Source organism: Maylandia zebra, linkage group LG4 (genome assembly GCF_041146795.1).
Source record: "Maylandia zebra isolate NMK-2024a linkage group LG4, Mzebra_GT3a, whole genome shotgun sequence".
Taxonomy (NCBI): Eukaryota; Metazoa; Chordata; class Actinopteri; order Cichliformes; family Cichlidae; genus Maylandia; species Maylandia zebra.
Window position 1 is genome coordinate 11419749 of NC_135170.1, and position 121896 is coordinate 11541644.

The 121896-nt window shown below is 43.0% G+C and overlaps 8 protein-coding genes and 1 long non-coding RNA gene across 13 annotated transcripts; 6 read left to right on the forward strand and 3 right to left on the reverse strand.

The window, feature by feature from the left end:
- The first annotated feature begins 26187 nt into the window (after positions 1–26187).
- On the forward strand, positions 26188–28919 carry mgp (matrix Gla protein). Of its 2 annotated transcripts, none has more exons than XM_004563016.3 (5): positions 26188–26289; positions 27559–27646; positions 27779–27808; positions 27999–28104; positions 28390–28919. In XM_004563016.3, exons 2-5 carry the CDS (start codon positions 27586–27588, stop codon positions 28544–28546), a joined length of 354 nt encoding a protein of 117 aa, XP_004563073.1. In that variant the 5' UTR covers positions 26188–26289; positions 27559–27585; the 3' UTR covers positions 28547–28919. The 2 variants fall into 2 exon arrangements, with proteins under 2 accessions (XP_004563073.1, XP_023008965.1); XM_023153197.3 differs by having other exon boundaries at positions 26191–26289; positions 27562–27646.
- Positions 28920–34519: 5600 nt separating this feature from the next.
- Positions 34520–35644, forward strand: bglap (bone gamma-carboxyglutamate (gla) protein). The gene is made up of 4 exons (XM_004563017.3): positions 34520–34655; positions 34764–34811; positions 35079–35163; positions 35312–35644. The coding sequence occupies exons 1-4, from the start codon at positions 34598–34600 to the stop codon at positions 35412–35414; spliced, it is 294 nt and encodes a 97-aa protein (XP_004563074.2). The 5' UTR covers positions 34520–34597; the 3' UTR covers positions 35415–35644.
- A 9693-nt stretch (positions 35645–45337) lies between these two features.
- LOC112429971 (pleckstrin homology domain-containing family F member 2) lies at positions 45338–46964 on the forward strand. The gene is made up of 2 exons (XM_024802239.2): positions 45338–45631; positions 45901–46964. Exons 1-2 carry the CDS (start codon positions 45385–45387, stop codon positions 46494–46496), a joined length of 843 nt encoding a protein of 280 aa, XP_024658007.1. The 5' UTR covers positions 45338–45384; the 3' UTR covers positions 46497–46964.
- A 5033-nt stretch (positions 46965–51997) lies between these two features.
- LOC143418475 (uncharacterized) lies at positions 51998–54346 on the forward strand. The gene is made up of 4 exons (XR_013098468.1): positions 51998–52155; positions 53461–53580; positions 53737–54026; positions 54136–54346. It is a non-coding gene; the product is annotated as an uncharacterized LOC143418475 (long non-coding RNA).
- Positions 54347–59789: 5443 nt separating this feature from the next.
- On the forward strand, positions 59790–67171 carry cd9r (CD9 molecule related). 2 transcript variants are annotated; one of them, XM_004563018.5, is made up of 9 exons: positions 59790–59932; positions 60189–60300; positions 62143–62248; positions 62352–62449; positions 64634–64708; positions 64802–64903; positions 65165–65260; positions 65373–65456; positions 65715–67171. In XM_004563018.5, exons 2-9 carry the CDS (start codon positions 60235–60237, stop codon positions 65919–65921), a joined length of 834 nt encoding a protein of 277 aa, XP_004563075.1. In that variant the 5' UTR covers positions 59790–59932; positions 60189–60234; the 3' UTR covers positions 65922–67171. The 2 variants fall into 2 exon arrangements, with proteins under 2 accessions (XP_004563075.1, XP_014264902.2); XM_014409416.3 differs by having other exon boundaries at positions 66521–67171.
- Positions 67172–67879: 708 nt separating this feature from the next.
- Positions 67880–77217, reverse strand: LOC101474050 (uncharacterized). 2 transcript variants are annotated; one of them, XM_014409414.3, is made up of 14 exons: positions 76627–77213; positions 76125–76280; positions 75818–75936; positions 75477–75648; positions 75247–75365; positions 73434–75093; positions 73059–73169; positions 72637–72812; positions 72409–72500; positions 71045–71178; positions 70755–70935; positions 69885–70014; positions 69689–69749; positions 67880–67931 (listed from the first exon to the last, which is right to left on the reverse strand). In XM_014409414.3, the coding sequence occupies exons 1-14, from the start codon at positions 77132–77134 to the stop codon at positions 67912–67914; spliced, it is 3639 nt and encodes a 1212-aa protein (XP_014264900.2). In that variant the 5' UTR covers positions 77135–77213; the 3' UTR covers positions 67880–67911. The 2 variants fall into 2 exon arrangements, 1 of the variants encoding a protein (XP_014264900.2); XR_013098290.1 differs by lacking the exons at positions 67880–67931; positions 69689–69749; positions 69885–70014 and having other exon boundaries at positions 70796–70935; positions 71045–71195; positions 76627–77217.
- Positions 77218–87379: 10162 nt separating this feature from the next.
- LOC101474520 (epithelial membrane protein 1) lies at positions 87380–91988 on the forward strand. The gene is made up of 5 exons (XM_004563021.5): positions 87380–87535; positions 89029–89116; positions 89662–89770; positions 90471–90611; positions 90724–91988. Exons 2-5 carry the CDS (start codon positions 89039–89041, stop codon positions 90888–90890), a joined length of 495 nt encoding a protein of 164 aa, XP_004563078.1. The 5' UTR covers positions 87380–87535; positions 89029–89038; the 3' UTR covers positions 90891–91988.
- Positions 91989–92278: 290 nt separating this feature from the next.
- On the reverse strand, positions 92279–97674 carry gsg1 (germ cell associated 1). Its single transcript, XM_004563022.4, has 5 exons — positions 97380–97674; positions 94653–94700; positions 94400–94564; positions 94183–94294; positions 92279–93334 (listed from the first exon to the last, which is right to left on the reverse strand). Exons 1-5 carry the CDS (start codon positions 97672–97674, stop codon positions 92854–92856), a joined length of 1101 nt encoding a protein of 366 aa, XP_004563079.2. The 3' UTR covers positions 92279–92853.
- A 3908-nt stretch (positions 97675–101582) lies between these two features.
- Positions 101583–116851, reverse strand: tcf20 (transcription factor 20). 2 transcript variants are annotated; one of them, XM_004563024.5, is made up of 6 exons: positions 116318–116851; positions 105934–114360; positions 105580–105673; positions 105399–105448; positions 105128–105228; positions 101583–103197 (listed from the first exon to the last, which is right to left on the reverse strand). In XM_004563024.5, the coding sequence occupies exons 2-5, from the start codon at positions 113137–113139 to the stop codon at positions 105169–105171; spliced, it is 7410 nt and encodes a 2469-aa protein (XP_004563081.1). In that variant the 5' UTR covers positions 113140–114360; positions 116318–116851; the 3' UTR covers positions 101583–103197; positions 105128–105168. The 2 variants fall into 2 exon arrangements, with proteins under 2 accessions (XP_004563081.1, XP_004563080.1); XM_004563023.5 differs by having other exon boundaries at positions 105385–105448.
- Positions 116852–121896: the final 5045 nt, after the last annotated feature.

The window sequence follows — 121896 nt, forward strand, 5'->3', positions numbered from 1 at the left end:
CACAGGAGTTAAAAGGGTTGCCAGCCAACTGATGCTAAAGGTTAGAAAATGATTGATTGCTTTGAAGAGTTGCCGGGAGAAAGCCTCTTCTCCAGAAAACACGTTTGAGACTTTTTAGGAAAATATCCTGTGGACTAGCGAGACAAAAGTTGAACCTCTTTGAAGGTTTGAGTCCCGTTACATCTGGCCTAAAACTAAGATGGCATGTCACCAAAAGATCATCATACCGACAGTGAAACGTGGTGGTGGTGGTGGTACTGCAATGGACTGAGGATGCTTTGCTTCTTCAGGACGACTTCCTGTAATTGATGGAGCCATGAATTCTGCTCTCTACCAGAAAATGCTGAAGGAGGATGTCTGACAATTAGTTTGTGTACTGCTCAAGTGTATTTGGGTTATGCAGCAGGACTTTGTTCTGAAACAAAACAGCAAGTCCACCACTAAATTGCTTTTTTAAAAAAAAGTGTTTTGATGAGTGGTCCAGTCAATGTCTGGACTCAATAGTATTGAGGTGCTTTGGCATGACCTTAACAGGACGTTCATGCTAGAAAACCTTCCAAATGTGAATTAAATAAAACAATTCTGCAAAGAAGACTGAGCCAAAATTCCTTCACGTTGATGGGAAACATGCTCGCCTCAATAACAACTAGTTATTAGGTTTAGAAAGCAGAGCCAGGCAGGACTGAATTCATTTTCCCCTTAAATAATGAGCTCATCGTGTAAAAACTGCATTTTATATTTTCTTGTGTTATTTTTGCCTAATGTTAGAATTTGTTTGATGACCTGAAACATTTAACTACGACAAACATACAAATAAAACGAAGAAATATTGAGGGAGCCAAATACATTTTCACTGAACTGTATATACAACCTGCAAAACAACATGACACTGCAGAAAGCTGCAGTTTCACTCAGGAGGAAACAGAGTGGGAGAACGGGGCGAGCATGCAAAATTGAAGAAATGTTGAGTTTTACACTGACCTCTTCTTTATTTAAAGATAAATCTGAAATCATTATTACAGCAGAAGAAACGGGAATTAAAGAAATGCTTCGGTTACTGATGGACGGGCCTTAATTTGTGAGCACATACCAACGTCCTGTTTCATTTGTCTTCTTCAAAAGCTTTTCAGCCTCCTGTGCCATTTTCATCACTCTAAATCCATGTTGAATACCTAATATTTCATCTTATTTCCTCATTACTTACATTTTAATTGATTACTCGCTCTGGGCACAGCAGAGTAACTCAGCTGTAGTGAGAAGCATATAAACCCATTTATATGTTATGCTTCACATCTGCACTGTGCACATGAGTCCTAAGAACAAAATTTGATGTGAATCCTGCAAAAGACAGATAACCACATGAGCTAAGAAGACACCCAACCTGATTTGGGAAACATTTGCTTTTTTCATCCTTCTGAAAAGCAAAAGGAAAAAAACAAATCTTCCTTCACGCGTTAGAATGCCCACGTACGTGATATTAATTGAGCCAAAATTAGCATAGAGAAACAAGCGAGAGGTCCAGATAGAGAGACAAAAACGGTGACAGTGAGGCGCAGTAGGTTTGAAAGGGGAGGGCCTAACAGAGGGAGCTGGGGCTGTAATCTGGGCTTTAAGGCTTCCACTGGTATTAAGAAAGGACGCTTATTAGATTGGAGCATTTTCTCCTCAGAGGGAGAGACTAATTGGATATCACCAAATGGGAGAGCATGACGTTGTCATGACAGAGGACAGGACAGTGTAGGTGGATGACGCCTCTATTGGCTCAGAAGCAATGGAAATTAGCATTAGTGGTAATTAACAGAGGCTACTGATGCTAAAGCAACCCAGCAACAGGAACACACACACTGACACACACCTATACACGGTTAAATTACAGGAAAATGCTGGCACTCAGATTTACCAGCATGAAACTGTTACTTACAATGCCTAGTGTGATGTGTTCAATTCAGGTTCAGGTAGTGCCAAATCACACCAACAGTTGCCTCAAGGAACTGTATCGTGTAAGATAAAGATGCCACTGCTTACTGGAGAAAACTGCAACAATCTAACAAAAAGAAAAGAGAAAGCGAGCACAGGGAAATAGGAGAAAACACAAGGAGTGAAGACAATAGGAGTGAGAAGACAAAAAAATTTAAATTGCATGCATGCTGCAGTGGTATATAAACCCATTTTGACCCGAGTCTTAAAAGTAGAGTGGGTGTCTGCCGCCTGAATCCAAACTGGGAAGGATAACTGAAAACTCCTCCCATTCTTCTTTTAGAAACTCTGTTTCTAAAGCAACTGTGTCCATAAAGTCAGCACCAAACGTTAAGGGTCAAGTCAGAGAGCTGTTATCCCGTAAACTTCTATGAGGACTTCTTGATGCATTATCAATCATCCGGGAAAGTAAATCCTCAGGGAGGAACGCTGGTTTGAGCGCGGAGTCAAGGAGGCCATTTACGTGAAAAGAGAAAGACCATCTCTGAATCGAGGAGGGGGCCTAAGGGTACATCTTTCGCCATCTTACAATGCTGTGATTGCAGCCATTCCCCAACTCTCTGTGAATGGTACTCATGGCCATTGATCAGTGGGTTTTGGTCAGTAGTTGTTGATCAATGGTCATGAGAATTTGCATAATTCAGATTAAGGAACTGACCTCCCATTGATCCTTCAGTGGGCTGGTTTCAGTCATTATGCAAATGTGCTGTTTATAAGATTGGGGAAGCCTGCAGTCAGCTTTCGTCAAACGTTTCGTCACTTGGATGAGTGACGAAACGTTTCTCCCACAAAACGCTACGTCCAGATGAACAGAACCAACTTTTGGAGATTCTATGGGGACTGTGAGTGTGTTTGCACACCCTGGTGGCCATTAAAAAAGAATGGAGGTTTAACATTCTACTGTGTAAAATCTCACTACTAGATGTCAGTATTTTGTTGACTGCAGCAAACTGAGTTCTGTTTTTTTTTCCTCTCCCAATTCAAATGCATAATCTTACCTATGGTGTCCGCTGTGGGACAAAGGACTGTGGTCAGCATTCATCTGTAGTGAGTGTGGGCTGTTTACCTCAGATGTTAATATAGCCTCTTTTCCATTAGTACCTACTCGGCTCAACTTGACTTTATTCAACTACAAAACAACAATAGATGATGTTGAGGCAATTACAGACCGAATAACAGGCAATAACAGTTTTTGCCAAACTGGAGTCGCTCTCATGATTCATTGAGTGACGACACTGACTGGGCAATCCGTGGCATGCACTCTGCTGACGTCACATTTTTGGATTGACTCAGACGGGCTAAGTAGGTACTAAAAAGGGCCTGGTACCAGGTACTACCACCCTAAAAACTGAGTCGAGGTAATTAGGTACATTTTTTTACTCTGGAAGAGGCTAAAAAACATTGTAAAAGGAGTCCGATATGAGTCGATGAATCAGTGAAGCTCACTTTTCATCCACAACAGCAATACTAAGGTGAGATGTTGACGAAATCACGAATGTAATCAAACTGTTCATCGGTTTTAGGACTATTAGGACACTTGAGCCTAATGCGTGGTAGCTTATAACCAGCTGTTGTTGCTTAGCTGACTCCCAGGAGAAAGGAGGGTTGGATGTCTAATCTGCTGAAAATAAGTAATTGTGACAATATCAGGAATAAATGCAAGTTTATTAACATCTTAATGTGACTTCAATTCAGGAGATGGAGTTTCTTTGGTGAAGGCGACCAATTCTCAGACCATAAAACAAAGGTATGAACCTTGATATTTTGAGTCTGAAAGTACAATTACAAATGAATGTGTGCCTCCATGGCTTTTGAGTTCTCTCCTCCTCCACCTTTGTACTTCATATGTGGCTGATCTCTACCCTGATTATAAAATAAGATTAGGTGGAACAGCGATGTCCATTTTGGCCATTACCTTAATTTTTCAGCCCCCGCGGCTGTCCCTTGGTTAGATTCAGCGTCAGAACATCACCAAGAACAGTTTCTGCATTTTTTACAGCAGTCTGTTACAGTGAGTATGTAAGCTACCATACCTCAGCACAAACACATGATTTTTTTTAAGGAAATGCAGACACCATGTGAGTCAATTTCAGTGTGCACACATTGCACCCAGCAGAAATATAAGGGTTGCATTCAAGGAAACCGTGTGTCTCTGTGTGTTAGGAGGCCCAGCACATCAGGAGAACGAATGCCTTTGCTGTAATTGGATTCCTCACTGCCTGCATATCACACACATCTCAAACCGAAGATCAACACTGCCTGGAAAATCAATTCACGCGCTACAGAAAGCAACCGAGAGAAGGGGGGCAAGGTGGGAGCAAAAGGGCAGAACAGACAGAAAATGGATTGTGTGTGTTTGAATGTAGAATAAGAGATGAAAGTAGGAGAGGCGAGTTGAACAGGGGTCACTCAGTGTAGCAAGTGTTCAGAGGCTTCACACTACTATGGCAGTCCAACAGAGGGGAAATTAGCCCTCTGAGCTGACGTGATTTTACATTCTGCAGCGTCACGTGGTCGAGTTTATCACACACAATGTGAAGAGCTGTTTTCCTGCGGCTTCGTTTTACATCACATGCTTCCTGTGTTTCCTCTTTGCCTGCAGCCCTGATGAATGCGGCACTCATTTCTGGGTTGGAGTGAAAAGGAATTTATTTATTGAATAGAAAAAAAATATGGAGTTTTTTGTTTCGAGGGGGGTTCGTGAGTAAGCAGATGTCTGATTCATTAATAATCATTTCCACACACGTTTGCATGCATGAGCTTGCATCTGCCTTCTTACTCTCAGTCACACATGAATGCTCAACAACCGTGCATGTTTGGATGGCTTACAGTGCTGCTTTCTGCCACATAGCTTGATGCACTGCTAATGAACCAGATTGAAGAGTATTTATATGTTTATGTCTTCAGTTGTATCCCATAAATTCACAATCTGTTCACTTTCATTATTCAGGCCCATGTGTGCGCAAGGCCGTATTCACCCCCCGGCTAGCTAAACATCCCATTTCCAACCCACAGTGTGGTAATGTACTCATTAATACTTAACCGAATTTGCAACAATGTGATCGCCGTGATGGTTGCTTTTAGGCAGTAATTAAAACCCAGGAGGCTGAGGTATTATAGAGTCTATATGTTGTGAACCGCTGCAAGATTATAAAATCAACTCCATGCTGTGGCTCTAAAACAGAGCTGCAGGAAAATAAACCCAGTGACCCTGAAAAGCACATTTGGTATGGTCCTTCTCCAACTCAGCAGCTAAGATCTCTTGTTGTCAAGTCATAAAGCTGTTTAAAGTGGGGATCCTATCTGAAAACCAAATCCAGTCCAGTATTTTCTATCAATTACCCTTCTTATTACAGCTGAGGATACCTTAACGCTTCATTTACATACAGTATGGCTAATAAAACGTTTAACTAGAAACGCTCTGAAGGATTTCTTTGTGATATTTATTATAGCTGGCGTGTCACAGTACTACATTATCATGGCATGATTAATGTGACTGAAGGAAATCACAAAAACAATATTAGCACTATATACTAAAAAAAACCCTAAAGGTGGTTAAAAGATTTGCCTTACATGTGAAAAATCGCCGGTTCAATATGGGGTAGGAATACAAAGAGCCTCAGGGGGTCCCAACCAATAGAAATAGGAGGGTTGCATCAGGAAGGGCATGTGGTATAAAGTCTGAGCCGAATCTAATATGTGGCTCCATCTGCTGTGGTGACCCCTTGGGAAATAATGGAGCAGCCAAAACTACCCTTATATTTAAAATAATAATACTACTACTACTCGTCATCACCCAGAAACTAAAACTAGAACACCGTCATACAAAAATAACAAAATTATATCATTTTATTTGGCTGGTGTAGAAAACACAAAATATTGAGACACTCCAACATAAAACAGTTTGTTCATCATTAAAGTTTGGTCCCAGTTTATGGCAGTGGTTCCCAAACTTTTTTCGCTGGGCCCACCTTTGTTTTACAGAAAAATGTTCGCGCGCCCCCCCCCCCCCCCCCCGCGCGCGCGCACACACACACGCGCACACACGCACGCACGAACACATCCTCCAACCACACACACCCATATTTTGCTCAATTGCGGTTTATTTCGCACCTCAAACATTTAGTAAACAATTAAGCAAATACAAGTAATCTGCAGGTAGTAATAAAATAAACTACTAACTCTTTTACGCTATACGTCCGCACCTACACGGGTATTTTTGAAAACGCAGCTGTTTCGTCCACACGTAAACGGCGTTTCGAATCACCGAAAACGGAGATTTTTTAAAACTAATTTTTTGCGTACACGTGGACGAGGAATACAGAGTTCGTCATGCAATGTTAAAGCTATGTGCCTTATTTCAGGTCAGCTGTGCACCACGTTATTATTTACATGAGAGGAATTGCAGAATGGCAGATAGTCAGATTAACAGTATTTTGTCTCTATCTTCAGGTTTTACACGCTTACATATAAACATGCAGTTACTGTCCCTCTATTTAGAAAGGCAGAGGCATCACGGTGTAATTATTTTACATGTAGTTGTTTTTTTCCTGTGTAATAATATTCAACATTGCTATCAATACATTTGTCAAAAAAAAATGCCTCTCTGTGCAAAATGGGTTTAAAAACATAAACAACTGTGGGATACTGTTTGTCCGTGATTTAGACAGGGGGAACAAACCGTGGCAGGATGTTATTTGCATCCCGCTGTAACTTTACTGTATAAAGAGCTAACATCTCCAAAATGTCAGGAGTAGTTAGTCATTACAACAACTGTTTGTGAACTAAAAATCAAGAATGTGGGATACTGTTTGTCCGTGATTTAAACAGCTCAGCGCGTGCTCCCCATGAAGGGAAAACCAATTCTGCAGGGGAGACCTACCTTTGCACTTGTGCAGGTGAAGCCAAAGGGCAGATATGCTTCGCCATATTTTCTAGTCTTTGGCTTAGAATGAAGTTGGTTTGGAAACATATTCAGCGATGCTTCATCTCCTGCTTTGCGTTTGTGTAGACGCCCCGTGCTAGCAGTGTCCAAGCATTGTTTGTTTGTTTTTTTCCCTTTTCATGCTGCGCCCCCCCTGCAATGGCTCTGCCCCACACTTTGGGAAGGTCTGGCTTAGCATTTTGAGCCTTCTTGTTATATAACATCAGTTTGTTTTTATGGAGTTTGTCCATCTACTTAGAGTTTAACTTCGTCCCCTTTTGCCTTGTCCTGATTGCCTTGATTACACCAGTGTCTCATTTCCACAGCTCTTTCCACTCCCCTGATTACCCCAAAGATTATATATAATTCTGCCTAACAGTCAGTGAATTCACTAATGCAATGAGGTTGTATTTCTGGGGTTCGCCGAGGAACCTTACCTTCAGTGAAAATAAATCTTAATGCTGCCTCTTAACCAAAGAGATTTTGGACTATTCTTTACTCCCAACTTAGAAGTAAGGGAGTTTAGGGAAGTCAGTTTTCCGTTCTAACATCCTTGTGCCCCACTGCACGAAACAAGGTCCATAAAGGCAAGATTGGATGAGGCTGATGGAAGAACTTGACACAGTCTTGACCTCAGCTCCATCAAAGATCTTTGTGAGGAAATAGAACTGAGATTGGATGAATGGGGGGGGGGGGGGGGGGGGGGGGAAGCCTCCCTCGGAAATCTAGTAAGACTTCTGAGAGGAGTAGAAGCTTTTATAGCTGCAACAGGAAGGGAGACCATATCTATATTAATACCAGTGGAGTGAGGATGTCATAAAAGCTGCTGCAGGTGTAATGTGTATATGTCCGAATACTTGTGCCCATATGGTGTTTGTTACCTGAATTTAACTCTGTCATGCATGAATTATGACAACCTCAATCAGGACTTTTTTCTTAAGTATTTTTATTCAGCTTTTCATGCCTAAAGATGAATAAAAATACTTAAAAAAAATCCTTATTGAGGTTGTCATAATTTATGCATGACAGGGTTAAATAACAATAATTACAATGAAACACATCATACATCTACAGTAACATTAAATGACCAGTGGGTGGCAGGGTATGGAGTGACACATCAGAGTCCAATGTAGTGGTTTATGTGCAAGTACACTATCAACATTGACACAAATACAAGAAGACAGCATTTAAATAGCTGTCCACTGTAGTGACCACTATGCATGAAAGGGTTAATTTTCCATTTATTGATAGTGGGGATGTGTTACTCTATGTTGGAGTGTCAACCAAAAATTTACTGACACTTGATTACCAGAGAATATTAACATGACACCAGATTTTTGAATCTCAGAGAAGGCAGGAAGACATCTGAGGCAGCTCTGCAGCCTGTTTTCTGCTATATATACTGACATTCAACAGCTGAGATTACTGTTGCACCTACAGAATGGCACTGAAAAGGTGGCTCCAAGCAGCCCTGTGTTTCCTTCAGTGTGGGCGTTTTGCTTATGGCTCTATCAAATCTGTTACTGCCAACTCCCCACAGAGTACTTTTGGTCGTCTAAAGTGAAAAATGCAACTCCTGGAATCTAATATTAAATTATTTTTAAAATGCCGGGACCTTTTACATCAGGCCATCCATCCTGTGTTACTCTATTCCACAAATGTGTCCACTGGGGACATTTATTTGCATATTTACACCACACATCAAAGAGCCAGACACATTTTTGCTCCAGTATTTATGGTTACATATAGATTGGAACCTCTTCTTCACTCAAATTGCGGCAATACGCAGAAGGATGAGGGAAAAAAAGAATATATTGTGAGAAGCAAAGGAAAGACTGAACAAAGAAAAGAGGTGGAAAGAAAAAGATGAGAAAGAGATGCTGCGATTCCTTTTGAGAGGGAGAGGTAAAAAACTTTTGCAATGGTGCTCCAGGAGAAGAGAAAAGAGAAGAGGGAATAGCACTTTCCACCCCACCCCAGATACCGCTGTCAGTGCTAATATCTCATTACTAGCAGGCAGCTCTCAGGCAGTCAGGCGGAGGTCAGGAAAGCTACGGAGAGACAGACTAACAGCGAGGCACTCATTGAGTCTAATAGCATAAAAGTCTAGAGACATGCAAAGACTCTGAGGAATAGTCTCAGAAGACAATTCAGAAGGAGAAACGTCCATATTGGCACTGTGTGGGAACTGGGTTTTTGCAGCACTCACACAAATCAGTCTAAAATAAAGGTTCTCGTGGTGATCACTTGGTGGCTTTCTTATTTTAAAAGAAATACTGGAGAGAGGACACAATAAGTAAATAAAGGTTTAACTGAGGATTTGCAGAACCAGCAGGTGAGAATGAAGAAAGTCTCTGAGCTCACTCACTCAGCTGCAGTTCAATCAACTAGCTCTCTGTATTACATCTGTTTTATTTATGTGCTCTGAAAATAAACAGGAAGATAAGAGTCACATTCGTGTACCGGTAATTACTCTCTTCCACCAGTAGGGGGCACAGTATGGACACACTCAGAGAGTCCCTCCGTTCAGCACAGCAGGCAGGTGAAAACCACTTCTAGTTTCAGGGGAGGTTAAAGAGGACAGATTACTAAAGTTTCTCACTGCTGCATTTTTGGTCAAAGCTCAGCATTATACATTTTTCATGCATACCACAGTCAGCTATGAATAAATAAAGTGGTTTCGTGGACAAGCTGAACTTGCACTCTTCTGCACAATAATATCTACACTTTGTAAACAGTGCACAGGGGATCTTCTGCTAAAACCTGATGTATGCTTACTTTACTTATAAATACATGCATAGATAAAACTGTGCATTGATCTGGATTATAATATGTACTGTAAATGGTAAATGGACTGGTACTTATAAAAGTGTATTCTCTTCTTAAGGCTACAAGACCCCAAGTGCTTTTTTTTACTATCACCCACACGCTGATGCATCAGTGGTGATCCATCCATCCATCTTCATCCGCTTATCCGAGGTCGGGTCGCGGGGGTAGCAGCCTAAGCAAAGAGGTCCAGACCTCCCTCTCCCCAGCCACCTCCTCCAGCTTGTCCGGGGGAATACCAAGGCGTTCCCAGGCCAGCCGAGAGATATAATCTCTCCAGCGTGTCCTGGGTCTGCCCCGGGGCCTCCTCCCGGTGGGACATGCCTGGAACACCTCGCCCAGGAGGCGCCCAGGGGGCATCCTTGCCAGATGCCCGAACCACCTCAGCTGGCTCCTTTCGATGTGGAGCAGCAGCTGCTCTACTCTAAGCCCCTCCCGGATGGCCGAACTTCTCACCCTATCTCTAAGGGAGAGGCCAGCCACCCTTCGGAGGAAGCTCATTTCCGCCGCTTGTATCCGCGATCTCGTTCTTTCGGTCACTACCCACAGCTCGTGGCCATAGGTGAGGGTAGGGACGTAGATCGACCGGTAAATTGAGAGCTTCGCTTTTACACTCAGCTCCCTCTTCACCACGACTGACCGGTGCAGCGTCCGCATTACTGCAGCCGCAGCCCCAATCCGTCTGTCGATCTCCAGCTCCCTTCTCCCATCACTCGCGAACAAGACCCCGAGATACTTGAACTCCTCCACTTGGGGCAGGAACTCATCCCCGACCCGGAGTGGGCACTCCACCCTTTTCCGGCTGAGAACCATGGCCTCAGATTTGGAGGTGCTGATCCTCATTCCCGCTGCGTTACACTCGGCTGCGAACCGCTCCAGTGCGAGCTGGAGGCCCTCACCCGATGAAGCCAACAGAACCACATCATCCGCAAAAATCAGAGATGAGATTCTGAGGCCACCAAAGCGAAAGCCCTCCGCCACTTGGCTGCGCCTAGAAATCCTGTCCATAAAAATTATGAACAGAACTGGAGACAAAGGGCAGCCTTGGCGGAGCCCATCACCCACCGGGAACGAGTCCGACTTATTGCCGGCAATGCGAACCAAGCTCTTGCAACGGTTGTATAGGGATTGAATGGCCCGTAGCAATGGGCCAGACACCCCATACTCGCGCAACACCTCCCACAGGACGCCCCGAGGGACACGGTCGAATGCCTTCTCCAGGTCCACAAAACACATGTAGACTGGTTGGGCAAACTCCCATGCACCCTCAAGTATCCTCGAGAGGACAAAGAGCTGGTCCAGTGTTCCGCGACCAGGACGAAAACCGCATTGTTCCTCCTGTATCCGAGGTTCGACTAGCGGACGAACCCTCCTCTCCAGCACCCTGGCATAGACTTTCCCGGGGAGGCTGAGGAGTGTGATCCCCCTGTAGTTGGAACACACCCTCCGGTCCCCCTTCTTGAAGATGGGGACCACCACCCCGGTCTGCCAGTCCACAGGTACTGCCCCTGATCTCCACGCAACATTGCAGAGACGTGTCAACCAAGACAGCCCTACAACGTCCAGAGCCTTCAGGACACCAGGGGCTCTGCCACCAAGGAGTTGTTTAACTGCCTCAGTGACCTCGCCCCCGGAAATCGGTGGGTCACACCCCTCATCCCCAGACTCTGCTTCCTCCCCGGAAGACGTGTCAGTGGGATTAAGGAGGTCCTCGAAGTATTCCTTCCACCGCCCGACAATTTTCTCAGTCGACGTCAACAGCGCTCCGCCAGCACTATACACAGTGCAGGTAGAGCACCGCTTTCCCCTCCTGAGACGCCTGACGGTTTGCCAGAATCTCTTCGAGGCAGTCCGAAAGTCTTTTTCCATGGCCTCTCCGAACTCCTCCCACACCCGAGTTTTTGCTTCAGCCACTGCCCGAGCCGCATTCCGCTTGGCCTGTCGATACCTGTCGGCTGCCTCCGGAGTCCCACAGGCTAACCAAGCCCGATAGGCCTCCTTCTTCAGCCTGGTGGCTCCCTTCACCTCTGGTGTCCACCATTTGGTTCGGGGATTACCACCACGGCAGGCACCAACCACCTTGCGGCCGCAGCTCAATGCAGCAGCTTCGGCAATGGAGACGCTGAACATGGTCCATTCGGACTCAATGTCCCCAGTCTCCCTCGGAATGCTGTTGAAGCTCTGCCGGAGGTGTGCGTTGAAGATCTCGCGGACTGGGGCCTCTGCTAGACGTTCCCAGCACACCCTCACTACGCGTTTAGGTGCACCAGGTCTGTCCAGCGTCCTCCCCCGCCACCTGATCCAACTCACCACCAGGTGGTGATCAGTTGACAGCTCAGCCCCTCTCTTTACCCGAGTGTCCAGAACATATGGTCGCAGGTCTGGTGATACGATTACAAAATCGATCATCGACCTACGGCCTAGAGCATCCTGGTGCCACGTGCACTTATGGACACTCTTATGTTCGAACAGGGTGTTCGTTATGGCCAAACTGTGATTAGCACAGAAGTCCAATAACAAAGCACCGCTCGGGTTCAGATCAGGGAGGCCGTTCCTCCCAATCACGCCCCTCCAGGTCTCGCTGTCGTTACCCACGTGAGCATTGAAGTCTCCCAGCAGGACAACAGAGTCTCCAGGTCAGGTGGAGCACCTTCCAGCACCCCCCCAGGGACTCTAAGAAGGCTGGGTACTCCGAACTGCCACTCGGCGCATAAGCGCAGATGACAGTCAGGACCCGTTCCCCGACCCTAAGGCGCAGGGAACAAACCCTCTCGTCCACCGGGAAAAACCCCAACGTACCGGCAGCAAGCCGAGGGGATATAAGAATACCCACCCCAGCCCGCCGCCTCTCACCAGGGGCAACTCCAGACTGAGACAGAGTCCAGCCCCTCTCCAGGAGACTGGTTCCAGAGCCCAGACAATGCGTAGAGGTGAGCCCAACTATATCTAGCCGGTACCTCTCAACCTCACGCACCAACTCAGGCTCCTTCCCCACCAGAGAGGTGACATTCCATGTCCCTATTGCCAGTCTTGGCAGCCGGGGGTCGGTCCGCCAGGGCCTCCGCTCCTGGCCGCCACCCGGCTCACAATGCACCCGACCCCTATGGCGCCTCCTGCGGGTGGTGGGCCTGCGGGAGGATGGGCCCATGTCTCCTCTTCGGGCTGTGCCCGGCCGGGCCCCATGGACTAAGGCCCGGCCACCAGACGCTCGCCCTCGGGCACCCTCCCCGGGCCTGGCTCCAGGGCGGGGCCCCGGTAACCCTATCCCGGGCAGGGTAAACTGTTCCCTCGATATTCTTTTCATGGGGGTCTTCTGAATCGCTCTTTGTCTGGTCCCTCACCCAGGACCAGTTTGCCATGGGAGACCCTACCAGGGGGCAAAAGCCCCCAGACAACATAGCCCCTGGGATCCCTGGGACACACAAACCCCTCCACCACGATAAGGTAGCGATTCAAGGAGGAGAGCATGAGTGGTGATTATTTCATTATCAGTTATAGCACTTTATCATTTTATGTGTAACATTTCAGCTCCGTGTTAAAGCTTCTTGCAAAAGTTTGGTTTCTACGTGCTGCTGTTTATGGTTTGGCTGAGTACTGAACACTGCATGTGCCTTGGACAGAATAAATAAAGTGAAGGCCTCAAGTGGCTGCAGGAGGAGCTGCATTTTTTCCTGCAACTTCTGCAGTACAAAGCAAGTGTTACACACTCAGTGTGTATCGTCCTTAGGGACTAGAAAAGCGCTATACAAATGCAGGCCATTTACCATTTACCATTTGAAGTGCACACCGTCCACCCATGTTGGTGTTTATTATAAAAGAAGCCTAACATTCAGCCACAGCTCAGAGAGACCGGAGAGCGCTACCTAAACAGGAAACCAGGGGTATAGACCTCATGACTCATCTTGTAGCAATGTGAATAGTTAGATAGACAAATATTGCTCATGTTGACTACGATCCCAGTTTTCAAAAATGAATGTTTTCCATTCATTTTCTCTTTACATCAGAAAAGCTCAGACACATGTGTCACATAACTTTATTGCAGATTGATTCACATTAAAAAGTTCCACTTCTGTGCTTTAAATCATATTTTAATAACATGGTGCAAACGTGTTAATTTCATCTCTATAATGTTCGTCAAGTCTGTGGGGACTGAGCTCACTTTTGGATACGGCCTCAAGTGGCTGCAGGAGGAGCTGCATTTTTTCCTGCAACTTCTGCAGTACAAAGCAAGTGTTACACACTCAGTGTGTATCGTCCTTTCCTGACTTTACCTTAATATCAGTAATCTGGCTCAGCAGTCACACGAAGGTTGTTCTCAAGTCAATAATTCAACCCAGAGTTTCCTGATCTATGAAGCTGCGACTGCATTCGTGTGAAAAAGGAGGCGTTGACAGCATGTGACCAATCACAGACACGGATAAATCTAAAGGCAGCACAGTGGCACTTTTTTACAAAGAAATTCAAACCATAATAAAAAATAATATAAAAAATTTGAAAAATGAGCAGGTCAAATTAAACCAAGCACTACTACTACCAGTGCTGTGACTGTGTTAACAGACTTGTCAGTTGCAGCTCTTTTGTTAGGACATGTAGTCAATGGATCTGCTATGATCTGCATGTTAAATGAACAAGTTATGTTGTTTGATGTGAATAACATCACTTTCATCTTGTTCTTTCAGCTGCAGCCTCTTACATGGTGAGAAAGGAAGGAGAAAGATTTGCTGTTTTAACTTAATGTCTCTATTAAAGATTTTTTTAAAATTAAAACTTGCTTGCACCAAAGCTCCTCCTACAAATCTCTATTATGGTCCCTCAGTCTTGGATTCAGAGATTTGAGAGTTTATTATACCTTTTGGGGTTTTGGGAAGTAGTTTATGTTCATGGTTTTCCCTTAATGTTGTTTGGATTTCCTTGTGCTCACGATTGGTTGTCTTTCTCTCTTTCCATGTTAAATTTGTCTGTTAAGTCTTTGTTTTGGTGCAGTTGATTAGTAGTTTTATTTTGGCGGTCTCTTGTGGTTTGCATTTTATTTAACTTCCCCTTGTTTTGTTATCCCTGATTTGTTCCTGCTGTGTCTCCCACCTGTTTTCCCCATAGCCTCATTATCTTGTGGTGGTGGTCAGAGGGCCCGGTGGCGCCAGTGTCCGGCAGCCTCGCCTCTGTCAGTGCGCCCCAGGGTGGCTGTGGCTACAATGTAGCTTGCCATCACCAGTGTGTGAATGTGTGTGTGAATGGGTGGATGACAGGTTGTGTAAAGCGCTTTGGGGTCCTTAGGGACTAGAAAAGCGCTATACAAATACAGGCCATTTACCATTTACCATATAAACTGTCTCTGTGTCGTGTTGTCCCTCAGTGCTGTGTGCTCACCTTCTCCAGATTCCCTGGTTTTTGTTTTCAGGTTGTGTTTTGGACTTTGTTTATTTTCTCATCTGACAGCTATAAAGTTGCATTTTGAGTTTATGCTGTGACCCCCCCACAGCCCTACTTCTACTAACTCAGGGGTGGGCAACTCCAGGCCTCGAGGGCCGGTGTCCTGCAGGTTTTCGATGTGTCCTTGATCCAACACAGCTGATTTAAGACATGTTGAGGAGGTAATTTAGCCATTTAAAGTTCTCCAGAGGCTTTCACTACTTTCATAATGTTGAAAGTTCAGGGTCATACCTGAAGTTACCTTGCCAAGCCCCTATTCTTGCTTCATATTTCAGACCTCTAACCCTGCTTGAAGGTAATTTTCTAATGCTAGACATCCTGACTCCTGACACAACCAAGGCTCTTCCATGGTGAATATTTGTACGTTAAGCTTTGATGGTGGAAGTAAAGCTTTTAGAGGCTTTTTTGTTAACAGTTTATTAGAACAAATTACTTTCCCCCCTTATCCTATCCCAGACAGAAAAATGACGAGCTTGTGGGTTTGGCACTGCTTGCTAGAACAATCTCTCTCTGGATTACTTTAGATTACTAGCTCATGTTTACCAGATTAGTTCACTGTGATTGTGAGCACACTAACCTTTGCCAGATGGCACCAAACTCAGACATCTGTGGCTCATTGTGATATCATGATTTTTGAATTTATTTCAATTAAAAATACTAATAATTTAAAAAAAATCCCAAGGCTTTATTTAAGTGCTTCACAGGAAGCTGCCCTCTAACAATGTAAAAGTCCAAAGTACACACTCTGCAATTTGCTTACTTTGGTGAATGAGAACATTTTGAAGCGCAGCAAGTTAAATCGGCAGACGTTTGAAGCTGTACACGTTTCCTCACTGAGCGTGTCCATGTAAAATAAGACAACAGCTAGAGGAATGTACATCTGAAAGAGCTCACAGAGGTTGTTAGGTCCAGCTATGGGTCCTCGACCCTTTGTGCCAGTAGCTGCATGCGTGTCACAAGTCCTTTGCAGACGAAGTACCGGTTTACTGCTTGGCCTGTTGTGTTAGTGGCTGCATGCATGTGATTACAGTAACCGAGCCTTGCTGCCACGAAGGGAAAGAGAAAAGATAGAAAGCTGGGGTGAAAAGGACAGATAAAGAGAGCAGACACAAAGTTACTGGCGAGGAGAATGAGAGAGCATGCCTAACAAAATCAGGCGATTAAATGAAGCTGAAATATCAGAGGGTGAATAAAAGAAAAAGTACAGCAACAGAAGGAAGCAAGATAACAAATTGCTATGGTAGTATGGTGCCGTCACATGAACACGGGCAACAGCAATTAATTATAGAGATTAGACCTGCGATCACCTAAAAAGCATGTTAGTCCCAGTAACGCAGGTCTAGAGACCAGTCTGTAACCATTACCTTGGCAAGTGGTTATGGGATGTTGCTTGCCAATTCTATGCAAATTGGTTGCATACATCGTGCTGTACCAAAAACCTAATTGCAACATGTCTGCAAACACGCAGCAAAAATTCACTTAGCTGTTGTAAAACTGTGAAGAGCGTGATGTAAACCAGAACTCGAGACGTTTACTTTCAGAGTAAAAGTTGTATGTTTTGAAACAAATTGGTTTCAAGACAAAGAGGATGTAAAAGATGGCTGCAACTACTTTGAAACCATCCACTGGTTTCTGAAGCTCTGTTTGAGCGTTTCTGCAGTAGACAACTTAGTTCAAAAAATACAATAAATAGTCTAGTTCTATGTGGTGCATTAAAATGAATAAATATCTGCAGCGACAAAAGCAACTGCACCTTTTTGTGACTGTTTTCACCCTGAGACAGCGAGCAATCACTCACCAACCAAGTCAGGAATCCCATTTTTCCCTAACAATGGGAGGTTGTCCAGGGATCACCAACAGGTCTCTAGGCCAACAAACATTCCCAAACATTTCATATGAATGTTTCTGCATAGTTATATACTTTGATTGATGGGGGACAGCTTGAAGGTCATGTGTAAAGTTCTATTTCAGAACCCCCATGTACCAATGTACAGTCCAAGAATTCAGCTTTGGATAATTAGCAGGAACACAGAGCCAAGAGGGGAGGATGCAAGGCAACAGTGGCAACTGGGACCATTTGACATTTTTCTAAAAAAAATGGCAGACAACCTGATAAGAAAAGTGTGTAAGAGAAGTGGAATGTGTGGCCGCAAGAAAGGCAGGTAGAAGCAGGAGGAAAGAGGCAGAAAGATGAGACAAGAGAAGTTGCTTGTTACTTAAGAGACGCCGAGCAGATTGTTGCATTTAGGGCGTTCGTGGTCATGCATAACAATCACTGTCTCATCTTGGTTGAGAAAATTCCTCCGTGGGCTTAGGGCAAAATGCTCATGGCATTCTCTCACATTGCTTACAGAGCCACAGTCTGCGATCGCTTTGTGGTGTCTGTCGTTCGGTGGATTTACGTGTGAACTTCTTTGCAGGCTGGGTGGATGCTGGTCACAAACCCCGCAGGTCTGTTTGTTGGACTTGGCTCCACGGCAGAGTGTGTGTCTCTGGTGGAGTGGGATACTAAAGTAAACAGCACATAAAAGGGAAAAAGCTGGATGGTGCTCTTATGAGAACTAGACCCAGACGATGCACAGCTATGCAGAAACAGAAACATGCGCTCCCACACAGTTAGATGCACACAAGCATGCAGCAAAGGTTCCTTATTTGACCCCCTTTATTAACAAGACATATTTCAACAATTTAGCCTGTGTGCAATAAATGTAACACCAAAGCTAACATATAGCCTTTTTTCCCAAGTGTTTTTTTTTCCAAGGTACACAAATAAAAACCTGTTATGCAACTATCTGTGAAACCGACCCCTCACCAGAGATTAAAGCCCAAATTATGCAGGACTCAACCTGATGCTATGCTCTGGTATCAAGGTAAACTATTTCCTAATTGGAGTTGTGTGTACTTATGTGATCTCCCTGCAATAAGAGAGATTACAGGAGATGAAGAGCAAGAGCTAAGACACCAGGATTCCCCATGCTGTCTCTCATTTCTCCACCTTTTAGCTTGAAGCAGGAAACATGATTTTTGTTTTGGAGTTCAACTGTGATTCCAGTGTTTGAGAGAAGGACATCCTGATTATGAGAGCATAAATATAATGCCTCATTTGCAGTTTGCAACCCTGAAGCCCACCTTAAATACTGATTTAGACAGAGAAATGCATCATACATCTTCGATTACACTGTCTTCATCATTAGCACTGGTTGGCATCATAGATATAGGCAGGTGCAGGAAAGGAAAGTCAGATGATTAGCTTTTTAGTTGATGTGTAATTTTTAGAGATGCAAAGGTGAAATTCAAAGACATTTAGGGGGAATATGCTCATTTGGTTCTTTGTTAAGCATTAATATGAGAAAAACAGCAGTCTACTGTAAATATCCCATGAAGCACACTGACAGAGGTTCAAGAAAGCAGCCTGTGTATATAGTTTTTCTACTTCAGGTTTCAGGAGCGGAGCAGGGCTGTTGCATGGAGGGTAAGGGCTAATCAGCCAGTCACATGGCAACAACTCAGGGCAGATGAGCTACAGCAGCAGAAGACCACACTGGGTGATGCTCCTGCCAGCAGATTGTAACCTGCCTGGTATGATGAACTTTCGGGTGGAGTCATTTTGCACAAACGACATGAAAGCATGGATCCAGCCTGCCTTGTGGTTCAGCCTGGTGACATAATGATGAGGAGAATGTTTACTTGTCACACTTTGAACCCCATAGTGCCATCACCACAGCTCCCCTCAGGTTTGTTATGTCCATCCCTTTATATTCATAGCTGTCTGATTGAAGCCAAAGTGGGTCCAAACTCTACCTGCAAAGTGTACCTAATGAAGGGCCCACTGAATATATAGTAATGGAAAGGCAGGAGTAAGTCCTTTAAAACAAACACTTCACCCCCCCCCCCCCAACCCCCCCCACCCTCCATAACCTGCTACTTTCTCCTGCTTCAGATCCATACAGACATTCAGATGCACCAAAACCAGCCAGCACTATGCAGTCCTATGACTTTAAGAAGTCAGCTTTCTCCACCAGTGCCTTATTTTTCAGTATTTTTTATTGCCTTGGGATTCCCTTATTTTTTTATGACAGCAATGTACTAAACCTAAATTCAAGTCAGTGCTGCAAGGAAAATATTATATTAATGACTTCTTTTTCTTCTTCTTTTTTTGCTGCATATAGAGGCAGGGCATGCTGGTGGATCAAGATCTCTGAGGCTGGGTCAGGATCCTGAACTGTATATGTGCACTGTATTTTGTAAATATGTTGTGATTCTGAGATATATATATATATATATATATATATATATATATATATATATATATATATATATATATATATATACATATATATATATATATACATACATACAGTGGGGCAAAAAAGTATTTAGTCAGCCACCAATTGTGCAAGTTCCCCCACTTAAAATGATGACAGAGGTCAGTAATTTGCACCAGAGGTACGCTTCAACTGTGAGAGACAGAATGTGAAAAAAAAATCCATGAATTCACATGGTAGGATTTGTAAAGAATTTATTCGTAAATCAGGGTGGAAAATAAGTATTTGGTCACCTCAAACAAGGAAAATCTCTGGCTCTCACAGACCTGTAACGTCTTCTGTAAGAAGCTTTTCTGTCCCCCACTCGTTACCTGTATGAATGGCACCTGTTTGAACCCATCATCTGTATAAAAGACACCTGTCCACAGCCTCAAACAGTCAGACTCCAAACTCCGCCATGGCCAAGACCAAAGAGCTTTCGAAGGACACCAGGAAAAGTATTGTAGACCTGCACCAGACTGGGAAGAGTGAATCTACAATAGGCAAGCAGCTTGTGTGAAAAAATCAACTGTGGGAGCAATCATCAGAAAATGGAAGACATACAAGACCACTGATAATCTCCCACGATCTGGGGCTCCACGCAAGATCTCATCCCGTGGGGTCAAAATGATCATGAGAACGGTGAGCAAGATCCCAGAACCACACGGGGGGACCTGGTGAATGACCTGCAGAGAGCCGGGACCAAAGTAACAAAGGTCACCATCAGTAACACACTACAACGGCAGGGAATCAAATCCCGCAGTGCCAGACGTGTTCCGCTGCTGAAGCCAGTGCACGTCCAGGCCCGTCTGAAGTTTGCCAGAGAGCACATGGATGATACAGCAGAGGATTGGGAGAATGTCATGTGGTCAGATGAAACCAAAGTAGAACTTTTTGGTATAAACTCAACTCGTCGTGTTTGGAGGACGAAGAATACTGAGTTGCATCCCAAGAACACCATACCTACTGTGATGCATGGGGGTGGAAACATCATGCTATGGGGCTGTTTTTCTGCCAAGGGGACAGGACGACTGATCCGTGTTAAGGACAGAATGAATGGGGCCATGTATCGTGAGATTTTGAGCCAAAACCTCCTTCCATCAGTGAGAACTTTGAAGATGAAACGAGGCTGGGTCTTCCAACACGACAATGATCCAAAACACACCGCCCGGGCAACAAAGGAGTGGCTCCGTAAGAAGCATTTGAAAGTCCTGGAGTGGCCTAGCCAGTCTCCAGACCTCAACCCCATAGAAAATCTGTGGCGGGAGTTGAAAGTCCGTGTTGCTCGGCGACAGCCCCAAAGCATCACTGCTCTCGAGAAGATCTGCATGGAGGAATGGGCCAAAATACCAGCTACTGTGTGTGCAAACCTGGTAAAGACCTATAGTAAACGTTTGACCTCTGTTATTGCCAACAAAGGTTATGTTACAAAGTATTGAGTTGTATTTTTGTTATTGACCAAATACTTATTTTCCACCCTGATTTACGAATAAATTCTTTACAAATCCTACCATGTGGATTCATGGATTTTTTTTTTCACATTCTGTCTCTCACAGTTGAAGTGTACCTCTGGTGCAAATTACTGACCTCTGTCATCATTTTAAGTGGGGGAACTTGCACAATCGGTGGCTGACTAAATACTTTTTTGCCCCACTGTATATACATATATATATATATATATATATATATATATATATATATATATATATATATATATATATACATATATATATCATCAGTAAAAACTGACACACCTGAAGATGTGTGTGCCCTGCTGGATGTCGGTATTATGCAACATCAATAAATCCGTAGAAAGTTTTGTTAACGTTCACATGGCAAAATTCACAGCCATCAGAGGAGGACAGCCCTGACTAATGTCTGTCCTTCATCCAGTCTGGCCGGATCCCTCGGCCATCCCACGGGTAGGGCCGGGGAATGAGCTTACATCACATGATGTTTTCATTGACTCAGTGTGAGTCACTCACTCCTTAATGTGTCTACTGTTTTCAAACAGAACGTAAAGTGAATCACAGCAATGCCCGTTAAGGAAGGAAAGGGTAAAAATAGCAGGAACAAAAATATGGAACGAGTGTTTGCCTGCGCTCTGCCCGCTCTGACCGAGCGAGCCGCAGAGCAGCCTGAGGTTCACCTGCTCGCCCACTGAGGGAAATGCAACCCTGCCCAATTAGGTTACAATATGTGTTTATGCAGACACGACTTGGTTAGCGTACACATTTGTGGCCTTCTCTTAATTATGAACTCCACGCTCATTCTTTCATTTAATCTATTTATTTTTTTCCTTTCAATTTCCTTCGGCCGAGCGTTCATTCTTTCCTCCTTCCTCCCACCAGTTTCCTGCACGCCTTGCACGGACATGTCTCTTGCTATCATATGTTCAGAATCAACTGAGTCTGATGCAGAAATTTTCCTCCCTCAAGCTTGTTCTGTGTCTCCCTCCTACTCGATTTCATTAAAACCACATTTAATTCAAACTATCGCCAGTTCAAGCACAGATGTGCCATACAGGTGAACCGTATTACTCACAGCAGTCATGCACCAGTCCCGCCAGTTGACTCCCATCCTGTTTTTCCAGTTTTTGTGCGTCTGGGACTCTGGCACACTTCGCTGCTTACAAAAACATGATTCTGGCTCTCCTAACGTGCAATTTAAATATTTCTCTGGAGATAGATAGTGTGTGTTTTGTTGTTGATGTTGTTGTGCCCTGGTGTGACCAAGGAGGTGACAGGTCAGGACAGGAACTTGCAGAAAAGAGAGTGAGATAAGAAGAGGGAAAAGTACCACAAGATTATCAAAGGATTATCAATTGTCAGAGAGAAAACACTGGGGTAGCATGACTGGAACAAAACAGAGAACATCTGACAGCTTTTTTCCTCTCCGCCTCATCTCAATCACCCATCTGATCCCCTTTTGCCCGTCTCCAAATTTAAGAGCAAATTTAGAGCTGTTAACTAGCAAGCCTCCAAAATCTCCAAATCCCCCCCTTAACATGCAAACAACTAAAAATATGGAGACTAAAGACAAATCCCTCTCATTCACTTTTATTCCCCTCGTTTTTGTCGTGTGGAAAGAGATCGGAGCTGCAGCTCAGCGGTTCCACAGTTAACAGCCTAATATGACCACATCACTGAATGTGTCTGCAGACGAAGTGCCAAAAACATCCAACCACAGCAACATGTGCTTTCTCTGTCCCTGCACCATCTGACTCAGTTTCTCTCTTTCTGCTTTTTTGAACCCAAGCACCCCTCTTCTTCTTATCTCTATCGTTATGTCTGTCTTAATGTTTATCTGTCTGTCTGAGCCGCACTGGTTCCTGGCATAGGCTGACCTCCTGTTTGGATTTGTTTATCATTGGTGAAGGCGGATTCTACCTCAGCTATTCACAGAGAGCTCTGGCTGAGTCAAATGTGATGGTGGTGTTACATAACTCTCAGATAGGCACTATAGGGGTATTGTGTAACTGCAATGTTAACTTTAATGTAGGTGCCTTTGGAGAGCTGTCTGATGAAGTGCGACTTATGCACGCATGCTTCGGTAGATATGATCTACTTAATAGATTGGCCAGCCCACTATATATCAATTTAAATCCTGCTCCTGCTTTAAATACACCTGAGGTGAACTTGAGCAGGTGTTAACTATATGATTATAGGATCATACACTATATAAAAGATGCAATGTGATGCCACAGTGAAGTCACCCATTAGCTAGTGGTCTCCATTGGCCCTTGGTGTCTTTTTGGAGCCAGACAAAAAGGCTGGTTAGAAGCGGCACTGCGAGCTGTACAGGTACATCAAATTAACAAAGATACCTACTGATTAGCTTGGTGTGTTCAAACAAACTGCTATAAAACACTTAAATACTAAATTTTCACCCACTGAAACTGAAGCAACAGCTTTTCGGATGGGCTGCTAGTGTAATTATCCTCACAGTAGGCCACATTCTTTACCAGATAATTGCATTAAAAATACTCTAAAAGGTGCCAATACCACAAACCCAGTGGAGAGGTCCAGTCAAGTGGCTGCCTGTGTGGCTGAAAAATAAAGTAATTGCAGAAGTGCCAAAAAAGGCTTCTGATTCCTAAAATGAGTCAAATCCAATTGACTCCCATGTGAAAATGTCCAACTTTAGAAAATTAATAAGCTTGTTTTCAGCCTACAAAAAAGGTTTACCTGTGTGGATAGTTTGCTCCTTCACAACAACTGATTCATCTATTTGGATTCTGGATGTAGGGTCGCGGCTATTTGGACTGACAAGACTCCCAGTGTTTAAAGATAGAGCTAATCAGTGGACCTCAGCTAACAGCTGAACTGAATCTCTTTGTCACGACTGTTAGTATCATGGCTGACTGCACGATGCAGACCATCACAGATGATTGTGTGTTAGTTTTGATGAGCGAAAGTGCTTCATTCATTCATCTGTGTGACATGCAGCATGCTAACCTAGCTTGCTAGCATTAGCTAATGCACGAAGGGGGTGTCCAAATTCATAGGCTGCATCCTACTGAGGCCTCATTTGTAGGCCGATTATGTCACAGCAATGCGACAAAGGCTGTCCAAATTCCTAGACTCCTTTAAATGCAGTCAACAAATGCGTCCTCCTTTTCCCCAGATTCAAAGGCTGGGTCGGGTGTATCCTTCGTAGCCCACCATATCCCAGAATTCATAGCGTGGGCCAGCCAATTCCAGTTTCCAACAATGGCAGCGGCTACTTAGTTTTAATATTACTCTTATTACTCTTTCTGGGTCACAAAATAAACTTTTAAGATGTTTCAGGCGAGAATGTAGCTTTTTAAACGTCAAATATCTGCTCGATTTATCAAGACATCACATATTTGCAAAAGTGCTCTGACGTTTTTGGAGATGTCTGTTACCCACCAGCTCAATAGCTAGAACAGCGAACTCCCGGCACATTGTTTTCAGACCTCCCGCGGTCTTTTGCTACTCAGGTTAAACATGATATATAAGTCACTTCGATACCTTAACAATGTTATTGTTTGCCTTTTTTTCAGTGTTTTATTTGTTCAAGAGTAAATCGGTTTGGCTGAGATCACAGCTGAATAAATGTCAAACAGAAAACTGATTAAACAGAACTACGCCACTTTCCTGTTATATTTTAGATAGCAAGGAGCAGGCAGCTGAGTTTATTAAACTCTAGTGAGACAGCTAGTGACGCAAAACTGAATGCTAGACCGTCCAATTTCACAGCCGCTCACTTCCGGCCAACCCGGCTTTTGGAGGACCTGGCCCACATACACGGCGAAGGCCGGGTCCTCGGGAGGATGCAGCCTACAAATTTTGACACCCCCAAACATTCCAGCTTTCAAATATGGAATTTCTGTCTTCAAAACTCCAACATCGTGATGGGAAGAGCACCTTCAAAATCCAGAGTTCAAAATCAGTGGGTCACAGCACAGTTGTCCATCTTTTATATACAGGTCTGTTTCAGTGATTGCCTATAATGATGTAAAACTTGAGTTTTAACAATATTAAAACAGGCAATATATAAAATAAATTAATGCACACTTGTTAGCAGGGTAAAACTGAATATAGAGACCAAGACATGTTTTCATGAACATGCTTTTTTCTGCAGTAAAGGTTAGCATTTTAACACTGGAGCCACCGTCAAGTGGGCATTTGAGAAACTGCAGTTTTGGCAAATCTATGTTGGTGTCCTTTTTCAGCAAAATGCTTTGCACCGTTTTCATAACAATGAAAGGGAACATCCATAGCATTCTTAGACAGGGGCTGAAGACAAAAACACAGTTAATTATGTTTTCTTAAAACTCAGGGTCTTCTACTTCTACTAACTTCTACTAAATTTATGTGTGATACCTTACACTCTCGCACTAACCCAGAGCCCCACATGTTCTCCTTCTGATGGAAAACCCCTTCCACTATTATACAATAGCTTCCTTTCATAAAATTTCCCTTGAAACATCTCCAGTCTGCTCTCGATAACAACCTACTCACTTTACTTTAACGATCCAAACCCCACCAAATGGCTCGCACTACAGCAAGCTGATTTAAGGGCATACACATTGATTCATATATGTGGGTTTTTATTTCTTTTTATTCAGACTTCTCCGCAGGGAAACACTGACTATTACTAAAGTTGTGCTTTACTTCAGTGTCACTTATTATCTGTTTACACAGTGGACTTCTTTTATGGTAGCGCAAAAGAAGAGTTACAGTTATTGCTGACCACAATCATAAATGCTTCTCCTTTAAACCATTTATTAAAAATGTGCTTGGCAACGGGAAGATTTAAAGTAAAGACCAGCACTGTCGTATGTGCTATTTCTGTGCTCTCAGAGACATATTTAGATCACAATCTGCAACCATTTCATGTTTTATCTGAACTTTTTTGTTATCTCTCATATCATGCAGGCATGCTGGCAAACAGTGGCAAATATTATCATGTACCTACTATGAAGCAGCTTAGTTGTCATCGTGCCACCCTTTCCCTCACCCTCTTCTCTGTCTCTCTGTTTACCCCCGGCTTGTTTTTCTCCAGTTCTCAGTTCTCAGTTTATTTCGGTAAAAGCGTAGGAGTTGGGGAGAGAGTGAGCTAATACCCCGGTCTTATTAACTGGTAGAAAAAACGGTGGGTGGGTGGGTGGGTGGGTGTGGGGTGATAGTAAGGGAAGGGAGGAGAAATTGCGAGGACTAAAAGGGAGGTGGATGGAGACAGAAAAATGAAGGGGTGGGGGGACAGAGATGAGTATAAAAAGCTTTGCCATGAGGAATTAGGAAATGTTCCTGAGGAGAAAGTATTGAGACAGTTTCCATCACTCCATAATTTTCCTTCAAGGTAAGTAAATTACAGCAAATGATCTCTTAAAACTCTTTGCAGGTGAAAAGTAGGAGAAGTTTTGAGTTTTGAACACAATCAGGCAAACGTAGCTTTTATTTTGTGACTATTTTTATAGTACTTTACTTTTTTTTTTTTTTCAATTATCTGCCAATGAAAATACGGTAGAAAAGTAGGCCTGTGGCCCTCCTCTTTTTGTTAAAGAGTTTTTAATGTACACCCTCATCTTGGTTCTTTGGCTTTTTCCAATGATGTGTGCACATTCTGTCTGCAGGGAAGGAAGCTGGGACTTCACTAGGACCCCTATTGAGACTCAGACAGGCATTAAACTCTGTAGACACTCTTGTCAGCACCACACACACACACACACACACACACACACACACACACACACACACACACACACACACACACACACACACACACACACACACTCACTCACTTAGCTATCCTTGCCAGTCTTTGGGAGTCGCTTTTTGAACTTTAGGCCCCAGGCTCGCTGTTTCTGTGCCCACTGTGGGTCTGGCTTACACTGCAGACAAATATGCCTGAGGGGATCATGTGTCAGTGTGTGTGTGTGCTTCTGAATGTATAATGAAAGCTGCTATTGATGGTGAAAAAGAGCGCTGCCGAAACAAGCGCTCCATCCAAATCCCACAAACAGAACGTGGGGATGAAAGCTTTTCTGCAGACATCTGGCACTGCTGTTTATACAGGTGGCACTTACCCTACCTCAGGTCACTCACACTTACACGTTGAGTGTTTACATGTAGACACGTGCGGTGCGAGCGTACACCCCGAGCCACCCTCAACTTCATAATTCCAGTCTGTTCATTCGCTGGCTGTTAAGCAGCTCCTCTTGGCCACAGCTATTCTCTTACGGTTCTTCCTTGCAACCTGAGGTTTCATTGCGTGGTGCAGATTGGCCTCAACCTAAGGCCAGCACAGTGAAAAGACTTTTTGACTCATATCTGTGGTTTTGTGTTTGTTCCATTAAAAAAAAATCTGCAGCACTGTGCCAGCATGCACAGAGATTTTTTTCATATATTGGTTGTTTATCTGCACAAAACCCACAGAAATGTTGTCACTTTTTACCCCAGCTTGAGGTTTTGGTCTGTTTACCCACCCTCAAAATGCAAAAAAGTGTTCTGCATCCTTCCCTTTGCCTTATTTTGTCTCATTTTTTTCTATTTTTTCCCTACTGCCTATCTAACTCTTACTTCAGCACTACCACGACTTACCAAAAATACTTGTCTGCTTTGTTTCCAGCAGGCAGGCAGATAAACAAACCCCAGGATGAGGAGCCTTCTTCGTCTTCTGGCACTCTGTGCTGCAGTCTCTCTCTGCGTCTGCTATGGTATAGATCCTCCCAGACGCCCTCACTTTGCTATCGCTCGGCAGCCATTATTTATTCATAACCTGCAACATAACAAAATGTAATAAGACATTCATCATTTATGATTAACCCGATTCCATGTTTTTCCCGTAGAGTCTCATGAAAGCACAGAATCCACTGAAGGTGACTGAAATGTTGTTTCTCGGTTCTGGAAAAACATGCATGCCATTATAACAAATGTGATGTATTTAATCCTCATTTAGTCTTTACTAACATGCCCTCAGCCCTTGTTTCACCTGATCTGCTGCATGACCGGCATGCCAGATGCTGATTGAAATCAAATTTTCCCACTAGTAAAGTTTTGTGGTTTCAGATTTGTTTGTGCCTCCAAACCGAGCCAACTCATTCATCCCACCACAGAGAGGCAACATATACATCCCATCCAGAGGGAATGGCTTCGGCAGTTACAACTTCAGGAGGTAAAACCTAAAACCATGGGCAGGCATGCAATGCAGAGCACTTTATCTCCTGCATGTTTAAAACCACAAACCCACAGAAAATGCATGCTTGCCATACATATACGGCACTGTGCCTCATTAAGACAAAGCCTAATTGGACCATTAAACATCTACATGTGCTTCAAGAATCCACAGACACAAACACAGAGCCTGGAGTGCAGGATAAAAGAGAATTATTAAATTCATTTCTGTTTAGAGTTCCTCTACTTTTCTTCATTTTGAAAACCTTCTTGTTTTAATTCCCAGGACATTCAAGTCTCCAGCAGAAAGACGCGCAGAGATCTGCGAGGACTACTCCCCCTGCCGCTTCTATGCCTATCACCACGGTGCCCAGCAGGCCTACAACAGATACTTTGGCGCTAGAAGTCAACCACGGCGGCCTGCTGTGACTCGCCGATACTAAGCTGGACCTCACATGCAAAAGTCTCATTATCATCTGGTCCTTTAGTCCACATATCATCAGTTTTTAGATAATTTATGTAATTGTTTTTGTGGGCTCTTTTGGCAAGAAAACTGTTTTTTATATATAAACACCAGAACTTCCAGTCAATGTGGCTCAAATCACACAGCAGCCCATCATTATATTCATGTAGAAATTTACAGCCTGTTTCTTGTGTAATCTCAGGATGACTTTTATCAAGTATCACTGCATGATCCCAGCATTTATGGGCTTTACGGGATATGCTCGAGTGAAGCGTTTGGCTCACTTTCCGCTAACCATTTCTTACAATCTCCACTTACTTATGCTGTCAATAAACAAATATAATGACTTTTAATGGGTTTGGTCTTAATCCTGTTTTTGCAATTTGCTTGCCACATGAGTTTGTGAGAACTTTGGGGATTCTCAGTGTTTTTCAATATATGCCAGATGTTATATGTAATATAACAATATTTGGGAGTGCTTAAGAACCATTAGGAAAGTTAAATACGGCCTTGTGCATAAATATGAGACACATTACAAGAATCAGAATACTTTATTAATCCCCAAGGAAATTATATAAATGTAAGAAGCCCACTTTAACACAAACAGTCTATAAATACTGGAAACCACTTGGTTATTCTAGTGTTTATCACATGGTTTAGAATTCAAATGTAAATCTGGTGAGTGCTTCTATAAAACAAAGTACAGTAATGTAGTGCAGCAGAAGTACATAGTGCAGTAAAATGGGAAGAAATCAAGTACAAGTATCTAAAAAGCTCTACAGAACCTGATTGAATGCGTTGTTACACAACTGACGTGTTGAGGAGTTACATTATGATTTCAGTATGCACTGTCGGTGTCTGGTCTCTTGCAGTCTTGAGAAGAATGTACTGCACATGTGCAGACAGACACAAGGACAGCTCAGCACATGGCAGATGTCAAAATGCTGTAGAAGTAAAATGACAGTTATACTGGGTGTTTGTCTGTCTGTGCTGCCACATGGCCACGAAAGTGTATAATTATAATTGTCCTGAGGGTAAATCCTTGTAGTCTGTCACTGAAACGAGACAAAAGGCACCAGCATTGACCCAGACTGTGAAATTACAACCCATATGCTCTACTACTGTCCGGACCGGTCCAGCTTCGAAATCTCTAGTTAGAAATAGCAACAAAGGGCATCCATGTCACAAAGTGAACTTAAAAGGCTCAGCTTTGAAAATAAAAATGATATGTTTGTGTTACTGGGACGGTATTCAGTAGAGCATTGACATTATGATTTCTAGTACACCATTAAACTACCATGTGATCGCTAACCTTGGAGGTAATCCAGGGTACCACGACTAGATCTCTTAAAACAGCTGTTACAGCTGGAGGCACGATATGGTCCTTACAAAAATGTGCAAGTGGACACAGACAGCCTACAGAGGGTCAAAGGCAAGAAACAACAGATCAATGTCGTCCTTTCTAAACTTGTGACTGGAAAAATGCGAGTTGACCTAAGGAGGACAGAAAGACCTCTGTGACCTTCCTCTGATTAAACTTGATTCTATGGTCCTGAAGCACAAAAAAATCTTAATAACTGAACTTGAAATGACCTGGGAGGGCGGGTTAGTTATCTCTCACCACCTGAAGAAAGCCAAATACCAAGATTTGATCAACAAGGCTCTAGTTCACGAATGGAAAACAGCTGCCATTGTTTCCAAGGATGTGAAAAACAACCACATTGCTGATAAGTTACTGAAGTGCAAGCTGCGTTTAATTTTTCAGTTAAATTCAGTCAACTACTATCATTTCTGCAGCAGTCGTGGTGAGTCGTATGACTGAGGAGGACATTGAGTGGATGGATGCAAGTCAGATTTAGGACGTATCTGTCATGCTTCTTTGAAACTAAAAACGTGTTATTCATCAGCTTGTGCAGCTAGTTGTACTATTTGAGTCGTGACTGTACTCAAAAGCTGCAAAACAAATGGGAATTGCAATGTTAAAGATATCGTGCGCTCACAGTCAGCTGTCCTAGTGTGTGGAGAACTCAGTGATCGACTTCTGCACCTATACAAAAGTCTCTCCTCTTTCTCTCTACCTCCTAAGACATGTGGTCTACTTTTGTAACTGTGGTCTCTGTGAGTGTACTTTGTGTGCATGTTTGTAATTATGCATTGCAAGTGTTAGTGGAAACACATTTTCTTTTTCAGTTTTATGTAATAGCAAAGTGACTTGACTCAAATGTCCCCTGTCAAAGCCGTTTTCCTATCCACATCACCTGGTCTGGTGCCAACGCAAGTTTTCCAGGTACAACTTTCCTGAAGGTTCTAGGTAGTGAACTGTTTAGCAAGGTACACCAACAGCTGAACACAGTTAACAAGCCAGCACAGCTGAGACCAGTTAAAGAAGGCTATGTTTGCCTATGTTAAAGCTGGAGGCTAATTTGATGTAGGATTTTTCGTGTTGCAGAGCACATAATTTTGGTGAGCAAACAATGCCAAGTGCTTGCATGCAATAATCTGACAAAACTAACAGTGCATAACATCTGTGTAGGTTCTCAGTGATTCCAGTCATGGTACCCAGCATGTTCAAATCTCAGCAGTTCCTCAGACGCAAACGCTCATTGTGGTTTCACCCTTGACCCCTGGTGAGGACCCATACCTTGTTTTTGGTTTGGTTGCCTTCTTTTTTTCACACCTTAGAACAAAACACAGCCAAGTTGTGATGATGCTATGTGTAGGATGAATATTTATTGAAAGTTTAGTTAAACTGGAGTGGTATATCACCACAAAGAGGAAGACATGCAGAACATTAAAAAAAAAAGCAGTGTGAGAAACATAGACGATGCCTACAGCAGACAGATTGATTTTAACACTTTTTCACTTGACTTTCACCTCTTACAGGTTATGCCACATATTTTTCACACTGCCTCCTAGTGACTGTACAGAGCTACAGCATGTAGATCTGCTCTGCAAAGCTATGATAGCACCAACCCACAACTATAACCCTGGTATATGAGGATCCCCCAACAGTGTGAATGTTCTGCCCACCCTGCTAATATCGTGTGACATCAAGAGAGGAGCTGCCGAACCACAGGTAATCCTGCAGTGTCTGCTTGAAACAAAAGATGTTTGATGTGTACCCCACAAAAGATAAGATAAGATAAGATAAGATAAGATAGAACTTTATTAATCCCTCGGGTGGGTTCCTCTGGGAAATTCGATTTCCAAAAAAGCACAGCACCGACAGAAGTTACAGAGTTACAGAATATTATATATATATACACACACACACACACACACACACACACACACACACACACACACACACACACACACACACACACACACACACATATAAATACAGAGACAATATAAATAAAATATACGAAGGGGATAAATAGAATAAATAGGAATAAAAAATAAAAATACAAGTGAATTGCACATTTCAAGTATTGAGTCTATTGCACCGTTGACTATTTACAAAAGTATTGCACAAGGTATTGCACAGTGAGGTGAAGAGGCACTACAGCTTAGTTGTTCCCCCCTCCTTTGTCCTCCTGTTTCCCCTCCCTCTCCCCTCCAGGGAGGAGTTAAACAGTCTGATGGCGTGTGGGACAAAGGAGTTTTTAAGTCTGTTAGTTCTTGTCTTGGGGAGAAGCAACCTGTCACTGAACAGACTCTTCTGGTTGTTAATGGCCGTGTGCAGAGGATGCCCAGCATTGTCCATAATGTCCATCAGTTTCTTTAATGTCCTTTTCTCTGCCACTGTCACCAGAGTGTCCAGCTTCATGCCGACCACAGAGCTAGCCTTCCTGATCAGTTTCTCCAGCCTGGATGAGTCCTTCTTTGCTGTGCTGCTCCCCCAGCACACCACAGCATAGAAAAGTACTCCAGCAACCACCGACTGGTAAAACATCCTCAGGAGCTTCCTGCAGATGTTAAAAGACCTCAGCCTCCTGAGGAAGTACAGTCGGCTTTGTGCTTTTTTATACAGGTGCTCTGTGTTGCATGACCAGTCCAGTTTATTGTCCACCCACAGCCCGAGGTACTTGTACTTGTTGACCACCTCCACCTCCTCCCCCTCTATCTGAACCGGCAGTGGACCTGCTCTAGACCTCCCGAAGTCCACAACCAGTTCCTTAGTCTTTGAGGTGTTGAGTTGCAGGTGGTTTGTGTGACTCCATGCGACAAAGTTCCTCACCAGACTTCTGTACTCTTCTTCCTGATCATCCCAGATACACCCCATGATGGCTGTGTCGTCTGCAAACTTCTGAATGTGGCATAATTCAGAGTTGTAGCAGAAGTCAGAGGTGTACAGGGTGAAGAGAAGAGGGGACAGCACAGTTCCCTGTGGTGCTCCTGTGCTGCTGACCACTGTGTCAGACGTGATGTCCTTCAGCCTGACGTACTGTGGTCTGTCGGTGAGGTAGTCGGAGATCCAAGCGACCAGGCAGGGGTCCACCTCCATCCTGTTCAGTTTTTCCTGAAGCATACAGGGCCGGATGGTATTAAAGGCACTGGAAAAGTCAAGAAACAGGATGCTGACCGTGCCTTTTCCCCCATCCAGGTGTGAGTGGGCTCTGTGTAGGAGGTACAGGATGGCATCCTCCACTCCGACACCCGCCTTGTATGCAAACTGTAGTGGGTCCTGGGCATGTTGTACCTGTGGTCGGAGGAGGTTGAGGAAGAGCCGCTCTAGAGTCTTCATAAGATGTGACGTCAGTGCCACCGGTCGGAAGTCATTCAGCTCATTGGGCCGGTTCTTTTTGGGGACCGGGACGATGCAGGATGTCTTCCATAGGACGGGCACTCTCCCCAGTCGCAGACTGAGGTTGAAGACTCGTTGTAGCAGCTCCCCAAGTTCAGCAGCACACGCCTTTAGCATCCTAGGACACACCTTGTCTGGGCCTGCTGCCTTTCTGGGGCGAAGCTTCCTCAGTTGTCTCCTGACCTGATCCACTGTGACACTGGGAGATGTTTAGGAGGAGGGGAGGGGGGGAGATGTCTTGCTGCTGAGAGAGGGATTGGAGGAGGGGGGTGTCATGGTGTCAGGAAAGGATTACATTTTAGGAGTGGCATGAGAGTATTAGGCACTTTGCTTGTGGGAAGTCTTGTTTTCATTAAAAATCAAACGACATGTTCCACTCGACATCATGCAGCTTTCCTCTGCTTAACTGTCGAACCACCCACTTGTTGTGGTAAAAATATCTGTGCACATTTAAATGGCCCGTCTACAAAGCTTCAAACAAACATGGTTGTTTCTAAATGTTGCTTTCTCTATGTAGGAAATCACTGTGGTTTGCAATAAAAAGAAAGCCCTCAGATTAAAATAATGCAGCATAATGTGGGACAGTGGTTTTTCCTTTTTAGTGAGTAAGCCATGGTTTTTCTCTGCCTCATGCACTTACTGAACTAAATGTACAAGTGTGTGGGCGCTTTAAAAGTCTGACCTGTCCGAGCTGCTTTCCTGAAAGAGTTCATTAAATTTTATATTACTACCACTACGTATGATGAGATATCGGTGACAGTGATTTGATTTGATTTCATTCTTTCTGTTTTTTGTCTCCTTTTTGTTTGTTTTTTATTTTAACAGAGATAACTGCAAATTTTGCAAAGATGAGGAAAAGGAAACTGTGATTCTTAACACAAATCTGGTAAGTAGGTCAAATGAAGCTGTAAAATAATGTTGATTGAAAGATCCTTCCAGTGGCATATATTTGTGGCTCCTCACCTATGCTTTAAAACATTGCCCACCTTTTGGACCCCTTATTCTGCAACGCTGTGAGTGTGGATGCCCTTTTCTTTCTTTCTTTTTTTACACATACATATATATATACTTCATTTTTGCAGAGGTGTGTATTTCTGCATCTGTGTGGGTGTGTGATACATGATTCCCTAACCAATCACATATCCATGTCACACAAGGGCTACATCTATAAACCGAGTGTGTTTTTACATATATATGTCTAAGAGAAGGAAAGACGGAGAGAGTGAGTGATACAGCTCGGGCCATTTTCCCTTAAACTGAAGGCTGAAAAAGAAAGAAAAGATGAAGACCGTGGCTATCCTGGCTCTCTGCTTCTTGGTAGTTATCTGTGTCGCTTCGGGTAAGAGCTGTAGCAATATTTGCAATGTAATTTTTTAACCTTAAACCTTTAAACTAAATTAGTTTTTTAAAGTTAGTCTGTTCTTATTTTTCCCCTTCTGTTTGATAGATGCTGCCACCGACCCTCAGCCTGCTGGTGACAACCCTGCTGAGGAGGGTATGATTAATATTAGTTTATTCGTCCAGAGTTTAATGGAGAAGGGGTTCGAACTTTCAGGCACTGCATGAGTGAAATGATATACCAAGAATGATGAATGATGAATGATTTTTTGCAAAAAATATTCTATACTCTTGTTTTTTGTTGTTTGTTGTTTTTTCTCTATGACTTTTTTTGTTTTTATGCTATACTGATCTTTACAAAAAAAAAAAATTTTTTTCATAAACAACAGCAGGTTGACAGATGTCTTATGACTGTGATGTGCAGGTTTGTTTGTGGAGAGGGAGCAGGCCTCCACGGTGGTGAGGCAGAAGAGAGCTGCTGGACAGTTATCCTTGGTACAGCTGGAGAGGTATCTCACACCTTATCTACAAACCTTATTGCTGCATGTTTTTAGACATGTTCTTATCTTTAATAGGGTTGGGTTGGATATGGAAAGTTTTCATGAAGGTATGAAACATCATAAGTAACTGTGTGTGTGTCCTCTCTCCTCCATTCAGCCTGAGAGAAGTGTGTGAGGCCAACGTGGCTTGTGAGCACATGATGGACATAAACGGCATCATCGCCGCCTACACTGCCTACTATGGACCAATCCCCTATTAGAGGCTACAGCTGACTGCGCACCAGAGCTGCCTTTTTTCTTGCATTGCCACCTCTGAGCTCGGCTTTTTCTTTGTCTAAAAGTGTGGCAGACGGATCAGACTGGAAGAAACCAAACACCAGCAGGTGGATTTACTTTCTTTCCTAACTGCACCTTCAAGAATATCTCTGTAATTCTGTCATTTTTCTCCGCCTGTAGAGTTGAAACGGAATAAAAATGAATATCATTCTGCTGTGTGTGCTGTTTTCTAAAGCCTTATTTGTTGTATTGGATTAGGAATCATTCACGTAACTCATGAAGCAGATTTGACAAGTTTTAGCCACTAGATGTCCCTATTAGGCTATATTATATGTAAGGCTAATGAACCTTTATCATCTCTATAATATAACATTGCAGTTCTTTTAAGGTATTCAGTTTGCTTTTTTTTTTTTAAAGAATACTTTTAGTGAATACAGTTTGCAGTAACTTTAAAAATCACATTTCTCAGACTAAAGTGATCCAGTCCTACTCCTTTATCAAAAGGGTATTCCTACATATCAGTGACCACGGTAAACAGGGCCTGAGAGTGGCTCAGAAATGTGGTTCATGATTTATTTAAACATTTTCACACAAAAGAAAATCGCTGAAACTCTGAAGCTTTTGTGCCATGTGATTCCCCGTCTGTTTGTTTCCTTTGATAGATCTGTGCATTCCCGACATCATCCCGGCAGCACCGGGGTGTCCAGTCGGACGGGTCTATTGTGCATCATGATGTAATTTCTTCCTTTGTATTCCGGTAGTTCGCTTGTTTTCTTCTTGGTGTTTATGTTTGGCTGTGCAGAAAGCAATTGATGACAGAGATAGCACAGTTAACATAGCTGAGACAAGGTGCACAGAATGAGTTGTCTATATGCCACAAATCATAAATAAAACTGAGACAAGCAGAAAAACAAATCATAGACAATGTGTGAATGTGTACGCACGTGAATATGTTTGTGAATGTTCGACTCTGTGGTACCTTCGTTCTGCTTCTGTTTCTTACTTTTTGATCAGTTTCTCTATTAATACAAAGAAAAATCCATCAGGTTGATGCGAGATGAGATGAACCTAAACAGATGTAGATGTATGGTTAGTGATGCCGTACCGTAGTTTTAAAAGTTTTAAAAACCACCACCATGCTGCTTCTTTCTGTTTTGCATTGTTACATTTAGAGGTGTTTAATTACAGCTGACTTATTATTTAACCTGCACAGAGGAGCATTTAGGTATTTTGTTTTTCGAATCAGGTGGCTGACTAAACAAGTTTCCCAACATGTTTGTCTTTGAAACTTAGATCGTAGATTACATTATTGTGTTGTTAAAGTGTTGTTAAAGTGTTGTGTTGTTAAAGAAAAAAAAAGTTTTTTGCAGTTTGCTGGTCTGGAGCTCTGGAGTGGAGATCCCAGCAAATTCCCACCAAGGTCAGAAAGTGCAAAAATGGAACAAACCCATGATCTACATTTCAGTCTCTACAGGCCTCATTTAGCACATTAAATGTTTACAGTTGTGACAGTAGAAGAGGAAAAAGGACTGAACAAATATGACTTGTCTGCATTTTGATTTCGTTTTTATTATGTCATATGTCACTGTTACAGTTCTTTTTTTTAAACAATGTGATATGTAAAACTTTAGACTCGAAAGAGGACATACTTTCTTCTTTCACATGACAGCATAGATATATTTACCACATTTTCATAGGAGCAGTAAAGAAAAAAAAGCAAAAACAAACGTTTCCAGTCATATAGCTACTTCACCGTTTACTGTTGTAAAATGTTTTATTCATTCGATAATAAATAGATCATCTTTTACTTCCTGTCAGTCCAGAGCAACTTACTGGCAATGTTACTGGCATTTGTTTTCCCTCATTAAGATATGCACATGCCAACAGGACTTTGCAGCAGTGTGTTTATTTTTAAATGAACCAGCTGAGCTACTCAACAAGTCTCACGCATGTTTGACTTTGAAACTGTCGGCGTTTCCTGCTTCCTACAGAGCATTGCATCATTATTTCCTTTAACCTGTTTTTGCTTTTATCTACATTCATTTTGTGCCTTATACTAAAACACTTTTTTTGACCTTTTTTTTCTGAGGTCCATGAGAAGATCAAACAGAATATCTTCAGTATGAGAACATGTCTCTCTGCACATATAAAATACATTTTTAACACATTTTGGTTGTGATTTTTAAATTAAATGTACAGCAGCATAAGATTTGACAATTCTTCTAGTGTGACAGCACAAATAATAAATTCTGCCTCCCTGATACTCAGAAATAAATATCTTAACAACTCTGTAAGCTTCCAAGCAAATATTCGTTATGACTTTGTTGATCCCCTTACTTTGCCTTAAATATCCCTTACACTGTTGTGATTGTTATGAGTCGGCTCTATATTACTGTGGCCCCTAGAGACAAAGCATGTACAAACTCCAAAACACTTACATAACATTTTTGTCATTCTGAAAACCCAACTTACTGGCAAGCTTTTAAAGCCTGAGCTGAGACTCTTGAGCAGCACAACTTGTTCATACCAAAGACATGATGGATGAGTTGCGCTTTGAATGAGAGAACCGTAAACTTATCCAGGCCGTGGCGAATTCATTCCAAACCACAACAGTGCCCTGGTTTAAACCAGGCTGGATCTCATTGGAGAAGGAACTATTCTGATCAAGCGCATCAGAAAATATTCTCACTCTTCAGTGGTAATTTGGTGTACGTCAGCATTGTTGTTAATGGTAACCTGAGATAAGATGCATAGGATGAGATGGGCCGCACTGTTGTCTCACAGCAAGAAGGTCCCGAGTTCGATTCCACCATCAGGCTGGGGTCTTTCTGTGTTGTGGTTGTATGTTCTCCCCGTGTTTGCTTGGGTTCTCTCCGGGTACTCTGGCTTCCTCACATTTAAACGATTAAATGTTCACTTTTGGGGCCTCTCCAGCCTGATACAGAACCCCCTAGCAGGGGGATACATAGCTGAACTGCTTATAGAGTCCAGAATCTGAGCAAATTAAAAGTGAAATCCGAAGCACATGTGCTTTATCCGCATAATAATTAATAGACTGACATGTTGCATTTAATTGTTAGAAACAAAAAGAACAAGGCTAGCTCATTTCCACGTGCGCTGTTTTTGTGCTGAGCTAACTAGTGGCTACAAATTAACGCAATATATTTAATAGTTAATGGTTGCTTACTGGGGGCAGGGGCCTGGGAGGAGTTGACAGTATGGTCGGGGTCTGGGACGCTGGGCCATCCCTGCGGCTGCTGGGCCGGGGGCAGTCTGCTTGCCTCCACCCCAGGGAAAAGGGTAACATCTCCTGGGTCAGGGGGCTGATTGCCCCCCTGAGGGCGGTGATACCTGGACCTGGGAGTATAGAGTACGTTTGGAGAGTGTGAATGGGTGTTCATTACTGTTTTTCTCCACATTGGGCGAGTGCTGAGTATTTGTATTTGTTTGCATGAGGGTGGGAATGTAAGCTTGTGTCTGGTGTGTGTCCGGTTGACTCTCCACCTCCTCCTCTCTGGGAACATCTCAGGCCCCCCCCCAGGTGTGGAGGGCTGTCTCCACCCACGACACTCCCTGCCGGTGGCTGATGCCTTTAGCCGTCGGTGCCTTGGTGGTTGATGTCCGGGACTGGGCGCTCAGGTATGTACCCGGCTCACTCCCAGCAGCTGCTTGGCAGGGCCAGGTCAGGCCCCTTCCGGGGGGTGGGGTTCCCTCGGACCTCTGGAACCTGTGCTCAATCTGCTCTGGCACAACTGGCTGCGGGCTCGTCACCGCAGCCCCCTGTGGCTTCTGCACCGTAGCTCCTAGGTGACCTCACATCTGGAGCTCTCCTCAGCTCTTTCCGGCGCGGTTGCCTCTCCGGTGGTCCTCTTTGGGCTTTCACACTCTGGTGGGCCTCTGGATGTCTGGGCCTGGGTCCATGCCTGCTTCATGCTTTGGGGGGCAGGGCTATGTCTCCCCACACCCTCTAACAGATCGTTACATGGATAAACCTTTTGAACTCAAGCTTGCTCACAGACAAACTATATCTTCCTTGGCTGCTACCTTAAAGCATATTGTTCACTGTCAGTCTTGCGTGCTGCTCGACAATTTAATATTTAGTATTTAGTGTTACTTACACGTATCTAGGTTGTTGTCTTTGATCTCTGTATTGTGTTGTTCTCTTGTTGTTTGTTTTCTTTTTTCTCCTTGTAACAGGTGATCCAATGGATTTTCTCAGTGTCTTGTCTTACTGTCCTCCTTCACCTCTATTTTTAATTTTCCCTTTCTTTCTTTCTGTCTTTCTTTCTGTCTAATTGTCTGTCCAATTTGTAATAAAATTAAATTAAATAGATCCAATCAAGTGGACCAATATGGCATTACCATATCTTCTCCACTTGAAAAAATTAATCCGTTGGGCATCCTTCGTGGCCTTCAGACAACAATTCTGATTGGTAAATGGCCTGTATTTGTATAGTGCTTTTCTAGTCCCTAAGGACCCCAAAGCGCTTTACACAACCAGTCATCCACCCATTCACACACTGGTGATGGCAAGCTACATTGTAGCCACAGCCACCCTGGGGCGCACTGACAGAGGCGAGGCTGCCGGACACTGGCGCCACCGGGCCCTCTGACCACCACCAGTAAGCAACGGGTGAAGTGTCTTGCCCAAGGACACAACGACCGAGACTGTCCAAGCCGGGGCTCAAACCGGCAACCTTCCGATTACAAGGCGAACTCCTGAACTCCCAACTCTTGAGCCACGATCGCCCCATTGTTAAAGTACAGGCAAAAAAAAAAAAAAGAGTTAATAATTGTTCATTATTTATCTGGTTGTTCAGTGATGACACGACGAATCCTACTTCCGGGCCTAAAGTAGTCTGCGTTTAATATGGCTTTTGTGTTGTTAACGTGCTTAATGTTATGTATTTTCTTCTATTTGATCTCAAAAAGCTCCTAAAACAGTCAGTGATCACTGTTGACCTCCCTCGGCTTTTATTACCGCTAATCATTTATTTAAGCTCAGTTTTTAAAACCTTAGGATGTAACTACAGCTCAGCCCATGCAGCAGTATATGAATGACTAACCTCGTATTGTGGATGGATTATCTCAGTTGTTCTCCTGGCTGGAGTTTGGTCCTTTTACAGCATCCTGCCATGCGATTACATTTGTTCCTGACCACCGAGAACACTCACGTTAACTTTTATCGAGTGGGAAAAAAAGTTAGCATGCTTATATTATGCTAACATAGCTGTGTCGCTAGCAGTCACGTAGCACATCATTATATACCAGCTAGCCCAACTTCAGTAACCCTACAAACGTCACTGCTGTTTAGTTTTCTGTCTTCATTTATGTTGGAAGTGATAACAGAGCTGTACGTTTTAATTTGTTTCCAAACCGCCGCAGTCAGGACATACTATATTGTATTTAGATAGAAGCTAGCGAGCTAACTTCCTGCTAACTTCTAACTCCGTTAAATATCATAAATTCCGTTTTCATGGATGCCTGGATGTTAAACTCAATTATTACACCTGGTAGAGCAGAACGCTGATCATTTTATTAAAGATGAAAGACTTTAGACAGTTTTTCAACTCTCAGTAATGCCATAGTGATCGTTTGATATATGGACCTGCAGCAGAGTTTAGGTCCAGACACGGCTAGTGACGTCAGACTGAACAATCGGATTGTTGTGCATTGTTTTTATTTATTCATTAATAAATAGGTTATCTTCTACTTTCAGTCCACAACTGACAATTTTACTGGCAACTGTTTACCCCTTTGCGATAACAGAAACATCCAGGAATTATGCCTTGTGCACACCCCATAGAAGCCTTTAGGCATGAAATAAATACCTCCTGTCTGCCTAATTTGCATAGTTAGTTTCTATATTTAGAACTGAATTAAAGAGGCCAAGGGCTTGGCAGCATAAAGCAGTGCACTGTGTTTGTTTTACATGTGGCTGGCTGAGTTTCATAACCTGTTTTACTATGAATTTTAACTCTTTGATTGCTTTGTTATTCCATTTTAATCTGTTGTTTCATCAAGAAGCATTTTACAGGTTACCCTGACATAAAACGTCACATTGCATGAGTTAGAGCTAAAAACAAAAACAAAACACAAAATAAAAAGTTAAAAATGCTTCTTTTTTCTAAGGTCCGTGAGAATATGGAAAAGCAAAAAACTTCCATCCATCCATCCATCTTCATCCGCTTTATCCGAGGCCGGGTCGCGGGGGCAGCAGCCTAAGCAAAGAGGCCCAGACCTCTCTCTCCCCAGCCACCTCCTCCAGCTTATCCGGGGGAATACCAAGGCGTTCCCAGGCCAGCCGAGAGATATAATCTCTCCAGCGTGTCCTGGGTCTGCCCCGGGGCCTCCTCCCGGTGGGACATGCCTGGAACACCTCACCCAGGAGGTGGTTCGGGCATCCTTGTCAGATGCCCGAACCACCTCAGCTGGCTCTTTTCGATGTGGAGCAGCAGCTGCTCTACTCCGAGCCCCTCCCGGATGGCCGAACTTCTCACCCTATCTCTAAGGGAGAGGCCAGCCACCCTTCGAAGGAAGCTCATTTCTGCCGCTTGTATCCGCGATCTCGTTCTTTCGGTCACTACCCACAGCTCGTGGCCATAGGTGAGGGTAGGGACGTAGATCGACCGGTAAATTGAGAGCTTCGCTTTTACACTCAGCTCCCTCTTCACCACGCCAGACCGGTGCAGCGTCCGCATTACTGCAGCTGCAGCCCCAATCCGTCTGTCGATCTCCGGCTCCCTTCTCCCATCACTCGCGAACAAGACCCCAAGATACTTGAATTCCTCCACTTGGGGCAGGAACTCATCCCCGACCCGGAGTGGGCACTCCACCCTTTTCCGGCTGAGAACCATGGCCTCAGATTTGGAGGTGCTGATCCTCATTCCCGCTGCTTCACCCACCGGGAACGAGTCCGACTTATTGCCGGCAATGCGAACCAAGCTCTTGCAACGGTCGTATAGGGATCGAATGGCCCGTAGCAATGGGCCAGACACCCCATACTCCCGCAACACCTCCCACAGGACACCCCGAGGGACACGGTCGAATGCCTTCTCCAAGTCCACAAAACACATGTAGACTGGTTGGGCAAACTCCCATGCACCCTCAAGTATCCTGGAGAGGATAAAGAGCTGGTCCAGTGTTCCGCGACCAGGACGAAAACCGCATTGTTCCTCCTGTGTCCGAGGTTCGACTAGCGGACGAACTCTCCTTTCCAGCACCGTGGCATAGACTTTCCCAGGGAGGCTGAGGAGTGTGATCCCCCTGTAGTTGGAACACACCCTCCGGTCCCCCTTCTTAAAGATGGGGACCACCACCCTGGTCTGCCAGTCCACAGGTACTGCCCCTGATCTCCACGCAACATTGCAGAGGCGTGTCAACCAAGACAGCCCTACAACGTCCAGAGCCTTCAGGAACTCGGGGCGGACCTCATCAACACCAGGGGCTCTGCCACCAAGGAGTTGTTTAACTGCCTCAGTGACCTCGCCCCCGGAAATTGGCGGGTCATTCCCCTCATCCCCAGACTCTGCTTCCTCCTTGGAAGACGTGTCAGTGGGATTAAGGAGGTCCTCGAAGTATTCCTTCCACCGCCTGACAATTTTCTCAGTCGACGTCAGCAGCGCTCCGCCAGCACTATACACAGTGCAGGTAGAGCACCGCTTTCCCCTCCTGAGACGCCTGACGGTTTGCCAGAATCTCTTCGAGGCAGTCCGAAAGTCTTTTTCCATGGCCTCCCCGAACTCCTCCCACACCCGAGTTTTTGCTTCAGCCACTGACCGAGCCGCATTCTGCTTGGCCTGTCGATACCTGTCGGCTGCCTCCGGAGTCCCACAGGTTAACCAAGCCCGATAGGACTCCTTCTTCAGCCTGGTGGATCCCTTCACCTCTGGTGTCCACCATTTGGTTCGGGGATTACCACCACGGCAGACACCAACCACCTTGTGGCCGCAGCTCAATGCAGCAGCTTCGGCAATGGAGACGCTGAACATGGTCCATTCGGCCTCAATGTCCCCAGTCTCCCTCGGAATGCTGTTGAAGCTCTGCCGGAGGTGTGCGTTGAAGATCTCGCGGACCGGGGCCTCTGCTAGACGTTCCCAGCACACCCTCACTACGCGTTTAGGTGCACCAGGTCTGTCCAGCGTCCTCCCCCGCCACCTGATCCAACTCACCACCAGGTGGTGATCAGTTGACAGCTCAGCCCCTCTCTTTACCCGAGTGTCCAGAACATATGGTCGCAGGTCTGGTGATACGATTACAAAATCGATCATCGACCTACGGCCTAGAGCGTCCTGGTGCCACGTGCACTTATGGACACTCTTATGTTCGAACAGGGTGTTCGTTATGGCCAAACTGTGATTAGCACAGAAGTCCAATAACAAAACACCGCTCGGGTTCAGATCAGGGAGGCCGTTCCTCCCAATCACGCCCCTCCAGGTCTCGCTGTCGTTACCCACGTGAGCATTGAAGTCTCCCAGCAGGACAACAGAGTCTCCAGGTCAGGTGGAGCACCTTCCAGCACCCCCCCCAGGGACTCTAAGAAGGCTGGGTACTCTGAACTGCCACTCGGCGCATAAGCACAGATGACAGTCAGGACCCGTTCCCCGACCCTAAGGCGCAGGGAACAAACCCTCTCGTCCACCGGGAAAAACCCCAACGTACCGGCAGCAAGCCAAGGGGATATTAGAATACCCACCCCAGCCCGCCGCCTCTCACCAGGGGCAACTCCAGACTGAGACAGAGTCCAGCCCCTCTCCAGGAGACTGGTTCCAGAGCCCAAGCCATGCGTAGAGGTGAGCCCGACTATATCTAGCCGGTACCTCTCAACCTCACGCACTAACTCAGGCTCCTTCCCCACCAGAGAGGTGACATTCCATGTCCCTATTGCCAGTTTTGGCAGCCGGGGGTCAGTCCGCCAGGGCCTCCGCTCCTGGCCGCCACCCGGCACACAATGCACCCAACCCCTATGGCGCCTCCTGCGGGTGGGCCCATGTCTCCCCTTCGGGCTGTGCCCGGCCGGGCCTCATGGACTAAGGCCCGGCCACCAGACGTTTGCCCTCGGGCACCCTCCCCGGGCCTGGCTCCAGGGCGGGGCCCCGGTAACCCTATCCCGGGCAGGGTAAACTGTTCCCTCGATATCCTTTTCATAAGGGTCTTCTGAATCGCTCTTTGTCTGGTCCCTCACCCAGGACCAATTTGCCATGGGAGACCCTACCAGGGGGCAAAAGCCCCCAGACAACATAGCCCCTGGGATCCCTGGGACACACAAACCCCTCCACCACGATAAGGTAGCGATTCAAGGAGGAGAAAACAAAACAAACCTTTTAAAACAAAAAACTTTAAAAATGAAAACATCTCACTCTAGAAGTCTTTTAGCAAGGCGATAAGAATCATAAAGTCAGCCTGCCGGGCATCCCACCTCTAACCCAAAGGGTCAAAACTTATGTTCGCATTCTCCATAAAAATGCTCATACTGATTGAGCAATGTTGTGCAAGCATAATTTATTTTGTTTTTTTCATTAAGGACGGGAAAAGAATTCTGACATTCCTGCACCTCTCTGTGAAGTGACTCTGCAGAGGGAGACAATCATACTGTTGATTTTACCGTGCACTCTTCTGCCAAATAAGAATTAAGATATTGTTTTGGAAATAGCAAGTGAAAGTTGTTGTTGCACAAAAGGGAGCTTTCCTCGTTTAAAGCAACTTATAAATATGTAATACTGTATAATCTTTCCATAACGACTCCACTTTTTTTAAATGTTCTTTCTTTCTTGATTGTTTTGTTTGACCAGTTTCTATTTTTCCAGTAAGTACTGCCTCACTACTCCCTTTTCTTGCCTTCCAGTATAACATGTTTGTCACTTGGCCCGCCCCGTTACATCACCACCAATAGTTTAAAAAGGCACTCTGGAGTTCAGACACTATCAAGCTGCACAACTTGTTCACACCAAAGAAATGATGGATCACCCAACCTTTGAACGAGAGAACCAAGAGCGTGTGCAGGCGGTGGAGAGTTCATTCCATCAAGCAGGGAAGCCCTTGTCCAAGCCGGGCCGGATTCTAATCGGAGAGGGAACTGTGTTTAAGCAGGGTCGCAAGAAGATACAGCAGAAAATCCTCTTCCTCTTCACTGATATTCTGGTGTACGGCAGCATTGTTGTGCCTGGTCGCTGGTACAAAAAGCAGAAGATCATCCCTTTAGGTGAGACATTCATCTGCGTTTCCTGCAGCTAACCTACTGTGAGAAGATTAATGTGAAACTGCCAAAAAACAATTTTATGACTGAAGAGAAAGAAATATAGACAAAAGCTTCAAGAAGAGCCAACACTATTGAATACTGTCCATAATATGACTGGCAAGTAGAAAATAGCAAGTGTGCTGTGCTAATTTAACTTCATATGTTCAGCTTTCTGCTCATACCATTTTATCCATGTAATTTTTATGTTGTTATCAAATTCACTATGATTTTAGAGGACATTGAGCTGGAAGACCTGGAGGACAGTGACATATTCAAGCATCAGTGGCTGATCCGAACACCGAGCAAGTCTTTTTTTGTGTCCGCCCCTTCATACGAGGAGAAGAAGGCCTGGATAGAGCACATCAATGAATGCCGGTCCAGCCTAATGCAGGGCACCAGCTGCAAACCTTCCAAGAAGTTTGCTGTTTCCTGGATTCCTGATCCGGCTGCTTGCAAATGCATGCGGTGCCTCTCTACAAAGTTTAGTGGGGTCAATCGTCGACACCACTGCAGGAATTGCGGCTTCTTGGTCTGCAATTCATGCTCCAAGCAACGTGCCGTTATCGATCACATCCACCCCACTAAAAAGCTGAGGATCTGCAGTTTCTGCTACAAGAATATTAATGAAGAGAAGTTTCGCGACAGGGGAGACAGCGCCGGGAAAAGCAGCTCAGAGGAGGAAGAGTTTTGTCCTTCTGGTGAGGAAAATGAGAAAGTGGAGGAAGGAGAGATAGGGATCTATTCTCCCAGCAACTGGCTGGACACCAAAAACGGGACTTGGGAACGACTGAGCATTTATGATTACCCAAAGTCAATACCATCACAGTAGCCAATAAACTGCAACAAAGACGCTTTTGAATGGATTCAGATTACACAAAGTTGATTTTCTTACATGAAGTTACATAAATGTAAAGATAAATGTGACGACGTATTATTTGTTTGTGTCTATTTGTGTTTTAATCTTAGGCTGTACACGCAACAATTTGCACTGTAAATAACAAATCAGGAGTGAGTCGAAAAAATCATTTTAAAAAGACAAGAATATATCATCTTTGTACATATTCAGTGCCATTAACCATGCTAGTTAAATGAATAATGCTCCATCTGCCTGTCACTTTGCTGCTGGAACAGCTGAATTTCACAATAAAGGATATTTCTATTCCAAAAAGCACTGTCTTCTCCCTGTGCATGTGACTCTGAATGCACGTTTCTTTGTTTGAATGCATGTAAAGTATTTGCATCCAGTATCTGCTCTTTTGCTGCTCCTTAACCTCAACAATAAAGTGCAGATAATCAATTTGTGAGAGATGTTATTACAACACTGAAATCTCATCATTTAGTAATAAGTCCTCTGTTTAGCCCTCAGAGTCTTATTGGAGCATATTACAGTGTTTTCTTTTACTTCTGTGACTTTTTGGGTTTTTTATTGTGCAAGTCAAGGTCAGTGAAGTAACCGTATATAGTTCCTCACCCACAGTATACATTTTTCCAATAAGCATGTATATAAAAACCATTCGGGAAAACACACAGAACCTTTACAGCACCATTGATTTATCATCATTTTTCTTCTCACTGGCATTTTTCATAAATATAACATACAAACATACATATCAAACTGTAGCACGTCCTAGTGTTACAGTACTTGATGACGCTGCTATAATAATGCGGTAATAACAGAATGTGGCTAAACATTTACACTTCTTTTCAAAGATTTAAGTTCATTCTAGTTAACTCTCTGAATCGAGCACATCCTAATACAGTAAACAGCTCCAAAACAAAAGCGAGTACATTTTTGAGTCAGTCAGCCAGTTTTGAAAGAACAGTAAATCGGCTGAAAGCAAAATACTGATGTAGAAATTGTAACTATGTAACAAGAAGTAGACAAATTGCCTTCTAACTAGTGGTGGTTTCTGCACATTTTTTGTATGCAACTCAATTAAAATTAAATAAATTATAAATATTGAATTATTCCGTTAATTTTAGCAGTAATAAGACTTACAGTAAAAGTAAACACCAATATATGTGATTTAAGTATAATAAAACTATTATAAGGTCACAAAAAAATAAATGAATAAAGAAAATGATGTATAAATGGGTCAAATCTGTCACTGGATCACTGTACAGTGATATGCAAGGTTCTGGCAACATCAAATATCCTGTTTACCTATGTTCTATGTTTATTTATTTATTTATTTATTTATTAGGAGTGTTTTTTGTTTTTCTGGAGGTTTTTTTGTTTGTTTTTTGTTTTGTTTTGTTTTGTTTTGTTTTGTTTTGTTTTGTTTTGTTTTGTTTTGTTTTGTTTTGTTTTGTTTTGTTTTGTTTTGTTTTGTTTTGTTTTGTTTTGGAGATATCATGGCTCCTTAGATCCGTCTGGTCAATGTCTAATACCTGCTGCTAATTTTAAGTAAACAGGTCACCATCTTTATACTACACATTTCACTAATTTCTAAAAATTAAACAATCTTTTAAGTTTTTCTAATGCAAGGGTTTCATTAAGTTACCCCTGTTTGATGTTATGATGACCAGTGTTGGTCAAGTTACTTGAAAAAAAAAATTAGTAACTAATTACTGATTACTTCTCCAAAAAAACGTAATCCCGTTACTTTACTGACTGCTTAAATCAGCTGGGCATAAAAGATGCCCAGCTCTCTGTGAGGTTTGGAACTCTGCAGCTTTGAGTTGACAGAGCGTTGGTGATTTTTACACACTATAGACTCAGCACTCAGCGAGAACACGTTCTAAAAGTTCATGGCTAAGTTGCTGTGGTTCCACTTTGCAACAATAGCACTAACAGCTGATTGTTGTACATGTAGGACCAAAGAAATTTCACAAACTAACTTGTTGCAACTGTTGCATCCTATCACACTATCACACTCAAATTCAGTGAGCTCCTAAGAACAACCCGTTCATTCACAAACAATATGTTATAAAGGCAGACTGCATGGCTTGGTACTACATTTTACACACCTATGGCCACAGGACTGAAAACATCTAAATTCAAAGATTCAAAGAGTTTGGCCCAATACTTTTGTCAACGTAGTGGATAGTCTTGACTTTCCCCTTTGTTAAGGTGTTCACCTGTCTTCCTTTTTCTTGTGCTCAGGTGTTGGATTCCTGTTCTGTTTTATTTCCTTGTGCACAGCTTAGCTCTTTGGGACTTTTTCCTGTTTTTGCATTACGCCAGTAAAGGTGCATATTTGTTATTTACCTTCCTTATGTGCCCTGCACTTCTTACTTCTTACCGTCTTCTTACCAGGTTTGAAGGTGTGCCAATGAATAGATAGAGTATCTTCTGTTCTTTCACTGATGGATGAACAATTTCTTTGACAGACATTTGTGTGGGTAATCTTTCAAATATGTAACAGCACAACTTTTTATTGGAACTGCTCCATAGCTTTAATGTTTCTTGACACAGGCCTGAGGCAAAAGCTTCATAATCTCAAAAATCAATAAAACTTTAACCTCCTTTCATCATTTTTTGTGCTTTAAATGATTACTTTATTTTTTTTAATGGTTTAAACACTTGCAGAACTTTTTTTTGACAGTGTAGCTTTGTTTTGTTTTTCTAACTAAATGGTGACACCGTCACATCTTCTGTAAACATCCAGCTCTTTCTTAGAATGAAGAGCAACCTGTTTATGACCACATGGAACAAGGAAATGTTGCCTCTTTTATACACTTACCGAAATCCACATTGCACAGTCCAGTCATTGTTTCTCTCTTGTTATGTACAGGGAGTGCAGAATTATTAGGCAAATGAGTATTTTGTCCACATCATCCTCTTCATGCATGTTGTCTTACTCCAAGCTGTATAGGCTCGAAAGCCTACTACCAATTAAGCATATTAGGTGATGTGCACCTCTGTAATGAGAAGGGGTGTGGTCTAATGACATCAACACCCTATATCAGGTGTGCATAATTATTAGGCAACGTCCTTTCCTTTGGCAAAATGGGTCAAAAGAAGGACTTGACAGGCTCAGAAAAGTCAAAAATAGTGAGATATCTTGCAGAGGGATGCAGCAGTCTCAAAATTGCAAAGCTTCTGAAGCGTGATCATCGAACAATCAAGCGTTTCATTCAAAATAGTCAACAGGGTCGCAAGAAGCATGTGGAAAAACCAAGGCGCAAAATAACTGCCCATGAACTGAGAAAAGTCAAGCGTGCAGCTGCCAAGATGCCACTTGCCACCAGTTTGGCCATATTTCAGAGCTGCAACATCACTGGAGTGCCCAAAAGCACAAGGTGTGCAATACTCAGAGACATGGCCAAGGTAAGAAAGGCTGAAAGACGAGCACCACTGAACAAGACACACAAGCTGAAACGTCAAGACTGGGCCAAGAAATATCTCAAGACTGGTTTTTCTAAGGTTTTATGGACTGATGAAATGAGAGTGAGTCTTGATGGGCCAGATGGATGGGCCCGTGGCTGGATTGGTAAAGGCCAGAGAGCTCCAGTCCGACTCAGACGCCAGCAAGGTGGAGGTGGAGTACTGGTTTGGGCTGGTATCATCAAAGATGAGCTTGTGGGGCCTTTTCGGGTTGAGGATGGAGTCAAGCTCAACTCCCAGTCCTACTGCCAGTTTCTGGAAGACACCTTCTTCAAGCAGTGGTACAGGAAGAAGTCTGCATGCTTCAAGAAAAACATGATTTTCATGCAGGACAATGCTCCATCACACGCGTCCAAGTACTCCACAGCGTGGCTGGCAAGAAAGGGTATAAAAGAAGAAAAACTAATGACATGGCCACCTTGTTCACCTGATCTGAACCCCATTGAGAACCTGTGGTCCATCATCAAATGTGAGATTTACAAGGAGGGAAAACAGTACACCTCTCTGAACAGTGTCTGGGAGGCTGTGGTTGCTGCTGCACGCAATGTTGATGGTGAACAGATCAAAACACTGACAGAATCCATGGATGGCAGGCTTTTGAGTGTCCTTGCAAAGAAAGGTGGCTATATTGGTCGCTGATTTGTTTTTGTTTTGTTTTTGAATGTCAGAAATGCATATTTGTGAATGTGGAGATGTTATATTGGTGTCACTGGTAAAAATAAATAATTGAAATGGGTATATATTTGTTTTTTGTTAAGTTGCCTAATAATTATGCACAGTAATAGTCACCTGCACACACAGATATCCCCCTAAAATAGCTAAAACTAAAAACAAACTAAAAACTACTTCCAAAAAGATTCAGCTTTGATATTAATGAGTTTTTTGGGTTCATTGAGAACATGGTTGTTGTTCAATAATAAAATGATTCCTCAAAAATACAACTTGCCTAATAATTCTGCACTCCCTGTAGTCATTTGTTTTTTTGTTTTTGTTTTTTAAACCATCTGGGTTCATGTTGCTTAAGCAAAAGTTCTTTTAGTGATGCAACAACAAAGCAGATACTGTATGCCATAAACAGTATAGAGTGAGAATGCATGTCAATGTTATTTAAAAAACACTACAAAAGGGTATGAATGTGTGTGTGAATGGGTGAATGAGGCATGTTTCATAAAGTGCTCTGAGTGTGCAAGTGGAGCAGAAAAGTGCTGTATAAAAAACAGACATTTATGTATTATTATGTATTATATAATTGTCCCTTTTTGTTTTATTTAAAATCTTCTTTCAGATGTAACTGTTTTCTGTTTTGAAGACCGCAACAAAACGAATGTCAAAAACTGACCACAGGGCGATATATCAAACTAAAACGTCTTAAATCCATTTCTGAGGCTGGGACAGACAGTGCGTTGCATGTGGATTCATGAGCATGAGCCAGTAAAAATGTCACCACAGACTAAGGCACTGCAAACTGACAGAGCATAACAGAGATTTTTATACAGACACCTTTTGGAAAGAAGTTATTACTGCAACAGATCTCTCTAGCGATTGACTTTGGAGCTGTACATAGCTGGTTCCACGGTAAAAGGGTGACACCTATTGGTGAAAGTGGGTAGTGCAGCGGGTTCAGTACAGTTAGTAGAAAGAGAGAATTTGCTACTCTCCGGGCCATTTATAAAATAAGCACAATTTATGAAATCCAGTAGTTTTCAAATACAATGAGCTGCTGTGATATGCTGTGGCAAATAAAACCACTTTTGCTCTGTTTTGACGTATTTTCGTATGATCATTACGCACCACTTTGATGGAGTAATTATGTGGATGCCTAAATATTAAAAAAGCCGCCATAACTGAGGTTGAACTGAGGGAAAAACTCACTAAAAACAATTGTTACAGTGATTTTTAACAGTAGGTACAAAAATGCGTGATTTAGCATGACAGGTTGCGTGGTTGCTATGCGTCTCCAGGTTCTATTTGCATTGCATCTTTTGGTATAGTTCAGACAGATTTCACTCGGCGTGTTGTGCAAAGCTACAAGGGATTTCTGCAAATTTCTGCAAAAGTAAGACAACTTTCTGCTCAAGACTTCTTGCAGCCTTACAAGTGTCCAACTCCCATGTCACGGAGGAAAGCGACCCAGCAACCATCATCCATCATGGAAAATGTTAGATTTTATGACCGTTTTCAATAAGTTTTGAATATTTACTCGACGGCCAGAAAGAGTTCACTTTGCAACAGGGCAACATGAAAATATAGACGACATAAATGTGGATAAAAAGCATTAAAAACTTAGGCCTGTGCACGTGGGAGTTATACCTGCATGTTAGACTGTTGCACTGTAGCTGTAAACGGGTAAACTGTGCATAAAGTCATTTAAACTAGTATGTTACCTATAATAACGTTTTCTTTTGTGTGTATTAAATGATCTTGTGGCAGACATGTCACCAAAGTTTGCAGCTGGGATAAAAATGTTCAGTTTTTGCTAATAAGTAGAGTATCTTACATCTCGAATTAACTCAAGTGCATAATGATCACCAGGCCTGTTTCTAGCTTTTTTGGGGGGGGGTGGGCTGTGCATGTTCCTGATTGGGGGCCTTTATTTTGTATTTAAAACTAAAATCAGGGAATAAAACAAGTAAACACTGAGACTTTATTCACTGTAGAAAAGCTAATCCCCAAAATATTTATTTACAAATATGCAAGCCATGTTCTGCAGCATCATCTGAATTCTCAAATGTACACACACTGTCACATGTTTACAGGAGCCACATGTAACTGTGATCATCTTTAAAATCCTCAAAGCTTCTGCTTTTGGGCTTTTTTAACTAAAGTTTTAATCTCCTTCTTCATTGTGGCTTATGCTACAATTATTCACCTGATAAGACAGTCACCTCTGGGTAGAGGTCCCTCATTACACCACAGCCTAATGATGATCTTGAACTCATTACCCCCCACACACAAGGCAGGGCTCTCCTATTATTGCAGCTTGCTTTTCTTTATATCCTACATGTCATTTTAAACCATATAAGTGCCACACGTGACCAAGCTTGGCCAGTTACAAAGGTATTTTGTGCATCTGCATTGTTCAAAAACGGCAATAAGCAGCAATGATTATAACAGAAATTAGAGTTTAATACAACATGGACTTTGGTGTTTGTTTAGCTTATGCAAATTATTATTTGACATGTCATTTCGGGGTATGCAGCAGTGAAGCTCTAACACGACGAGCCCATAAGTTGACACGTCTTTTATTACACTGACCTTGATGCATTGTCCTGGTTTTAGTTCTTATGATTTTATGTGAACATGTTGGATATTTTTTGTCGTTACAATCACTGTGGACAAGTTATTCAACCGTGCGAGTGGTTTAAGTAGTTTATGGACATATGAAAGGGTTTGTTATTTTTTTAATGTTTCATGAGCTACTAACTGATGTCTGCATTACTGTCATTTTTGTGTATACCTGCAGCTTACGGTGCCCGATCACCTCAAAGACCATAATTATTGTAAGAGAAACACTGCATGCCAGGCCCGTGATGCAAAGAAACCCAGAGCCAGCAGGAAACAACCGTGCTGCAGCAAGGACCAGGTTGGATGTGTAAAATTTCAGGAACAGAATCATTTGAGGGTTTTGGAGTTTGGACTTCATTGTGGTTCATCAAATTTAGATTTTTGTCTTGTTTGAAAAAAAATGAGGTTGCTATTAACTACTGACATTCCCTTGTGTGCTTCTGACCTTTCCCAGGTTGTTAATTCAACCCAGAGGCCCCGGCGCCGTGACAGAACAGTCAGTCAGCCCCGGAAAAGGAAGCGAAGCCCAGCATCCAGTTCTTCCCGACCTCCAAAGACCTCAGTGCCTCCCTCTGCAATCTCACATGATGACCTGCCAGTGTCAAAATAATTGCCCCCCAGACCCGAGCCATGCAGTACCGACCACCAGCCAACCAGCTCCAGCTCCAGCCCTTTAAAAATCCACAACCTCTCAGTGGAAGATTATCAGCGAGTCTACCATGAGGTGGTAGATAGCATGCTGACGTACGTTTGTCTCCAAATGTCCTGTCACTTTTTTAAATCGCCAGCTCTAAAATGGTTACAGTATGGTTTTTGACCACATGCATCATTTTGATTGAATTTCTTCTTGCAGGTCCAAGCATGGCCGCAAACGTCCCTACAGTTTAGAGCTGGGGAGAAGCATTAAAAAAAAGCTGTGGGAGAGACTGAATCGTCCTATGGTGGAGACATCAACCAACGAGGACGGACTTGAAGAAATTGACATTGTGTATGGGCAAAAAGTCAAAATCCCACAATATGATTTTCTGTAAATAGTTCACATGTGACTTTGATTAAAATGTAATTTCTGCACAAGTTTGTGTTTCTGTGTATTATAGATATATTCCACTGTGTTTGGACAACTGTTTAAGGTCACTGCTGAGAAAATTCATAAAACCTTCATAGGACTTTTATTTTGAAAAAGCAATTCAATTCAATTCAATTCAATTTTATTTATATAGCGCCAAATCACAACATAAGTCGCCTCAAGGCGCTTCATAGATACAGAGAAAAACCCAACAATCATATGACCCCCTATGAGCAAGCACTTTGGCAACAGTGGGAAGGAAAAAACTCCCTTTTAACAGGAAGAAACCTCCGGCAGAACCAGGCTCAGGGAGGGGCGGCCATCTGCTGTGACCGGTTGGGGTGAGAGAAGGAAGACAGGATAAAAGACATGCTGTGGAAGAGAGACAGAGGTTAATAACAGATATGATTCAATGCAGAGAGGTCTGTTAATACATAGTGAGCAAGAAAGGTGACTGGAAAGGAAAAACTCAATGCATCATGGGAATCCCCCGGCAGCCTACGTCTATTGCAGCATAACTAAGGGAGGATTCAGGGTCACCTGGTCCAGCCCTAACTATATGCTTTAGCAAAAAGGAAAGTTTTAAGCCTAATCTTGAAAGTAGAGATAGTGTCTGTCTCCTGAATCCAAACTGGAAGCTGGTTCCACAGAAGAGGGGCCTGAAAACTGAAGGGTCTCCCTCCCATTCTACTTTTAAATACTCTAGGAACAACAAGTAGGCCTGCAGAGCGAGAGCGAAGTGCTCTAATAGGGTGATATGGTACTATAAGGTCATTAAGATAAGATGGGGCCTGATTATTTAAGAGCTTGTATGTGAGGAGCAGGATTTTGAATTCAATTCTGGACTTAACAGGAAGCCAATGAAGGGAAGCCAAAACAGGAGAAATATGCTCTCTCTTTCTAGTCCCTGTCAGGACTCTTGCTGCAGCATTTTGGATTAGCTGAAGGCTTTTCAGTGAGTTTTTTTGGACATCCTGATAATAATGAATTACAGTCGTCCAGCCTGGAAGTAATAAATGCATGAACTAGTTTTTCAGCGTCACTCTGAGACAGGATATTTCTAATTTTAGAGATGTTGCGCAAATGGAAGAACACAGTCTTACATATTTGTTTAATATGTGCATTGAAGGACATGTCCTGGTCAAAAATGACTCCAAGGTTCCTCACAGCGTTACTGGAGGCCAAGGTAATGCCATCCAGAGTAAGAATCTGGTTAGATACCATATTTCTAGGCCTTTCAGGGCCGAGTACAATAACCTCAGTTTGATCTGAATTAAGAAGCAGAAAGTTAGCGGCCATCCAGGTCTTTATGTCTTTAAGACATTCCTGCAGTTTAACTAATTGGTGTGTGTTATCTGGCTTCATGGACAGATAGAGCTGGGTGTCATCCGCATAGCAGTGAAAATGTATGCTATGTCTTCTAATGATACTGCCTAAGGGAAGCATGTATAGTGTAAACAGAATTGGTCCTAGCACTGAACCCTGTGGAACTCCATAATTAACCTCAGTGTGTGAAGAGGACTCTCCATTTACATGAACAAATTGGAGTCTATTAGATAGATATGATACAAACCACTGCAGTGCAGTACCTGTAATACCTACAGCATGTTCTAATCGCTCTAATAGGATATTATGGTCGACAGTATCGAATGCTGCACTAAGGTCTAGCAGGACAAGCACAGAGATGAGTCCACTGTCAGAGGCCATAAGAAGATCATTTGTAACCTTCACTAAAGCTGTTTCTGTGCTGTGATGAGCTCTGAAACCTGACTGAAACTCTTCAAATAAGCCATTCCTCTGCAGATGATCTGTTAGCTGTTTGACAACTACTCTTTCAAGGATTTTTGATATGAAAGGAAGGTTGGAGAGAAATCACTACTTAGAGCTGGGCGATAGAACGATAACGATATGTATCGCGATATAACTTTTACTCGATAGAGAAATTAAGCTATCGCGATAGACCTCGCCGCTCTTGTCCTCTTACAAAAAAAAAAAAAAAAAAAAAAAAAAAGGTCAGCCAATCCAAATCAAGTAGCGCAGAGCCGAACCAATCACAGCCGCAGTGTCACGTCGCGTCACTTGTTACGTACAGCACAAGTGCCAAGCCGCACGTGTGTTTGTTTGGGAAGCAGCCAGCAGGTAATGGAGGCAGCGCGTAATGGAGGAAATGAGTGTGCCGACTAGAAAAATCAACCGAGCGTGACCGAAGAGAAAACAAATGATGGTTCCAATGCCGGAGAGATTGTCGAACGGAAGAGCCATAGAAGTTCTGTAGTGTGAAGGTATTTCGGCTATTTCAAGTCTGACAAAAAACAGAGTAGCGTGCACTGTAAATTGTGCCGAAAGCAAGTCTGGAAATACAATAAACTGGTGCATGCGTCACACTGTGCGCCGCGTTATTGTTTCGGTGAAATGAATTTCTACAAAACTGTTACTGTTAATTCTACTCTCTGCAGTGTTTAAATGCTTACATATACACACAGTTACTGTCCGTCCACACATACGACTCGGTTCTGCTTCTATGCCCCAGCTTTGTTTACTTTTTCCCACCGAGGCTTCTAGACTTCTGATTGGCCAACATTTCTGCACGGTTAGGAATCTAGTGCCACCTGCTGCTTTGGCATGTTCATAGCAGCGTTTTCCTTCATTTCTGCCTTTATGTGTGGACGGGATTATTTTCTAAAACGAAAACGGAAAATCTCCGTTTTCAAAAATACCCGTGTACGTGTGGACGTAGCCTCAGTCTCTGACTGGAAGCGCTAATTCGTCATTCGGCTTTTGTCAGACTAAAGTAACTGTTAAAACTGTTTGAAAAGCTAAGCTATACAACAAGGAGAGATTGAGAATTTCCTTTTAGTTCTCAGTTTATTTGATATTGACAAAAATTAGTCAGTTTTTTCTGTTCTTCTGTAAAACAAACTAAGATTTATTTTTAGAATTAATATTTTGTTTCTAAGTGGAATTGACAATTTAGTCTGTTTCGTTTGTTCTATTTTGAAACTTAAACGCTTTAGCGGCTGCCTTTTGTGTAGTTTGCAATATTTGCCTTTATTTATCTGAAAAAGTCTCATGTTCCTTAAGTACATCTACCCTGTTGAACTTATTATGGGAAATAAATATTTAAATAAAAACAAGCTTCTGATTATTTCACATTTTACTTGTGAGCAACGGCACATTTAAATCTTACAAATATAGTTATTTGGCTCATATCGTGATAGATATCGTTATCGCCTGAAATGAAAAAAACATATCGTGATATGAAAAAATCTCATATCGCCCAGCTCTAGTGAAAAGACTAAAGCGCGAGGTGTCAGGTAAAGGTGATGAGTGTCTCAGCACATACAACAGGATAGAATTAAATTATGTTAAAGGATCCACCAGCTCATTCACGTTTGATTTGTGTGACGTCATTAAGTGTGCAGGAGCTAGTAGCAGCTGGAGAGCATATGATGTGTGGGTCTGAAATCACCCTATGATATGCTCCAGTCATGTTTATTGGAGCCCCTCCTGGGGCAAACACATCCATACATACACAGCAGGTCAGTGGTGCTCCTGGGAAAATGTGGTAGGTTGGACAGGAGTAGGATGGCAGTCACATGTCCCGGAAGGCCTGCAAGGAATAGTAATTCAAAGGGTTTATTCTGTTTTTCATAACCCTGTCACCATCTTCTTAGGTCCATGGAATATACTGCCTAAAGCCGAGAGCCCGGGAGGCGTATTCTATCTGGTAATCGGGGTGGACGTGTCAGGAACAGATTCGTTTGGGGTAATTAGGGTACACTTAGTTTACCCCAAAGCCTGAGTCGCACTTAAAAACTCAATGACAAATCTAACTGATAAACTAATAATCTCGGCACCAAACACGATAGGGCAAGCAGAGAATGCCAATTCATTTATGCCAAAACAAGATAACTATACATGTTTCAAGTTTTCTAAAGATAATGTAAAGTACCAGGTGGGAGAAATCGACCCTACTTGGTGTGCCGTCACACCCACCGGAAGAACCACGAATAATGTGAGTGACCCGAGCACATTAATTAGAACATGGACAAGAAGTGGGTTGTATTATTATTGTGGGCAAAGCACCCTTTTGGTTCGTGTCCCAATGGGAAGCGTAGGGACCCCGGAGCGGTCGTTCCGGTGTTCCAGTGTCCATTGAGGAACTTAGATGCCATAGAGTGGGCTGAGGAGTGATACAACACGAGGTGTGGTGACATTTCTTTTGGAATGTCAAAAGAGGGAATGTGGAGATACAGAAATTCTTTCATTGCTGCCATATAATCTGTATCATTATAATTGCATTAATAACATTCTTTACAGCATTATTTCATTTAATAATATTTCTTACAGTATTGATATTGCATTTGAGGATCCTTTTATTATGTTTACTTTTATTACAGGTACAGCCAGAAGTATTTTATACACATTGCATAAATATTTGTGCTCATTCAGAGTTGTTGCATTAGTCTACAGAGGGTCTCAAGCTCTGTCTGGCTTAGTGCATAAAAGGATAACTGCAATGCATGCTTACAGTACATATAATACATATAATCTAGGAATGTATCCGGCCTGAGGCCTTAACTCATTTGGTGTCTTACTATATTTTATTCTACTTGGTAACAGACGATCAGAGTCAATAATTAGCCTCAGAGACCCTGAGGGCTTGAAGTTTATTACCTTGTATGGAAGGTGTTATCGAAAAGAGAAGTTCTATGTCTGCTTATAGCTATTAAAAATGTACGATTAACGGTGACTAATGTCACGGGGGGGCGTGTACCCCACTGCTTTATAAGTATCCACAACATGTATTTTGGTCAGAGGACATATGCTGATGTTTTCTCGCGTGTGTTAATAAACTCATCGTTTGATTGCACTTTTCTGGGGCTTCCGTGGTTTGTGACACTGCTCTACATTGATCGATTTCGCGTCTTTCATGTCCTCTTTAATGAAGCAGGTTGAGATTTCTTTAGACTGGCATATGTTACATTTGTCCTAATCTTTAATCTGTATTACTGGATAACTGAGAACTGACACGGGTGGCATAAAGCAATAAAATCTGGAGAACACAATTGTCAGATATTTGGTATTATTTTTGTATTTTGCTGTGTGCACAGAACGGAAGCCACACGTGTGCTGTGTGGGACTCCCCCACCCAAAAAAACAAGAAAAAAAAAAGAAATAAGAAAGATTATAACTGTAATAGACAAAAAAAAGCTTAGATCCCTATTCTTCGTGTTTTTTTTTATGTTTATGCAAAATTAGAACATTTTAAATGACGCAAACAGTCACGGTCTGTTTGCTGGTATGCGTAAATCACACTATCGCTGTCGTTTTAACTCTCGTTTCTCCCTAAGTTTCCTTTTCTTTCTTCTTCTTCTAAAACAGATCCGTTGCTGCGCCTTCTCATGGGTCAAAGCATGTGTCACTCACGTGGTTTGCCCAATGAGAAGACCGAGCGAGGACGAAGAGGCGGAGCGTGACGCAGATCGAGTCTTGGAAAACCACACGCAGCAGCGTTCAAGATTTAGTTGTTTCGTTTCCCACCTGCTGAGCTGACCGATCAGGCAGACAAACATCGATAAAGGTATTGATCGATTGGTTTGGGAGATGATTTCGCAGCGAGCGTTTCTGCCACGCTGTGATCTATTTGAAATCAAAAAGACTACTAAACCTTTTAAACGCAATACTGGCTGCTTAATGCGCATTAACGGATTAAATAGAGTGAAATAGTAGAAACTAACACAGCAGCACAGAAAACGTTTGTATTGTATTTTTAAATGCGCATAATCTGCCAGGCCTGCTCGGAGTGGTGAGGGAATTCTGCTTTTTGCACTTTACAGACTTTCACCGTGTGTCCAGCTCAACGATCCGCTGATCATCATCATCATGGCTCTGGATGGATGTGGCTTGTTCTGCAAATATATCCTCATCATTTTCAACATCATCTTCGCGGTAAGTCCGGCTCGATTTTAATACTGCGTGGTTAATTACGGGAGGGTAGAGGGAAAGGCCAAGCATGGCTTTCGTTTTCTTTCGCCTGTTTTGTGATCAATTCTTGAGATAAACGGGCAGAAAAAAGGCGTTTGTTTTTTTACATGAAGGATTAAAAGTTGTAATTTTGCGATGAAACAGGGGTGTTGTGCCAAAAAGTGGTTTCTGGTATTTGCCAAACAATTTGAACTTCTATTAATGAACTGTTGGACTCTAATCTGTAAAACACATTTCAAGTTGCAATAAATATAACAATAGTTCTCCAAAGATATTACAGGTGGTCTGGACTGGAATGGTTACAATGTGGGTACAATAAAAGAGTCTTACAGATACTTACAAAACAGGTCATTTATTTTATTTATAATCCCATAAATCACATTGGCTACAGTTAGTTTACTGATATAAGCAAAGACATTACACAAAATTAAAAAAAACAACCCACGTAGAAACGTAGACTGTTTTGCACACGATCACTTTTTGGAACAACACCAGGTTTCCTTGTGGTTTCGTTTCTTAGGATACCAAGAGAGGTTACTTTCATTTTCAGGAATCACCTTTACCATCAGTGTAAACTGTGTGCTTGGCACATCTATAAGCTGATAGGAACCCAACAGTATTTAATTTTTGAAATATATATATATATGTATGTGTGTGTGTGTGTGTGTGTGTGTGTGTGTATTAATAGTCACAAAAATAACAAAATAGGAGTTGTATGGGATTCAATTCATTTTTGTTCTTAGCTATTTAGTGGGATTTCAGAAATGTGAGGTTAAATTGTACAGACTCTTTAAAATAAGGCAGTATCTCCGATGAGTGGAAGAAGAATAAAGCCGTCTGAAAAGAAGAAGTGAAAACTTTCCTAAACAGCATGAACAATGCTGCCGCGGATAGATGATTACCCTTCACACCTCGGTGTTTTGTGCAGCAACTGAGAAACCAAATGCCACCACGTCAGAGTCTTAGCTTACACTATACTTCAAAGTCCATAATAGACTTTGAATCATGTAGTCCCCACTAAGGCTCCTCAAAAGCTGGTATGTCCTCAATCTCAGCTTTCACCTGTTTCTTTCTGACCCTCCTCCACCTCGTCTCCTGACACCACTTCCAGAGTTGTGAGTAAAATCCTGTCGGCCTCATTTAGCCATCACATCGTTCTGTGACCAAACAAGACCTGAAACATGTTTCTATGAAACACGATATGTAAATTATATGTAATAAATGTAAATATTTAAAAATAAAATCTTTTGAGTGCCGGACAAAAAGACTGATACAACATGGTATCACTGCGACATTTTCAACTTCTTTAATTCTATAAACTCTGTCTTATTGCAACATTTGTTGCAGGTTTCAGTGCCAGTGTTGGTATGCTTGACAATCAAAAAAAACAAAGTGAGAGAACTTTATGGTATTGGATAAAATACTAAATAATACTTTATACTATAATACTAAATGGTTTAACTTTTCTATTTTAACTGTTCTTCTTGGTTCTGTATGACATCAACGAGAGCAAAATCCTTAATGTGGTCATCACAGCATCAGTCCCGCCCACATCCCGTGTAAATGTTATGCTTGCGAGGGACAGCCAATCAGAAGAAAGCTGTCTTAAATGCCTGAAATGCCAATTTCTTGGTTGTTTGTCCCCTCTGCCAGCTGTTCTGCACAGTGTGAAAAACACTCATCTGTCACACAGCATGGTTTATAAATATAGACCCTAAAAACCTATATTTCAGTAACCAGATGTGAAAGTAACCAAGAATGTTGTTCATTACACTTTTGTCCTGGTTTTATTTCCTCATGTGACAGGTGGTGGGGTTTGCCTTCCTTGGACTTGGTTTGTGGTTGAGGTTCAGCGACAACACAAGAGCGATCTTCCATGTGGAGGAATTAAGCTCCAGCGCATTTGTTATGGGTCGGTGCATTTATTAGGTCGAAGAATCACGATGGTACATTTTGCTCCGATGCATATTTAACAGACAGAAACGGCCCTCTTTCCCGCTCCGTTTTGTTAACAGGTGTGACTGTGCTGATCGCTCTCGGGGCAGTGATGCTGTTTGTGGTGATGTTTGGAGACTACGGTGCCTGCAACGAGAAGAGATGCGCTCTGCAAGTGGTGAGTTGTTTTGATGGGTAATGCATGTTGGCTTACAGTCTCACTTTTCCGTAAAGATGGGTGTCAGACCAGCTGTTTCCTGTGCTGTGAACACAAAACCCTGTGTCGCACAGTGGTTACACCTTTTAAGTGTTATGGGAAAGTTTTAGGTTGCTTTTTAGGTTTAGTCAGAGAAACCAAAACAAAAATGTGTTAGTAACGTTTAGTATACCCCTAGTAATCCCATTTGGTCTCGTTTCTTAGGAGTCATTAAATAAAAATAAAATAAAATAAAATAAAAAAAACCGCCCTGAACAAGAAGTGCCCTGCAAAGACATGTTCAGAACAAGCTTAAATACCCCGCTGCTTCCTGGAGGACTCCTTTATTCATTAAATTTATGGCAAATTTTAACGTTACTGTTCAGGCTTTTATCTGTGTTTAACAGGAAGACGGTGAAACGTTTTAAAACCACCCCAGTGCCAGCATCAGAGGTTAAGGTGAATGCTGGAAATGGTGCTTAAATGTTAGAGCACATGCATCACCTACATGCTGGTGCAAATGGTAAAATCTGTGTAAAGTCGTTATTCAGATCAGATCCTTGATTCTAACGTGTACATCAAGTTCAACAAGTTGTTACAACATAATTTCTGTGGAACCACAGAGACAAGTCAGAGTGCCAGAGGAAAGTACTCAGTCTTCTCCATTCATCGATGACACAATGAAACAGGAAGGAAGGAAGGACGGCTATTTACAGAGCTTCTGCTCCCCCCATCAGTCAAATAGTCTAAGATGATATGAGATACAAGGCAGGTTAACATCATGTGGCATACTAAGTGTTAAAAGCCGACTTTGTTTAAAGTCAAACAAAAGCCGAGCGTAGCATTGTGGTAAAAACCAAAAACTTTGTTTTTATTGATGCTACTGTCATTATTGGTTCTGTTTATATAGTTGGTTCCCCATTGATTCCCCTTATTGCTGCCAGATCAGTAAGCCTACTAAGGTTTTTAGCATGAGTGCAAATATTTTATCCTATCTGAGTCTAAACACAGTGTAGAAATAGAGTGCAGAAAGGTTGGCGTGTGTCTCTGGTCTGCAGGAGCTGCACGGCTAAAAGTTTAGAGATTTGCAATGCAAAACTGTCCCAACCCCACCAATCAGACAAGGTCTTCGCGCAACTGCATTGAATTGTGCAATTCCATTCTTGGATCATGCACTAGAATATCATGACTTTAAATATTAAAAGAGGTTTATAATTGTTAGCCTCAATGACCGAAGTTAGGAACTTCAAGAAAGCTAGCTAATTGCTTTCTTTTAAAGACAGAAGGCCAACATATGGATAAGAAAGTTTGGCCAGCTGGATAAAAGAAAAGAATCTGGTCGTTTATTTCTTTTAACCACCCAAAAGACCACACTGACTCACTGCTCCATCTTTTGGTTTAGATTGGTATTACATCAAAAGTACAGCACAGCTCGAGCTCAACTTAAGTTGATGTCTCTTCAACACAACATGCAGATGTTTTGCACATAAAGTTGCAGAATTTGTTTCTTCACATCTTGCTGAAAGCTGTAGTTACTTTTGGGAGGTCTGAAACACAGGAGTGTGCAAGCACCTTTTGAGCATCTTATATGATGCAGAGGTTTTTGAACCACTTAAACATTTGGCCCTTTGATTCAGACCTTTATCCAGGTTCAGATACACAGAACATTTGATTGCATCGTGTGAAGTGTATTGCCCAGTTGGCCTTGACAGAGGATATTTTGTAACTTTGTGTGTAATCACGCTGACGAAACAGGCAACTGGCAATAATCACACAGTGACCTCCCAGTTTTCTTGGCTGTTTTTTTCCCCTTTGCTGTGCAAATGTACGGTGTCCTAACTGTAAATTACATCCTCGGGTCAAGCCCTCTTGGTTTTTAAGGATGTTAAAGTTAAAGGAAATTAATGGATGTCCAGTACCAGTTAAATGTTTTGCTCTGAAATCTTCAGGCTGTATCAAACCTGCAGGAAGAATCCCAGATGCAAGGAAGGGATAGGGAATTTGAACATTTAGTCAAGCTTGAAACAGGTCCTTGTTAGAATTTACTGCAATGTTAAGCCTCGTCTTCTCTTGATGCACCCACATAAAACTGGAAAAGCTGTTTCACTTCCTGTTCCTATGTGTTTAAAAGTGTTTAAGTTAACAGAGTTCTTCCTGTCCCTTCAGTTCTCCGCCCTTCTGGCCATACTGGCTACACTGGTAGTTGTTGTTGGAGTGCTTGTCAACATTAAAAGCAATGAGGTGAGAGAAAATACTGATAAAAGGGATGAAAATCAATTAATGTGTCCAGTATGTCCTGACCATAAGATTGTGTTTTGATCTCTCATGTTAAAGGTTGGACTCAGGTTTGCCGAGTTCTATGCTAGCTTGTATACTCTCTATGTGGCCAATCAAGACCCAGGAATTGCTGTCACACTCACCTTCCTCCACAACACTGTACGTATATAAGCTGCTGTTTTTCATTTTTACCTAATACTAAATTTTAACTCTTACTTCCTGTATACTCAAGTCTTTTCTGCTTTATGCATACAAGTTATATGGCTGATACACACCGAGAAGACGTCACTGTCAGCTGTTTCCATCAATTCCTGTGGAAGCAGTAAAGGTGTTTAGTTTCTCCACAGGGCTGCGCAGGGTAGTGTTTAAGACTTGTTTTTTGCCTCCCTTCACCTCTTCCTTCATCTGCCTGCTTTGCAGCTTCACTGCTGTGGATTAACTGGCGTCTCCATAATAGAGCTCGTTAAGCAGACCTGCCCCGAACCAGATGGGTTTTTTGAACACATCAAGATGGATGTAAGTTGGTGCCAATAAATGAAGCCGTTTACAGTGGTCCTGCCACCACTGCTTTACCTCTTTCACTCAGCTGTACTGTACTAGATGCTCAGTTTGTTCGGTCTTCCTGCAGAGCTGTCCTGGCGTCATTGCAGATGTCTTTATCGGTAAAGCACCAATGATGATGGGCATCTTCGTTGGAACTGGAGTGCTCCTGGTAGGCAAATAATGCATGTTTACTTTGCAACAAGTAAAGCTTCAAATGAGTTGGCAAATGCTACAAATAGTAGGGAAGAAGATAGCACAGTCTGTTGTTCCTGTTACTATTAGTCTATACACAGTACTAAAGGTTCTATATTGTTGTTCATGTCAATGGCCATACATTAATCACTTTGCACTCTTCTCTCTTAAATACTTCTTTCCCCTCCCTTTTCAAACTTTTTCTTCTCATTTTATTTCCCCAATCATTCCAAAGTTCATTGCTCTGATTTGCAGCATTACCCTCAGCAGAAAGATCGTTTCTGCCTCAACACCTCAGTACATTATCCTGACTCAGACCACTTCTACTCAGGCTAACTTTCTGCCAGCTCAGCATGAAGTAGTCACCAGCACACGTGCTGACCAGGAGCCGGTCTTTTTCACTCCTCTCAGCGCAGCCAACATCCCTGTGGCTTATGCTTAGTGCACTCTTCATTCTCACTGCGCTTTTCTCGCCATTTTGATTTTACTCCACATTGCTTTAGTGTGAATTACACATACTCTATCTGCTGCTCTCAGCATTGTCTCAAATTTTTATCATTAGTTATAGGAGAAATCCAACCTAACACACACACACGACTCAGCTTACAGTTGACAGGTTTGACAGCAGATCACAGCATTTAGCAAATGAGTTTTCACATTTTTAAATCACCAAAGTTGCTTCATCTGCAGAAGGATTGACATTTGCTGGCAAAACAGTATAAGAAACCCTCTGGCGCTCTGAATATTCCCTCCACCACTAGTCAACTCTTCAATCTTTACTTTAGTGCCTTTAAACACACACGGCCAGTATATCAACAGGGTTGGATTTGTCCTGTTTGTTTCGACTTCTCTCTCACACTTTCTCAAACACTTCTGTAGCTGCGTGCTATCTGATTGCTGTGGCTGGAAGGTCTAGCCTCCTTCACACTCTTTCACCTGTTGCTGGTTCAGTTCTTGGGATGATGTAGTGGGTTGGTCATTGCATAGCTCTTTATCCCATCCCTGCTCTTTACTTGCCCTCCTCCTTTGTCTGCACAACAGATGATGGCCATGGTCTGCACCATAGTTCTCCTGAACCAGCTCAAGAATGCCCATCAGGAGAGGACAGTGTACTACTCAAATGTGTACTAAGAGGCGGATTAGGGTTTTACACCCTTAACCACCTCCTGTCAAAGGCCACTGCTTTACATACAAGCAGCACATCAGTGTTTACATATTTTCCTTTAGCTATGATTACATTACTTCAGAACCATATTTTGATTAAAAGGTGTTTTTTTTTTTAGACATTTAGCTTAATAAATCCTGTAACATGTGCACTAACCTGACAGGCCTCTAGATTATTGTGGCCAAACCCAGCCATGAGAACACATTAACAAATTCAGCTGGTAAAACATGAATTTTATTTTTTTTTAAAACATTTTTTCTCCTGAAAAGTTACGCTGTTTATTTATGAATGAGTATTAGGGCCACGTTAAAGGGGGAAGAGAAACAACGTGGCCATGAGCATACGGACGCTGAAGGTGCAGAAAGATGCATCTGGTTAAAATGAAATAGCTTGAGATGGACCGATGCAAGGACATTTATGGTCACACTTATGCAGTACAGATGTTGTACCAAAAAAAACACAAGTTTCATCAGCTTAACTCAATGAGGCAGTCTATAGAATAAAAAAAAAAAAAAAAAAAGACAAAATCTCCACATTTTCATTATTATTAATTTTGAGAATCGTTCCCCCCTTCATGTGACCCTAAAACTAATAGTTTGTGTCTGTTGCACACAGTAAAAGTCACTGGATATGGTGAAAGTCACTGGATATGGTGAGTCATGACTGTTAAAAGGGAGTCAGTGTATCATCTTTGTTATAGTAGAGGTCCAATTACAGCAAGGTGTAGCATGGTGGGTGTCATCGCTCTAATGTGAGCTTCAATTTCACATTACTTTTTAGTGGCTGTATACTAGAGTATTGTTAAGAAGTGCATTCCTTTTAGATTTCTGGTAGAGGTTGCAGAGGGCCAAAGAGCAGGTCAAAAAACAAGAACAGCAAAAAAGACAGCCAGGTACCCGAGAGGTTCAGTTTTAGGTCAAACTGTTTAAACATTCCAGACTCAATGCTTCAGAAGACTTGTTTCTGTAAAAGCTTTCATCCTGAGAAAAGGGGAAAAAAAAAATAAGCTCACATTTCATTCCTTTGTATTTTGCTTGTTAACATTTTTTTTTTTTTTTTTTAAATGACACAATGTTAACCGTCTTGCTGATAAAAAAATAAAATAAATTTCAAAGGCTAAATGCCTCCAGTTGTCTGTCACTTGTTTTCTTGCCCTGTACTACTTATTTGTACTATTTAGTTATAGAAGCAAAACCTCCAGAGACACTCGTTTCCATTAAGCGACAAAAATCAAGTTGCACTTGTGTAATACTCTTTATTTCGTTGCTTACACACCAGTGTTTGGACCTGTGGAGGAAAAAAAAAATGTTAATGTAGTCATTTCACGTAATAAATGAGAAACACTGAGCACTTTATTAGGAACACTGGGTAGCTGTGTGAAACCTGACCAGGTGGTTTCTGTGAATGGAAACTCCAGTAATATGAGCTCCAAGGATAATTTATGTAGCTACATTACTGATCACACCATGCTTTACAACTTTAAGTTTATCGCAGAATGACAGCGGAGCAGGAAATCATGCCACCCTCCACTTTTTGTATTTAACCTCTTTTATATTTACAAAAAAAAAAAACAAAAAAAACCCCACACTGGTAAGGCTTCTGGCTTTGGTGTAATGTCTCAGAATTGTACTTTTGGCTCGTTTAACCACCAAATAACCAGCGCAACGACCCATCTGGGTATTGTTACTGCATGTGGTTTGCAACAACAATGGCAGCAAGGTCACAAACCCCTCACGGATCAAACAGAAAACTTTGCAATGTGTTAGAACAGGAAGTACATAATGTGCAAGTCTGCATCATTGTGATTTCAGCAGACTAGAATCTGAAAGCATTTCCCATCCTCTTAGTTTTTTTGGATATTAACTAAGGGTTTGAGAAAAATATTACATTTAAAATGGGGCGATCGTGGCTCAAGAGTTTGGAGTTCGCCTTGTAATCGGAAGTTGCCTACTGGTGGTGGTCAGAGGGCCCGGTGGCGCCAGTGTCCGGCAGCCTCGCCTCTGTCAGTGCGCCCCAGGGTGGCTGTGGCTACAATGTAGCTTGCCATCACCAGTGCGTGAATGGGTGTGTGAATGGGTGGATGACTGGATGTGTAAAGTGCTTTGGGGTCCTTAGGGACTAGTAAAGCGCTATATAAATACAGGCCATTTACCATTAAAAATGACAGATTTCTGCCATTTCCCCCCCACTTTGTTATGTTTTCACAGAGTGAAAAATGATTTGATACACAAACTTAGGCAACATCAGTAATCGGCTGTAAACCCTCTGGCGTCAACGACTGCTGAAGCTCAAGGAAACTGACAAAAAAAAAAAAAAAAAAAAACCCCAAAAAAACTTAAGAATTTTTACATTTGGCTTCAGATGCTTTCAGGTCCTGTTTGTTTTTGAAACTTTCTGCCTCAGGTAGTGAAAAGTGTTGAGACCAACTTCCCCGTTTAGGCACATTCTTTTATTTACCGGGTTCACGTGTTTAGTTATCGCCCATCAGTACCCAGCGGTGCCTTGGCCTTTGTAGTTTAAGAAGTGCCGTTCAGGTTGAGCATTAGACTGAATCTCAATGGAACGTCGAGTTCCTTTAGCGCTACATATACACAGTCATGCTACAACACGGCCTCCACCACACTGAACAAGTGATTCTTTAGAGCTTGTTCTTTGCTTCAAGTTCATCATTCTTTCCAAAGAAGGCGTTTATTTAGATGCGATGAGCTAAGTCTCACCTGGCCCCTCTGTTTTTGACTATTACCACATTACACAATGTAAATGTCAACTTGTGTCATCATGTTCTGAGGTTTTCCTGCACATTTGTTAGCAAATTTTCAACCACTGAATCCTTATCGCTTCATCGTCTACTTGGGTGACGTATAGAATGAAAAGTTAGAAAACCTTGTTTATCTAGAAGTCTGCAGATATCAGATTTTATTAACGAGTGTTTAAATTAAAACAATTTTCAGTCAGGAATCAAAACTTTTCAAAATTGGAACAAGTATTTTTATACTTTTAAATGAACAAGCTGCCCAGTGTTTCATTTCTCTTTATGGTCTTACCTTCGAGGCATCTTAGGGTGCAGTCATCAGAGCACAATTCTGTCAGGCACAAGAAGTGGATCTGAGTGAGGAGGGAAAGAAAAACCAAAAACAATAGCATTACTACCCGAGTTCACTTATCTGCACTGGGCCTGAACATGAATGCAACTTATACACAAACAGCTGTTTACTTGTGTGCATCTTAGGTGTGAAATACCTCTGGGTCTTCTCGGAGGGAGCCCCCTTTAGTCATGTGTGGTGGAAGAGAGAGGAAGCTGTAAATTGCGATCTTCCGGACCTGCAAGTCCGAGGTCGGAAGCATCTGCAAAACCCCCAGGCTGCTGCAGCTGAACGACATAATAGTGACATGCCTTTACAACCAAAGACTGACCAACAACTGGCATTAAAGAAGCCCCCTTCTTTAATGTTGGAGATTTGTGGCTGCAAGGTTGCCTTCACACAGAGTCAGCAGTAATTTTGGCAAGACAACGCAAATCTTCATTAAAAAGATCATGGCGGCTTTAAAATCAAAGCAGTACAAACATCCACACACTGTGTTACCAAGTAATGCCCACCTGACTGAGTTTGAATTGTGGAAAGTGGAATTTGTGACACGAGGCTTTAGTAAAAATCCATCAATCATTTCCTCCAAGATGGTTAAGATTTTTGTTTTGTTTTTTTCTTTGCATATTTTGCGAGTTTCACGCAGCTTTCAGGAACAGGTTTTAACCTCATACTCATCTACTTGCAGAGGCATGACTGGCATCTATTAGTGCACTAATTGATTAGCAAGCTTTGCAAAGTCAATGGCATTTCTTAAATTGCTGGCACAGCTATCAAATTTACAATTAAAATGGCCGTTTATACTGTTAAACACGTGTCCTTTAACATGAACAACCACAGAGAAACTGTTTTGCAATTAACTAGAAAATTAGTACTTACTAATACAACTACAGTTTCATGCAGTGTGTCCATATCCCCGAGCACACTAAACCACTGATCATGTTAAATGGTTACTGGGGCAGCCAGCAATATGAACAACAAGACCATCTGTGAGGACGTCATTTTCCTCCTTGTATAAACATACCCATCATAAACAAGAATCCCACTGGGATATGGAGCGTCAGTGTAAGCCAGGCAGGAGTGAACCAGCAGCACAAGTGTGGACTCTGAGGGGTCCTTCAGGCTAACCTCCACATAAACTGTTCTGCCCTGCAAGAGGCTGAGAGGGAGGTGAGCTTCAGGGTGGTAGCTGGTGAAAGACTCATCTGCAGGGAAAAAGAAAAACGCTTTAATAAAGTGTTTAAGAATACTCTGCCTACTGGCTCCACGCTATGATCTGGTGCTTGAACAGAACACATGTTAAAGAAAAATTACCTTCGGCAATTCTCAGTTGCACAGTGACAGCGGCTGGTGTTGGCTGTGAGAGAGGAAGAGGAGGCTGTTCATCCATCACATGAAACTTCACTTCACCTGGAGAATCTGCTGAGGAACTACATCCCACCATAAACCTGTGGAGGGAAGGAGACTGACACATACGAATTTTTTTGAAACAATACACATTTGAAAAGCAGCTGTTGATCAAAGCACTGCTTAAAGAACAAAAACAAAATGAAAGAGAACATAATGGAAACAAGAACAAGCTGAGGATGAAGCCTTGATGGCGCACTTGTGAGATTAGAAAGCCTTTTACAAGATCCTGGTATCTTATTTACCTAAAGGCAGCTGGTTTGGTGTCAAACTGTGCGCCACACAAGAAGCAAGTGACTATGTAAATACAGAAGCCGTGGAAAAACATTTACCACCACAGAGAAAATACAGAATGGCCACTGTGCAGTGGGCCAGGTACATAATTCAGTTGTGAAGATCTAATATTTATGAGATTTTGATGAGTGTCATAACAGCTGGGGGAGGCATCTTTTCTGAGCAGCTGAGACTAAGTCATTTTCATCTTTCACTTCCTATTGAACCCATCGACAGCTGAGAGTTTTAAATAGGGATGAGAAATGATATAAAACGAGGTACTTCTCTTTCATGTTGCAATTTGTCATTAAAGGAAATATAGTTAAAAATATCAATGTGTTGGAATCAGCACCCTCCATCTGTCAGCTGAAAGTGAACAGTTTAAAGATTGGACGATTGTCATGGCATCAAAAATGGTGGACATGGATTAAAGCTGAAAACACTTTGCCTCCATGTTGGACACCTGTGGACAAATAGCAAGTACTTTTTTTTTTTTTTTTTAATTTCCCCACAAAACACTGGTTGAGAAAGATTGAGCACATTTGCTCAAACTGTTGACAAACCACAGAACAATGACTTTGCTTTTCCTCACTTCCTGTTATAAATCACCAAAAAGTAAAAAATATTTCCCAAACAAAAAAGGTAAACTTTCGTACAAGTAGGAAAAACTTGATTCATTTCGATAATTGTAGCTCATGAAAGTCAAAGTCCAGATAGAATCCAGTATAGCATTATCAAGGTATTTCAAGTTACTATTCAAACAGTTTAAATATTGTATCCTTGTCCAAGCACACAAGCAGGGTCATGTTGAGGTCAAATCAGAAGTCTGACAACCTTCAGACAAACGGGAGTATAAACCACAGAAGGATTTTGCAGAAACGGCGAATATTTAAGAGAAAACAATCTTTCCTGCTACAGCTGAATGCTTAAAGCTAAGTACTACAAGGCTGCTGGCAATTGTTACAAAAGCAAGTTTCCTGTAAACAGCAGTGACATACCTTAAAGGAGAACTTTCATGTGCAGAATTGCCGTTTTGGTAAGGATGTAAACCTCGAACTTCCAAAAGATGAACCACCGTCTCGCCAAGCATCTATCAAATAGATATATATATATATTTTAAAAAGTTTTAATTTATTCTGCAACAGTGGTGTGTGTTTGTCCATTTTTCCTTCTTTTTGGGGGGTGGGGGGGTCTACATGATGTGATAACATAGGAATGTGCCTTACATGTTTGTTTACTCCGCAGCCATCCAGAGGTACAATGTAGATGTCAAGATCAGGGGTCAACCTCTGCAGCGTGCAGGAAGCATTAATGTCCTCAGGGGAATGAGCCGGAGGAGCAACTGTGGGCTGTACTACAGAGTCAGGCACCGCAAAGACGCAGTACTGTCCCACTGTACAGCCTGCCGACACACATACAGAGTGGGAAATAATTATTGGATCCCCTGCTAACTACAAGAAACATTGTGCCGCTGTGCTTGCAAACAAGGATCTCACCACCAAGCACCAAGTCATGTTTTGCTTGGGGATCAAATACTTATTTAAGGCTTCAAGCCTGAGAGTCATTGCATTAGTCATTTGCTTTCCCCCTTTACAGTCGTCATCCTTTTAGACAAGTGTTTACAAGCTTTGTATTGTGTGAGACTTACCCTTCACAGTGTTTGAACAGCAGCCTAAAGAGTTACTGCAATCAGTATCTGACACAGATCCAAGGCCGCAGGGTGAGGCGGAGGGCGTGTACGTGTGGGCCTCGAGGTAATCTGAGAGGAAAGCAAACAAAACAAGGAGAACTTCTTATGGATGACTCAGCAGCATGAGATGGAAAATATGCAATACAGGTGTGTAATTACAGCCACAACATTAGGCCGAGGGTTTCCTGCCCCCTTGTGGTGGTGATCTGAAGTCAAAACACTGGTTTTCTGTTTAAGCACAACATTTCAGTGCAGTCAAACTAAAACTGTAAGACCAAACATTTAAACTGCAAGGCATTCAAGATTGATAAACCCTTAAATGTGATCATTTACCTCTCACTTTGTCTAGATTCTCTTTCGCATCTTCATCAGGTTTCTCAGATTGCTCATTATGGTGCTGCTGAGTAATATAATGTGAATATAAACTATGGAAAGGATTGTGCAGTGGCGGAGGGATGTTAAAATATCCTGCCATCATGCCATAGTCAAAGTCTGAGGGAAGCTGAGATTTAGCAGATTTGTTTTCAGAGTTTATGCTGCCTGTAGGATGGAGCTCGTTGCCTTCGGGCACTTTAGATGGGTAGTATAGATAATAGAAAGGACTATGCATCCAGTTATGAAAACCATACACTGATTGTGCAGGTGGAGTCAGATGTTGAGCCGGAGCAGAAGGTGCTTGAAGAAGATGGGGTGAAGCTGGAGAAACTTGGTTTCCAGGTCTGTAATACATCTGAGAGTAATGATAATAAGGGTGGTAGTAGTACTGGTAAGGATTTAGTTGATTGATGAATGATTGAGTGTGAGGAGGGCGTTGTTGAGGCTCAAGTCTATGATGGGGACCTTGTGAGACTGGAGGCAGCACTGCAGGAGACACCGATGCAGAGCGACTTGCATCTTTGTGCTCCAAATGTACTTTAGCAGACAAATTAGGATGTTTGATCTGCTCTGTGCTATATTTTTCAAAGTTCTTGTGTGCTTTTATGTAGGCATTCATGTTGTGCTCATTTACTGGAAGAATTTGTGAAGGAGGAAGTGGTGAGGAATTCGACAAGTTTGTTTCTCCAGGCATGTCGGGATGTGATGGAACCAGTCTTTCAGCCTCAACCCTTGAAATATGTGGAAAGTAATAGTAGTAAAGATATGGGTTTAGAAGGTGAGGAGCATGAGTTTCAAGGGTTTTGTCAACCAATTTAGCATTTTCCGGTTGGGCGTAGGGATAAAAGGTAGTCTCTGACACAGGTGGAGGGAACTGGTCCGAGGTGACTTTCCTGATGCTCTTAGACTGTTCAACATTGGGGGCCAAAGCTGAAAATTCATGTTTACGCAAGTGAGCTGAAGAGATTTCGTGAGAAACATCCAGACCTGAATCAGGGTTTTGAGGTTTGCCAGAAAGGGGGATTTTGGGGTGATGGTAGTAGTGGTAGTATGGATTGAAATCGTGTCTCAGAGGCTGGAAATGCGGCACTTCGAGCTGAGCTGGAAAGCCTGTAGGTGTGACACTGTGCTTCTCAGAGAACGCCAAAAAAGGAGTTTCTTGATTTTTTCTTCTTTCTGGGTTCTCCCGACGTAAATCTTCCATTTCTTCAACGAGTGACGGAGGACTGTCATACGGCTCCCAGAAAGGCATCTGGTAGACGTAGTAGGGTTGATAATCTGGCTGGAAATCAACAGGAGGGTGAAGCTGAGAGCTAGAAGTCGGCTCAGGAGTCAAAGATGCTGGAGTAGGAGAATCATATGAAGCATGTACTTTAGGACTGGCATAATTATGGTGATATGTAGGGTGAGGATAGTACGGTGGAGCCAGGTAGAAAGGAGGGGCCCATGGAAAAGGCTCCTGAGCCCCTAACATAGGTTCTTCTGCCCCCCTGGTTAGATGAGCTGGGCTGTTGACCAGAGGCTGAGTGTTAACGGAGAGCTCTTCAGGAGAAGACATAGGGCAGGCAAGTGTGAAGATTTCCTTGCCTATCTGGAGAGGAAGTATATATTCTCCATCCTGGAGGAGGAAAAAACAAAAACATTAAAAGACCACAGGAAATGACAATATGCACATGTAGTAATCATCAGATACGATGATTATGCTGGAGAACCAGATGGGCTAAAGAGTCTTGTCTAGTCTGTCTTGTGTATAGTATGCTCTGAAGTTCACCTTTTCTGTGATGCCACATGTAATAAACGGAGCAGCAATTACAGTATCTGCATCTTGCTTAGCCAAAGTGTAGCCACACTGCTCAGCCAACAGAGCTAGAGGGGTCCAATCTCCTCTCACTGCAGACAGAAGAGAAATAAAAGTTCATATTTGATTCAACATATGAGGGCAAAAGGCTAAACTATTATCTAAATTAAGTTTGATGCCAATAGAAAGAAAGGGGAGCCTACCATTTACTCTCTGCTTCTCCAAAGGAGTCGATTCATGTACTTTGACAGTCATCCCATGTGAAGAGCAGCAGAGGGAGGATAGCCCCACAGTGTGAGGGCTGATCTGAGAGACTGGACAGGACATCTTGACCGGGGTTCCCCTCCATAGCAGGGGCAGCACATAACTGCCATCCTGAATAAAAGCAGAGAGCATTTATACCACCCTTGGCTAAAAACATCTAGATCGTGTAACTTAATTTACTGTGGTGGCGTCTGAAGGCAAAGTTACAAAAACTGTTTCAAATTTTTTTTTAAGAAACGTAAAAAATTAAAATCTAAGTGTAGCACACAGACACACGCACCTTTTGAATGACATGACAAGCGTAATATGGAACCATCAAACGGAGGTCTCTCCATGTGGTCTGAAGAGTATAACCACACTGTGGTGGTAGCTGGGACAGAGGCACCGATGATTCAGTCGCTGGGACACAAATAGACGACACAAAATCTTAATTTTACTAATATTAAGAAACTGTTTGGGTTTCCCAAGAGAAACCTTAAAAAAAAGAAGAAAAAAAAAGAAGAAAAAAAAAAGAAACACTGCAATATAGTGCAAGTATAAAATCCAGGCTACTGGAGCGCATAGACATGCAGAAGGTGTAGCATCACCTCGGTCCAGCAAGAGCTGTGCAGCTCGTCTCCTCCTGACAGTGAGGGTCATGCCGTCCTCCTCACACTCCACCACAGGGAGCAGCCTCTGCCAGCTCTCCACTGTGCTGCTGACCCGGTGACCCCTGAGCCTTGTCTGGCTTCCCAGAGACCGGACTGGTAAACAAAAACAAACCACCTCTGAGAATATGGTGTTAGTGTGAGGATTATACAGAATGTAAAGTGTGTGTGCGTGAGTGAAAGAGGGGGAAATTGGGAGTTTCATGTAGCAAACTAATGGATAAGAAAACTGGACACAAAATGCCTCTTATAGTGAAAAGATTCGTTTTAGTGGTAGAATAGTTTCTAATCATCATGAGGGATTAAAATGTACCAACTACTTTATAAAAATGACTAAAATTATCAAACTGGTTTCGTTAGGGATTGTATTAAAGTAGCAAAGTAAAACGCAAGCACAGTGAGGAGGAGCCTGGGGTCAGGTGAGTTCAGGACAGTGGCTTACCTGAAGCAGAGGACTCTGATTGGTAGTCGAGAGTTGGGACGTTTGGCTCCAGCTGGCCAGCGATGACAAACTTGCCGTAAACTACGTGCTTAATTTTCCCCTCTCTGCAGTCTCCATATGAATAAACCGGCTCGTCCTCGGCTTGCCTGGGGTTGTGACGGTCACTGACACCTGTAGGACCCGAAGAAGACGCCATTTTGGGTCTTAGTCTCTTCTCGGGCTTTTCTTCGGGGCTGCTGCTGGGTTTCTCTTTCCTGCTGTGGAGGTCGTCAGAGTTTAGGAGGTCTTCTGCGCGCCTTGAGCCGAGGTCCAACCGCTCTCCGACGTCAGGGCCGGAGGAATGACTGCTGCTGCTTTCCGTAGTTAAATGACCTTTGCTGTCATCAGGAGGAGAATTCGATTGGAAGGAGGACGCAGTAGGCTCACACCGGCTTACTAGAGGCAAAGCGATTGTTGTGATGGTGTAAATAAGCACAACACCGAAGTATCCTTTATGTTTGAAATGCATTGCCAATACGCGTTTTTGTCTTTGCACCAAAACACTGGGACGGAATGAAGGGCGGCAGTGTTTTTGTAGACTTCCTGTCAACGCACCTGGTCACTTAATTAGCCTTAATTGGCAAAGAGGCACGCGCTCTTACCCGTTACTGTCCCAAGTGTTTATGTTGGCGCTGTTAGCATCCAGCTGCTAATCTAATACCTTTTCCGTCTAGTTATATAGCGTGTGGGATATTATCAATTTAGCATACTACTAGTTAGTCTTATTTATATACTTTCCTTAACACACACAAGATATTTCGTGTTTGTCTTGAGGGTTGTTTTTTTTACTGATTTGGTCACACACTGTGCATAGACATGATTGTGAGTGATGTCTCGGAATAATCTGGGTCTTATTGCCAAAATTAAAATAGCATTGTGTCGCTTCAGCGATCCTGGTTTTGACTGTCACGAATCTTAAATGTGTATTTACGTCTCTGTCCACTAGAGGGCAGCACTGCATTGCACAAAGTCACCGAAGATTTGAAAAACATTATTTTATGAACCCTACTGAAATCATGTAGACTTAATAATCTGTAAGTCTGGCTAACTGTGTATGTTTCATCTTCTAATACAGTTGAGTAGCTGATTTTTTTTCTGGACATGCATTTGCTCAGCTACACATGTGGCTCTGTCTTTCTGATAGATGCCATTTCATCCCTGAAATTCAGATCATTTGACCCCTGCCCTCTTTTTTTGTAAGTCATTTATTTTTATCTGCTGACAGAAAAATTAGTCAGAGGCTAAAAGTAACTCACACTGGAAGAATATTTCCCCACATAACTCCTGCTTTTACTTGCAATGACTCCACTTCCTTTCATTCATTTGCATTTTGCATTTTTTTTTTCCAAACTGCGTTCATTTTTAATAACTTGCTGATAAACTCCCTTTGGAGAGACCTGCTCTTGGAAAAGACTGTTTAATGGCTTTGTCAGCAGAGAAAAACTGAACCGATCAACTGAGAAAGACGGTCAGCGATAGTTTGCCACCAACTCCATTCGACAGGCAGTGAGTGTGGAGCTGATATCAGTCATGCCATCAGATTGTGGTTCAGATCAACTGACGCCAGAGAGGGGCTGCGTCCTTACAGCATTATCATCAGTGCTGTGTTTCCGCAGCTACCATGAAGTTTAGAAGAGACTGCAGAGATAATGTTAACAGCTACGCTTCTTAAAGAGGACCCAGAGCTCTGTGTGTGTGTGTGTGTGTGTGTGTGTGTGTGTGTGTGTGTGTGTGTGTGTGTGTGTGTGTGTGTGTGTGTGTGTGTGTGGCGGCGGCGGCGGTGGGGGGGTGTTGATCAGTTGATGGGCGCGGCAGTGGGATGACTCATATTTGGAGTTGCCTAGCTACAGGCACGAGTTGTTTTCTTTAGAGTCAGAGCATGAGTACAGTGTGCATGTCTGGCTTTCATTGAGATCGCAGGGCTTTGTGTGGGAGGCATAAACGCAGGGGTGACACCGAGCAGGAAGCGGGAGGAGCAGACATCGTCCCAAAGAGAAGAAGAAACCACGCGGGGACAAACTGGAGTTAAATGTAGTAATAAGAGCAAAGGGAAAGAAGGGGGAGGGCTACGAAAGCGCGCCCTGGGTGAGGAAGTGAATCAAGAATGAAAACCCCTAGCCAGTAACCATGGAGACAGTTTGGCTCAGCTAAATATGAGGCATTATCTTTTTTCCCCTTCTTTTTTATTAAATGTAAACGGTAGCTAGGGCACCACAGTCGACACACAAAACGTTCACCGCACACAAAGTTGTTCTGCAGCCTTCAAAAGTGAAGTGGCTCACATCCACTGTAGAAAACCTCGGCTGTGTCGAGTTCATAATAGACTCCCGAAGCTGCTCCTGTCTCACTTTTCTATTCAAACCACTGGCAGGCAGCCAGCGGGGCACAAGCAAATGCTCAGAGATAAATTCTCTTAGCTGTGCGTTTAGCCGATTCTTTGATGTCTTAATTTGATTTTGATGGCCCTTCACACAGTGTTTACCTCTGTTCTCAGCTTCTCTTCTCCTGCTTCAATAGGTATTGCAGTGTTTGCTCAAATATACAGTGTATGTTGTAAATAAAACAGTAAATGAATAAATAAATCTCTTGTTACTAAGCAGGCGAATAAAAAACAGAACAATATGTTGTAAAGCACCTACAAGTATATGTTTAAAAGGAAATTGTACAAATAAGCATTAGACGTCAGTTTAAAGTATTTAAAATTGTTCATATCAGCCACTAACAGTGCGTACAGCTGTATGTTCAAAACCACACTATTAAAAGTGAGATGAAATCGTTGAAATTAGATTTTTTTTTTTGTAATGTGGAAATTTTGAAATAGATTCAACTGTTTGAATCAGAAACTAAAAACATGTGTGCTTCATAACGTAGTATTTAAAATGTAGTTAAAAATATGCATGAATGAATATGCAATTTAAATAATTTGCATCATCGGGCACCAACAATCTGAAATTATGTTTTCAGAATAAAGATTAGGTTGAACTCAGGATTGTTTTTAAAGAAATGAGGTTATTTTTCAGGTGTATCTTTTCAGCTGCTCGTTAATAGAAATAGCTAATCAGCTGATCTCATGGCAGCAGGTCACTGCATGTAGACATGGAGAAGTTCAAACTAAGCATCAGAATGAAGAATGAAGGTGATTTAAGTGAATGTGGCATGGTTGCTGGTGCCAAATGGGCTGGTCTGAGTGAATCAGGAGCTGTTGATCTACTGGGAAAATGTCCAGAAAGCAGCAGTCCTCCGGGTAGAAATGTCAGTGTTGGGTCAGACGACTGGGCACACTCCTTTGACCTGTGGCATTCAGATAGTAGGGTCTGAATTTGGCGTGAACAACATGAAAGCATGGATCCATTCTGTCTTGTACCAGCGGTTTAGGCTGGTTGCGGTATGTAACGATGTGAAGGATATTTTCATGCCACATTTCTGGCCCCTTTGGACCAACTGTGCATCATTTAAACACCACAGGCTGCCTGATTATTGCCGCCCACCATGTCCATCTCTTTATAACCACACCGTGCTTATCTTCTCCTGGCTGCTTCCAAACAGGACAACACACCACACCGTAACAGTGGGTTCACTGTAGTCAAATGGCCCCCACAGTCACCAGGTGTGGTTTAACAGGAGATTCACATCATGGATGTCCAGCAGCTGTGTGACGCTGTCATGTCAACATGGATCAAAATCTCTGAGGAACGTTTCCAGCACTTCATCGAATCTATGCCACGAAGAATTAAAGCAGGTATGAAGGCAAAAATGGGGTCCAACCTGGTACTAGTAAGGTAGCAAGCTAAGGTTTGGTATGATTTGTATATAAAAAAGAAATAGTTCGTATTAAAAATCCTGAAACCTTTTGAGCTGTTTATGTCAGTAGATGCTAACACTGTGTACAGCTGTGTGTCGGGTATGAAGACTAACACCTTATTATAGTGTAACTTTGCTTAAATGGTAACATGTATTTTAAAATTGAAAAACTGGGGCCAGTTTTGTAAAACAATGGTTATTTTTGTCCATATTTATCAGGTCTTAGAGAAAAAGAACACCTGATTAAAAATTAGTGTCGTAAATAATATGAATTAACCCACTTTTTTACATCACAGGTGTTACCCTGCTGCTCATTTTGGTTCCTAAATGAACGGTATCTTAAATGTCTTTGTCTAAAGAAAGACTTTTTAAAAAAAAGTTTTACTGGAAACTGAAACTGATGACCATCTCGCCCCAGAGCAGCAGAGAAAAGGAGGGTGGGAATGGAAACTCTGTGTGTTGGTGTGTTTCTCTGTCTGTGAGTAACTCCCTTAGAAGTTGATTAATTTGGAGTACAGTTTGTTCATATTTGCTTTTCTCAAGATGCTCTGCTCACATATCCCTGTGCTTATAAACGCTTTTATGTACATGTGACTGAGCGAGCGGCTCACGCCTTGGCTGACATGCCTGTTCCGGGGCTTTTCATCAGAACCAGTCTGGTGACACCGGGAGCAGAGATAAGGGTGATGGTGTACTTTTGAAATTACACAATTGCCCCTTGGCAAATCAAGAGTTTCAACATCAATTTTTTTTCTGGCCCCTTCGTTCACTCTGGCTTCTTCCAAGGAGTCCCAGTCACTGTTTTTATAGGAGAGGTTTAGAAATCTCAGAGCAGGGTGTGACTAGGGTTGCCAACTCCCTGAAAAATAAATAAGGGACACCTCATGGCCAGGGCTGGGCAACCCAGTTGTCTTCACCCTTCCCAGTGTGGTAGCTCTTTTTTTGTGTGTGAAATTATTTTTTAACCATTTGACTTGAACTTGATTTAAGCAGATGCATATTCTTTGTGATATGACTATATGTGAAACAAATGATCATTTAGCCATTTATTTTTAGCTCAAAATGACAACATTAACACAGTAAAACAGGTCTCTTTCTTAAACAGAAGCCTGTCATGCTTAACTTTTGAGAATATAAGTAAATCTTTCTTTAAAAGAACTCTGTCCTGCTTAACTTAAAATTATATAAATTAATAGAAAGCAATAGAACAAAAATATTCTTGTAACAGTGCACATATAGTGCATTTAGTACAATTGGCTTCAGCTGAGGTATTATTTCAGCTTTTCTAAAGCTAATCAGCTGCTCCTGTTTGTAAACCCGCTTGTTCCCATGATTACGCATCATAACTCATCATCATTATTCATCTATGTATTACTTTTATGTATTAGTCATCTATTTGTTGTAATCATTTATCCTTGCAGTTGTTTATTACACAAAATAAATTACATTATTACACTTCTGGCCACATAGCGCTGATATTCACTGCACATGCCCATCATAACCTTAACCAGAGGGTTTAAAAAAAACAAACCAGTGTTTACATACCATATCTGCTTCTGCCATGCCTGGTGGACAAGAAATTGGTTAAGGGTTCCCCGAGCTTTCACGCCCCTCGTGTTCTTCATGTGCCCACCATTAGAAGCATGCCTATGGAAAAAGTGCGCCAGCACACAGTGCAGTGCGCTTTATAGTGCACTTTTCCAGCCAGGTGTTTTCCTTTTCCCATTCCTCCCTGTACTTTTGCAGCCTTTTTTTTTTCTTTCTCTGAGCGAACAAACATTGCTGCTCTAACGCTGGGCTCACACTGTGCGATTTTTGGCCCATTTTGAGCCGATTTTTGAGTCGTGCGACCGATTTGGTGATCGGCCCGATTTTGGCCTTCATCGTGCATCGTGTAGTATACGTGGGGTAACGAGAAGCGATTAACACCTCGAGCAGCTCCCGATCATCAATCGCTCGTGAGGGTGTCACCACAGGCGCTCACATTGCTCACGCGCAAACACATAAACGTCGGTGAAAAAGATGGAGCAGCACGGCAGTGCAGCGTGTGATCTGGACACAAGCGATGGAGGCACAACTTGTAGAACTTTGGAAAGCTCATCCGAGCCTTTTCGATGTGGCATCACAAAATTATCACGACCATAACAACCGTGAAAATAGTTGGATTTACACTGTTGCTCAATCACAGCTGCCTTATTAATGTTTTTCATTAGCAATTTAGCAAAGTTGATGGTGGCGGTGTGCGTGTCTGTGTGAGTGAAAGACAGACACAGAGAGAGAGCGACAGATTTTCTGTTATAACCTTCATTTTATGGAGGCACAGTGTGCCGTCCGAGACTTGCACCGCAGTGTCGGCGTTTGTTTCCCTGTTGGCCGGTATTTTCTTCGTAAGCGACCTTTCCTCGACCAATGAGATGAGCGATAATCTGACTTGTCATACTCGAATTGTCATAAGTGTGCTGTCAGCGCATTGGTCACAAAGCAGGAGAGGGGCTGGGAATTATGTTTTCAAACAAAGTGTTAATTCCATTAAAAGTTATAGACTACTTTTGATTCTCACTGTATTACGGGATAAAGTGCGTCCCTTATTAGCTCAATACGGGACGTGAACTTTTGTTTCTAAATACGGGACGATTCCGTATTTTAAGGGACGGTTGGCAACCCTAGGTGTGACATATTGTGAGATGGAACAGGAATGAGGCGAGTGAGACGCTAACCACAGACAGAGAGCTTTACTATTGTGTAAATACGCCAGCGACTTGGCTGTGGTCAGGCTCACTGTGTTGGCATGTAGGCACCGCTGGGATGGCTTTGTTTCACACGGTCGTGTCGAAATCCTCCCTCACTCCTCGCTCCTAACAGCCACCTTCATTAAAGGATTTTGACGTTGCCCAACCAAAACGTAGCGATCTGCTCTTTTGTACGCCTTGTTCAGGCATCCGCATCACGTGGCTGGGCTGTATCTGAGGCTCGTCTCCAAACATTTTAACATGTGTCAAAGTGATAAATGATTAGCAATACCAGTGCCGCAAACAGCTGCTAAATCAAAAATGCAGGGCTTAGCTCAAGGCTTCAAGGTGAGACAGGTAATCCATTATTGAGAAGCCCTTGTCTTGGTCGGTCTCGTGGCTCATTTGCAGTAATGTGTGTTCCTGCGATTGTTGTAGAGCAGATTGAGTTCTGCTTTTCAGCTCTTTAATGAACCCAACAGTGTGCAATAAACTGAAATTGGACCGCCATGAATGAGCATACGCTGGGGAGGAATCAGTATTAGTACAACACTGTCGATCACACAGTATGACGGCTGTTTTGAGTGATCCAGCACGACAAAGGGCTGTGTGTTGAGCAAGCCACCTGATTGGTTCTCCTTTAACAGTTATGGAGGCACATGATTTGTCGACTTGTGTTTGGATCTGAGAAATCTGCCGTGGCTACGCTCCGACCCCCCCCCCCCCCCTCCCCACCCCTCCTGCTGCATGCACAACTGCGGTGTGCAAAACACCCGCTAAGTTTTTCACTCTGAAAAAAAATGATAGCTGACTGATGCATGACTCATGGCAATTTCCTCTCCTAAAATTACACCGAGAACTTAAAAAAAAAGGGGGGGCTGGCATGATTCTTGCATAACTGATGTGGCAAAAAAACAAAGAAAGCATTCATTTTGTTTTGTTTTGGGGCTTTTTTCCTCAAACTCCCAACACTTTTCTAATATTATGGCGAGATGAACAGGCTGAAGGGAGTGGCCTGTCGCGCTGAATAGAACATTGCAAACCTGAGCTTAACTTCGCTGCAAGGTGGGGTCGACACGCCCAGAACAGGAGCAGGCCCAACCGCATTCTCCTCTCACAGCTTTGTCTTCTCCTTTCTCCTCCTGTTTTCTTCAGCCAATATCACTTTTTTTCTGATTGTATATTTTAAGCAGTTGCAGTTTTTTATCTGAAGTCACATTGCACAAATTACAGGACTTGATATGATCACATGCACCGATCTCCCAGCTTTCCCACAGAGGATGTTTGGCGTACATTGCTGGATGATGTATGCAACTGCATTCTAAAACCTGAAGTGCGCAATTTCAACTGACTCGGATGCTTTCCCATAGGGCGGGACGTGGAACGATAGGTCAGGTGACCGAGGCGCGGCATCAGAAATAGAGAGTGTTGAAAGAGTGAGTGAATGAATGAAAGACCACTCATTCATCTGAAGGCTTCTGTAGTCTTGATTCTGCTCTTGTCATACTAAAGAACAATGTGAGACAACAGTGTTTTGTATGGAAGCATGCTTGTGTGCGTGCTTTCATGTTATGAGCCACACAGTGAGCCCTGCTGTGACCTCGAGCAGCCTCTGCTCTGGTCTGCAAGTGTGCTATTATCCTGCTGGCTCATACCTGAGGCCGAGGTAGCCTAATACGATGCTAACTCACCGCCAAGCTTTTGACTCAGAAATGTTGTTAGCCATACTTTAATTCTCAGCAGAAGCAAACAAGTGATCTCAGCCTCCCAGTCCACACACAGATTATTTTTGGATGCTTCATCTACATTGTGTTTGACTTTCCTACCTACTTGCATCTGTTGTTATTTTTGTCATCAAATTAGTTTTTTTCAGGAAGTGCCACCTTCCACTTCCTTCTGCTGCAAACCTCGTTTAAAGATCAAAATGTCCAAATGGTCAGAGATATAATCAGTAGACTAAATGATCACACGCAGAATACTCTATCAATTTTGCTGCTCATCAGCTCGTCTTTATCCTCGCCATATGCCCTTACACTTGCTGCAGTTGCCTAGTGACCGAATTCAAACTTTGAACTAGTCTCCGCCTCTCGTGCTTCCGCGCGGTTGACATCATCGTGCTTTACTGTAAGTTCACCTGTCATAGGGATTTACAATGCAAGTGGCATTTCAAGTTCTAACTGTGTGGGAACAATTTACACAAATTTAAAATGAGCTAAAATTAAAATATGATGACATTTCATACTCAAAAAGTCGAAGGCACTCGTTGCTGTGATGTCAGCGACTCTTTTAAAAAGAGGAACTTGTGGCTACAATTCATATTTCTTTTTCTGAGTTAGTCACACTAGACTTGGTGGCTCACATGGAAACAGCATGACTGTTGTATAGCGTAGTCGTCCGGTGCTCCATGAAGCTTCTGCTCTTAATGTGCAGCTTCTTGCAGCAGCATCTATATTTGTAGCTTTGTCTACTGTTGTGTGTAAGCCTTTGTTATTCACACATTAGCTCTATTGCCCATTGAACTTGCACACTCATACACTACACACAGAGCAAAACAGTTACAACAGAGCTTAACAAATCCAGGTCAAATTAGTTTTTGTTTTTTTTGTAGATGTCAGAAATCACAGAGTATTATCCTCATACTCTGTGAAGCAGACAGCATCTATTTTCACACCACCAACTTGGACAACTAACTAACATGTTTCAACTTGATTGGTTAATAGAGGCATACAACCACGATGTGGAAATTCTAGTTTTTCTAATTCGGTCTTCGCCTCTTACTGTGTCCATTACTGTGAGGGAAAACAGGATGTAGAGTGTAACTGCTGTTAGATGTAGTTATGAGGCTCTGACACCAGCACGCTGCATTGTTAATGTTTGATTTGCTGTGGGTTGTGTAACACATTTTAGGCCGTAATGAAATAGTTTATGATGATATGGACTGATCGCCTTTGAAAGGAAACCTGTCATGCTCAACTTCAGCTTCAAATTCTTATTCTTTGACTCAAACTAGGGTGGCTTCAGCATGAGTCACAGGTAGAACGGTTTCCCCTCGTAAACAGAAGGTGGGTCGGGATACGGCTGTCACAACTGAGATGATGTGTACCTGAGATAAGAAATCTACTTATTATGATTATCTATGAAATCCTGTGATTTCATAGTGTTAAACTTTAATTTAACTACAGTGAAACTTGAGAACTGCTTCGCCCTATCATGATTTCAAGCATGGGGAGAACATGCAAACTCGACACATGACCAAAACTGGGGTTGAACCCAGGGCCAGCGCTAACCACTGAACTGCCATGCTGCTAGGCTCATTCGAAGGCTCACAAGGATGCTTACACATACCCCGATCCCATACGTCCACTATTCCTACAGTACACACAGCCTGCATGGCACTGAAAATGAGGACAAGCCTAATAGATTCCCTCTGTAAGGTTCTTCCTGTGAGTAATCTGTGCGATCTGCTAAAGAAGCAGATGACTTTGACTCACTGGAGTCATTGGGAGAACCTCAATCATCAGCAGGAACAGACGAGTAATAATAAGTAATAACTAATGAACTTCGAGCGGCGTGAAATACCTCACTGCCACCCTACTTTCTGCAAAGAACCTCCTCCCCCTTTTCTGCTCCATCTTTTTCACTTAAGCAACGAGCTGCACTCGTTTGGGCCTCCAGCTATTTTTCCCTCGATGGCAAGCACCAACATTCCTTTATCCTGAAACCTCTTCCTCTGTAACAAAAGCTGGAAAAGGCGAATGGCAGTGATTAGGGAGAAACAATAAATTCAGTTATGTGTGTTTGTGTGCGTCTGCGCAGCTAAGTTATGATTGTTGGTACATAACATACACACACTAGTAACAATGTGATTGTGTTTTGGGTGGTTACAGTCTGCTGCCATGGCAACATGCGTAAAATCACTTTCCAAGGCTTTAACACCCCCCCCCCCCCCTGCTTTTCCCACATAATGTCAGTGAATCATCACGTGTGTCCTCACAGAGAAAATCACCACCATCAGCTGAGTGACAAAGGCAAAACACACCAAACACAGAGAAACTAAGTGTCCGTTTGAGCGTTGGTATGTGTACACATAGAGAGAGAGGGAGGGTGGGACGATGAGTGAAGAGTCGAGGAGGAAGAGACGGGACAGAAAGAAAAAGGGGTAGAGATTATGTGATCAAGTCAGCAAGAGGCTTGTCCTGGGTGTGGACTTAAAAAGAGGGCAGGGTAAAATAGTGGGCAGATTGAGTAGAACTTGTGTTTGTACATTTGGACACAGTCTGAAATCGGTGTCTTTGAGAGCAGGAGGAATTAGACTTGAAGAGACAAACAGCCACCTAACAGTAAGTCAAAGATTCTTCTTCTTCTTTTGCTTCTTTTCTACAGGTGTTTCATCAAGCTTGAGTGATGTTTGAATAGAAGCTTGTTTTGTAGTTTTGCATTAATGTTTTGGGGGGTTTTTTTCCATTGGAAGATAAGAAAATCTAATGATAAAAAAGGCTAAAGTGTGGAGACGTGTGTGTCTGTGCATCTGTGAAGTAGAGCCGGTTTACCTTTCTTTGCTCTACCGTTAAAGCAACTTGTTCCTCACCAGGTTTTGCTCCAGTCTCAGTTCCTGCATCAGGACTTGTGGTTTTGCTACATTCTCAGATCTTGCCCCAAACAAATGTGGTCTATTTTGTGTATGGAAAATATGCTAGATTCAGATTTAGTCGGGGGGAAAGCCCACAGGAGCAGTCAACATGTCTTCTTTGATCAAAGTGCTCAGTGTGCGTGTTTTAAATGAAAGCATCAGCTTTAACTTTGTTGTTATTGTTGTTGTTTATCTGCTCACAGCTTTTTTTCATTAAAGTTTGGTCCTTCTTTCTGTATTTGCGTTCTCTGCCTTCAGGCTGAGCCGCAGAGCCAGTATTTGCCTTCGCTGTCACTAGATTGGAAGTGGGCAAAACGTGGGAAATTACTTTGCGGGGATGTGCCCCTCCCCTTTTCTTTTTGTATACGTGCGTGGTTGCGTATGAAAGTAAGGGAACTGGCGGGCGTGTGAAGCGTGTATGAGGACCCATCCCATGAACACTCCTTTACCAGCCCAGAGAACCAGCGCATTCCAGATGTGCCTCTTTCTCTGTTCACACCCAGAGCAGCCTTATTGTTAGCTACAGCCAAACATAGCTCTTGTATACATTAGATTAGCAAATTCTAAACTAACTGATATCTCATAGGCGGGGTCATCTTTTTTGACTAATCAGTCAGGGGGAACAGTTTTTAAAGCTAGGCTTAAGTTTATTTTTTAAGTCGGGAGATATCGAGCGGTCCGATTCAGACTAAAGGGATCAGGTGTGGAGCATCAAGGTGCAGAGAACAGAGTGTAGTCTCTACAGTTATTTTAGGGAGTGGCAGGTTCCTCCACTGTAATCACCATGCCCTGAGACAAGCCTAAACTCATCTGCCTGTCATGAACTTTCCTCCACAGTTGTCTCTATACCAGAGGTATCTGCTTTCCCAGGGATACACTGATTTTGTTTGAAACACAATTGCCCATCAGCACCTCTGATTCTTTTACTGGGAGCCGTAAACCAGGGTAATTAGACGTTAAGAAGCCACGCCCTGAGCGGGTGCCAGGTTTGGGCCTAGCTTTGGTGCACTGAATGCGTGCGTTCATGAGGATGTGTGTGCGCGCGCACACACTTGGGACTCGCACGAAAGGCTTCCTTTACTAAAGAAAAACCAAACAACACAATGAGTTAGCTGTAGGCCACGCTTGACTGTTCCCTCCTAGTCTGCTTGGTTTATTTTACTCGCCCTGTTACATGTTAAAGTTGTGCCTTCCTCTCTGCAGCACAGTCATCATGCTGATTCTCCTCGCCGCCATCTTTGTTCTCCACATCGCCTGCATCATCATCCTCCTGACAGCCACTATTGACAATGTAAGTGCAATTCTTGTTATCCGTGTATAGACTTCTTCCATGCTCAAGGCATAATTGCCCCAGCATTGCTGCTGGCCTCCTCCCTTAGCTTCAGGCCTTGTGCATCTCTGACATGATGGATGGGCAAAGAGTTGAGACTGATTCATCTGTTGAGGAATTCATTCCTTCTCGGCGTGCGGCCAGCTGTTCTTCTGGATGGCCACATGTTTGACATTTCTGTGCGATATATGGTGACGAGCTCTGTGTCATTACCCCATACCGCTGAGCGTCTTACCCAGATACGTCACACAAGTACGGATACCTATATGCGAGTCTCACCTGCGTTGCAGCCACTGTTGCATACCTGAGTGAGATTTGTCTCAGTTAAAGGAACGAGTGAATTCCTTCTTCATATTGTCATAATTTCCCCCTGCAAATGCACACCATAACTGCTGCTGCAGTATCTACCTGTTTAATTTCCACTCATACTGATTCACCGCTTTTACTTTAGCACACAAGAATTCTGTTAATATTTTTGCAAATATTGTCTTTGTCTTCCCCGTCAGGCCTGGTGGGTCATCTCAGCCGGAAACATGCCCACTGATATATGGGCCCGCTGGGTTTTCGTGAATAACTCATGGCATTCTATTGATCTTCCACCAACCTACCCAGAGAGTAAGAGAACATGTTTCCATGCTTGCACCTCTCAGTGTTACGTTTTCGTATGTGTAGAATCAAAGTAAGAGATTAGTAATAGTTTGATGCTATGACATGTAGCTGGTCAGTTGTGTTAAGCAGAGCTGCACAGGCACAGTTAGATGCACAAACACACTGTGACTGCATTGTGATTTTAAACAGTGATGCTCCATTTATAAGGGAAGACAACTAAGATTTAAATATATATACAGTGCATTCTGTTAAGAGTACTATCTGATACAATACTTTGGGGCCTGGAGCTCACACATTAAATATAACACCTATTTTAAGCATTGAGAGTTGAATCCAGGAACATGCTTTTTATCTGCATCATTTGGTGGGACACACAATGAGTTTACACTCACCCAAATTCTGTATTATTTGCATTGCAAATGAAGACTTTTTCCTAATCCTTTGGTATGCAGTTATTGCCTTGAGTCAAACATACAAGACTGTTTTAGCTGTTTGTGATCAGCGTCTTTTTACCATAAAGCATTTGGCGTGTTTGAACATAATGTTCCTGCCTGTCAGCATTGCAACTGTGTCTGAGATTTTCAAAGGTTCAATGTGACTGCAGTGCTGCCGTTTCCAGGGAGTGTCCTTAAGCTATTACACCCCCCACACCCTTTCACACACTCTGTATCTTCATTGCGTTTGCTCTCTCTGGCTCCGCCTGCAGGTTACCTCCAAGCAGTGCAGGCCAGCTCAGTGCTAGCTTGTATATTCTCCATCATTGGAATCTTCGTATTTGTGGCTCAACTCTTCACCCTCCCCAAAGGACAGAGGTTCCTCGTCTCTGGTGTCTTTCAGTTCCTTGCCTGTGAGTATTTCTTTTTTCTCTTATGTTTTATTCCTTTCACTGAGGGTGTTTCTCTCTGTATGACATCCGCTGATGTGCATCGTCACTCGTCTCCATGTTTCCTTCACTTCAGGCCTGTGCATCATGATCGCAGCCTCCATCTACACAGACCGCTTCCATACTGATGAACAAAGTCTGGGTAGTTACGGCCATTGCTTCATTTTGGCGTGGATCGCCTTCGCTCTCACATTCCTCTCCTCCATCATTTACTTCGTGCTACGCAAGAAGACTGCGGAGTAGCTCCAGAATTCAAACCTGGAACCCTTAACTGAATCTGCTCTTCCAGCTAAAATCTGGCTTTAATTACAGTGTGTGGTCTGTGTTTACATGTATCTGTTTTGGACATCAGATTTGAGCTGCTAGTGTATTTTCAGCTATAGATATAGTAGATCTGCTGATCCTCCTCAAATACATACTGGTGTTTAACTGAGCCTGCTTTCAGATAATCGGAGTTTCGGGCTTATTTCTGCAGGCTCAGTCGATCACAGCTGTATTTGAGTGTATTTCCAGCCCAGAGTGGGGCTGGATTTATTGAGGGCATCTAATGATAAACAATCCTTTATTTTTTTTAATTACATAAAAAAAGGCCTTAATGTTTATAAGATGCTATCATAGACTAAGACCTATTAATATCCCTCTATTATAAAAAAAAAAAACAGTTTGTAATGTACATTTATAATATGGAAATGGGTGAGTTTTATTGTTTAGATTTTTTTTTTGTTGTTAGTTTATTGATTTTTAATTTTTAATTTGCCCTTGTATTACTTCATACAGTGTGCCACTGAATAAACAGAGTGAAAACATAATGCAATCAACCCGTAGCTAATCTGTTTGAAGTCTTACATAATATATAAAAATATAATAAGACTATACAAAGATATACGGTGGAAAGCCGATATTATGATGCTGCTGAGGTTGTGCTGTAATTGTTTGTAATTGGGAAGACACCAAATCAAACCCTGGAGATACAGTTTAATACTAAATGTAAAGGCAAAATGAATTTACTTTGTTTCAGCGTGAAACACATAAAAGCCTTTTGGTTACGTTCTCATGGAGTGTTTGAAAGTTGCCATTTTACATAACTCAAAGACTCAGCTGTCTTTTCTGGTTGTAAATGTAATCACATTAGTTTCTAAAAGCATAGATTCGATCACCCAGATTAAACCTGCTTCCACACTGAAAGGCAACTGGCTTTACTCTTGGTGTATGAGATGTAGTGTGTAAATATAATTTGTTTCCCATGACGCTCTGTATGCTCTTGTTTATTTTTGCTACCTTTGTACGTCATGATGAATGACACTGACGGTGATTTTTACTATATTAAAACGTGAATTTCAATCAGTTATTGGAGGTGTTTTTATTTTTCTTCTCCAGTTGTCATGACATGGATTTCTTAATTAACTACACTGGCTCACAAAGTGAAGGTTGATATACATTTTATACATAATGAGGAGTTTCTGTATTATGCTCAGTCTTTATCCACATGTTCTTCATTTAAATAACAGACATTGCAGATTGTAAATAACAAATGAATACACTGGTTTATGAATCACTAAAATGTTATTTTCTAACAAAAGCAGTCCAAAGGAAACACATCAAATGTTAAAATTTTATTATGTTCTAAAAAAAATGTTTATTTTACAAATATTCAAATATTCTGATTAAATAAATTAATAAATACAAAAAAGTTGTGTAATCTTATAATAATAATAATGGATTGCATTTATATAGCGGTTTTCTAGGCACCCAAAGCGCTTTACAATTCCACTATTCATTCACTCTCACATTCACACACTTATGAAGAAACACGGCAACATCTCACAACAGATGACGTCCATTAGTAACATGAATGGGTTTAGAAGGAAGTAAAGAGAGAGGAAAAACGAAGTATATCTTTAACTGCCTCTGTGTATTAACACAAAATTATCCCCATGTGCTCACAGACGTTATAAAGAAGTGGGCCAAAATTGCTCCACAACAAACAGGAGAATGCAAAACTGTGTTTGCATTTATTTACAACAAGCAGAAAAAGTTAATATTACATATTTTTTCAGTACAGAACTTGTGTTTTCTAACATTGTGTAAATGTGATTGTTACCTATGGGTGCAGGACCTCAAACTGAGAAATGGAGGGAATTTGGGACCATGTTCTATAAAGTTTAATATTCCCAGCACACAGCATTTCTAAGAGAGGTGTAGGTCCTCAGAGGGGGCTGTAGTCCTCTTCCTGCTCGTAATGACTCTCCTGGTGTCTTGGGAGGGTCGTGTGGTAAGAGACGGGTGGTGTAGGTGAGGGAGATGGTGAGGGCAGGGACAGACGGTGAAAAGGTGATCCAGGTGCAGGGTGAGAGGGGGGAGGAGGGAAGGACTTAGAAATCGAGATAGGAAGTGAATGGGAGTGCGTGAGCCTTGGGGTGGGGGCGGAGGGCGGCAATGTTTCCGAAGGGGGGGCATAGTAGGGAGACAAGTGGGAGATCCGAGGAGGAGACAGGGGACAGGTGAGGTTGGAGGCAGGATTTGGTGGTGTGTAGTAAGGAGCAGGTGGCAGAAGTCCCATAAAGTTAAAGCTGCAGGGGTTGAGGTCAGAGGCACGCCTGGGACCCACCATCAGGACCTTTTTGGTATAGTTGTTCAGGGTGGAGACACCTGCAGCCATGCAGATGGTGAAGCCAAGCCAGGCCACACTGTTGGAGGCAGAGGAGGAGAAACAGAAACGGCATCACAAACGTTTCACAACGTTTTGTTTTTTCACAAGTAGTAATATTATTCCGAGTAGCTTTTTGGTGCCCTACTACCATCTTGGATTGTTAACTTCAACTTGGAAGTTGGACTTAAAGGGAAAACTCAGAAACTCTGACTTTTATACTATTTATACTGGACAAGTGGAAAAGAAGAATTGGCAGGCCTAAAGCAGATAAACAGTATCTGAAAGTCATGTCCTTAAAAAATGACACAGGACTTTGCTATATTGTATTTCTACATAGAATATACACATATTGTATCCTATGTATGTTGGAATCCGTTGCAATAAATTGATGCACCTATTTCCTAAATAAAATATATAAAGAAATGAGGGATGACTCAAGACTTTTGCACAGTACTGTGTCTCTAAAACGCATCAAGCAACTGTGTGTTTGCAGAAGAACTTATTTCCAGAAGCTGAGAGTTGTAAAACTGTCGTTTTAAGTGGGCAAATGATTTGAGGGCATTTCAGTAGCGTGACAAGCTGGAGGGACTTGATCCCCAGCTGATTGAGAGGTCCCACAAAGAATCCCAAACAAACAGCTCAAGGAATTTGGTGTGGAAAAAAATTGGTCTGATTCACATAAGAGCCAGGAAAAGAATGTTTATTCTCCTGTTTTCATCCCCAAAACAAGAATTTTAGTCAGTCAGACAAGCACTTAGCAATAGACATGAGGAATAGATTATCATCATACCAGTATGGTCTGAGTCAGAGAGGGAACAACTAATTGGGCTGAACCACTGTGATCTTCTACATCTTCTACGTAATATAAATGGTTAAAGAACTCACTAGAATGCCCAGGAGTACCCGTAACTATGTGGCTTGAAGTCTTCTGGTCCCATCGAGGCAGTGGTCTGAAACACCTGCATGAACATCATGTGACCGACCATCCCGAGCAGACCTGAGAGGACAAAACGAGGAAATGTAACAACCTGGTCACTCTGTCAGTGTTTCTGCGGTGTTAACAGAAGTCACTCTGATTTGACTATGCATCTAAATATTGTACCTCCCAGGACTGTGAAGACAGCTGCAAAAGCATTGAGCAGCTGGCCCCAGTGCTGCGTAGAGGGAAACCAGGCCCTGATACACAGCTGCACGGACAGCAGTATGCAGCTGATTAACAGCAGACCGATATTCACGAGCTCCATTGACAGCGACAGCCAAAGCATTGCTGTAGAAGGAGGAGGAGAGGCTGAGAGAGGGGACAGATGAGGGAACGGATTTCAAACGACACTGCGGGAGAAACCGCAAAACTTTACCTTTTTCAGATCCTGGGGGGAGTGTGTAAAAGCCTCGACACTTTTCCTCTAGAAATCAGAAGAAAACATGAGAAGAGTTTGCTCTGGAAATGTTTTATGTAAGACCCATTGCAGCATTGTCTCTCCCCAAAATCCGCCAGCCCCTGCGTAATTACTCTCAGTGTAAATAAACACTGCAATCGAATTACTGTGTGAGAAACCAGATTTGAGATGACCGTTTGCATGAGTGCTGTAATGGCCTGAGTTAACCTGGTGATAGGAGATTAAAAGATTAGCTCAGATCTCGAAAGATTGTGGCTACAGGGTCACACATTGAGACTGTTGTGTTTTCCATTTTTATAACATTAGATTAGATTAGATTCATTTCAATATTGCCGCATTTTGTTTCCACCAATCAAACGGGCCGTGCGTTAAAAACAGTAGCAACGTGTGCCAGTAGTGGGTTAAGCCTCTTTGTAGCCTGTTTATCTAATTGTTTACATGGCAGCTGAAATAATTAGAGTACCATATGGCTCTACACCGAGGTGGCCCTGAAAGTACAGCATACGGAGACTTAAGAAAAACAGATGCAAATAAAGGGGGAGAAATGAGGAACAGATTTTCACTAACTTGAACACGCATGTGCAAAGTGCATTAAGAAAAACACAGTAATGAACACACACAGCCGCGTGCTCGTGGCCTTCATCACTCTGCGCTCCCCTCTGTGTTGTTATAGGTTTTCTTCATTTGCTTTGTTTGATTTTTATCTTTGGATTGGTGCTCAGAGCTCCCAAGGACACCGCGCCGCACTTGCTTTGAATTATTTTTGAATTTCAGTCGTGTAAAAAAGAAAGTGCAAACTCTTTCTATTCTACGGTGTTATGTGTCAGGACATAATTATAAGTAAACAGCATCCTCACATCCGTAGGAGGTTGTAAAAAACACGTGACTTATTACACTGATATTATTTATTAAACCAACACTAAGGCTAAATGCCTTCCTTACTGATTTCATTGGAATTAAGAGAGTAGAGAATGATAATCAAACGCACTTAATTAACCGATCATCAGTGAGTGTGAGCACCTCTGTAAAAGCAGTTTTGGAGGACTGCTGATCTGGAGCAGTCAGGTGTGTTAATACAGTGATAAGGAGGAAAGACATCAATGATCCTAGAGAAGTTACTGCCCATCAATCTGGGTTATAAGGTCATTTCTAAACAATCTGAAAACAGAAGGGACCCAAGAGTCTATCCCAGCTGCCACAGGGTCACAGGGCTAACACAGACAGTAAACCATTCAACGTCACATTTGTTATGAACAATTTAGAACCAACCAGTTAACCTAACCCCACTAACTGCATGTCTTTGGTCTGTGGGAAGAAGCCAAAGTTCCTGTAGAGAACCCACACAGACACTGGGAGAACATGCTCCACACAGAAAAGGCCTGGGCGAGATTGTGGATTTGAGTCCTGCTGTGAGGTGACAGCCCTGACTGCAACCCCTTTTTAAACTAAGCGCTCTCTGTCTAATATTCACACACACGTTAATACTAATAGGAGCAACTCAGAGTTCATTATCTTGCCCACACGTATGCAGACTGAAGGAGTCAGGAATCGAACCACAAATTAGTAAATGACTAATATGAAGGTTGCAGATGACCTGATCTACTTCCTGAGCCACACGCCTCTCCAAGGAGTGGGCTCAGATCATCCAACGCTCAAAGAAATTGAAAACCCCCCCAAAGTGCTCTATCTCAGACTCTACAGGCCCCAGTTAGCATGTTAAATATTAAAGTTCATGACAGCATGATTAGAAAATAACTGAACAAGTACGGCTTGTTTGGATGGGCTGCTAGGAGAAAGCCTTTTCTCTCTCAACACTTGATTTACTCTGTTGCAGACATGGTAACAGATAGCTGGAGACCACGAGATTAGGGTGCATGCACAGCTCGCGTATTGTAATGTGGAGTTTTACTTAATTAACCATATATGTCAGTTGAATTTTTGAAGGGGCTTATCGTAAATATTGATAATCATCCTTCAAATCTGCTGCAGATCAGCTGCAAATGAGACGGTGAATACCCGGTCGATGTTTGTGAATCCTATCAATCTTTCTCTCTCCGGGTTTTAATCCATAATTGAGTCATGCTGTTGAAGTCTAAATCTCGGCTAGCAGAACATAAACACAGATGATAATCCTCTTTGTGCCGAGCGCCCACCCAAATACAGTCACAATCGCACACGTACAAACACACCTGAGTCCTCACTTCACATTACCACCTTGCACTTCCTCTCTTCCTGTCACCCATTTCGGTGTCTAATGCTGGACTAAGGATTCCTTTCGCTTCCTGTTTCTGGGCAGATGTTTGGCTAACCTTGTTTGGCTACTCACCACGCAGTTTAATCATCAAGTATGATCAGGGCGTGCTTATAAAAAACCTTCCGGTGATACTGATTGAATGTTACAAGCATCACTAGATAAATTAGAGAGGAGCATCGGTGCTTATTTTTAGCTTCTTTGTCCAAATCCAGTGCTCTCTCATTCATTAGTGCCTATTCCTGTTAATCCCCTTCAGGGTCAGCGGTGCCACGTCTGGGCTTTTGTAAGAAACTGAGCAACTTTGTCCTTTGACTCTCCATTGTGGTCAGTAAGGACTTCTGTTTGACTTTTGTTTTTACTTTACACAACAGAAATCAATCACAATATTCTGGGCTTGTCACATTTCTACCCACTCCCCTCTTTTCTCTCACCCCACTCATCTATGTAGATGTTCTCCTCACAGATGATGAACAGTCCGGTGTGAAAGTTGGGGAAGACAAAGCGGTCGTCGCCGGTCTCCCAGAAGAACTGAATCCTGGAGGAGTTGGAGACGCCGGGAACGGGGATGCAATTGGTCTGCTTGGTGGGCGAACACAGCGGTTTGGGCACCTTCTGCTTACCCACGCACCAGTAGGAGGACATGAGGGCCGTGGTGCTCAGGAGGAGAGACAAAAATGTCTGGACAAAGGAGAGGCAAGGGGAGCGCATCCGCTGCACGAATGCCATCGCGCGAGGGTTTAAATGAGGGCTTGGGCTGATGGAGGAGAAACAGGGAATGAGACACGATACTGAGACGTGTTTGACTCGATTTAAACAGCAAGTTAAAAAAAAATAATCTTGCAATGTAAATGAAATGCTTCATAAGGGAATCTGTTAAATTTGCTTGACGTCAGGTATAACTCCTGTATGCCACTAAAAATACCAGCAGCCTGTTATTAGTTTCCAAGGAGAAGCGGCTCTACCCAACTGCCTCAGATTAGTGAGGCATTTAAAAGAGAGAGTGAAGGGGGCCTGATTGGTTTTACACTACTAATCACATTTAAAGAATAAAAAGACTGTGACAGAAAATCACACACTGCTGGTAATTGGTGGGAAGACAGACAGCCAAATCAGAGGAGGAAAACGGGTGAAAATAGCTGTCGCTATGGAAGCTCTCCGGGAGACAGATGCTCAAACTAATACGTCTGAGCACTTTGTGTCAAGCGGTGAATTAAAGCGCACTCACCTGCTTCAGCCTCCCTCACTTTGTCCTCAGTTGCATCATCGAGTGAGTGTGGAAGGTGAAAGAGAAACCTGGCTCCCCTCACAGCTCTGCTCTCCCTCTCACTCCTCATGAGATACTGAGAGTGATGGAGGATTTTGGCCGTCACACTGACCTCTGCGAGCAGTGTGTCTGTCAGTCTTTATGATCCGACCCCGGCAGTCAGACACAACTGTGAGCATCACACACACAAGCACACACTCCTCCTCTTTAATCCATCCTTATAAATCCAAAACAGACAACTCTGTTCCATCTGTTTTTATTTTGGTTCCTAGACTCATTTTGATCTATTTCATTCATCTCTCTTGCCTCTCATCTCCACCCTCCTTCAACACTTTCCAGCCTGTAAGTGCAAGCAGCGCTCTGTTCATGTAGAAATCAAAAATGACCTTGAAAACAGTGACAGGGGCTATAGTGCTACCCAGTACTATATGTGTGCACCATAACTCTCTGATTGTAAGACGTGGCTACTCCACTGTGATTGGCTATAGGGGGTCCACTAGACCCCTGAAGGTGTGCAAAGGTTTAATAGCAGAACACTGCTCAAAACATCACACTGCCTCTTCAGGCTTGCATTCTTCCCATATTGCATCCTGGTGCCAGGTTGCAATATGGGAGGAAACACTCACGTGCCCAGACATCCACATGATGGAAAAGAAAAACACATTTTACAGCTGTAACACTAGCGAAGCCATTACGAATATCATCACTGACACTTGACTTCTAGATTAATAACACCACAGTTACATCTTAAATCTTTTATTTATTCCTCATACAGAAATCTAAACAGCAGAGGAAACTAAAATATACTAAATTGATTTATTCAGAACCCAGAACGGCCTGAGGGAGATGGAGGTCAAGGCCCAGCACTTGGCAGGAAGCAGCTCCTGGACATGTGAATGAGAAAAGCCTTTTTTATTTATTTTTTAATATACAGTAGGTCTGGCGTACATTCACATGGACTACTCTATTATGGGTGTGTGGCTACCTCAGCTGGTTTAGAGCGCTCAGCAGAGTCAAACAAGATACGCAGGAGAATCAATAGGTTGGAGACCGAAAGGATTTATGAGCTTTGCCATAAGATCACTTTGCAATCATCATGCTGCTGAAGTCAGTGGATGTAAATTAGAAGAATTGTCACCTCATGTTTGTTATATCAGACTAAGGCAGAGGATTGGTGAGCAGATCCAGAAGCAGCTGGAGGAGAAGCTGTTGCAGGATGAGGTGAAAGATCGAGATAAACTACAGATAAGAGAGATGCATGAAAGAATGCATCCAGAATACCTTAAAGTGCAGACACAAGAGGGAGGTGCAGCCCACCCACAGACACCCACCTTTATTGCATGCTCAGACATGCAGCATGTGCAGTACACGTATATGGGATGGGAGTCAGTTTGTTTCTCTGACCGTCTCCTTCCAGGCCAAGGAGGAGGAGGGGGGAGAAGTTGGGTGATACTGGCAGCATCATGGATGAGGCCTTACGACAACAGATGAAGGAGCAAGAGCGCAAAGATCTGCGAGGAGGCCGACCGGTTGATGAGGAAACTATCTAGAACATATTTCTAAGTAAATAAATAAATAGTTACACATCTAGTTTCCTGCTCTGCTGTTAATGTGGTGTTTTCCTGTCCATGTGCCGAGCAAAAGCCATCCCTGAAAAATACTGCAATGACATGAAAGCTGTCAATTAACACCTCCATAGCTCAAATTACTAATGTCACTCTTTATATTAAAGAATGTGACAACAACGCTGCCAAAGACGGCTCATTTGTGCCCTTGCAGCTAGACTGGGAAAACTCTGGCTTCACTTTCTCAGTCGATAACCACGTTCATGTTGAGGTGAGTGAAACCAGATAACAGAAAGATGGGCTTGATGACAGTACAAGGCCCACACTTATCCTCAAGTATCACCATTTTTTTAAGCTAACTGCTGCATTTCTTTTAGCCTTTAGTCAATTAATTCTATTTATTTGCTAAATTGTCACTTTTAGTATTAAAGCGTTTCAGTTATCAATTATTTTTAATGCTTAATATTTCAATTGTTAGCCTTTAGCTAATGTGAGATATCTTACCCATTGTTTTTAGGTAATATTAACTATTTCAGGGTTTTTTTTAACCATTATTTTATACCAAATCTGAACCACTTATCCTTTAGCTATTGTACGCTATTTTATTCATTATGTTGTAATGTATGCTTAACTACTTTGACCATTTATCCTTTAGCTGCTGTTAGGTATGTTAGCCATTATTGTTAGATCATGCTCTTTCACCATGTTGTACTTGATATATTTTAGCTTATGTAATCATAACCAAAGCATAGCTAAAGCTAGCTCCATTCCACTGTGTTGCATGTCTGTGCTTTTTCAGCTTAATTCACAGAGGTATTTGGGCTTTGATGTTTTTTGTGTAAAATAACCATTGTTATTATCACCACTTTTAGCAAATGTGTACCATTTATCTAGCAACCCAGTATTACCCACTTCACTCAATATTTCCATCTCATATAAACCATTTTAACCTTCAACCCTTTCCCCAGTGTTAGGTATTTTAACTATTTTAGTCACGTAAGAAAAACCTAAATGATGAATGCATACGATTCAACACAGGTGCACTTCATCATACAAAGCAGGTAACTGACATGCCACGCAGTGTGGTTGGACAGTCAGTTTGCTTAAGAAGGTTCTACATGAGCTGAGTGACCTGCAAGTATCTGTGGCAGCCATAAAACAGCCGGTGGAGTTCTCTACATACTAAAGTAAGGTGCTTTCCTTTAATACCTCCTTTAACAGAGGTTACACTAGACTAACCTTTATGAAAGAAGGAAAATAATACCAGCCAAAAATTCATAGCAATACTTTAAATACTCTTGAAAACCACACCCTTTGATTAGCATACTTAGAACTGTTATGAATACTCCACTCCTACACTGAGGGCACCTGGCAATTTTGTAACGTTATAGCAAGGTTTTTTTTTCTTGCTTTATTTGAACATTTCCATCTTGATGGGAGTGGTGTCCCTGAGTGAAAGCGCTCTTATCTACAGGGTATGAGGTGGGGAATAGCTTAATTACTATGAAAAAAACATGCATTAGAAGAATGGACTTCCATCCAGAGTTCAGGAGTCGTATTAAAGCACACAATGGTTCACATGTTTTCCCCCCTTTTGACCAGTCTCCATGTCCAGCAACTGCTGGTGTTAGAAATTACAGTCCCAAACCATTTGAGACATCTTCTAAAACCTGTCTGATTACATCAGTATGCCGCTAAGCTTCACAGTCAACCAAAGTCAAGAAGAAACAAGAAAGGAAGTGTGCATGTGTACAGAAATGACTACAACTAATGTGGTTATTTTCCAAGAACTCACTGAGAACATAAAAGAGATAGAACGGCTGATTTGTAATAAAAGCAGAGAGAAAAATCGGGGGATAACCATGTTAGACGAACTTGAAACAGGCGGGTTTCCCAGAGGAACAGATGTGAAAACAAATATTTCAGGCATAAGAAGAGGAACATACGTGAAGCATTTTTAAGTGTATTCATAATTCATATACATATTGACAGGTTTCTAATACAGCATGGTTTTGATAGTGTAACTGTCTTTCAGCTTGACCTTTTTTTTCTTACAAGAATAACAATAAAAAATGATAAAGACAACACCATGTACGACTCACTTTTAAATTTTTATGGCAATGCTTCTTTTGAATGGATTTTGCATCTCCCGATTAGAATGCTGCCGTGTCACAGAAGTTTGAAACCATTCAAAAGTACTTGGTTAGGCTCGCCCTCGTTCATATGACACCCTCTCCAAAGTTCGCTTCCAAAAATGTCTGACGTCTGTCAGTCGAACGTAACTTTGCACGAACGTCTTACAAACGCGTGCATCCAGTTCCACACCAATAAAACCTCTTCAGTGTCCTGTCCTTCACCTTTTCCCAGCCGGCGTGGTTAAAGATGGCAGACACACTTTAGTCCATAGTGTTATCTGCTCCTCTTACGAGCGTCTGTCCTTCTCTTTGCACATTATGAACTTTTTGTACTTGAAAAATAAGACTGTGTCCATCATTTTTCGTGAATACTATCTGTACCGTAAAAACCCCGGTGATGAAAAATAAGAACACTTTTCAAAAGGACCAAAAAATGGAATCAAAGACCCAGAAGTCAGCATTTTTTCTTTTTTTCAGTTTTTCCACACGCACTCAATTGCTCACTCATACACGACTTTAGAAAGGCAACAGATGTCCGTTCTCCAAGGCAATAATGTCTTTGTGGCAAACATGACCCTGACATTACAGACAACATCACTCTGGTTCCCCCCTCTCCAGGAATGAGGAAAAAAAATCCAATTAATGCGTAGACTGAATATAAAATGAGATACATCCATTTCATTTCCATGAGTAAATACTGATGAGGTTACAAAATAATGAGGACTAAAATAATAACTGTGATCATCCTAATATTATAAAAGGTAAAATACTAATTGTGAGAGGATACAAAGTTCTCTCCTTTCTTGGGTTTATCACCCAACTTGCTCCCAATATGTCAAAGCAAACAAAAGAAAAACAATAGAAAATACAGATGATGATGATAAGCATGAGTTAAACACTTTAAGGGTGTCACTGGAAAATTAAAGTAAGCCTAGAGAGGAAGGTTGTTTCTTTTGTTCTTTATAGCAGAGTTCCTTTAGTTCCTCTGTCAGTCTTGATGTTTTATCTCATCCCACTTCCATCTTTGTAGTCCTTTTCTTGTAGCTCCATGCCCCTGTGTTGCATGTCCATGGGGGGTTTTTTTGTTTTGTTTTTTTTTCTTTTTTCCGGCTTTTAAGTAAAGAGCAACAATTCTCCTAAAAAAAATGATTTTTCTCCCTCCATTGTCTTAAATGTAAATAATGCTGAATCTTGGTGAGAAATTGTACATTCCCTTTTGTTGTCCTCAGCCGCTGATGACAGGCCAGTCTTTTTCACATTTCTCGGTCTTCTATCCCAAACTAACCTAGGAGAGAAAGAAAAAGGCATAATGAAGCAAAAAGGATACGTTGCAGTTTCGAAAAACCTTAGCATGCCAGCAGCGTTGTACAAAACAGAGACGAGAGGCATCAGTTTCCATGAGGACAGGCTGGATTGGAAGTGAGGGGGAGGCAGCGACAGGCACAAGTACAGCCACTAAGGTGAGGTGAGGAGGAGGAGTGCGAGAGCTACATGATTTTTTTTCCCTCAATGCTACTCGAAGAAACCTGCCAACAAAGAGTGGCTGCTGTGTTGCTTTTTGGAATTTAAATGAACAGAGAAGGTATAAACGAGCCAGAGGCAACAAATCCATCCATTAATGAGACAAAAGTGTCTCCACATCTTTTAATAATTAAACAAAAATAAAATGCAGCATGTGTTTGAACGTTTCTGTGGTAACTGAAGCCCTGTGTTGAGGCAGGCTTTCACACTGGAGCTGGTTGCGAGACAACGTAACATTATACACCAACATCCACTTCTACATGATTACATATAGATGACTGCTCCTAGCACACAAGCTCACAATGTGACAACTACGAGGTTTGACCCTTTAAGATCTAGCATAGAATCAAGAGCCAGAGCTTATCTCTATATTCTTACATGCTGTAGTGCCATTTCTGGCAGCATTTCAAGTTGCTATACACCAATACAACCATTATAGCCCAAACTTTAATAATATGTATGCATTAAGCGCATAGTAACTACACAAATTGCAAAAAAGTGCCAAAAAAAAAAATATTGAAAATCGTTTTTGTTTTTACATATATTTCTAGTTAGAGAAATTTAAGAGGCTTATCCCTCAAATATGTAAATACAAAAAGGTTGCACAAAATAGTTTCCAACAACAGGAAATTCATTTTGAGTGTCTTAATAGTTTTATTTTTGAGATACACCAATTTTTATATACTGCAGGAAAAACGAAAATAAATATTATAATGCAAATTTGCAAAAAAAAAAACAAAACAGCATGTGCATCAAAATAAACTATTTAAAGCAGTGCAATTTGATTTCTAAGCATCCCAGAAACTATACAGAAAAGCAAAAAGTCAAACATGACTTTTAAAAACACCAGCATAGGCTTATAAGGCCCTGGAGGTTAAAAAAAAGAAACCTACTTCCAGTTTCGGGCAGGTAATGGCGGACATGCAATAGTTCGCGCTGACGTCCTTTTCCAACGCAGGAAGTGTTACGAACAGCTGATCAGATCGGCAAAGCGTGTTTCTGGAATATTATGTTTTTGCTGCTGCAAGTGCTTTTTATGCAATTTTTGCAAACACCGGTCTTAAAGGGTTAAGAGGCTTTTTTTTAAAGAAACAAGTAAACATGTAAATGGTTTTGGATGAGATCTGACAACGTTTGAAAGGATGAAAATCATTTTAAGAAAAGTAAACAGTATCGCTGTATTTTCTTTGAATTTTGCGTTTAAGGAGACAGACTAATTTTTTAAAGTGTTCTTGAGCATTGGCTGGTTTTATTTACTCATATTCAGTGCAGTTCTTGTGCCTGATTATTCAGACAAATGCTTTTTTTGTGTTTAAGGCACTTAACACTGACCTATGAACCATTCAGACATTAAAAAAGGCAATTTTTAAAATGTATTTTTGGGCACTCTGTTACTAGCAGCCTGTTGCTAAAAAGTGGAATCTGTGCAAAAGTATTTCGAAACATCAACAAGGTGATGAGGTATTAGTCATAAACTCAGGGTGGTGTGCAGTTTGTGCTTTAGGAAATGGAACAAAGAAAGAAGGAAATAAATCAAAAGAACAGAGAAAAGGCGACCATCGTCCAAAGAAAAGCTTTGAATAGAAGAAGAATAAAAGTGGTCGGACTGTATTGCATTGCATCCATTTATCATTTTACCATAGCTCAAGACTTTTGCACACTACTGTATCTTACATATACAGCTGTAAACTTACAGCTCCCAGACTCCTGTGTCTCTTCCTCCTCCCTGTTTCTCTCAGCCTCTCTCTGACTGCTCCAGGTACACTGACTTGGCAGGCCGGATGCTCTGGGTAAACTGAAAGAAGGGAAGGTTGGGGAAAAAAACAAAAACAGGACGAGATAAAAGTGTGAATTAAAGAAGACTGAAGATCCTGAAAGAAATGAGGGGTTCAGGCACTGATTTGGACGTGAAAAGTAAGATATCGCACTGAATTACAAAAAGAAAACGAACCTTTCCTTCTTTACCTTGTGCTTCGGACACCGCAGCGAGAAGTTATCTTCATTCAGAGAGCAATCTGGCAAACAGACAGATTTTCAAGACTCTAAGGACACTGCCATAGACTTTTTTTTTTTTTTTAATCCAACAACAGACTTTCACATCATTTTACTATTTCCAGTGCACTTGTGCAGTAATGCAGACACTCACCTGCTTCAATAGCACATAAGTAGTGGTAGCGAAGTGTACAGCCTTTACTATAGCAGCCCAGGGTTGAGCCAACCATCTCACAGTATGAGCAGGACTGAGAAAAGATGATATAAATACATAAAAACCGTCAGATACAGAAAGACAGATACAATCTGAAAAAACTGATGAGCAAGCACACTTGATATACTGTATAGTACATGATCCACTGCAGTACTGGGTGTCTTATCAACATGCATGTATACGTGTGATTTTATTAAGCAGTGAAACCTACATAAATTTAAATAAAAAGCATAAATTTGTAATTCCCCCCTCCACCTCACCCCACCCCAAAAATGCCAAATATGTACAACTCACTGTTTCTCTGCCGCCATCTAGTGCTTCCTGCAGGCCATACAGTCTCCCATTGACAAGGTACACTCCACTGGTCCACACTATACATCCTTCATGGACCCACAGCTCCTCTGGATCCATGGGCATCTGAGGCAGTTGTGCCAGCTGTGCCAAGGGTCCCAGGGAATCCAAGGCCGGTGGAGGGGGCTGGAACGGCAGGGAGGCCTTACTGTTGGCTGGCACCATTCTGGGGGAATCCTCACTCGACTTGTGTCTCCTTTTAAAACGGGGATGCGAGGTCAGCTTTCTGTGCTGAGGTCGCTGCTGAGCTTCATCTGCAGGCTGCTGTTTCGGCGGCTGCTGCTGGTCGGTTTCAAGGTCTGGCTCTCTCTTAAGCTCAGGGATAGGTCTGATATCCAGATTCATATCCCAGGTTAGAGAGGTTTTAATGGCAGCGGACGAGGAGGAGGAGGAGGAAGAGGAAGAAGAAGAGGCAGCGTTACTGTGCTTGTCAGCCACATGCGTCATCATTTCCTCCCTCCCAGCTGGAGAAGCAGTTCTGACTGTAGTGTTAAGAGAAGCAGGGTTTGAATCCAGATTGAAGGCATAGTCGCTCTCAGATGAGGGCTTGGTAAACTGAGCATCTTGTGTTTGTGTGTCTTGGATTGTAGTCAAAGGGTTTGAGCTCACGTCTGAATTTGGTCCTGTTTTGTTTGTGCCTGTGGTTGCCTGACATTGCCTGACCTGGGGCTGATTCTTGGGGAGCTTTGCAGCATATTCAGCTGGGTAGAAAGGCCCGTAGAGATCTCCGAGGTGTTTGTAATTTGCCCATTTCTGACACAGGCAACACAGCAGGCGGCCGGAGTGATTGGTCTCCGTAATCACAGGGCCTGAAACAACATAGCCAGATGAAGGAAGTGCTTTTCCTGACTGAAGTGTAGTTTCCACCTCGTCCGTCTCCCGTTTCTCTGATTCTCTGTCTCTCCTAGATAACTGGGAGGAAAGAGCCGAGGTCAGGAGGCATTCAATTCCACTCCCACCAGCTTTCCCTCCAACTGCGCTGCGCTCTCCTTTCATCTTGTCCTCCTCAGCGTTCACAATGGTGCACACCGCCCCTATCTCTGGTACTTTTTTCTCCACGTGTATGTGGGGAACAAACAAGCCCTTTCTGTTAGGATCTGCAAAAGCTCTATTTGCGCCTAAAGGTGTATCTGGATCGTCTTTGGCCACTGAGGGCGTTGCCGCTGCCGCTCCTCGCCGCCTCCTCCTCTGCCGCCCTCTTGCTTCCAGGGGCTCGTCTTCATCTTTGACGCCTCTGCGTCTTCGCCGCACAGGTTTGACCTCGATCTCCGGCTGGGTGTCCTCGCTCTCGACGTCCACCTTCACTACCTGGGTTAACACAGGTGGGGCCAGCGGAGGAGTGGTTTTACTGTCTGGCAGAGGGGGTGCTGGCGGGGCTGTTGTGGTTGTTGTTGTTGTTGTTGTTGTGCTGCTGCTGCTGTTGGTAGTCTGCATTGTTGGTGGAGTTGTGGGAGCAGCTGTAGCTGGAATGGCCGGTGCTGGAGGAGTGCTCAAAGTTGCATTCTGTGTTTGGACTTGAGACTGAGCGCTAGCTTGTGTTTGGACTTGGTTTTGGGCCCGTTTTTGTTTATTCACACTCCCAACAGGCCTGCCTTTTTTCTTGCCAGATGGGAAATAGCCTTTAGGCACAACACTCTCTAGCGGCTTTGAATCTTGTGGTGACAGACTGGACCTACCGGAGGACATCTGATGCTGCCTGTTGAGCATGTGCCCTTGAGCCTGGCCGTGGTGGGGCGGAGTGGTGCCATAGTAGTCGCTGCCAGGATAATCATCAAATCCCATGCCAGATTCTTGAAGTTTCTGTCGAAGAAGGTTAGCGGCAGACTGCTCTCCTCTCCTCGTCTCAAGCTGCTGGTACGTGTTGGTGAAATGCTGAATGTCTGACAGGGCAGACGAAGATGGAGGTGGGGAACCCTGAACCGGGCGAGGAAGAGGTGGAGGAGGAGGCAGTGGTCCGAGCAAAGCAAAATCCTCCTTGTCGCCAGATGCCGATGCCACAGCAGCACCTAATCCAAAGTCAAAGTCCTGTTGTTTGAGGGGCTGAGACGTCTGGTGGGGATCGCATGGGTAAGCTGATGGAGGTAGAGGCCCAGTTTCGTCAACGCCTCTAAAGGGAATCATGTCGTTTAATGAGTGACTTTCATCCATGTAACTATCGTCCCCTCCTGGAACCCTGGGGAAATGTGGCAAGTCTTGGTCCTGCGAGTCATTAAATGTTGGTATTTCGGAGTGAGAGAAGCCTGGGTAATGATTTGACTCATCATCAGTATGGCCTGCTGGCTTTTTAATATTTGGTGTGATTTTCTGCACTATTGCCTCTAGTTTCAAACCACGTCCTTTTCTGGGAGGCAAAGCCTTAGTGTTGCCACTGGATGGAGACAGAGGTTGGGAATAGGTGCTGTCTCTTGGCAGAGGGGATGAGAGCCTGGGACATGGAATATCTGAACTGGATGAGTCATCTTCGTTGTGATGGCCAAGCTCAGACTGGGCCCCAGGAGAGTGATGTGAATTTGTGGCGGCCCTCTGTTGAGACACATCCTGGAGTTGCCTTTTGGCGGGAATGGGAGAGATAAAAGAGCGAACTCTCCTCCGTAATATTAGCGGATTTGTGTCTCCGGAGCCCCCGGCTTTGGTCTGATGCTGCACCTGTGGCTGGGTGGAATTCACGTCAGCAGGAGACTTGGTGGAGCTGGGTGGAGGAGGTGGGCAGGGATGTTTGGCTTCTTCTGTGGCTACTCTGGAGACCTCAGGTTCGGCGGCATTTTGGCCGTGAGGCATCTGCGGCAGAACGGGGCCGTGTGAAACAGGAGTTGGAGGAAGGAGAGGGGGAGGTGGTGGGGGAGGAGGAGGAGGAGGAGGAGGCTGCGCTCTGAAGTAGTCCCCCTCCATCATTCGAACACCTTCTCTTCCGGAGTGTGTCGACTCCCACATTTTCATGTCATAGTAGGCGCTTTGATGATGGAGGGAAGGTTTGCCAGCGTGCGTTTCACTTGGCATGTCAGTTTGAGAGATCATCCTCTGTCTCTGCTCTGACTGGCTGACTTTATGTCTTCCAGGGGACAAGCTGGGCTGCATCATCATCTCCTTGGTGGGCCTGCTCATCGCTTTTACCCAGTCACTCATTTCATGGTGATGAGGTGGGCCGTGAGGGTGAGGATACATTTGAAGCTTAGATGCAGCTTGAGCTGAAGGGGACAGACTGTGGTATGGATGATGGGAGGGAAAATGAGGATTGCTGCGTGACATCATATTGCCCTCTCTTGAATCTCCATATCGATATCCAGGAAATGTGCTGCTGCTGCCAGCTGACAGATCAACGCCGTGAAGGTACGGCTGATGCCTTGACGGCGAAGTTAAAGGATTAGTGTTCATAGGATGAGAAGGCAAGGGGGGAATATCAACATTACTTCGCCTATAGGGGTCAGCATTCATTACAACTGATGAATGGATCGACTTGGAATGATACTCCGTGTCTGCCTCATTAGCCCCACCACTTCCTTGCTGCTCAGTTTGCAAATTTGGAGCTTCCACCCCAGTCTCTTTTGATGCAGTTTCCATTTTCATTACTTGTTTCTCTCCCGTATCCTTTTTAGTTAGATCACTGGCTGCTGCTGCTGGAGAGGAAAATGGCTGTTGAATCACAGAAGCTCCACTCTGACTTTTCTCCCGCTCTCTCTCTCTGTCGCTCTCTCTGTCCCTCTCTGGTGTGCTGCGTCGGTTTGGCGACACATCACAAATGACAGAGCGTCGCTCTGATGGGGCTAATATGCAGCCTGATGATTTCTGAGGCTCAGTTTGACCACCGCTGCCGGTTAGTGGCTCTGGCTCTTGCAAAAGGAGCTCCTGCACAGCAGAGGATGGAGTGGAGACATTAGATAAGGCTTTTCTTGGTGGTAGAGAGTAGTCAGCTAAGTTTATGTGTTTTGTTGCTGCTTGCTGAGACTCGGCCTGTGGTAAATGGCCCTGGGACACACCCACCTCTGTTTTCTCAGCATTTTGCATAATCTTAGCGTTTGACATTTCTGACTTCACTGAGGACTGAGGCTCTGTGGTAAAATCAGGCTCGCTTCCATGCCGCTGGCTTTGGGGTTTTCCAGCGCTACCCATTTGAGCTGAACCCTCAGTTGCTCCACTCTGCATTCTCATACCTTCAGCCATGCCATATGATGGGTGTCTGGACTGAAACTGCTGATGAACTTGAAGATGTGAAGAAAATGCCTGTTCTGGTCTCCCATAGCGACGATCTAAATTGTAACCTTGAAGGACCTCTTGCAAAAGGCTTGGGAATTGCTGAAGCTGTGCATTCTCCTCGAGACCTTTAGCCCCTGATCCCTGGCCTCGCTTCACCAAAGCCTCTGCTACAGAACCACTGTCTTTCTGATGCACAGGTCCGAAACTAGGTTGTGACTGTTGGTATCCTAAATATCTTGGATTTGAATCCATCACACCCACTGGGCCAGGCCTCCCTTTGTTCTTCAAGGATAAATCTGAGCCATATGTTGATTCAGGGTAGCCATACTTATGCGGGCCAGACTGGGAAGGATTATGAGGCCGTCCGAAGTTTGATTTCTGGTAATGGGATGAATACAGACTGAGGTCTACGCCTTCATCGCCATTATGACTGCTCGACTCTCTTAAATAAGAGTGTGAGTGTTTCTCTTCTATACAGTTGTCCTGGGGATTCTTGCTTTTTTCTGTGAGACTTCCCTCAGACCGAGCGGAAACAATCACTCCAACACTACTGGCGTTGTGCTGCTCCTCAGACGTGTGCTTTTCTTCCCTCTCGTTACTGTGTAATCTGGATGTGGAGTGAACCCTATTCTCTTTGTCCTGTCCATTTTGTGTATCGACTTCCCCATCCCGCTGCATTTGGCTGCTGCCTTTCACGGTTTTATCAGCTACACCGTCGCTTTCGTTTTTAATGACTTCATTTTTAATTTCTAGTGTCTTCTTATTGCCACCTCTGCGGTCATTGTATGCTGCCCCAGACTCTGGGACACAGTTTGGCTGAGGGGGAATACTGGAGGAAGTGGATGAGGAAACTGGAGGCATCGGATGTGAGCTTGGGCCAGTCTCTGACGACTGATACACAAAGGATGGAGATGACGATGAAGCAGGAATATGAGCTTCATTTGCCTTCGCTTCAGAGGCAACTGGATCCTTTGATGAATCAGAGGTGATTACTTTGACATTTGATGTTTGTCCAGTCTGTGGTTGGCTTTGGCTCTGTGACTGAGGGTGAGAGCCAGCTGCTTCAGATCCACTGCTTGCACCGCTCATCTGCCTCACTCTCCCATGTTCCCCCTCAGAAAACTGCTCCTCTCGCTCCACCTTGGTTCCTGAGGAGCCTTCGACTGACAACAATGAGGAGTCTTCATCCACCCCGACATCTATGCTGGCTCCATCTCCGGCCCCTACTGCACTTCCATCTTTGACCGTGCTGGTGCTCGAGGCTGCGCTTGCATTGCGACTCCTCGGCTGTGATGGGAGCACGCTATACGTCGCCTGTTGCATCTGTCCGCTTTCTTTCTTCTTAGGTGAAAGCACTGTGTCAGTAAGGACCATGTGCTGAACTGTGTTTGGTAAATTGGCTACTTGTGAGCTCAAGGCATTAAGACTATTCAAGCCGGCATCCTGCATTCTGTCAACTGAAGAGGATGAATAAACAGAAGAACCTTCGTCTCGGGATCCAATTCCCGTGCCTAGCCCCATTTTACTGCGGCCTGTTGGAGGGAGATTGCTCCCTCCGGCTGCACTCATGCTGTGAGGTTTATGACTGCCACTGCTACCACAACTACTGATGCTGCTATTAGAGTTGGGTGTGGGACTTAACTGAGGCATAGTCTGCAGTAATCTACCATGACCATGGCTGCTACGAGGGTTTGATGTAGGAGGATGTGAAGGACCATGACCTGAGGGGGTTCCATGTGCCTCTGAGACACCCATCAAAGGGGAAGGAGAGGAGCTACAGCTGGGGGAGTGCACTGCCGATGCAGCTGGAGAGGGATTGGAAATTGGGCTAAAGTTTTGGTTAATTTGAGTTTGTTGCGCATTGGGATGCATTGGAGATTTGGTTATTTCTTGGGATGCTGGCTGAGGTATACTGGGATTGGAGGCCTGATGATGTTTAGCATATACAGAGCCTGGAGACTGGCCCTGCATCTTGAGAGGTGTGTCATAACCTATCCCTAAATTGTGCTGCGAGTTGCGGTGCTGTAGTGTGGCTTGCTTGTGAAGTGAATGTGTCTGTGGGGAATATCCAGGATAATTTGAAGCATGGTAACTTTGTTGAACATTCTCCATTGGCCCCACATTGTTAGCAGCAACTGAACTAGAGACTGAATTTGAACTGGAGTTGACACTGGGAGAACTGTTGACTTTGGGATCGAACCCAGCGCTGGCAGCCCCGTCGAGATATCTCTGTGGAGGGGGGCTGTACATTCCTGATGACCCCGTGGATGCGCCACCCTGGGGAGAGTAGTGCGGGTACTGATGGGTCATTCTATGTCCAGAGTGTGGATAGCTCCTATGCTGCTGTCCATGATGGATAGCTGGGAAGGTTTGCCCATGCTGGCGGTGCTGCATCTGAGAACCTGGCACTGGCTGCATTGCAGGGTTCTGACTCATATTATACTGATGAGAGGGAGAGAACGCTCCAGTACCTCCTCCTGAACCAGCACTAGAGGCATAGTCTACTGGATATGGCGACATCAGGCCAGATGACGGTGCAGAGCTAGATCCGGGATGCCGGTACTGGTGAGGTATATGTCCATCAATATTGGGGTACCCAAAACCGTAGCCCATACCTCCCCTTCTGTGCCTGTCCTTTCCACCCACTGGAAAATAGTAATCCATGGTCTCTTTCCTGTAAGGGTTATTACTGCTGCCACTGTGAATGTTACCCTGTGTTGGTGTTGGCTCCACAGCTCCTCTGTTTCTAGCACTGTAAACAAGCATGTGGCTGGCTTGACTTGGGTGGTGATGGCCTCTGTGCAGGCTCTGCTGGTGCATCCCTGCATAATCATCTGTCATCCTCGGGGATATCTGGGGCTCTGCTGGCTGTGGGGGATAGGGAGGTACGCCTCCACCCCTCCCACTGAACCCAGGGGGGAGAGAGGGGGGAACTGGACTGTTAGGAAAATTCTGCATTGTTCAGAAAACTAAAATATCTGTTAGTGTTTATATCAGGGAATGATTCCGATCAGAAACTGGAAGGCTTATGACAGTATGAATAAATGACAAAGAGAGAGTCTACGGCCTGTCAGGAAAAGAAAGAAATGCTTTTGAAATCCACCAAAGAGCAAAGCAATACATATACACATACATATATGTATATATTGCAGCTGTAATAATCACTTTTGTAGTGCCAGCAGTGGATCGGGAGGTTAAACTTAGGATGACATCTCCAGTTTTGGAAAAAGGTCAAACTGCAAAAACTGTACTTTTTAAATGTGAACGTGTACTTTCCAACGGGGGAAAAATGTTCACTTAACAGCTGGGTCTTAGAAAACAGATTCTTCTTTAAGATTTATGTCGTGAAGCAGCTTTCTACTTCAAAAAAAAATTAGAAGATTGAGCAGTCATTCCCATGAAGCTGAAGCAGTTTGGCACCGAACAGGCAAAAGATATGGATGATTGCCACATCACCATGTGAGTTTTTCAACCTTAAATGTCTTTACGCATATGAACTCCACACTAATAACAGCTCAAGCAGGCAGAGTTATTTCTGGGTTTAAACGGTGTTACGATCCAACACGGTCTTGCAAAATGGAAAAAAACAAAAAAACAAAAAAATATCTCATTAAAACCATCGAGATTGTGCTCCGTCGCGGCGATCCTTCAGTTCGTCAAAGCGTGTAAGACTGCTGGGACTTGACTCACACCTGTGTGAGACAAAAACTCCAGTAATGGAATCAAGTGGTCTGAATCAAGACCCTCACTCAACATCATCCCAGAGGCGAACGCTCCATGGATATATTCACATCGGCTCTTGGATACAGAGTCCAACTCTTTTTCAGGCGTTCGTTTTCTCGGTCTCTCCTTTTTGGATTTCCTTTTTTAGTTTTTTGCAACTGCATGCAATCATCTGGACTGTAGAAGTATTTGATCCCTATATAGTGACCGTTCTCTCCTTGCCTCCACACATCTTGATGCTTTCCTGTGTCTTCAGCACTTAGCCATCTTACCTTTGTTTTTTTCTGTCAACCATCATTTAATTCTACCTAGTTCCATGGCAACAGTTTTCCAAAAGGAGGGTAATCCATTTATTCCACTTCAGGTTGAGTCAATTCATGCTCCTGTTTTCTGTTTCTCTTCAGTATTTCCATGCAGATGTGTTCATTTCCCATGAACTGCTGACCAGAAAAAAACCTGTTGTCAAAAAAAAAAAAGAAAAGATAAATCAAATGCGTGCAGATGTAATGCGCCAACATTTATTAAATATACCTCCTGCTAAAGCTCTGTTGTCGTAGGTAAATATTTATAACTAGCAGTGCACTGATTGCTCACAGGGCAATAGCAAAGTGCATTTTGGGCTAATTGACAGTTTTATACTTATATATTGCATATATTACTTTATTAATTAATTAACTGCAACGACTCAGTGGTAAATACAACATATACGTAACACTAACAAAAAAAAAACCCCTCATACTTTATTTTCAAATGATTGATCTGGGGTCACATATTATCTCAGCATTTCTCATAAGTGCACTTTATTTTCCAGTCAGCCGCATAAATATTACGCTGCACTATTGCAAATGCATTTGCAAAAAAGGGCAATAATCTAAACATGACTTAATGTTGCACAAGCAATCTCATTCAACTTCTGTCTTCTCTACTTAAAAGGCTTTCTGGTCTCGTATCATCGCTTCTCTTTTATCATTCTCTGCGAGTACAGCTTTTACTTTGGTCCACACTTTAACAATGCATGCTTAAGGCGTCTCTTGTGACTGATAAACAGACTTGGTGGCTGAAAGGAGGGTAATCAACAGTCTCTGAGTGAGGCAACAAAATACTCATCCTCACAGGTAAACAACCAACCCTGTGGAGTCAAGACAGAAGCAGTCCATCTGTCCTCTTTTTAAAATGAGAAAAGGAGACCATTAACCTTAATGTGCTTAACTTGTTTTTAAAGGATTTAATTGTTATGGGTGATAATTAAAGGGATGATGCCACCTTTATGGGGTTAGTGCCTTTAATTGTCATGTGTGACATAAGCCTCAATTGTATGTCTCTAATACACTGTAAAATTGTTAATGGCCCTAAAACAACTTTGGATGGCTTCTCCCACTGTGGGGACTTTAACTGAGCAACATTATTGGGCATCACTAGAAGCTGCAAGAAAAACATGACAATGAGCAGGGACCATGTGAGGTTGCAAAACAAACCGATCACACCGTGTCAATCGGACTGAGTCAAACCACACAGCACCATCAAACAGGTCTGATCAAATGCTCCGACGGTCACAGTTAAGGTACACCGGCGATGCAGAGCAACAGCTAAAGTTAGGTGGAGACACTTGGTTTCCATCCTTCTGTGAGCTCACGCTTAGGTTATGGACAGATTATTAATTAATCAAAGCAGCTCGCCGAGCACGACCAGGCGGCAGCATTCATAACACAGAGAGCAGTGCAGCAGCAGCAATAATAAAAACTGGCTCAGTGCAGTCTGTCAGCAAGTCAATCAGCTGCATGGCTGCCTAATTGATACGCAGACGCAATGTTTTTGCAGATAATTATCAAACGCTAGCTCCGTTTTATCTGGACAATTTGTCGTCTCAGACTGCCATCAACAAAACACAGGCTTTTGCACCACAACCTTAGTGGCTATATTAGCCAGTAGCAAGGTATACGCATTACAATTAGCCTTTTAGTGCTGCCTCTTTTTTTCTTTTTAGCTCCTTTAGGTTAGCGTTAGCAACAATACCTCAAATGCTGCATATTAAAATTGTAAGCTAGCCGCATATGTTGAGAGCTAGCTAAGCTAGAACCTCCAGTTAGCATTGTAGCAAGGCAGCTAATTTGCGTTTCTTGCATTTAAGACCCTGCACAAAAGAGTAGTTACAGCAGGCTAAAGGAACAGGGGCAGCCAAGCAGCGTTTAGCCACAAATAGAGAAGTGATTAGGTGCAGATGTTCCCCCCTCACATTATTCAGTGGGGCTGTGAGTAAATGGGTTAGCTAGCATAAATAAGAGACCTGGTGTGGGCACTGCAACAGAAAAATTGCCGTCACGCAGTCAGATATTTTTCTTGAATAAACAGAGCTAACGTTTGCCAGGGAGAGGCAAGTCACTCAGAGACAGGCTAGCTAACACACTGTAGATACCTGAAAACGTAGCAATACAGGCCCCTCGAAGAGTGAAAGGCTGTTTTGTGACAATCCCGCTGCTGTGGCAGGAAACCCCAGTCTAGAGTCGACTCCTCCGCCGCTTTTCCCTCAGCGCTTTTGAGTCCAGACAACCCCGACCAGCGGCGGCGAAGTCGGGGGCCCCGTCACGACACTTAGATCCCGGGCCTTTCTTCCGATCCCCCCTTTTTTCTTTTGTCCTCACCTCCAAAAAATGATGAGAGCGGAGCACAATCGGGGTGCCTGTGGGTCCCGTAACCAGCGAGGTCCATACACCCCCGCCCCCTCCCCTCTTGTTCCCTCGCCTCTCGCTCTCTCTCTCCCCCCCTCTTTCACACACCGCTTAGGTGATTCCACCTATCTCGAAGTAAAATTAAACACATTGCCCTCGCACGAGCCTCCATCAGCACGCGAAGCTTTCAGACGTCAGTTTCCGTCACTAAATTGCATTTGCATGCCTTCATCAGTAGCTCGACTCATTCGTTTTCCTGTTGGACTACTGTTTTTTTCCCCTTCTTCTTGCAACAGAAAGACCGCCTTAAAAATGCATACACACTCATATTCCTGCACCCCCTCCCTCATCTCTCTCCATCACATCCCTCCCTCCCTGCCTCCCTCTCTCAAGCTTTTGCTATTTCATTGATTTTTACCTATGTCTACAATCAAATCCAAGACTATCCTAATATAGCAAAAGGCAAATTTTGCATGTGTGTCTGAGTATGTTGCCTCTGCCCCTTTGTTCTTATTTCATCTCAAGTGAAAGTGAATTAGCCTGATGAAGGCACCATGGCTACAAAGGCAACATGGAGAGGAGACGGGGCTGGATGGAATGGTAGGTTAATGAAGAAGGCAACAAATGAAAGGCAATTTGTGAGCAAAGAGGTGCGCCTGTATTAGAGGAAGATTGCAGTGCAGTGGACGAAGTTCACAGTGGTCTCTTAATGCTCAAACAGATCTATTACACACACAGTGCAGCTGTATTTCCCCTGTTTTGGCACAAAGAAAAGCCACTTAAGTCATTATGATAATAATATGTAACCATTGGTTAATGTTTGACAGGACAGACTCAGAATATCATCATGGCCGGGACAACAATATAGGTGCTACAAACAATCCTTTTCCCATTAAATTTATTGTGTTGTCTGTGCCTCAGCTTTTCTGCTCTCACACAGGGCCACTGAGTGCATTACAGACCCACTCACACTCTCCTGCCATCATAATTACGTGCCCTATGCCCTCCATCCATGGTGCTGCACTTTTAATATACTGCAGTGTGTCTTACATGCAAACACGCATTCTGCCTGTGCGTCCGTGTGTGTGTGTGCAGCTCTCTTCATTCTCTCTCTTCCTTTCACCACATGTATTGAAAAACACACACGCACATACTGGCAAAACACAATCCCAAAACTCCAGTCTGAAACTCACAAGCGCACCGTTTGCGCACAAGCGTGCACATCCGCATGCAGCCACTCATTTAACCTGCCAATCACCACGGTAAAACCTCTCTTTTTCTAACCAGCAGTTCAATACATTTCATTCCCTTGCAGATACACGTCTATTTCTATCATAGTTGCCATAGCAACTGCATCACAGAGCCTTAACTGTGGATAATTTTTAAGGCTACGTATCTACATTTCTGTGTGTGTGTGTGTGTTTTTTCCCTTCTATGAACGATTTCATGCAGACACTGTTGTTTGCTGGTAAAAGAAAAACGTTCAAGCACGAATCGCTCGCGAGCAGTTGTGTACTTGTATCGCCACCAAGTCAAACTGAAAGAGCTGAGAGGCGACATAAAGGGCTCATACTCTGGGCTGGCAAGTCAGCCTAGCCAGGCCTATCCAATCAACACGAGCGCCTGCTGGGATGCACACAGACTCTTTCCATCATGTACAAGGTCACTAAATCTTGTACAGACGAGTGTCAAAGGCACAGCTGTAAAGAAAGCAACCGGTACTGAATACACTTATATGAATAAGCCAAACCCCCTAGCATTAAAATGTTATACCCACATAACCTGTATTAACTTATGAAACTTTCTTTAGATATCCAATTTAAATCATCGTATATTTAATAATGATAATTATACTTAAACATATGATATGTATGGGGCTGGGGGGGGGGGGGGGGGGGGGTGTATTCTGATTACATGTAATTGGGATAATCAACCTGTATAACCTGTGAGGAGACATGTTATCCAATCATAGCTACATTGTCACAGATTGCTTCATTATATGATGATTAATTCTTAGAACTGTGACATTTATTACATCTTTCTTTATGACAACCAGCGCTTTTAACTCATGAACAGTGCATCTAGACTACAGTAGTGTGCAAAAGTCTTGAACCACCCATTCCCTCGCTGAGCCGCTCGTTTATTTAATTTTTGCTTGGACAATGGGAAACAGGTGCAGTGACTTATTGGATCTTGCACACATAAATGAAAACCCTGTGTATAAGGAAAAATCTCTACAATTCTAGCAGACTTTGAAAGTTAATATTTGGTATGACCACAAGCTTTTCTGTAACACAGTCTGATCTCTCTTCCTTAAGAAGTCTTCAGGAATAGTTCTCCAGGCTTCTTCAAGGACATTCAAAGCACTTCTTTGGATGTTGGCTGCCTTTTGTTCTGTCCTCTGTCAAGATGACCCCACACTGCTTCAGTAATGTTGAGGCCAGTCCATCAGTGACGATGCTCCATTGTGTGTTTTTATTTTGCTATCCAGGTATGCTTTCACTGCACTGGCTGTGTGTTTGGGATCATTGTCATGCTGGAAAATGAAGCAGTGGCCAGTCAGACAATTTCCAGATGGTACTCTATGGTGGATCAAAATCTGATGGTACTTTTCCATGTTTGTAATTCTTTCAGTTCTGACAAGATCCCCATCGTTGCTGGCTGAAATGCAGAGCCAAAGCATAACAGAGCCTCCACCATGGCTGTAGACACTCAGTGTTGTCCCTCTCTACTGAACTCCTCAGTATAGATCGATGACAATTTGAACCAAAAATATCAAATTTGGATTAATCACTCCATCAGAATTGTTAATGCTGATTTTCAATCCAGTTCTTGAGCGATTTTGCATACCTCAGCCTTTTCCTCCTGTTTCTAAACACTGTCTTTTTAACTGAGACCATTTATGATAAGGGTTCAGTGAACAGTAGACGGATTAGTTGAAGGCCCAGATGCACCTCTCACATCTTGTTTCAAGTCTGCAGGATTTTTCCTGTATTTCTTATAGATATGAATTTCACATACTGTTCAGCTACTTTTCTTTGGCCTGCCACTTCTTTTTCTTCCAGATTGAGATTTTACAGATCCCGGAATGAATCTGAGAACTGAGCCATAAGCCGACTACATCACTGCAGCCTGACAGAAGCAAAACAGGCAAGTTTTGACACTATCTACAGAAATTTGAGCCAGTATTTCCACTAAAGGCATTTCCGTCAAAACTAAGTACATCAAAGCATACAGAAGGTCTACAGCTCAGATATGTGGACAAGATAATGCCATTACGGCAAGCAAATGGATAATTAAAGCTCAGCTGGAACTTAGCTTTATAACAATGGCACATGCAGAGAATAGATGTTGCACTGTGCTCTCACCGCTCGCTCTGAATACAATCCATTCTCAAGTGTCACCTTTATCTAGAAGCACGAGACTCATTAGAAAGTTCCTATTGCCTACTGACTATTTTATAACATTTCTTAGAGTCAGTGGTTCCCAGAACAGAGCAGCCAATTCTGAGAGGACAAATGTACTGTGTACATTTGGTTACTATTGCTTGAAATATGTAAGCTAATATTTATTTGTTTGCATTGAGGATTGTACATTAAAAATAAATCACTCTTAATTGAAGGTTCTGTTAGTAAAAGTAATTGGCTTTAATCTTGCAAAACCGTGAATAACAATTGGTTTTGAAAATCGAAAATATTTGGCACCTCATACGTGAAGGTTTACTAAAAACATGGCACAGTCCCAGGCTACATTAGCATCCATGTGGTTCACACATCAGCATCTAGTGATCTGCCCCAAGGTAGCAATAATTTGCAGTTTCCTTGATGACCACATGGAGTCAGAGTCATACAACAAACATTCAGCTGTTCTCTAATGCTCAAGAGCTGGCCTTGCATTTCAGCAGGCTACATATATATATATATATATATATATATATATATATATATATATATATATAAATCAGTGTCCATCTATCCCTTTGAAGTGCATGCTTCTAAAGTTATGCTCTAGTACAATTTCACAGTCTTTGATCCTTCTCCGTCCCAAGTGTCTTACAATATCACAATTAGTGTCCCACGGACATTAAGTGTTATATCAGTACAGTGGGGCTGCTTTGATAATGTATGGCTGAGAACATATTTCTGAGGACAGAGAGAAATGAGATCTTGATTGCTCCTAGGTGTGGTGACCCTCTCACAATCTCAGTGAAACTCCTTCAGATCAAAGAGTATGATGCAGCCCAGTTGAAATGCAGCAGCAATTCTCTGAATCTGTGACCTTAACAGTCTGGTCTGATGATGCAAAGAAGAATTCCCCTGAAAGGGACATGCTCAGTACTCCCTTTGTCCACCAACATTAAGGTGATTTCCCCCCATCGAACCAGTGATTTTCAGCACAAGCAGTGTAAAAGCACACACTCTAAATTTGCTCGTTCTCGCGCAAACAAAGAGATATGTCTGCACTCACCTGTTTCTGATCCTTTTGCTTGTTCACCAAAATGAGAGGTAGTTTAAGGCACTGAACGGATCCACAGCACTGTCAGTGGTGAGCAGTGGTAAGCAGTGGACAGCAGGGAGCGCTCTCTCCTAACATCCCTCGGCGCTCTAGCACGACTCGCTCTCACACTGAGGCCTGCTGCCACACTCTCCCCGTCTCCTAGCAACCTCCGAACCCTGCCTCCAATCACTACGGATACCGAGAGGGAAGGAGGGAGGGTGGGATAGTGAGGAAGAGGGAGGAGAGGAAGAAGAGGTGGTGAGTCTGGCCTGGCATCAACATCCAAGCTAGCAAAACTGAAAGTGTGCAGAGCTTGAGGTAGCAAGTTGAAGCAATGGTTTTCTAGAGTGGGTGGGGTAGGGTGTGTGTGTGTGTCAGTAGGGGGGAGATGAGCAAGGAAAGGTAAATCATGAAGCCGAGGTTCTCAGGGACAGATTGAGATCATAATTCAAATCAGCCATATTACAGATTGTGAAGTGGTGGAGAGTGATTGCCTCAATTAAGCCAGTTTGTCTTGAGGGTCCTCTTTGCTTAGTCTGCACACCTCACAGTCCCTCCTCTTTCAGCATCTCCTCCCGACTCCTCTTCTTCTACTCTCACCCACCTTCTCCTGTAGCCCATTAAATTTGATGGTGCCATCATCATCTGTGTTCTGTCCTTGTGAGTCGCGGCTGGCCCCTGTGCTTTATGACTCTATGGCTCTTCTTCCTTGGGGGGTCCGTGCCCTATCTGTCTGCGTAATCTATGTTTCTCGGTGACCGCGCGCGTGTGCACCGAGATAAAAAAATGTGCACATATATGGATAACATGCAGTCCCGCACGACATCAC

Coding starts and splice junctions, on each gene's coding strand:
- mgp (XM_004563016.3), top strand. CDS start 27,586: ATGAGGAGCCTTCTTCGTCTTCTGGCACTCTGTGCTGCAGTCTCTCTC. Junction 27,809..27,998: donor AAGCACAGAATCCACTGAAG/GTGACTGAAATG, acceptor TTGTGGTTTCAG/ATTTGTTTGTGCCTCCAAAC. Junction 28,105..28,389: donor GGCAGTTACAACTTCAGGAG/GTAAAACCTAAA, acceptor TTTAATTCCCAG/GACATTCAAGTCTCCAGCAG.
- bglap (XM_004563017.3), top strand. CDS start 34,598: ATGAAGACCGTGGCTATCCTGGCTCTCTGCTTCTTGGTAGTTATCTGT. Junction 34,656..34,763: donor AGTTATCTGTGTCGCTTCGG/GTAAGAGCTGTA, acceptor TCTGTTTGATAG/ATGCTGCCACCGACCCTCAG. Junction 34,812..35,078: donor TGACAACCCTGCTGAGGAGG/GTATGATTAATA, acceptor TGTGATGTGCAG/GTTTGTTTGTGGAGAGGGAG.
- LOC112429971 (XM_024802239.2), top strand. CDS start 45,385: ATGATGGATCACCCAACCTTTGAACGAGAGAACCAAGAGCGTGTGCAG. Junction 45,632..45,900: donor GCAGAAGATCATCCCTTTAG/GTGAGACATTCA, acceptor CTATGATTTTAG/AGGACATTGAGCTGGAAGAC.
- cd9r (XM_004563018.5), top strand. CDS start 60,235: ATGGCTCTGGATGGATGTGGCTTGTTCTGCAAATATATCCTCATCATT. Junction 64,709..64,801: donor TCAACATTAAAAGCAATGAG/GTGAGAGAAAAT, acceptor CTCATGTTAAAG/GTTGGACTCAGGTTTGCCGA. Junction 65,457..65,714: donor TTGGAACTGGAGTGCTCCTG/GTAGGCAAATAA, acceptor ATCATTCCAAAG/TTCATTGCTCTGATTTGCAG.
- LOC101474050 (XM_014409414.3), bottom strand. CDS start 77,134: ATGCATTTCAAACATAAAGGATACTTCGGTGTTGTGCTTATTTACACC. Junction 75,649..75,817: donor CTTGTCATGTCATTCAAAAG/GTGCGTGTGTCT, acceptor GCTTTTATTCAG/GATGGCAGTTATGTGCTGCC. Junction 72,501..72,636: donor GCTGCGGAGTAAACAAACAT/GTAAGGCACATT, acceptor TCTATTTGATAG/ATGCTTGGCGAGACGGTGGT.
- LOC101474520 (XM_004563021.5), top strand. CDS start 89,039: ATGCTGATTCTCCTCGCCGCCATCTTTGTTCTCCACATCGCCTGCATC. Junction 89,771..90,470: donor TCCACCAACCTACCCAGAGA/GTAAGAGAACAT, acceptor CTCCGCCTGCAG/GTTACCTCCAAGCAGTGCAG. Junction 90,612..90,723: donor TGTCTTTCAGTTCCTTGCCT/GTGAGTATTTCT, acceptor CCTTCACTTCAG/GCCTGTGCATCATGATCGCA.
- gsg1 (XM_004563022.4), bottom strand. CDS start 97,674: ATGGCATTCGTGCAGCGGATGCGCTCCCCTTGCCTCTCCTTTGTCCAG. Junction 94,565..94,652: donor CCCCCCAGGATCTGAAAAAG/GTAAAGTTTTGC, acceptor CTCCTTCTACAG/CAATGCTTTGGCTGTCGCTG. Junction 93,335..94,182: donor GGGTACTCCTGGGCATTCTA/GTGAGTTCTTTA, acceptor TGCCTCCAACAG/TGTGGCCTGGCTTGGCTTCA.
- tcf20 (XM_004563023.5), bottom strand. CDS start 113,139: ATGCAGAATTTTCCTAACAGTCCAGTTCCCCCCTCTCTCCCCCCTGGG. Junction 105,449..105,579: donor CTTATGTGCTATTGAAGCAG/GTGAGTGTCTGC, acceptor TCTGTTTGCCAG/ATTGCTCTCTGAATGAAGAT. Junction 105,229..105,384: donor CACAAGGTAAAGAAGGAAAG/GTTCGTTTTCTT, acceptor CCCTTCTTTCAG/TTTACCCAGAGCATCCGGCC.